The sequence below is a fragment of the Eimeria tenella genome, genomic scaffold (genome assembly GCF_000499545.2).
Source record: "Eimeria tenella Houghton genomic scaffold, Eth_scaff2, whole genome shotgun sequence".
Classification (NCBI taxonomy): domain Eukaryota; phylum Apicomplexa; class Conoidasida; order Eucoccidiorida; family Eimeriidae; genus Eimeria; species Eimeria tenella.
The window spans coordinates 587,215-724,952 of record NW_013541843.1 but is presented as its reverse complement, the minus strand read 5'-3'; the positions used below and the strand labels follow the sequence as shown (position 1 = coordinate 724,952).

General features: G+C 50.3%; 22 protein-coding genes across 22 annotated transcripts in view, besides 2 other annotated features; 7 read left to right on the top strand and 15 right to left on the bottom strand.

The window, feature by feature from the left end:
* Positions 1-4,284, bottom strand: part of ETH_00029430 (endonuclease/exonuclease/phosphatase domain-containing protein, putative) — a gene marked incomplete at both ends in the record, with an annotated part of 6,779 nt that extends 2,495 nt beyond the window's left edge. The window contains 5 exons of the mRNA XM_013374316.1: positions 190-270; positions 735-866; positions 1,186-1,485; positions 2,084-2,151; positions 3,080-4,284. Of these exons, the coding sequence (XP_013229770.1) occupies positions 190-270; positions 735-866; positions 1,186-1,485; positions 2,084-2,151; positions 3,080-4,284 (1,786 nt within the window). The remainder of the gene's footprint in view (positions 1-189; positions 271-734; positions 867-1,185; positions 1,486-2,083; positions 2,152-3,079) is intronic.
* Positions 4,285-5,907: 1,623 nt separating this feature from the next.
* On the bottom strand, positions 5,908-7,141 carry ETH_00029425 (uncharacterized protein; the record flags this gene model as incomplete). Its single annotated transcript, XM_013374315.1, has 2 exons — positions 5,908-6,709; positions 6,966-7,141. The coding sequence occupies 2 exons, from the start codon at positions 7,139-7,141 to the stop codon at positions 5,908-5,910; spliced, it is 978 nt and encodes a 325-aa protein (XP_013229769.1).
* Positions 7,142-10,177: 3,036 nt separating this feature from the next.
* ETH_00029420 (zinc finger (CCCH type) protein, putative) lies at positions 10,178-11,463 on the bottom strand (the record flags this gene model as incomplete). Its single annotated transcript, XM_013374314.1, has 2 exons — positions 10,178-10,761; positions 10,968-11,463. The coding sequence occupies 2 exons, from the start codon at positions 11,461-11,463 to the stop codon at positions 10,178-10,180; spliced, it is 1,080 nt and encodes a 359-aa protein (XP_013229768.1).
* Positions 11,464-24,109: 12,646 nt separating this feature from the next.
* Positions 24,110-29,752: a repeat region.
* Positions 29,753-33,996: 4,244 nt separating this feature from the next.
* Positions 33,997-39,134, top strand: ETH_00029380 (voltage gated chloride channel domain-containing protein, putative; the record flags this gene model as incomplete). The annotated part of the gene is made up of 10 exons (XM_013374313.1): positions 33,997-34,595; positions 34,778-34,968; positions 35,418-35,870; positions 36,009-36,240; positions 36,378-36,601; positions 36,811-37,058; positions 37,428-37,754; positions 37,937-38,043; positions 38,231-38,920; positions 39,035-39,134. The coding sequence occupies 10 exons, from the start codon at positions 33,997-33,999 to the stop codon at positions 39,132-39,134; spliced, it is 3,171 nt and encodes a 1,056-aa protein (XP_013229767.1).
* A 2,292-nt stretch (positions 39,135-41,426) lies between these two features.
* Positions 41,427-42,880, bottom strand: ETH_00029375 (uncharacterized protein; the record flags this gene model as incomplete). Its single annotated transcript, XM_013374312.1, has 2 exons — positions 41,427-42,305; positions 42,458-42,880. 2 exons carry the CDS (start codon positions 42,878-42,880, stop codon positions 41,427-41,429), a joined length of 1,302 nt encoding a protein of 433 aa, XP_013229766.1.
* Positions 42,881-43,011: 131 nt separating this feature from the next.
* ETH_00029370 (uncharacterized protein) lies at positions 43,012-46,318 on the bottom strand (the record flags this gene model as incomplete). Its single annotated transcript, XM_013374311.1, has 2 exons — positions 43,012-45,209; positions 45,307-46,318. 2 exons carry the CDS (start codon positions 46,316-46,318, stop codon positions 43,012-43,014), a joined length of 3,210 nt encoding a protein of 1,069 aa, XP_013229765.1.
* Positions 46,319-52,915: 6,597 nt separating this feature from the next.
* Positions 52,916-58,564: a repeat region.
* A 2,020-nt stretch (positions 58,565-60,584) lies between these two features.
* ETH_00029340 (uncharacterized protein) lies at positions 60,585-60,884 on the bottom strand (the record flags this gene model as incomplete). The annotated part of the gene is made up of 1 exon (XM_013374310.1): positions 60,585-60,884. One exon carries the CDS (start codon positions 60,882-60,884, stop codon positions 60,585-60,587), a length of 300 nt encoding a protein of 99 aa, XP_013229764.1.
* A 1,089-nt stretch (positions 60,885-61,973) lies between these two features.
* ETH_00029335 (uncharacterized protein) lies at positions 61,974-62,440 on the bottom strand (the record flags this gene model as incomplete). The annotated part of the gene is made up of 2 exons (XM_013374309.1): positions 61,974-62,231; positions 62,342-62,440. The coding sequence occupies 2 exons, from the start codon at positions 62,438-62,440 to the stop codon at positions 61,974-61,976; spliced, it is 357 nt and encodes a 118-aa protein (XP_013229763.1).
* A 1,048-nt stretch (positions 62,441-63,488) lies between these two features.
* ETH_00029330 (MRP protein, putative) lies at positions 63,489-67,386 on the top strand (the record flags this gene model as incomplete). The annotated part of the gene is made up of 10 exons (XM_013374308.1): positions 63,489-63,662; positions 63,809-64,000; positions 64,187-64,714; positions 64,899-65,089; positions 65,275-65,554; positions 65,750-65,903; positions 66,284-66,392; positions 66,905-66,973; positions 67,134-67,219; positions 67,349-67,386. The coding sequence occupies 10 exons, from the start codon at positions 63,489-63,491 to the stop codon at positions 67,384-67,386; spliced, it is 1,821 nt and encodes a 606-aa protein (XP_013229762.1).
* Positions 67,387-69,834: 2,448 nt separating this feature from the next.
* On the top strand, positions 69,835-71,055 carry ETH_00029325 (uncharacterized protein; the record flags this gene model as incomplete). The annotated part of the gene is made up of 1 exon (XM_013374307.1): positions 69,835-71,055. The coding sequence occupies one exon, from the start codon at positions 69,835-69,837 to the stop codon at positions 71,053-71,055; it is 1,221 nt and encodes a 406-aa protein (XP_013229761.1).
* A 1,686-nt stretch (positions 71,056-72,741) lies between these two features.
* Positions 72,742-74,195, top strand: ETH_00029320 (vacuolar ATP synthase 22 kDa proteolipid subunit, putative; the record flags this gene model as incomplete). Its single annotated transcript, XM_013374306.1, has 6 exons — positions 72,742-72,869; positions 73,006-73,142; positions 73,283-73,344; positions 73,460-73,542; positions 73,762-73,865; positions 74,125-74,195. The coding sequence occupies 6 exons, from the start codon at positions 72,742-72,744 to the stop codon at positions 74,193-74,195; spliced, it is 585 nt and encodes a 194-aa protein (XP_013229760.1).
* A 2,486-nt stretch (positions 74,196-76,681) lies between these two features.
* On the top strand, positions 76,682-77,788 carry ETH_00029315 (OTU-like cysteine protease domain-containing protein, putative; the record flags this gene model as incomplete). The annotated part of the gene is made up of 1 exon (XM_013374305.1): positions 76,682-77,788. One exon carries the CDS (start codon positions 76,682-76,684, stop codon positions 77,786-77,788), a length of 1,107 nt encoding a protein of 368 aa, XP_013229759.1.
* A 714-nt stretch (positions 77,789-78,502) lies between these two features.
* ETH_00029310 (zinc finger (C3HC4 type RING finger) protein, putative) lies at positions 78,503-80,692 on the bottom strand (the record flags this gene model as incomplete). The annotated part of the gene is made up of 5 exons (XM_013374304.1): positions 78,503-78,623; positions 78,881-79,339; positions 79,549-79,670; positions 79,876-80,034; positions 80,261-80,692. 5 exons carry the CDS (start codon positions 80,690-80,692, stop codon positions 78,503-78,505), a joined length of 1,293 nt encoding a protein of 430 aa, XP_013229758.1.
* A 10,411-nt stretch (positions 80,693-91,103) lies between these two features.
* Positions 91,104-94,066, bottom strand: ETH_00029305 (ww domain U1 zinc finger domain-containing protein, putative; the record flags this gene model as incomplete). The annotated part of the gene is made up of 5 exons (XM_013374303.1): positions 91,104-91,169; positions 91,633-91,763; positions 91,887-93,311; positions 93,455-93,773; positions 93,992-94,066. The coding sequence occupies 5 exons, from the start codon at positions 94,064-94,066 to the stop codon at positions 91,104-91,106; spliced, it is 2,016 nt and encodes a 671-aa protein (XP_013229757.1).
* Positions 94,067-95,240: 1,174 nt separating this feature from the next.
* ETH_00029300 (X-prolyl aminopeptidase, putative) lies at positions 95,241-100,874 on the top strand (the record flags this gene model as incomplete). Its single annotated transcript, XM_013374302.1, has 15 exons — positions 95,241-95,467; positions 96,035-96,144; positions 96,382-96,482; positions 96,565-96,691; positions 96,854-96,930; positions 97,127-97,278; positions 97,430-97,826; positions 98,058-98,273; positions 98,521-98,594; positions 98,693-98,924; positions 99,200-99,308; positions 99,628-99,698; positions 99,875-99,987; positions 100,348-100,450; positions 100,680-100,874. The coding sequence occupies 15 exons, from the start codon at positions 95,241-95,243 to the stop codon at positions 100,872-100,874; spliced, it is 2,304 nt and encodes a 767-aa protein (XP_013229756.1).
* A 2,390-nt stretch (positions 100,875-103,264) lies between these two features.
* On the top strand, positions 103,265-106,266 carry ETH_00029295 (Micronemal protein 8, related; the record flags this gene model as incomplete). Its single annotated transcript, XM_013374301.1, has 4 exons — positions 103,265-103,544; positions 103,736-103,882; positions 104,186-105,390; positions 105,604-106,266. The coding sequence occupies 4 exons, from the start codon at positions 103,265-103,267 to the stop codon at positions 106,264-106,266; spliced, it is 2,295 nt and encodes a 764-aa protein (XP_013229755.1).
* Positions 106,267-107,940: 1,674 nt separating this feature from the next.
* ETH_00029290 (uncharacterized protein) lies at positions 107,941-109,686 on the bottom strand (the record flags this gene model as incomplete). The annotated part of the gene is made up of 4 exons (XM_013374300.1): positions 107,941-108,129; positions 108,295-108,417; positions 108,535-109,290; positions 109,513-109,686. The coding sequence occupies 4 exons, from the start codon at positions 109,684-109,686 to the stop codon at positions 107,941-107,943; spliced, it is 1,242 nt and encodes a 413-aa protein (XP_013229754.1).
* Positions 109,687-110,589: 903 nt separating this feature from the next.
* Positions 110,590-111,568, bottom strand: ETH_00029285 (uncharacterized protein; the record flags this gene model as incomplete). The annotated part of the gene is made up of 3 exons (XM_013374299.1): positions 110,590-110,901; positions 111,062-111,281; positions 111,426-111,568. The coding sequence occupies 3 exons, from the start codon at positions 111,566-111,568 to the stop codon at positions 110,590-110,592; spliced, it is 675 nt and encodes a 224-aa protein (XP_013229753.1).
* Positions 111,569-111,754: 186 nt separating this feature from the next.
* On the bottom strand, positions 111,755-116,044 carry ETH_00029280 (uncharacterized protein; the record flags this gene model as incomplete). Its single annotated transcript, XM_013374298.1, has 9 exons — positions 111,755-112,284; positions 112,731-112,916; positions 113,083-113,306; positions 113,542-113,776; positions 114,110-114,284; positions 114,471-114,683; positions 114,885-115,007; positions 115,139-115,828; positions 115,973-116,044. 9 exons carry the CDS (start codon positions 116,042-116,044, stop codon positions 111,755-111,757), a joined length of 2,448 nt encoding a protein of 815 aa, XP_013229752.1.
* Positions 116,045-116,701: 657 nt separating this feature from the next.
* On the bottom strand, positions 116,702-120,313 carry ETH_00029275 (uncharacterized protein; the record flags this gene model as incomplete). Its single annotated transcript, XM_013374297.1, has 7 exons — positions 116,702-116,977; positions 117,230-117,406; positions 117,541-117,847; positions 118,048-118,338; positions 118,617-118,824; positions 119,044-119,253; positions 120,031-120,313. 7 exons carry the CDS (start codon positions 120,311-120,313, stop codon positions 116,702-116,704), a joined length of 1,752 nt encoding a protein of 583 aa, XP_013229751.1.
* A 190-nt stretch (positions 120,314-120,503) lies between these two features.
* ETH_00029270 (uncharacterized protein) lies at positions 120,504-121,910 on the bottom strand (the record flags this gene model as incomplete). The annotated part of the gene is made up of 2 exons (XM_013374296.1): positions 120,504-120,936; positions 121,129-121,910. 2 exons carry the CDS (start codon positions 121,908-121,910, stop codon positions 120,504-120,506), a joined length of 1,215 nt encoding a protein of 404 aa, XP_013229750.1.
* Positions 121,911-127,499: 5,589 nt separating this feature from the next.
* On the bottom strand, positions 127,500-133,169 carry ETH_00029265 (uncharacterized protein; the record flags this gene model as incomplete). Its single annotated transcript, XM_013374295.1, has 12 exons — positions 127,500-127,670; positions 127,774-128,010; positions 128,136-128,387; positions 128,610-128,834; positions 128,863-129,432; positions 129,601-129,813; positions 130,023-130,155; positions 130,395-130,744; positions 131,231-131,452; positions 132,293-132,389; positions 132,526-132,776; positions 132,936-133,169. The coding sequence occupies 12 exons, from the start codon at positions 133,167-133,169 to the stop codon at positions 127,500-127,502; spliced, it is 2,955 nt and encodes a 984-aa protein (XP_013229749.1).
* Positions 133,170-137,738: the final 4,569 nt, after the last annotated feature.

The following is a 137,738-nucleotide window of genomic DNA, read 5'->3' as shown; positions in this document are numbered from 1 at the left end:
GCATGCAGCCCCAACAAAGTGCACACATAAGTGCATGCAGCTGTGCCAGCACAGAGACCTGAATGCTTGCCACAACAGCAACGCGCATGCCCGCAGCAGAAGCAAAACGCACGCAACGCTGCTGCTGCTGCTGCTGCTACTGCTGCTGCTGCTGCCGCTGCTGCTGCTGCTGCTGTTGCTGCTGCTTACTAAAGGAAAAAGCTTTGTAGGCCAAAGGGGTCACCGGCCCAACTGGAGAACGCGCGGACTGTCGGATCCAGCAGGCCATGGCTAAGCAGAAAAAAGAAAAATGTGCGAGATTTCAGATTTTAAAAATGAAGTTATTTCTTTCTAGTTCGTGAAAAAACGTATTCTTTTTATTGAAGAGAACGCGTGGATGCTGGGAGAGATGAAACAAAACAAAAATGTGACAGTGAGAGAAATGCCACCATGTGCAAGGAATCTTGAGAAGCAAGCTGACAGTACTGACAAGTAGAAAAGAAGTTAGCGACACAGGGCAAGAAAAACAAAAGCAAAAGGACAAAAAGAAAGGACAAGAGATGCGCAGCAAAGAGATACATGCATGACTGAGGCAAGCAGCAAAAAAGACAAGACAGAAAAGCAATAAAAGAGCAGACGCGAAAACACTTTTGAAATGCAAAGAGGTAAAATGCAGGAAAAGGCTTTACAGATAAGAATATGAGCAGAGAAAAAGGCAAAAGATAAATGCCCTCTTTGCAATTTCACAGTCGTACAAGTGGCCTTCATCTTTGTCCAGGCCCCTTTGCCTAATCCAGATATTTTGCCGTCTCCCATGCTAACTCGCAAGTAATGTTCCCCATTTGCAACTTCGAGATAAAGTCCAATAGCGCTAAATATGTTATCATCTGCAGCAGCCACTCAAACACTCCCAGCAGTCCGTCCCTGATCCCTCCTCGAATTTGTGTGCTGCTTTACCAGCAGCAGCCAGCAGCGGCCAGCAGCAGCCAGAAGCATCCAGCAGCAGCAAGCAGCACCCAGCAGCAACCAGAAGCAGCCGGCAGCAGCAGCAGCCAGAAGCAGCCAGCAGCAGCTGCTCTTGAACGGCTGGCTGCCAGCTGTCTGGTCAGCGCTGCGCAAGCCGCAACTGAAGCATGCCTCGCGGCACTTGCATGCGTTGCATGCATGCAGCGCATGCAAGCGAGTTCCGTGGAAGTGGCCATTTACTGGTGACTTCTTGAAGCGTAACGACGTAAACGTCGTAGCCCGGAAGCAGCCAGTCCTTCAGCGGCTGCTGGTTGGGGGCCGGCTTGCTGAGGGAAAGAGTGGAGCGGCGCTGGATGAGGGGTGGAGCCTCGCTGAGGGTGGAGTCGTCGCTGTCGGAGTCCATGTGGCTCTCCACCTCCGTGTCCTGACCAATGGTCAGGGTGGAGGTGGAGGACTGCGAGGCCCGCAGCCGGACCGCCTGGCTGCCGGCTTCGCTCCACTCCACCGAAGTGGTGGGGCCTTTGCGCTGCGGGCTTCCGCCTGGTGTTGCGCAGTGCAGCGGGAAAAGGCAGCAAAACATGCAAGTTCAAATCCAGAAGCAGATGCAAAGCCACTGGGGTAAAGGACAGAATGCAAAGCTACTGCGGTAAAGTTGCAGCTGCAGCGAGAGGCGGATGGAGCCAGAGAAACAGGAAGAGAAGGCCAAAGAGGAAAAACAAAAACAGTGGAAACAGGGAGAGATGGGAAGACCGAACGCTATTATACCAGAGCCAATCACAAAAGCCCAAGCACAAGCACAGAGGTTGTAGCAGCATAAATGGCTAGCAAAAGGAATGGACAGCGAAATGAACAAAGATTAACAGCATCACAGACAAACAAATGCAAAAAGGTGAAGAACCACAATAAGACTGAAGTCTGTAGGTCAGAGCGCAGATACAGGAGGAAGACAAGACAGTGTAGACAGCAGGCGAACGCTGTCAAAGGCAAACAGAGAAAAAATCGAACGGAAAAGGACAACGATAACCAAAAAAGCCTTCAAATGCAGAAAAAGGTAACAACAGCCACTTAGAAAGAGAATAGGAAGATAATCATTCAAAGACAGCAGCGAAAAAAAAGGCTGCCTGAGCGATGTACTAACTTCTGCCCTGAAGCTGAGCCTCCAAGGAGCTGATGTACTCTGTTGCAAATTCCTGGTACTCCGTATTCCTTGAGCGCCGCACAAAAAGGACAAAAACGCCAACAAATGAAGCAGCATACGCAGCAGCCAATGAAAAAATATGCAGCAAAGCCTGTGCAAACAAACGACGGAAGAAACGAACGAGAAGGCAAGGAAAAGAGGAATACAAATGCAGAAGAACAAAGCCACAATTACAGGCACGGGCTGCGCACACAGCTTCTCCATATTTATCTCATAAATATCCGCGGCCCCGAAACCCCACTGGATGCAGTGGATTTCAAAAGCCCCCTGAGCCTGTGGCTGGCAAAAGACTCCATGCAGTGGTTTCTATGGGGGTAAAAGAAGCGAAAGTTCACAAAAAGCCTCGACCACCTCGATTTGAACTCTCATAGAAAAGTTCTATTCTTAGAGCCTATTTCAAGTTTCAAAAGTTCCCGCTTTCGCAGATTTGCCGGTGTAGCTGCGTCTGGTTCTACACCTGCAGGGCTCTGTGACTCATTATTCCTCCTGCTGCTTCGGGCTCCGCCTTTGGCCCTGCTTGTCTCGCTGTCTGGCCTTCCTTGCTGCTGTTTTCTGGACTTCTTTTGTCTGTTTTTCTTTTGGACTCCATATCAAATCTCTGTTGTTTCCTCCCCTCAGTGTTCAGCTTTCTGCCTCTCTGTGGCTAATCGAAATACAGCATCTGCTGCTTCTCTAGGTGTATGGGGCTGTGCAAGTTTGTTTCCCACAAAGCCCACGAATAGACACAGCACTTCGCACTTTTGCGGGGATTTGCATGCACAAGAAAATATCAAAAATTGCATATTTTCACTCACAATCAGGCGCCGAGGTACACCTATATGGGCACATTTTGCCATAAACAAATTTGCAATGAACCCACGTTCATGTTCATACCCTTGCTGCAAGAACTGGAAACATGAACCATCACGTGTCAAGGCTTGTTTCCTAGTATCTCACCAGGTGCCCACAAAGACCTTGATGGGTCTAATGTCGAAGTCCTCCACTATTTCCGTTCCTGAGGAATGCGACCACTCCAACGTGTTGTTTTCCACATGTCCCAAATGCGCCAAAGTTTTGCTGCCTCTGCGGGTAGCCGTGCGAGCGGCGCGGGCTCCCGAGATGGGCGGGCTGAGCGGGCAGCGCATGGAGCTGCTGCTGCTGCTGCTGCTGCCGCCGCCTATGTAGTAAGAGCCGGGCAGCTCCACAGTGCAGCAGTTGTCGAAAAGAGAAAATGGAGAGCCACAAACTATTAATCCGCAACCCTCTGCAGATAAACAGTCAACACCCACCCCCACGCACGGGGTCACCACGCGGCATTCCCACCGCAGCGCTCTGTCTTCTTCATCTTCGGTTTCGGACTGCGGCGGCTGCTGCAGCTCGGGCACCCGCCGCTGCTTCCGCAGCCTGCGGGGTTCCTGCTGCTGCTGCTGCTCTGCTGGCTTCTGGCCCGCGCTAGCTGCTTCCTGCTGCTGCCAGTGCGAGTTCGGCGTCGAGAGGCCTCTGGGCGCCAGAATGTCTTCAACAACTTTGAAAAGAGGCAGCACAAGCACCGGCGCTGCGTCATCAACACCGGAAATCCTGCTGTTCTCCTGCTGCCGCTGCCCCTGCTGCTGCTGCGGCTCCTCCTGCAGCTTCGGCTGCGGATCCGGCTGCTGCAGCAGAGGCAGGTCATCAAATGTCAGGCAGGAGCATACATCTAACACACCCTCACTCGGACACCGCTGCGGCTGTTGCTGCTGCTGCTGCTGCTGCTGCTGCAGCGGAAGCTGCGCGGGCAGATGCAGCGGCAGCTGCAAAGGAAGCTCCGGCAGCAGCAAACAGGAGCAGCGATCGTCTTCTTCGCTGCTCTGCAGATGAGGCGTTTCTATTGCTGCTTCAGCTGCCTGCACTGCAGCAACCTGCAGCTTTGGGGGCCCCCTGACCCTCTCTACCTCCTCGCAGGGGAAGTCGCCCCCCGTGCTGCTGGCGCTGCTGCTGGTGCCGGTGCTGCTGCTGCAGCAGCAGCAGCTGCTGCTGCTGCTGTAGGTCAGTGCGGAAACAATCGAAGGCACACGCGAGGCTGGCAGGGCCCCTTCAAGTTGCATGGGGGCCTCCATAAGAGACACTGCGCGGCTGCTGCCTGGCGCTGTCTCCCTTTCTTTTAAAGTGTTTGTGGACGTCATAAGATGAGCAAGGACCGGCCTGTCCTTACCTGCTGCTGCTGCTGCTGCTGCTGCTACTGCTGCTGCTGCCGCAGATGCTGCCGCTGCTACATGCAGTCCGCCTCCCTGGCCCCTCACGGCACTCCTGGAGGCATGAAGTTCGAGTTACTTCTCTAGGCTGGGAAGATAGGGCTATATGGAAAGTGGCAAGCTGGAGCTAATCTGAGTCCAGCGGCTGTTAGCTCGGCTGCTGCTGCTGCTGCTGCTGCTCACTGCGGCTCTGGAGGAGCTCGCCCTCTACATGACCAGAAAGTGACGGGGGTAGAGAAGAAACAAATAGACAACAACATGTTTGGACTACCATGAGAAAACCGCGGGGCCCTCAGGAGACCGCCGACTGCTGCTGCTGCTGCAGGGGGAGAGCTGCTGGTGACACAATGCAGCAAGGCGCAGCAAAAGAGCTGCCTTTCTATTAAGACGCAGCCGAGGCGGCTGCTGCAGGGCGCAGGCGAAGCAGGCAGTGCGGATCGAGCCGCAGCTGGATGAGGAGCCCGGAGTCAAAGAAAGAAGAAGAGAGCGTTTTTACTTCAATACACCTCTCAAATTGTGGTCTTCATTCCTGGGAAAACACTGAAAAGGTGACAAATGCATTATCCGTTAGAGGAAACGCCACCTGCAAGGGCAGCCGGCGCCGTCGGCTGTCTGTGGCAGTTCTTGACCACTGCCGCATCAGCCTCGTCCGCGCCGTTTTCTATTCATGCAACCAATTTCTTTAGAATTAAGTCAATAAAACCTTTTTATTCTCCTCAAGTCCCCCCTTAACCTAAATCCGTGCAGGCTGCAGCGGCTAGCTCCCGCTCTCTGTCGATGCAACCGGACGCCACATGCCTGGCCGCTCCTGCAACGCATTACTCTACTATTTGTTTCCGCCACTTCAGCCCTTCTTTTACGCACAATATTATCGTTACTTATTAGTCGGGGGCTAAACGGTGCAGCCAGAACCCGGGAATTAGCCCCAGCTGTCTGCTCTCTGTACCAACTCGGCCTGCACGTGGGCTCGAAGTGTTGGCCCTACGCCCTAAGCGCTACAATAGATAATGCCAGAGCTGTATACCTTCAGCTGCGGCTGCTACGAAGAGCCATGAGGGCACTGCGGCAGCTGGCAAACAGCGCAGACAAAGAAGCCGCTGCGCAGCGGAGCTGCAGCAAGAGAGCCTCTGCGTAAAGTCTCCAGTTCTTCTTCTGTACACTGCCAACTGCTGCTGCAGGATGAAAATAGGCCGTCTAATATCATGCAGAGCCTCAGCTCTGGAGGGAACCGAAGGGAGTCTAGTGGGACTTAATAGATAGACAGTTGCTCAGCAACAGCAGTGCGAGCTACTTTTGCCTTAAAAACTGGGGAGAGCCTATGCCCCTCCAACAGCTGCTGCTGCGTTTGCTGCTGCATTTGCTGCTGCATTTGCTGCCCTGCTTAGATGGCCATAATTGGCTCCAGCTGCGGCCGCTTGTTCGCTCAGCTGTCCCGTTTCGCGGTGCGCAGCAGCAGCAGCAGCAGCGGCAAAAGCAGCAACAACAGTGGGCAAAAACAACACCAGGAAATTACATGAGGACACAAGAATGTAACGAGGTATACTGCTGCTGCAGCTACCAATCTTCGAGCTTCCTGCGTTTGGGTTTTCGTCTTTTCTCCTGCCTGGCTTCCGACAGAGTGCTCCACTCTTGCTGCTGAGGCGGCAGCATTCCCTGCTGCTGCGGCAGCATTCCCTGCTGCTGCGGGAGCATCCCCTGCTGCTGCGGTTGTTGCTGCACGTACAGTTGCTGCTGATGATGCATGTGCGGCTTCTGCTGCAGCTGTCTCTGCACGTTGCTGCTCACATAACTGTCAGCTCTGCCTCTCCTGCTTGACACGGAAGATGCTGCCCCGATGGCGCTGCTGCTGCTGCTGTGTTGCTGCTGGAGCTGCTGCTGGCGAATGCTTTGCGCTGAGAAAGAGCGCAGCAAGCTGCTGCCTGCTACTGGCTGCTGCTGCTGCTGCTGCTGTATGGGCACCTTTCGGAACGCGTGCTCCCCCAGTGCAGCAGTCCGGGCAGCAGAAAGGAGAAACGCGGCTACGTTGGCTGCTGCAGCCTTCGCACTCTTGTCGGAGCTGCTGCTGCTGCTGCTGTTGCTACCTGAAAGGGAATGGAAGAAAGATAACTCTTCAGTTCCCGCCTCCGCCTTCACCTCCGGCGCGTCGTGTTCAAGAAGGTCCACCAGAGTGAACCGATGGTACCTGTGCGCCTCGGGAATAGGCAGCGGAGGCAGGGGCTGGTGAAGACAGAAGAATTTAGTTTGATGGGGCAAAGTGTTCGACAGCAAGCCGGGGCCGTACACGGCGCGGGGCCGCAGCGTCGCCAGGCGGAGGCGAGAGGTGAAGTGAGCCTCTTGCTGCTTCACGAAGGCAACTCTGAGTCCACACACGCCAAACACGACTGCCGAGGGACATGCTGCGCAGAAACTTCGGAAAAGATGAAATATTCCGCGAGATCCCACAATGCTGTGCAGAAAATGCAGAAAAAGAAGAAATGCTTCACACAGGAGGCGAAAGCACAAAGTTTCTCGGAGAAAACGTGACATTTCACAATATCACACAATTCTGCGCATACGTTTCGAAAAAAGGAGAAATATTTCACACAGGAAGCAAAACCACAAGGTTTCCTTACCGCTCCGGGTGGAGGCCTATCAAGTCATCAGACGCATTAGGCTGGCGCCATGGGTCCGGCATGGGAGGCACAGACTTGCAGTAATAAGTATTCCCAACTTGCGCTGCTTCCCCTGAATCTGAAACCCCCCCTTGTTGCTGACTCTCTGGGGGGCCCCTCTGGGGGCCCCCCATCATTTCCGTCAACGGGCAGGCCACTAACGGCGGGCTGCGAGCCCTCGGGACGCCTCACTATACGGGGCTGCCACCTTAACCGTTCCTCACAGCCGAGCCTTTGGCCGTTAGGACTTATATGTGCACTTTCGTTTGGCTGAAGTGGGAAAGCCACACCGGCTCAGTGAAGCGGCCGTGGCGCCTCCGGTACAACCCAAAATAAACTGCATTTGCAGCTCTCACTATTTAGAATCTAAAGAAAACGTACAACACAAAGGACAAAATGTGTAGGAGGCGTTTGGTAGTTGAGGAGAAATTGCACTGCGGCGGATGCGGGCGGCAGTAGTGTCGAGCACTACGCTGGCCATCAAGCTGGTGCACGCTAGTTTAGTTCAGCACTATAAATATGATGGTTTTAATTTCATTTTGACAGTTTGTCGGGTCCCGCCAGTACCTAAGGTAGTAAAGCCCAGGGTTTGGGGCTGGCTGAGATCATGCTGAGAGCGCGGCGGCCAGCTGGTGGAGGAAATCAACCCCGTTCGCTTCAAATGCTTGTATCTTCATGCCTTCTTTGAGCTCCAAGGCCAAGAGGAGAAGTCTAGTTTACTCCTGAATTTAGCGTGGGGTCCGAAATAAGCTTGCATTGTGGGGCCCTCAAAAAGGCATTCGTTTGGTGAGATGGTGATAACTAGAACAATGCAGCACTTTTCTGCGCTTACCATCCCCGGATAACAATGGTGCGCCATTAACCAAAGAAATTATATTTGGGGCGTTCAGTGAATTGCGTTTTCTTAAGCTATACCACAGTTAGGTACCACATTGAAGAGGAATCCAAAGAGAGTTGGATGGGAATTGCACACTCTGAGAGTGACTGCAGGGGCGTGTTGGTGGAACACTACTGCGCGGCGTTAAGTCCAAATGAGCCGAAGAAGCCTCGCAGCCTTCACCAGTTATTGGTGAAATTGAAGTAACTAGGCTACGGCATAGCCTGCGAGGCGCGACCCCAGCCGTGTCGCTGTGCACGGCTACCCGACTCTGTGAAAGACGCATGGTTAATTGCCATATGAATGATTGGGCGAAGCTAGTGGCACTAGGTCCAGCACGGTGAAACTTGAAGAAGATTGCAGCATCGTGGCAGTGTAGGCATCTAATCTCGCAAAGCTTTTGACTTTCGCCAGCCCGTGGGTGGCTCACGATGGCTGTCACAGCCTGAACGTAGCTACTTGATTATAAGTATCCCATAATCAGCTTGATATTTTGAACTTTTGCTTGAACGCTATTGTTGCTCTGACGCAGCGTCGCCGTCCAGCCAACATGTGGATCTCACGCCGTGTTCTCCCGCCCCCTCGGAAGACAGCTGGGGCTCGGGAAAGAGAAATTTTTTTTACTCTTTTTCACGCAAAATCTGCTCTTTCTAGCAGTTGTCACATTCAACTGGAAGTAGTCCCAGAAGAGCAGCTACGGGCATTGCAATTGAAGTCTAGTCCCGACGGTGGATCGGTGTCAGGAGGCAGTCAAAAAAGTGACCCCGGAAAGTAAAATCTATCTGTGACGACCACGGAAAAGGAGCACGCACGACCATCGCTTTTTGCTGGGTATGCACATAGGTGTGGCTCCCGGAACTGCCGAAATTCGCTCTGAGGACTTCGTATTGCTGGTTCCTTTTGCTAGTTTCTTAAGAACTCTGCCTGGCACAATAAACTTTCGTTTTTGGTCGAAGCCCTGGCTGCGGCGCGATGGGTCTGGTGGATTGTGGCATTCAACATGAACCAACTTTAAGGACACTTCAGTTTATGCTTCCCTTATTTTGCCCTTACACTACCTAAGAAGCTCGGGAAAAGTAAAAAAAACGAATAATAGTAGCCAAAGCCTAGTTATACGGAGGATGATTGAAAGGAGAGGGGATCAAATCATCCGGTTGCGCTGCACTAACGCCTACTTGAAGCATTGCCGTGTTTTGCGCACTCTTGCAGAAGCGCAAAGAGAAAAACGAGCCAGCTGATCCCCTAGCTCAGCAGGTTGTTTGTCTTATTAAAACGGAAGGAGCCATACATGCAAATCGCCCGCGCTTAAGGGCCCAACCTCCAACAATATAGAGATAAAAGAATGCGAACAAAGAGGTACGATTGCGGAGAAAAATAAAAAACTTGATGCCTTTCACACAACAGGTGGCAACACACCAGCGTGTGGTGCTCACGGCGTATTTTGCAGCCGTATACGTGCACCTTTATGTTAAGGAAACTTTTGTGACTTTATAAAATGTACTAACGAGCGCAGCTTCGACTACACGGGGGAGAAAGCACTGCAAACCAAGGATGTGGAAACAAATTCCAAATGCTGAAAGCAGACCGGTCACTGCCTTACTAGCATAGCCACTGGAGACCGAGCCGCAGCGACAATGAAGGAGGCTCTTTAACAGTCTAGACAAACCAAACACCTCCTCATAGCAACTGCTCCCCGTCGTTCATTTCTTCGCCCAACCCCTTGCTCCTGCGTTGCTCTTTCGAACAGAAGCACACTTACTGTGTTTGGAAAGGGCAAGTAAGCAGCTCACCAGTAGTATCATCATTGATTCCGTCACAAAAACAGCAAACAAACAACCAACAAAAAGGCCAAGCGCTTGGAGTTTCAAACAAGCTTAAAACAACGAACACCATGGTAGGCCTTTGCCACTTGCCGCTGGGGCCCTTTACAGAGGGCACGAAGTGGCAAACAGCCAGCGAGAAGACCCACAAAAAGGCGAAGTAGTAATGCAGCGAATAGTGGCTGGAATGGCGTAAGCAGAACAGTGCAGTAGGCTGGCTTCGGGGCTGCCGGAACACCTGGCACCTCACAAATTGACGTCCTTTGGGGGGGCGAAGTGATGGTGAACACGAGCTGCTTCTTATTCCCCACAGTGTGAGACTGGCCAAACCGCCACAAGCAATGCTACCTCTGCATTGGAAGAAGGGCTGGATGGCTCCAGACAAAGAACTACATCAAGATGCAGCTTCAGCTGTTCCTTCTGTTTCCCGCAGACAAGGCGTGAATTACGATGCGTCATCTTGTTCTCCACATGATCTACAGCGCCTGGTTTTCCCTAGATTGAGAAAGTGCTAGAGCCTGGAGTTGAGATGCTAGCTGTAGAAGGGCTGCTGCTTCAGACAGGACATCTGGCGAGGCTGGATACACCGCAGGAAGAGCAATAGCAGGGGGCTGCTGAGTGAGGCTTTTGCGACTGCTGTGCTCAATTTGTTGTATAGCAGGCACACTGCCGGTGTAGCCTTTCCTAGGTGGGCTCCCTGCGAAGCTGCCACTGTTGGGCTGCTGCGCCAGAGGCTTCTTCGGAGGGCTAGGCCCCGCTATGCAATTCCTCGCGGCACTCAGCTGCTTAGGGGAACACTTGCTTGGGGAGCTACTCCTCAAAGTTGGCAGTTTCCCAATCCTTGCCGTCTCTCTCTCGTCGAGGAAGTCTCGACGGCCGGACTGGAGAGCTCGGTGGCGGTAAAACAGAAGTTCTATTTCACCATGGGCGTGAGTGCACTTGTCATCTTTCAAACAATTCCCAGAAAGCCACGACCGACACATGTTCGTCTTGTAGTGATTTGCCGTGCGCCGCAGCTCGTGACGGCTGTGCGCGAACGAGCAGTTTCCCCCCGCCAGAACTGAAGCGCAAGCCCCAGCAGCAGCCACAGCAGAAGCGCATGCACAAACGTGCAATAACGAGTTTTATAACAAGCCTTCCAATCCCCACATCTTAGGGCCAAAGGCACAAGAAGATGGCAGGAGTTGCAAGGCCGCTTAGATATTGCTGCACTTGAAAACTTTGTCAATCGGTCTTCAGCAAAATGCCCCCCGGGATGTGGCTTACCTCTCGGGCAGAGCCCGCCCGCCTTCACAGCCGGGCACATCATGGTCTTTGAAAGGTGAGGAGCTGGCCGGAGTTCTGTCTCTGAGTGGGCGAAAGGGCAGTCAAGTCCGTTGCGGCAGTAGCCCGATGCCAGGTGTCTGCACAGCTGCGTTTTGTGGAAAACGCGGCGTCTGTCGGCCACAATTGTGTGCTCCAGGGGGAGGCAGCTGAGGAGTGGATGGGAAAGGGACAGCAACTGGTTTTTCAGATCAGTTGTAGAGTCAAAAGGCTGGTCAGTGGCCCCACTGGGGGTGCTGCTAGACCGTCGTTCATCTCCAGGAGAAGGCCGGCTGCCCGGGAAAGACGACACTGTTGAGTGAGAAGAGAGGGAGACTGTGTCCTCGCAGCTACGATCCATACCAGCGGTCAACAAGCCGACATTTGTACTGTCGCTGCAGTCAGACACACCTGAGGGAGAAGTAAGACCCCTCTGAGCCGAAGAAGCGCTGTAACTCATTCTTGTCGTGACTTCGGGAGCGCCACCTAAGCTTGTGGGACTAGCAGGTAACTCTCCCCAGAGGAGTGCAGGAGGAGCTTCATGCGCGGCATACACTAAAAAGATACAGAGCAAAGTTGATAAAGCTCGAACTATTTTAAAAAGTTTAAGACGTGCTCTCCGCACGCCACGGCTCGCTGGGACGCCTGCGAGTGCCCCCTTCTGGAGAGCAGGAACAAGCGAGGGCTCGTAACACTTATTTTCGACGTCAATGCGAATATCTTATGACCTGGCAGTCACAAAAAAGAATCAGTACTGTAAAGCGGAGATAAGGATCGCAACAACACAGCAAGACACTGCGCGGGAGTTCACGTTCCACAGGAGCACTGGTGGCCCAAGACTGTGGAAGCCAGCTTCACAGAGTAAGGAACTGTTTGCCGTCGATTAAATGACTCTTTATTATTTTTAATACCGGAAAGAGCCTGGGGCTGTGCTGTGGGGAGCAGTTCCGTCGGCGTAGACAGGGACGGAACAACCAGTAAGCCACGACAGGGCTGTATCTAGACAAGCGCCACGGGCTAGCTAAGGACAATTTATCATTAAAACTGACTATACAGAAATATATGAATAGTTTTTTAAGGGTCGAATGAAGAAGAAGGTCCCTTTCTTGGTGGTTTCCGAACTGTGTGGTCGTCCCAGCAGGCCATCCCCGGTCACAGGGTGGCAAACAATGCAGCATTGAAAAGACAGGATAAATTGGGACCAAACCGCATTTTTCTTGCATCCTATTACAAAAGAGTAGCAACTATTTCTTTTTGCCGCTGCGAACCCGGCAGAGAGGCATTATTGTCCTCGTGGTGGCAAGTGGCGGGTGGCTGAACTGACTATATTGACGGTTAAGGCTTGCTCGGCAAAGTATGTAATCCTCGCTGCTGACACTTCCGGAGCGGCTGTTTAGTAAAAGCTTGCAACGCAGTTACAGTGATGCACTTGTTGAAAATGGCTGGACTGGGAGCCCACCGTTGTGACAACAAGCCGAACTATTCTGGCCCACACTGCCCAAAGTAAATGTTTCCCTGAGATGCTCCAAGCACAGTTCAACGTGAGAAAGTACTGGAACTTAGGTAAAGGAATTCGTGCTTGTTTACTTCTCCTACGTACTTAGGCTATGTGCTTGGTGGTCTGTGTGAGTGGGGATTCACTCTGTTTGTCTTTAAAGATGTCGCGCTTTGAAGGAACTAATACACTGTTTATTCTGCACTTTGGCTTTTCTGCGCATATCACTATAGCAGGAAATCTACATATTAGTATAGCAGAAAACCTACGATGGTCCTTCTGGGTGCCTTAGATGAACGTAAGTACTGCTCCGCCACACAAAGCACCGGAGAGGCAAGATGTAGTTGTTGAGAGGGACTACCGTTTTTAATGATGATTTTGACCATTTGTTCTGTCTCAAATTCCAAGCTAGCATGCATTTTGCAGCGCCATCTTCTTCTACTTCGGCATAGGCACCTTCGTGAACAGATAGACAGGAAAAAGGAATGAGATTTGCTATAAGAGAAGGAGGAAAAACTATAGGAGCAGGAATTATTATTGATTTAATTAATTAATAATAATTCCTGCTTCTATAGTTTTTCCTTTCGAATTTGGGTATTTACATTATATTGTAAACTACCTCTCCAGAATGTGAAGAATAGTAGTATAGCACCTACTAGCACATGTGAGAAGTGTAATCCTGTAATCCATAGTAGATAGGTACCTATTTAGAAAAAAAAAATATTATAAAAACAGTAAATTTATTAAATTTATACAACCTACATCATAAGTTAAGGTTTTAAAAAAGTATTAAAAATAAAAAGAAATTTGTATTACAATTGAATACGAAAACTGTTCAACAAAGAAAATCTCTTTTGACCTTCTAAACAATAGACAAGCACTACTACGTAAACGTGCAAGAGTTCTGAGAGTATCTTGTCTCTCCACGTTCAGCTGCAAGGCCTGGATCTGTGGCTGGAATTGACCGTGTAGCGAGTTGACACTTTGTGCAGGTTGCAAGATCAGCCGCGCCCAGTGGCATCCAGTTTCACTTACTGCTGCCTAGAGCTCCTGATAGTTTCACTTTCAGCAACCTGTTTCCATCTTTCCTTTAAAATGTTCGGGAATCCGCGCCGAGTGCTTCGGCACTACCGTAACCTCTTCCGAGGCTACCATAGGTGGCACCTTGGATTTGTAGAGTGCCGAAGTACAAATCCAACCTGTGCTGGTAAGTGGGCTTCACATGCCGACTGAATTGAACTATATGCACCAAGATTAGAAATCACACGTACTGCGAGTATAATGACGGGGCTCTGAAGCTCGCTGGACCAAGCAAGCTCAGCAACGGAACCCAGAATTTGTGGCTCACAGCAACGCATTCATCTTCAGGGAGTACGTGCTCCTTGTGAATGACAGGGTCGCTGCACGTCGCGGGGTCTATCCAGCTTTGTTTTCGTTCACTTTCGAGCTTTTCGCTGTCTAAATTACGCTTTTTTTGTTCTTTTAGAGCTGTTCCTACCTCTGTGGTGGACAGCTGATACTAGGTGAGGACGTACGCCCATTGCTGAACTTCTTGCTCTACAAGTTATGGTCGAATTCGTCTCTCATGCTAGTCACCCGTAGACGCTACATCACTTTGGGACCCACTGAGTGGGATATCTGCTTCCGGAGTTGTCGACTCACATCACCCAAAGTTTCCCTCACCTGATGTGTCTAGAAAACAACTACCGAATGAAGTATTTCTTTTAATTCTGGCAGAGTGAGCAAAAGCAGAGACTAATGAACTACGCAGGCCACGAAGAGAATGCAGCGATCGTTTTGGCTTCGGTTTTCACCGGCGCAGGTGTTAACCAAGCGAACTTCGCTCAACACTCGGCCACTAAATCAGGAGAAAACACCAACTACGCTCTTATAAGTGAGCTAGAGTCCACGACGAAAACCTTGTACGCTATACTTGCCAAAGTTCACAGCAAGCAAAGAGAAGGTCCTTTCGGATCCTCCGCGATCCTCCGCTACTACTCAGGAGGGAATTCACTTAAGCTTTTCAAGGGCAAAGAGTAGTTCGCCACGATCCAACTGGCTACTACGCGTCTCCCCCATATAGCAAACTACAGCCATGGTTATCTACCACTACTCACCAAAAGCGCCTTAGCTACGATAAAGGCGTCCAAACGATTTCATTCTAAACTCATTTCCTAACGCGACATATCTTTCCTCCCTCAATAATCCACCGTTCTCACATGGCCGCGCTACACACTGGAGCTTCATTAGATCCTGCCAACCGTCAACACTGGGCCTAACTGCAGAACACACAACGCTTTATCTCTCGTTGGCTAAATTTTCTTCCACTTTGTCAGCAACTGCATCTGCCGATATTATCTGGTTCACATGACTCTGAATCCCATTGTTGGCTTACGTTCTAGAGCTGCTCAGCACACAATGGGTGCAGCATCCTCCACATTCACCTTGGAAGTGTATCATTGTGCAGATGCGTAGCACCAAGTGCGCGTTTGAGATTAGCAACAAAAAAGGTGATATACGCGATATAAACCAGCAGTGACAGTAACAGGAGGGGCACCTATTTCCCATGCTACAGCGGATGCTATGCAATACGTAGCAGCTGCTGAAACAAGAACAGCAACAAAACCATTAGCAATCTAGTTCGAGTGTCCTAAAAGGAATCAATGGCGATAGCATCCCCAACAACAGAAATCACAGCGCATCCAGCTGCAACAGCAAAAGAAGATGCGGAAACAGCCGCAGCAGCACTAGGTGCTGCAATACCAGTGGCAAACACAACTGCACACGGGACAGCAAACGCAGACGCAGCATCGACTGCAGCGCCAGAAGCACAAGCGACAGCAGGGAAGGCAACCGGAGCACCCGCTGCTGTCGCTGCTGGAGCGCCAATAAGAGCTGCAGCAGCAGGCCATAGCTAGCTCTCCATCTTGGGCTATCTCCCTATTCCCGTAAGGGGAAACCGGCCGCAAGGCCAAGGATTACAAATGTAGCGAAGTTCTGTAGGGAACAACAGTTAGTTCCCCCACATAAATCATACGAAACAGGAATACTTAAGAAAGAGGAGGGGTCAGAAGTGTGACAAATGCGAGCAGAAGTTCGAGACTAGTCAGCTTGGAAGTGAGGGGAGGGGAGACGTTATAATGCCACGCTCTACAACGAAGCACGAAAATGCTTTGACGTGACTAAATGAAACTGAATAAGGCCGAGTTATGAATCGACAGTAGCATCTGTAAAAGGCAGAGCATCCTGTGCTTGCATGTTTCCCGAGGGCAGGGAAGAAATGCCAGCAATCGCCAAGTGTCATGTGATCGTCGTGATTGAAAGGCACCTAAGTAATAAGTCCAGAGATTTTCAAAGCTCATATTTACCGCATGCCCTGAATACATATTTTTTAAGGAAGGTGATTCAAAGCGAAAGGCACGCTGGCAGTTGTGGAGCTCAACTCTGGTGTCTTCACCACCTTGTTGCACTGCAGTGATGTAGTGCTCGCGGAGAACGGGAGCCCTTCAGAAGCCAACAGACATGCATATAAAAAGGCGCGCCTTCAATTGCTGTAGTAAGTGATGACGTGCGCACAGCATGAGGTTGTAACGTTGATGGCTGTGACGCTGCGCCAGGGAAAGGGGCGTGTGAAGCAACTGTGGAACGAGGTCTTTTGGGATCTACTTCGTAAGAAAAGCAAGGCTTGGTTGTGCGAGGGCAGTGCCGAAAATGCACGCAGCCCGTGCCTGTGGTTGCCCTGTAGCGTGTCTGCGTCATTGAACTGCTGTAAGTGTAGTGCCAGGCACTACAATTGACCTTCGTCGCCACCCCTCGAGGCTTAGTAACGCGAAAGGGCATGAATAATATAGAACATTTTAAGGCATATGGCACCATTGGATATTAGGAAATCATAAAAGGGAATAGAGTGCTCGCTAGCCAGCACCGGGTATGGGGCTGGATGCGAGATTGGTGCCGTGACTCAGGCACTGACCCTCAGCGAGGGTCAACAGTCAGTTCTATTATTTTGGGTTTTTCTCACCTCTCAATAATATAAACTCAGTTGTATATGGCCATTCAGGGTATACAGCAGTAGTTGGCGAGAATCATGGATTTTAGATAGTAGATGCAGAGTGTGCACTTAGTCAGACTAGCCCAGGGACCATACGTAGTAACAGTGTAGGCCAGCTGTTCACTACATTTGGGGGCTGTTCCGGGAAATAAAATTAACATAAATTGGGAAAATTATCGAGCTTGCTTTCAAGGGGAAGATCCTTTCCTTCTTTCTCGCAAAATCCGAAGTGACCTCCGCACCTAAGGAACACAGGATGGACATGCACCTACGCAACGGAAAAGTGGTACAACCTCCACCAGAACCGAACGCAGGAATGCCGAATATAGTTGTATCAAGTAAAGAAACCGCGGGGCACCCTACTGAGTCGAAACGAACAGAACCCGGTCGCGACATCAGCCAGCCCATCGCAGGGGTAGGCCGACCGATACCGAGAAATCGGGACCGCGACGTTGGAGGACGCAAGGAACCCGAAATGAATCAAGCTAGGATGGAACCGGGAATGGCCGAGTTCTTTCGGCAATTCGCCTCTCAGGTGGCACTGGGGTTAGTGCATACGTCCCAGAGGTCCATTGGGTTCGAGGACGGCAAGAACATGGGGAATTTCCTCGACCTTGTGGAGTTAGAATTCATTGAACGAGGGCTTGAAGAGCGGCAGTGGGGACAAGAACTCAAAAGATATCTGACGGGCGACGCCTTGGGTTACTGGTTGTATCTGCGTCGCACGGGAGTACCCCTGACTGATTGGGAGCAACAGAGACAGCGATTCTGTGCGCGATTCTGTAACATAACAAAGGAACGGATGAAACTCATGATAGCGGAGAATGTATGGCGTGGTGATCACCACGCATACTCTGCGCGTTTTGCGACTATCGTGGCCCAAGGGGTATCGATAGCACCAGACCTGTTGGTGGGTTACTATTTGGCCAACCTGCCGGTAGAAATATACCGAGAGATAACTCAAGGGGGAACAAGGAAATTCGCGGACTGGCAGGAAGCAGCCGCAGCACTGGCTACCACGGCGGCACCGTGGAGGGATTCATGCGAAGACCGCCTCCGATTCCAGCGGGACTTAGAGGATGCCAAGCGTAGATGGGCTAACGGGGGGCGATGGCCGGGTCTACAACGCGAACGAGAGAGCAGGGGAAACAGACGGAATGACACTACGGACTCATGCTGTTACGCGTGCAGCGGAAGGGGACATGTGAGCAGGGACTGTCCGCTCCGCAATGGAGCGACGCGACGGATTGGGGAAACGTGCTCCAGGTGTGGGGGCCGGGATCACTACGCTAGAGACTGTCCCACGTCGGCTAGACTTAGAGCAGAGCCCGTCAGGCAGCGCAGAGAGCAGCCAATGCGGCCCAACGTTGACCAATCGGGGCATTTAAACGGACGAGCCTAGCCGTTAAGGGAGACGAGCGTGCTAGGCGGTCTAGGAATGGTAAGGGTGCGATGTGAGCAGTAGCGTCAGGGCGTAACTCCATTCCAGTCTCCCCAGATTGGGGCAAGAAGTTGCTTAGTCGGGAGGAGCAGGAGCGTGCCGAGGGTCCGGACATGGGGGAGATCCAGCAACCCTCGGCAGACCAGTCCCACGCCGGGACTACGTTGCTAATTGAGGAAGGGTCTAGGCGTAAACGGGACCACAGCGGCGAGCTAAACGTCGCCGCAGCTGAAGGGGACCGTACGCAGGACATGAGCACTAAAGAACCACAGTGGTGGCGCGAGCAGAGGACGCAGGAAGACACCACTTCCAAGGGGACTCTGTGTAGTGTGGGTATTACCGCCGTATTAAGAGTCGAAGTGACCGGCAGCCAGTGCGAAGCTCTTCTAGATACCTTCGCCTCAAGGAGCTTCATTAGCCCAGGGGCGGTAGAACGCCTACAGCTGAAAGCGTGGAAGCTGCCTGAGGAACGTGTGTTCACCGTAGCTAACGGTGCGCAGTTGAGGATAGATCGCGTGGTGAAGGGACTCACTATGTGGTGTGGGGCTACCCGTTTAGCCGGCGACTTCTTAGTCGGGCCTGTGCGATATGACCTAGTGGTGGGGCTTGAATGGCTGACTAATCATAGCGTAGCGTGGTATTTCCAGTCTGATAAGCTACGTACGTATGTGAATGGCCAGTGGTGCGATCTACCTGTTGTTCGCGCCAACGATGTCACACAACGGAATGGCAGTACTCAAGGGCCGCGTCAGCGGACCCCCGCGGAGCAGGCATACGATATACTGGCTAAGCAGGTAGCAGACATGACACGGGAGGAGGCTACGGCACTTCTACGCCCGCCCTCCAAGAGGTACAAGACACCCTCAAAGGGCAAACGGAAGGCAGTGGTCGCTGCTCTGATACAGCAGGCTACGGAGAGCACAGCCTGCATACGCCACCCACTTCAAGGGCTCTACGCTATACTAGCTCTTCCCGCGATGGAGTCGAACGTGGCTCTGCGTCTGGTGGAGGAGTGGCAAGGGGCTTTATGTTGTGCCATGGTCGAAACCTCCCCTCCCAACCCTCACCAGCAGTGTCTTAAGGCTCTACCCGTTTCCGCGCTTCCCGACGAAGAGGAGACATCCCCTTGGCCAACGGCCAAACTCGAGTACTCGCAATTCGATACGTGGCTAACTTCCGTGGAGGCGCAGGCAACTCCCCGTGCGATACTGGATGTGTTGTGTGCTCACCGTGCGGTCTTTCCGGATAAACTTCCTACAGGGCTGCCACCGAAGCGCCCCCATGATCACCGTATCCTCCTCGTGCCAGGGAAGCTCCCTACGAAGTCGGCGATCTACCGCATGACCCCCGAACAGCTTCAATTTCACAAGCAGGAGATAGCTAAACTGTTTGCTAATGCGTGGATTGGCCCCACTTACTCTCCTATCTGCCCACCTACGATTATGGTAGATAAGCGTAGCGATGGAACGGGAGAGCGTAAGATGCGTATGGTTGTCAATAAACGGGAGCTGAACGCTCTCACGATTGCGCCTAATTTTCCCCTACCACCTATTCAAACGATTCTTGAGAAGCTAGGGGGTGCCCAATACTTTTCTACCCTTGACCTCGAGTCAGGATTTCACCAGATAAGGATGGCTAAGGAGGACAGGTGGAAGACTGCTTTCCGTTCTGTTATGGGGCTATTCGAGTATAAGGTCATGCCCTTTGGCCTCAAGGGCGCGCCCGCTACCTTTCAGGCCAATATCAATGCCTATCTCCAGCCTTTATTAGGTCAGGGAGTCATCGCGTACCTCGATGATGTTCTCATTTACAGCCCCGACCTTACCAGTCACGTTACCCTCCTCCAACAAGTGCTACGTATTTTCCTCGATCAGCAATTTTACCCAGAGTTCTCTAAGTGCAAGTTTGCGAAGCGGGAGCTTACGTACCTGGGCTATACAGTCAGCGCAGAGGGCATAAAACCCGCAGCAGACAAGATTCAAGTTATCAAGGCGGGGCCCGAGGTGTTGGAGAACGAGACGCAAATCCGTCAGTTCCTAGGCACCGTTAATTATTGTCGCATGTTCATGGGCCCGGATTTTGCTAAAGTCGCCCGCCCGCTCGTCGATCTCACACGCAGAGGTGCCCCTTTCCAGTGGACAAACGCCCATACTCAGGCGGTACGCCACCTCAAGCAGCGTTGATTGATTACACCACCCTACAGATTCCTGACACCACGAAACCCTTTGAGCTGTACACGGATGCTTCTGGCTATGCAATTGGCGCGGTCCTCGAACAGGCCGGTCAGCCAATAGGGTTCCTCAGTCAGGCCATGACCCCCACGCAACAGAAATACTCGATCTATGACCAGGAGCTTTTGCCCTTAGTGTCTGCACTCGACAAGTGGGCACACTTACTGCGACCTACCAAGGTCACGGCACACACCGACCACCAATCCCTTACACACTTACAGCAGCTCAACGCGTCGAAGCCTCTCCGCGGCCGCACTGCCCGGTGGCTAGATTTTTTGGCTGAGTTCCCCGACCTCACTATTACATACTTGCCGGGTGCACGTAATCAAGTAGCGGACGCACTGTCTCGTCTCCCTTGTCACTCTGCCCCCTGCCCTCCACCCTCCCACATCGACCCCCCTGCGACCCCTTCTGGGTCCCTTGCAGTTCTCGGGCCAGCGACTGACCCGCCGCACCATCGCACAAGACCCGGGGAAAACATCCTGACTTCCGGAGACTTCCCGGCCTCCGCCGGCGTTCCTCCCGGAAACGCACTCCGTCACCGCCGGTTCCACCCCCGACCCCTACGCTCAAACCCGCTCCCGAATCTCCCACGCCGGCAGACCCAACACCTACGCCCAGTTCTCCCGTCCTCGACTGGCCGGCAGCGTATTCTAAGTGCCCTGTGTTCAGCGAGCCTTATAACGCTGCCTCTACCAAGCCGGGGGAAGTTGTTCAACTGGAGTTCCAACATCGTCGTCATACCTTCCGTTTTGTTCTGCCCTACTTACATATCTGCGTTAATGGTCTCTGGCTCATTTGCGTGCCTCAATTTCCAGAGTTCCTCACTCACGTCCTGTGCACGCATCATGATCACGTCACCGCCGGGCATCGAGGCCAAAAGAAGACCCACAAGGCCTTCAGCAAGCATTACTATTGGCCTGGCATGCGTACTTACACCAACGCGTACGTGGAGTCCTGCACGCAGTGTCACGCATCCAAATCCCTCAATCAGAAACCCGCCGGCCTCTTACAGCAGCGGCTTGTTCCCTCGCGCCGGTGGAGCCATGTTAGCCTAGATTTCGTCACTGACTTACCCCTCACTACCACTGAACACGACGCCATCCTGGTCGTCGTTGATTCTCTCAGTAAGATGGCTCACTTTATTCCGGCCAAGAAGTCCCACTCAGCCGCTGACACTGTAGAGCTCCTTGCTGACCGTTTCATCCGCTACCACGGCTTCCCCGACGTCCTCGTTTCCGACAGGGATCCTCGTTTCCAATCGGAAGTGTGGTCGCAATTGTGCTCACGTTTCAATATTACCCAGGCGATATCTTCTTCTTACCACCCGCAAACGGATGGCCAGACCGAGCGAGTTAACCGCACCCTTGAACAGATGCTACGCACGTACATCCAGACAGATGAGAGGGAGTGGGAAGGCCTGCTGCCTGCCTTGGAGCTAGCGTATAACACCACCAGTCATTCCTCTACTGAGCTTTCCCCTTTCGAAATCATGATTGGGGAGAATCCCTTAACCGCAGCGGACCTAGACATTGTTGGTGCTTTGGCTCCTACGCTCACTCCCCCTATGACTAAACTCTTCCGGCAGCTCTGCGATCGCGCACGGAGCCACATCCTCCAGGCAAAGTGGCGTCAGAAATACTACGCTGACGCCCGCCGCAGGGCTGTGGAATATAAGGTGGGCGACCAAGTCTGGCTTAGTGGCAAACACTTACCTGCTCTCCTGCTCTTAACCATTGTTCTAAGTTTGAACCTAAATAGCGTGGGCCCTTCACAGTGACCGAACGCATTGGCACGGTCGCTTACCGTCTTGCATTGCCCCCCACATACGAGGGACACAATGTTTTTCATGTTTCACAATTGGTCCCACATCATCCCCGCGATCCCGCTTTAGTTCCACACGAAGCTCCAATGGGCTGGCCACCAACACGCGATGACGCCGGCAACCCTACGGACCAGTATCTTGTCGACTATATCCTGGACCAAAGAGGGACTGGAGAGGAGGCGCACTATCTTGTTAAGTGGCGGGGTGTTCCCGAGGAAGAGGCCACATGGGAACCCGCACATCATTTGGCAGGGTGTCCCGCCTTACTTCGGGCGTGGCGGCGCCGCCAGCGCAAACGCCATCCATCCTGACAACGATCTTCACTCAGGCACTGACCCTCAGCGAGGGTCAACAGTCAGTTCTATTATTTTGGGTTTTCCTCACCTCTCAATAATATTAACTCAGTTGTATATGGCCATTTAGGGTACACAGCAGTAGCTGGCGAGAATCATGGATTTTAGATAGTAGATGCAAAGTGTGCACTTAGTCAGACTAGCCCAGGGACCATACGTAGTAACAGTGTAGGCCAGCTGTTCACTACAGTAAGCCTGTTGCCAGCGACAGATCGCGAGCGCTAGCGAAACTAATGCGCCTTCATGAGCGACTGAAGCCTCAGGACGGACACTGGGAGCAGACAATGTAGGGTTACGAGGGGATGGACACAGTACATCAGCCTCCTGACTGTATGTAGTTTGCAAGTATGTACTGTGTTTCCTTGGAGTTCTGGCGAACGAGCAGGGCGCCCACGTAAAGGCTTCGACGCGGTGAGCTCCTGCAAGTGAGTGAGTGTCAGGTTCGTAAACGCCCTAAGGCTAGCGCTACGTAACAAGTGAAACCACTTCTCCAAGGCTGTTCCTAAGGCGAAGATTTCCTTGTCGTATATTGTAGTTTTATTTGGTTCATGACCTGGCTGAGAAAGCCCATTGATTTTCGTGCTTGTTCGAAATCCGCCCTCTTTTCGTAGCCCAATGCTCTGGTACACCGTCGAAGAACTTCTTTTCGTTGGGAACTAGCAGGGTTGTATGACTCGCTAGAAGCAACCGAAGACATCATAGCAGCGTGTGTAGGATGTTCTGTTCAGCGGAAAAGGGCTGCCTTAGCGTATGAGATCAGCACGTGGGCGGGAAACCCCCTCAGAATCAGGGTCCATAAACATGCCGCAGCAGCTACGAGTACCCAGGAATTGCAGCACACCTGTCTTATTAGTCAGCACCTCTGGCCACACCCGAATGGCGTGTTGCTTTTCAGTTACAGGCTTGGTACCTTCAAAGCTGATGGCGTAAACAAGAAGTGAAATCCTGTTTAGCGGGCTTGCATCTGCGGAGCGTGGGACAGATTGCACGATCGAATGAATTGCTGCACGACTTTAACACGTGTGAGGAGATCAACATGTATCAGTACGTTTTCAAGATATACAGTGACAGCGTGGCCTCGCACAGGTTGGAAGAAAGTGGTGATGTCTGCTTGAAAGGGCGCCGGGACGCCTTTAAAATCAAAGGGCATTACGTTGCACCGGAATGGTGTCAGGACTGAGAAGAGTGCAATCTGCCACTTGTCCTTCTTGCGCCATGAGAATCTGTTAAGATCTAGCACTGAAAGAAATTTTGTCCCCACAAGCATCGCTAGAATATATGGGAAACACGAAAATCAGCAAAAGGAGCGAAGACGTTCACTGCTTGACAGTTGATCAGTATTTGTATTTTCCTCAGAGCCGTCATAGTACTTGTCACACGTAGGGAAATACGTCAGGTTTATACATCCATTAGCTTACAGCTTCGCTGTTTCTTACTTGTCAAGTGGGAGTTGACCTGGTGGTATTTTGTTTATGGCGGCCTCTCTCAGCTCCACAGGTGAACTGTATGGCAGCACTGCTTGATGTATTTTGAGCAACTCCAGTATCTGCAGAATCACCTAATGCTCGTCGCCTGACTGTACCCACTCTTCAAACTGCGAAGTCAGATGTGGGCCGCGTTGACTCATCATTACCAACGTCGCGTTCTCGCCGGGTCACAAGAGGGATGTGGTACTGGCAGTGTTAAGATTCGACTGTAGTGCTCCGCTTACGCTCCCTCCCTTCTCCTCATTGAAGGGTGCTCGTGCTGCAGGCGGTGGAAGGTGACGGATCCATACCTGTATGCCTCGGAAGAACCAGTGTTGTTTCGAGCCTGAAGACGTCTTTGTTGGCGGCGGCGCCAAGCGCGAAGCAAAGCCGGGCAGCCTGTAAGGTGGTGAGCTGGCTCCCATGTGGCTTGATCTTCAGGGGTCCCGCGCCACTTCACGAGGTACTGGCTGCATCTCCCGAGCCGCGTTAGTCCATAATATAGTCGACTTCGTATTCCTATGTGGGATTGCCTGCTGCATCGTGAATAGGAATCCAGGGGGCGTCGGCTTCCGGGGGAACCAAATCGGGAGGTAGGGGGCGATGGGGAACTCGCTGCGAAAAGTGAAAGACGTTGTGGCATTCATAGGTGGGAGGCAGAGCGAGACGGTAAGCAACAGCTCCTAAGCGTTCGATGACTTCGAAGGGTCCACGGTAACGGGGCTCGAACTTAGGGCAGCTGTTGAAAGGCGGTAGGTGCTTGCTGCTGAGCCAGACCTTGTCTCCCACCGCACACTCCACTGCTCGGCGCTTTGTGTCTGCATAGTACTTCTGCTGCCATTTTGCCTTCAGGATGTGATCCTGTGCTCTGTCGCAGAGCTGCCGGAAAAGCTTAGTCATCGGAGGAGTGAGCGTAGGAGCTAACGCGCCTACGATATCAAGGTCCGCAGCAGTCAACGGGTTCTCGCCAATCATGACCTCGAAGGGAGAGAGCTCAGCGGATGAATGAGTTGTTGTGTTGTAGGCAAGTTCCAAGGCCGAAAGCAAACGCTCTCACTCTCGTTCGTCAGATTTGATATAGGTACGAAGCGTCTGCTCCAGTGTGCGGTTAACCCGTTCTGTTTGGCCGTCGCTTTGGGGATGGTAGGGCGAGGACATGCACCGTTTGATGTTAAAGCGGCGACAGAGTTGGTTCCAAAGATCCGACTGGAAACGGGGGTCGCGGTCCGATATGAGCACCTCTGGAAAACCGTGATAGCGGATAAGGCGGTCTGTGAGAAGCTCCACGGTGTCTGCTGCTGTGAATGACTTCTTTGCAGGAACGAAATGAGCCATCTTGCTGAGGGAGTCGACCATGACAAGGATCGAGTCGTGCCCTGTCGTTGTAAGGGGGAGATCTGTGATAAAGTCGAGACTCACGTGCGCCCATCGACGAGAAGGGATGAGCAACTGTTGAAGAAGGCCTGCAGGCTTCTGGTCAAGAGACTTTGACGCTCGACAGTGAGTGCATGACTCAACATATGCAGTAGTGTAGGCGTGCATTCATAGCCAGTAGTAGTGCTTGCTGAGAGCCGCGGTCATTTTCTGGCCTCGATGGCCGGCTGTGACATGGTCGTGATGTGAATGCAGAACCTGAGTAAGGAACTCAGGGAATCGTGGGACGCAGATGCGCCACAGTCCATGAACGCGAATGTGCAGGTAAGGCTCTACGTGGCGAAAGGTGAATTGGCGATTACAAAACTCGATTTGCAGAGCTTCCCCTGGTTGGTTTGCTGCGGCTTTGTAGGGAACGCGAAAAACAGGACACTTCGAGTAAGCTTGCGGCCATTGGCGCACATCAGGAGGGTCAGCTGGTGTCTTCGGTTTGAGCGTAGGATGTTCCGCCTCTGGGTTGGGTTCCGGCGGCGCAGGTGAAGGTGCGGACGGCAGGCTGCGTCGTCTAGGTCGTCGCGACCGAATTCCGGCGAGCTCCCTGTAGTTGGCAGGCGGACCATGAGAGCGGGGAACCGCGCTCGCTTGTCCTATTCCGAGCATCAGTGGTACCGATGGTGTGTCGTGCGAGCAGGTGTTAGGAAGACCGGGACGGCGAGACAAGGCATCAGCAACTTGATTGCACGCTCCTTGAACATAAGTGATGTGCAAATCCGGGAACTCCGCAAGGAATTCTAGCCACCGGGCGGTGCGTCCGCGCAGAGGCTTCGATGCTTGGAGTCGTTGGAGACTGGTTAGAGCTTGATGATCAGTGTAAGCCGTTACTTTGGAGAGACGGAGCAAGTGCGACCACTTGTCCAGTGCCATGACCAACGCCAAGAGTTCCTGATCGTAGATCGAGTATCTCTGTTGCGTGGGGTTCATGACTTAGCTGAGGAAGCCGATGGGTTTGCCGTCTTGTTCGGGAATTGCTCCGATCGCATAACCAGAGGCATCTGTGTATAACTCGAAGGGTTTCGTCGTGTCAGGGACTTGTAATGTAGTGAAGTCGATTAAGCGCTGTTTGAGCTGCCGCACCGCTTGCTTGTGAAGCTCTGTCCATTCGAAACTGACGTCTTTACGCGTTAGATCAACCAGCGGCCGGGCAACGTCTGCATAGTCCGGTCCCATGAACATGCGACAGTAATTTATGGTACCGAGGAACTGGCGCACTTGCGTTTCGTTCTCCAGCACCTCTGGCCAAAGCCGGATGGCTTCGATTTTGTCTTCTGCATGTTTGATCCCCGCAGCAGAAATGGTATAACCCAAATATGTAATTGTTTGCCTTGCAAACTTGCATTTGCGGAATTTCGGGTAGGACTGATGTCTAAGAAAAATGCTTAGGACTTTTCACAGGAGAGGAACGTGCCCAGAGAGATCGGAACTATAGATAAGTACATCATCTAGGCACACAATAACGCTGTGTCCCAATAAAGGTTGTAGATAGGCATTAATATTGGCCTGGAACGTAGCGGGAGCACCCTTAGGGCCGAACGGCATCACGCGGTACTCGAATAGCCCGAGAACGGACCGGAAGGCCGTCTTCCACCGGTCTTCCTTAGCCATACGTATTTGATGGAATCCTGCTTCCAGGTCCAAGGTGGAAAAATACTTGGCGCCTCCGAGCAGCTCCAGAATGGTTTGAATGGGAGGTAGTGGAAAATCAGGGGCTATCGTAAGGGCATTTAGAGTCTGGTAATTGACAACCATACGCATCTTCCGCTCCCCGGAGCCATCATCACGTTTGTCCACCATGATCGTAGGAGAGCAAATAGGCGAATAGGTCGGTCCGATCCAACCACCGTCCGATAATTTAGCTATCTCCTGTTTGTGGAATGTGAGCGGATCTGGGGTCATACGGTATATTGCAGATCTCGCTGGGAGTTTCCCAGGCACAAGGAGAATATGATGATCATGAGGGCGTTTCGGAGGTATGCCTTTAGGTAAGGTATCGCGGAAAACCGCCCGATACTCGTGCAGCACCTGAGCAACCTCACTTGGAATATCCTGCGCCTCAGTTGAATTGATCCATTCGTCGAATAGAGTGTGTTCGAGTTTTGCCATAGGCCAGGGAGACTCCTCGTCACTCTCCGCTGTCACCGAGGCGGTTGAGGCCAAAGGACTACGCCAGCCGGAGGACGTGGGTTGACTCCCTATCAACGCGCAACAAAGCGCGCCTTGCCATTCATCCGAGAGTCTTAAGGGCACTGCCGAACAAGCCTCAGGCAAAGCCAGTATGAGGTGTAAACCGTGCAACGGAGTCTTGAGATCGTTAGTATCGTCCGCCGCCTGACGAGCGGGCGACGTTATCCGCGCCTTGGCCCTAGTCTTCGCGCGGGACTTGTACCTCTTTGGCGGCGGGCGTAGGAATACAGCTGTCTCCTCGGCTGAGATACCCGCCACTTGTTTGGCCAACATCTCATATGCTTGCTCTGCTGGGGTCCTTGGGTGGACTACGGTGGGACTGTTACCTTGCAGCTTTGCTTCACCAGTCCGAACGACCGGTAACTCGCACCACTGGCCATTCACATAGGTTCGGAGTTTGTCAGACTGAAAATACCAGGCCACCTTGTGTTCCGTTAGCCAATCCAAACCCAAGACTAGGTCATAGGGAACGGTTCCCACTGAAAAGTCCCCGGAAAAACGTGCATGTCCGCACCACATCGTTAATCCCGTCAAAACCCGATCAATGCGTAGTTGTTTACCTGTAGCTACGGTGAACCTATGGTCTTTTGGAAGTCTCCGCACTTTCCGCTGCAGTCGTTCGACTGTTTTAGGACTAATGAAACTTTTCGGAGCCCCACTGTCCAAGACGGCCTCACAAGGACTCCCAGCGAGCTCAACGCGAAGTACCGCCGTCGCACCCACATAACACAATGCTCCCCTTGGTCGTAAACTCTTTCGGGCAAGTTTCCCTCCACCAGTGTGGCACAATCTCTGTCGCGTCTAACCTATAGCCGTCTTCTGTTGCCTCTGCAGACTTCCTGCTGCTATCCGTCGTCGCTTCCGGAGTCTCTTCACTCAGGATCGACGCTGACCCAGACTCCGGCCGCGTTTCCGAAAGCGGCTGAGTCCCTTCCGCGTGCCCATCGCTCGTATTAGTTCTTTCCGCAGTGCTGGGGAGTTGGTTTCCCCACTCAAGGGAGACTGGAATGGCATTAGGGCCTGTCGCTGCCGCACACATCATCCCCTTGCCATGGCTACGCGGCCTGGAACGCTCGTCTCCAACCACGCCTAGGCCCGCACGTTTAATCGTTCCGTCTTCTCAGTGCTAGGACGGGTGAGAGCTCTACTGCCCTTGTCCACCTGCTCAGGCCGGCTTCGTTCATACGTAGGACAGTCCTGAGCATAGTGTTCGACACCGCCGCACTTCTTGCAGATTTCCCCCGGACGTCTGGTACGTTCCCCTTTGCTAGGGCAGGCACGTGCCGGATGTCCGCGGTCCTGACACTCAAAGCAGTTCGTGTGGGTTCCCCCAGAACGATTTTCAATTTCCTGGCGCCCACTAAGTCCCTTAGCTTGGGCGGCCTCGCTAATGGCGCGGTTGATCCTTTCTCGGAGTTCCAGCACACTCTGCTTGGGCTCGTGAATCCGCGCTGTGGCGGTTGCCGCTTGCTCCCACGACTTGTATTTCACGTGTCCGTTATTGGTGATTAGGAGATGGAGATCTGTCGGTAGTCCAGCACAATAGTAGTCCGCGATTTCGTCGGGGGCTAGACCCAGACCCCGTTCTGCCACCGCCGCAAACTTATCGGTGTATTCCTTTGGGTCGCCGTTCCACCGTACCTTTGTCAATTCCGTTAACAATTGACTCTGTGACATTGTTCTGTCAAACCGCTCCAAAAGCCTGCGCCGTACTGTTGCCCAGTCACTTAGGTCGATAGTTTCCTGTAGATACATCAAATAAGTTAGAGCCGGGCCCACAAGGTGGTCTATGAGTGCATCTCCCCACTCGCGCGGTTCCAATCCCATTTGGGTGTACCGGCGCTCGATGCGCTTCAGAAAGGCCTTCATAGTGCTGCCGTCTTCAGGTAGTATAAGAGTCGTTGCGCCGGATGCTCCGGCTCCCCCTATTACCGTTCTAATTACACTCATTGCAGACTGGAATTGGTTCCAGGTGACGATGGGACTGTCCCCTGGCGTGACGTTGGGCAAAGTTGTCTCCTGCGGGGGCGCCTCCTTATGCCCAAGCGACCGCTCTGCCACGGTGGGTTTCGGAGTCGCGTGGCGGTGGTGGGCGGGTGTCCCGCTCGGCAACTTGTTGACCGACATTGTTGGAGTCTCCTGTGGTGTGGGACCGATGACGCGTCCGTTGCGGAGGTGCATCCCTTACCGAGCAAAGATTTCTAGGTGCGTGGCATTAAAACAAGATAATTATACTCCCAAGTCCGGAAAGAATAAAGATTTCAATCCCGGAACAGCCCCCAAATGTAGTGCGCGGCGCCTACTGCTCCGACTACGCTGTTTCCTGTCCCTCTACAGGTCTACAATCTACACCTAGGTTAGCCCCATTTCTCGGTCTCTACTGCTTTATTCCGTCGAAATACGACAATTCAAGAAGTGTGTGTGTTCTCTGTCTTCGATTCGGTCCCTTCTCGGAGCTTACCCCCTAGACCCTAGGGGGGGAGATCGCATTGGTGCCGGCGCTATCGCCAGCCCCAGTCTCCACACGATTTCCCCACAATTCACGTTTTTCACTAGAACTCACTAACGGTTTTCTTATTTTTTCGTGTATTGGGGGGGGTCCTGTCCCCCTCCAGTGTCGCGGCTCCTTGCAGGTCACTAGCTAGCTATCATCCCTAGGACACTAGTCAGCCCCATTGTAGTGTCTCAGCACTACACAAACCACGCTCCGCTACAGCCGCAAACCGGTCCGTGTACTCCTTCGGGTTACCATTCCACCATACTTTATCCAACTCCTTTAACAATTGACTCTGCGACATTGTTTTGTCAGACCGCTCCAAAAGCCTGCGCTGTACTGTCGCCCAGTCGCTTAGGTCGATAGTTCTCCGTAGATACATCCAATACGTTAGAGCCGGGCCCACAAGGTGGTCTATAAGTGCGTTTCCTCACTCGCGCGGTTCCAATCCCATCTGGGTGTACCGGCGCTCGATGGGCAGCAGAAAGGCCTGCATAGTGCTGCCGTCTACAGGTAGTATGGGAATCGTTGCGCCGGATCCCACGGTCCCCCCTATAACAGTTCTTATCACACTCATAGCGGACTGGAATCGGTCCCACGTGACGAAGGGACTGTCCCCTGACATAACATTGGTCATACGTATCACGTGCAGGGGCGCCTCCTTATGCCCATGCGGCCGCTCTGCCACGGTGGGCTTCGGAGTCGCATGGAGATGATGGGCTGGCGTCCCGCTGGGCATTTTGTTGACTGACATTGTAGAAGTCTCCTGCGGTATGGGGCCGATAACGCGTCCGTCGCGGAGATGCATCACTTACCGAGCGAAGAATTCTAGGCGTGAGCTATTAAAACATAGTATTTCTACTCCCAAATCCGGAAAGAACAAAGATTTCAATCCCGGAACAGCCCCCAAATGTAGTGCACAGCGCCTACTTCTGCGACTACGCTGCTACCTGCCCCTCGAGAAGGGCCTATGATCGGCACCTAACGTTGACCCATTCCCTTGAAACAGTAGCTTATATATATCGAAATACAGTTATTCTTAAGTTTCTAAAATCTGTTGTCTTTCAGTTCGCCCCACTCGGGGTGCTCGCCTCCTAGGCCCTCTGGGGAGGAGGCCTGCACTGGTGCCGGCGCTATCGCCAGCCCCCGTCTCGACGCATTTTCAGGCACCGCTAGCGTATGCATGTTAATTCTCAGACAAATTGCCTTACTTTGATCCTAGTAAGAGGGTCCTGTCCTCCTCCAGTGTTGCGACCCCTTGTAGGTCGCTAGCTAGCTGTCTTCTATAGGTCACCAGCGAGCCCTATTGTAGTGCCTGTGCACTACACAGTGGCCTTTACCCTCGCTCCTCTTGACCGTTTCGCCCAATCTGCGGACCTTCAGTTCTTGTGAGGGCCAGTCTTTCCCCAAGCGCCATACTTGGGGAAAGGCTGTTCACATCGTTGCACTTGAAGCACACCGTGCTTGCCCTGCTACCAGTTGCAAGGCGACTTCCGTTGTTACCTTCGCTTGTCTAGTGTTGGTTGACGCTTGCGGGTCCATCATGAGGGCAGAGGTCTCAGTTACCCTGCCAGTTCCACCACGATTCTTCTGCTGCTCTCCATGGGCCTTGAACTGCTATAAATTTCACCCGCGATTTCCTTCAGTCCTCTACTTTGACGGTGTCCCCTTTCTTCAGGACCCTGCAAAGGTTGAGCGTTAGATAAGCTACGTAGTTCTCCACGGTCTCCACTGTAGTAATACCTTCCCCTTTCGCAAGTATCTTCGCGAAGCCAGTTGAATCTCTCTGGCGGTTTTTCTGCCACCCGTTGGCTGCAATCTGTCAAATAGGGGCCCCAAAGCCGAGACTACAGAGGCGTAGGAGCGCGTATTGCTTTTTTTTAATATAGTCGCTCAAGTCCACGCCTGTGTCTTGCCAGGCAATTTCTGTGGTAAAGTGCTGCATGTCGCAGTTCACCAGTCGATTGAGCATGAACCTGTCACCTGCCGGGGAGGTTTTTTGTTGAGGGTAGGTTTTGATGGCAGTGGTGGCCCTTGAATTTCGACGAGGGCAGTACTAGCACTGAGCAATTGCATAAAATGCATATGCCGCCCTGCAGAATAGGTGATCAGCTAGGGTTGATGCACAGGATAGTAGTTCAGCCTGCACGCGGAAAAGAGGAGAGGTCGCCCCTAAACACGAGCTTAACAGATGGTGCGATCGCCCTGACTGCAGATCTGGTGAGCCGCGTTGATCATTCTATGTATTGAGAGACCCGGCAGCATTTCAAAGAGATGATGCGCTGGTCGATGTATTGGGGCGTGGCGAAGCTCCTGAATACCCTCAGAGAGCTACTACAATAAGCAACTACAATAAGGGTGGCACGCACCCCGTATTTGTGTCTCTGATGAGCCTGGTTGTGGCCCTAGCGTGCACGCTTTTCCGAATAAGCTGCACTAAATTACTTTGGAGCTCGTCTCATGCCAAGTGTAATTGCTTATAGGAATCCGAAGAGCAGTTGCATAGACGCCAGCACCATACATTTTTGAAAGATTCTAAAAAGCGTTACTCTGAAGAGGCACGGCATAATAGGCGACATCTGTGTGGCGATTTCAAGGCAGGAAGCTGAAATCCGTACGCCTAGTTACCAGAAATTTCCTCTGAAGCTCAACGCTGTACTTCATCTTGCGTAGTTGGTTGGCCGAAACCATTAGCTACATCCCAAAACACAACAGTATTCTCTTCTGATTGTTCTAAAAGTCACCAGTATCCTTCTAACTCGATTAACGCTTGCTCCAGACCTTCGTACAATAAGCTACTGAGCTGGTGGTTGTCCGGTAGCACATGACACGAGCAACAGGCACAAAGTTACAGGTTTAAAAACTGGTAAGGCTAAACCCATAGCGAAATAGAAGTATCGTTACTGAATTTGCAGATATTGTGCTGCATGTAGTAATATTTGCAGGTTTCAGTATGGCAGGATTCCATTCTTCTCCAAGCTTGAGCGGACCGTCCTGCCCAACTGAAATTTAAGCTTTGTAAGCCTACCAAAAAATCATATTTAGATGCACCTTCAAGACAAATTGATTGTGCTCTGGAGGATGCAACCTCCGCATAACTGAGGTCAGGAAGATACCTGTAGGGGAACTGCGAGTCAGGTAGCTTCTTTGTAATTGCCTGCAGAGAAGAGCATTCGACAAATACCAAGAAAAGCTTCTGAATGCTGAGATGAATATGTGGTTAGTCACGGGAAAACAGTCATGCTAGTTTTGCAACTCTGGGGAGACAAGCTGTCCAGAGAACGATGACTGTCGTAGAGTCAAGACCCCGCAAGTCTTCCGGGGAGCAAGCGCTGATATTTCGCCATTAAAATATAGTGTTTGCTGAATAATCAATCAAAGATGAAATGGACGGGGGGTTGCTAGCTGTAAATCATAGTACCGAGCAGCTTAACAACGCAATACCAACAGTTGCTGCTGCCTTGGCAGCTCTTCCTCATGCTCCTGTCGCAGCAGCCGTAACAGTAAACCGAAGGTTTAAGATTTTATCGTGCGTACTAGAAGATATTCCCAAATAAATACAAGGAAATTAAGGCGTAACACTACCTAGGACAGGGACGACACTGGGAACGAGGGCCGACAGTCGCGGTAGCCGCAACATCTACAGCAGTTGGGGACATTTGATAAAGCACTAAGGCAAGATACTGCGAGGACAGGATAGCCACATCAGCAGCGGCAGCTGCTGGCGGTAAATTCAGCATTTACGTCTCCGTGCTCCACCAGTGAACGGCGACAGGAGAAGCAGCAAATACGGCGGCAGGTGTCGTCCACCTGGATGGGTTTGCTCCATTAAAGCACGTAGGGCTCTACCTTTCGCCTTGTGAGTAGCTGCCACCAGCGCTTCCTGCGGCACAAGCCGCGGAAGCAGCAACATCAGCAAGGATAGTATGACCGGCAGCCGAATTAACTTGCTGTAGCAAAGGGACTTTGCGCTCAAGCAAAGAAATGCTGCGTTAGCAAAGCTGCCAACAGCGGAAGCAGAGATGAAGGCATCGTCGCAGTGGACTCTAGATGCGGATTTTCTGCAACAGCCATCATTTGTCACAGAGAGACAGGAGCAGCAACAAGGAGAAAATCAGGAACTAAGTGAAGGGTGCGGGCTGCTTCAGGAGCAGAAGGAAAAGCAGCAGCAAAGCGAGCGATTGCTGCTGCCATTCCATACGGCGCAAACTGACAAGGTGGAAGTGGGGAGCTCAGTAGAGCTACAACAGCAGCGACAGGCCCTTCAAGAGCAAGAACAACGGCAGCAACATGGAGAGGGTCCTCTCTGGGAGTTATTATTTTTCAGGAGAAGCAACTGGCAGCAGCAGCAGAGCGATATTGGGCAGCAGCTGCGGCTGCTACTGAGGTGCCTTGCGGCTGCTCCTGGCTTTCTGCTGCAGCAGCTGCTGCAGCACCTGCTGCTTCTGCTGCAGCTACTACAGCTCGCAGCAGCACAGGCGGCAAAACTAAAAATTTGGATTCTTTCAGCAGCTACGGGCATAGCAACAGCTGCAGCTGCGGTGTACATACAACTGAGCTCGGAGGTTATTGCAGACTTCCGAACTGGCTTCTGCCATGATTCACTTCTGAAGGCTCATGAGTAAGAACGAGGACAGCTCGTAGCCGTGAACCTTACATTGGGAATCCAGGGCCTTGGCAACTTGTGTGTAGCTACAACTCCCTTTTCTGCATTTGGAGGGCTGCAATCAAATGCAGTAACACCTCACGAGCTAGTGATATCACGCTACTGTCGCAGCTTCTGCTGCGACTCCTGTTTTCAAGTGGATGCCTTGCAGGCGTGCCGAAGGGTTTTGCCGGCGTGGGGCCCTGGCGTTCGTGGAATTCACTCATTGGGGCTGAGGGTCTCACAGGAGACTTCGTGGACTTCTTTGGCTTCTTTCTCGTCTCAGTCGGCTCTGCTACTGCTGCTGCTGCTGCGGTAACTGCCTTCGCACCGCAAGCTGCAGGATCGGGTGAGGGGTGGGGTGTGGCGGTAAACGGAAGAGGTTTAGGATGTAGGATATGTGGGAAGCAACGGAAGAGTGCGGTCGATTGACACCTTCCGTGGCTTGCTTGGTACTTCTGTTACCCCTTTTGCTAGCAGAAATCATACCTGTTTGTAATTGTTTTGGGGACGGCCATTTGTCCTTGCTTTGCAAATCGTTAACCTTTTTTCTGTTTTCTTCTGCTTGCTCTTTCTATACATGCACTCGCGGGATTTACACCTTTCGTCGCGGCTACGTCCTCCCACATCTCTACATCTTTTCAATATTATTTTGTGCGGGATATTCACACCTTCCTTCTTCATTTACTTTTCTGCTTTTCCTTGTGTCTTCATGCCTTCGTACTGCTGTATCATTCTCTAGTGTCTTGTCACTCCTGGTTATTCAAGTGCCGTTATTGTGTCATGCTTGCGCTTAAGGCATAGCCGACGCGAAGGTATTTATGAGCGGGTTTAGAGACAGCAGCTTTCTTTCTCCTCGGGTGTTGGCGGTGAAACTTCTTACCCTATCTCTAGCAGTGGGCAGCGGCCTCTCCTTAGGCAAAGAAGGGCCCATGGTTCATATTGCCTGCTGTTTGGGATTCCTGCTCCTCAAGACCTGTCGGCGCGCTACAGTGGCGGTTCCTCGGGTGTACCGGCAGCTTAGATCTCGCGTTGCAGGCATCTGTGGTTCACTATGTTGGCGTGTATCAGCACTCCGGGCTGGCCACGTCGCGGCGTCAAATCCAACCACAGCCGCCGAAGAAGAAAATACAGAAATTATCAAACTGTGTAGTCTGCCTGCGAGTTCTACGACAGCAACAGGTTTCCCCCTTAAAAATCGGGATCCCGACGAGCCCCTCAATGCAATTCTTCTTGCAGCATGTGCAGCGGGTAAGAGCATGAACCTTTCACGGGTTTCACTGCTGTTACATTGAACCGTATTGACGCCTAGCTCCCTCCAGTTACGGTCTGAGAATATTTTCCAGAGGGTTAAATGTCTCGAGTACCAAGTTTGAGGGTTGTTCACAGGAGTTGGTTGCGCATTTTCTGCACCCATTGGGGGACTCTTGTTTGCTTTTGAAGAAATGGGGGGCGGCCTTGGAGCGGTTGGGCTCAGACCAAGTAAAGAATCATCTGGAGCCCAGAGGACGCTTTGGATTTGCTGCTGTTGTTGCGTCGCTGCTGCGATTACAATGCATGCCTTTGGAAGCCTTGATCCTATGGCTGCCACCACACTGTTTCAGTCCACGAGATACACCTTGTAAGCAGTACAACTAGCAGTAGTTTGGTGGTCAGGCTTAGATTAGCGGTATCAACACTAGGCTCTATATATGCACTGATTGAGGCTGTCAATGAAGACTAATCACTTCACTCTGACTATTCTGTGGCCTGCCGCAGCACGTACGGATTTTGGGAGCTGGTTCCCTTCGCCTGTTTGGGGGTTTTGGGGGGATTACTGGGCCCAGTGTTTGTGAGGCTCTGCATGAAATGGTTGCGCATTCACAAGGTGCTGCTGCAAAGTACATGCAGCCCAATCAAAGAGGCTGCGATTGTCGCGGCTATCTCGGCGGTCACCAACTACTCACTCCCAATGATGAAGCACACCTCAGCGGTCCTTTTGGGTAGGCAGCAGCTGAGTACCCCTAGTTCTTGATGGGGGGCATGGGAAAGTGAACTGGCACACACACGCTTCGGAGTAGGGACTCATGGCAAGCCCGCTACTTAAGGTTTGCTTTTCATTGGCTTCATACTGTAGTGCTTTTAGGGTCTGGGGCATTAAGAGGTTGTGATATGTAACTGTTTAAAATTTGGATTTGAACTTGTTTTTCAGAAAATTTATTTTCGCGGTGCAGTGCGGACGCATCTGCCGATCCCTTGGACATGTGTGTCCGAGGCACTGCAAGTAGCAGCAGCAACAGCGATGGCAGTAACGGTCAGGGTCCCGCCCTGTCTGACGCATATCGAGTGGATGGAGCCCTCGCACTAGAGCTCTGCTGCGTCTTGTTTTTCAAAACAGTGTTGACGGTGTTTTCCTTCGGCCTTATGGTGCCAGCCGGCATCTTCGTTCCAGCTCTGACGGTCAGCCGAAATTCACAGGGACTATATGCCATGCGCCTGTGGTTTGCCAGGTGAAGTTGAGGGCTTTGGAAGGCGATTGTAGGTGCAGGCAAACGTTGGGATAGATGCCATGCATTTTGAGCCAACTCCTCTCGTTGCGATTTTGTCATCATTTCGAGTCAACTCCTCTCTTGTTTCGATTTTGTCACCAGGCGTCTCCCTGTGTTTCTGCTTGTTGCGGCGTTGATCCGATTGGTTCTGTCTATTTATCTTTAATCTACCTACCTTTCGCTGCACACATTTTTTGGTCCATTGTGCTGAAATGATGGTGGCGCTTGTGGACCGCCAAAGTAGTTTACTTTCAGTGAAGATGCAATTGTGTGTATCCAGATAGGGGCGTCATACGGTCGGCTGATGGGTTTGCTGATGCTGCGTTTGCGCCCTCTCTTTCGCACGTCATCTCTTTCCGAAACTTTTGCAAGTCCTGGAGCATATGCTTTAGTCGGGGCTGTCTCCTTTTTGGGAGGAGTAACGCAAACCAACATAGCCTTGATTGTAATTCTTATAGAAGTCACCAAGACCTCAGCTGCTCTGGCTCTCCCCTTTCTGCTTTCTCTTGCCATCGCGAAACTCCTCAGTGCCAGGACACAACAAGGGGGATTTTACGCTGCCCTAATTCGATTTAAAAGGCAACCCTACTTCTTCCATGAGACTCAAGTAAGCTACAGGAACAGTGCCATTTGCATTTCTTGGCCGTTGTTCATGTATTCCTGCTACCACCAGGGCGCTCACGTTGTGAATGTTACCTCTTGCAAAAATGATACTAATACTGCTGGTACCGGATGCTAACTATAGAGACGCTTCCCACTTTTTGCGTTTGACGTATGCCTGACATGCAGGTTTGCTTTGACGGCCTGACTGCTGCTGAGGCGATGACAAGGGAACTGCAGATGCTATCAGTGGAAGAAACTCCCACACTAGCAGGGCTCAAAGCTCTGGCCGACAAGTACTGCAAAGCACACGTCTCGAGTCCTACATCGCAAGGTCGTGGGAAGCGTAACAGCCATAAGGTTACGGAATCTGAGTTTCGGTCATACCAGCAGCAACCACGTCCCCGCACTGGCTAGGGATATCATTGTTTGTAGCGGTGACTGCAGTGCCAGGCTTGCATGGTTGTGTCTGATTCACTGCAGCTGCTCCTTCCACGGACTTCCTGTGGTTTTGTCACGAAGCAACAAGCGCCTCTGCGGTTATCTGCACGCGTGGCAGCTGCGTTTGCTGCTGCAGCATCTGTTGCAGCTGAAGCACCCTCTGGTCCACGCGCATACATTGGTTTCTCTTTATGCCTTCCGTTCGATGGCATCAGCCAACGCAGGCAACGTACCCCCACACCAACAACAACGAAAGCAACAACAGGAGCAGCAGGAGAAGGCCTTGAGGTCCTGTGCCTGTCTCCTTTTCCTAAGTGAAGATGGGACTCTTCTTCAGTCCATCCCGCTACTACGTTTAGAAGCAGATGGCCATCTGCGAATTCTCGCAACAGCAGCAGCAGCAACCGCCGAGCAAGCTGCAGATGTACAGGACACGCCAACGTCAGAGGCAGCGGGAGTAGCAGCAGTGGGCAGCAGCAGCAGCAAGTATGCAGGGGTAGAAATGGAAATGCAACAGTTGGCTTGTGTCTCACACCCATCCGAATTGGTAACTACAGCAACGGAAGCAGACAAAACTATAGACTCAGTAGCAATAGCAGCGGGGCAGAGCACCGCTTCTGGTTTTCAGGTGTGCGTTGACATCTCTGTGCTGGTGGATGAGGAAGTGCTTCAGCTTCCTCCTCACACTCCCCTTCTGCAAGTCTATAGATTGTTCGGGTTACTTCATTGCGAGTGAGCCCTAGAAGCTGTTTCTTTTACTGATGATGATTGTTTTCTGCTTTTCCGCTCGTCGGTTTGTGCACAGCTCACGGGTTCTGCTGTGCTGCGCTTTATCGGCTTGTTCAGGGTTTGTTTGCTATCGCGCTGCGGTGTGTTGGAAGGGCTGATCGGCAAGAAGAGCTTTCTCACCGCAATGAGAACCCCGCAACTAGATGATTGCTGTTGACAATTAAGCTTCTACTCATAGTGACGAAATTCTTGCCTATGCGCGTGCTCTCACTTCGGATTGAAGATTTTTAGGCGAGTTAGAAGCTTTCAACGCTAAGCGAAAGGGGGAATTGCCATGAGGGTTTATGAGCGGAAGAGGCATTCGCTGACCTGCCTTTGGATGTATTCTTATTATAGGAAGTCATTTTTCGTGCAGTTCCGTTGCACGCGTAATGAGGTGCACGCTTTTAATTTATGTATGCAGAAACATGAGAAGCAGCATGCGTAAATAGCATTTTGCTGTTTATGTAAATAGTACCGCCGCTCCGTTTTTTTTTCGTGTATTTGGCCTAGCGTGGAGAGGTAGAATTAATGCGTTAACTGTGACTGTGTAGAGGCAAATGCGCTACTTTCTGGTACAGCGCCTACGTAAAGCACTTCTTCACATATTTCTAGCCTTAACTTAGAACTAAACGCAAACTGCAAGTCACAGTCCGTTGCAATAGCCGAGATAAGCGTCTAGCCGAGACAAGTGACTACATGGCCACGCACAGAATTCATAGGGCGTGGGCGTCGTCACACTCTGGACGTGGTGGCGTGAAGTGAATGTCGTTGCACACGTAGCAGAATCCCGAGAATAGACTAGGCTTAAGTTGACGCATAGTGGTCAGAAAAGAAGAAGCAACGGCTTGGACCACGCGCTTCACCGAGACCGGTGCAGGGAAATAGCCCACGCACAAATGCCGGGCATTAGTACCGAATATCCGAAAACTGTCAATTCCCCTGCATCCTGTCATATAAATAGTTCAAGGTTCTGCTTCGCCTATCGAAGCAGTACCTTGAACTATTTATATGACAGGGTGCGCCAACTGTCGAGGTCCACATAGGGAAAATGCCGGCGGAGTCCAATAGAGGTCCATTGTTCCGAGAGTCTTCGAGCAGCCCGCACTGTACGGCTTGCTGGGAGGGGTGATACTTTTTCCGAATATGTGTGCAACGAGTGAGATGCAACAGCTCAGGAAACATTTAATGCATAATCAATGCACGGTCTTCCTGAACCAAGGCAACAATAGGAGGTTTTGTTTCTTTTTCTCTAGCGAAACGTACTGAAACAGGGCCAGTAGCTTGATAGGTAGATGCCCAAGCCGTCTAGACTATCCTTCAACCCAAACTGTGCTGCCCCTTTGCGCCGTGAAGTCAGCACACTACAATAATCTAAATAACGTCAAATGCTTCGGAGGTGTGACGTTGGGCCCCTTACAATTTGGCGCAATGTGGTTTATCTATGCATTTCTCAACATCTTAAGAATACAAGGTATGTTCTGCCCTACACAGGCCATTGATGTAGAAATGACAGTTAACTTTCAATTTCCACCAGAGTACGCAGGAAACGTATATATGTAGGGTCCAAAGGAATGCACTTGCTGGGTCTACAGCGGGACAAATGACAGCGTGCGCACTGTGCGTGACTTCTACCCTCAACCTAAATCCACATCAACCTGTTGGTAACTGAGCATCAACGGGAACAGTGCTCTCCAGGGCTCTCTCGCTAATCCATGACATGCCAGCGGACGCCGGTAGGAGGTTGATCCACGATCTGAGAGCCACGTGCAAGCAGGCGAGACCCCATGCTCCGAAAGATACAGGCATAACTCACGTACACGCCCAACTCAACAGATTCCACAGCGGACGTTCGAGCTTTTTCTGCTGAAGCAAGCCCGAAAGATATGCTACCTATCTGCATTCTCCTGGGTGCACTTCACTCCTCCGAGTCCCAAATTCTAAGCACTCCGCTGAGGTAGCTGAGCAGAAACCGACAAATTTTTTGTGAAACTGATAATTACGATATTTTCCACAGTGTCAGCAGGTCGACAGAACTAGCGGAACCTGCAACCGTTCAGGACTGAACCAACAAGTTGAGCTAAGCGGTCCACTCAAGGAGGCGATGAGCATGCATTGGGTGGGCTTCAACCGCATTCTGTTCGGCATGCGCTCACTTTTTCTACTGGCGTGCAGTCGGAGGGTTCTCCTTGAAACAATTCGCGGCAAGTAACTCCCAATTCTCCCTCGTGTACTCTTGGCCAACATGGCAGGAGCTGCTGGGAATAGGACTGTTAGCTTAACAATAGCACATAGTGAATAACACTATGGATTGCCATATCGTGCTGCTTCTACTGGAGTAAAGATGGAAATGCGCAATTTCATTGTGTCCTGCGCTTTACGCGTCGCCTAAGCAGCTCCTTAAAAATCTGTTGGCCAAGTAACGCACTGCTTTGGTGCATTTTCCAGCTTTCAGTTAAGCAAAGAATCACTACTGAAAGCATCGCTCTTGGGCTACTGCAAAGGCTCTGTCGCCATGCTGCTCCCTACAGTAAAACCGCCATTTCTGCTGCTGCTTCTGCTGCACTCCATCAGATACACATGGCAGCAACAAAAATACGTATTCTTCCGCAAACGGCGGCCATGGGAGAACACAATCCCTAGGAGGAACACCGGATCGTGATGATGCATCTAGAGAAGTCTCCGCAGTGCCACTGGAACGGTGAAGGACTCGCTGCAGTGCACGTTTCTCACTGCAGGACAGTACTGGGACTAGTATGTCGCATTCTGCTTCCAGCACCTTTCCTCCCTTCTGGCTGTCTTCGTCTGCTTCTTTTGTACAGGTGTTCCCCTCTGTTTCTGCAGCGTTTCTCTGTTGCTGCAAACGGTGTAGCAGCAACTGCAATGCCCGATTTACCACTGCTAGAGCGGCAGGATCTGTACCAAGCACTCTGCAAAGCCCCGCGCCAGCAGAAAGCATGCACTCACACCGCATGCAAGCAGCAAGAAGCGCAAGGGGTGGCACCCACGCCACGTCACTGGAACGAGCAGCAGCTGTTGTTACTGCATGCGCAACTGCATGCCGCTGGAGTTCGTCTGCCGCAGCCTGCATAGCAGGAATGTGGCAAGGGAAAAATCGCCCCTTACAGCGGTCATTGCTGTAGGTGCCCGAATGCCCAGAACACGCCGCAACCACCCCTGGAGTGAATCTACAGCGTTTGCTTTCGTGAGATCTGCTGCTGACTAAAACGCACGCGCAAGCAAGTCGGCATCGTTCAGCTAACGAAGCCACAAGTATCCGCAGAATCTGACCCAAAAAATCCGGGGCCGTGAGGGACTCCAGGCCATGCAGTGCCACTTCCCCTTCGACCTGTGGCAAGTACAAAGTCACAGCACGAAATCATCTAGAGAATAGCAGTGATGTTAGGCACTGAGACGGACGGCAAACAGTTGAGTGTTGTCAAAGGGAATTTGAACAGGTTTCTTTGCTTGTAATGCCGACTGTCAGCCACGAACGCCCACCAGGCAATTAAAAAACCGCTGCCGTTTATCCCCATTAGGAAAAGGCTGCTCTTCCTCAGCATGTTCATCTCTTGCGTCTTCTGTAGAACTCGATGTAGCAGTGCCTGCAGCAGTGATTGCAGCGTTAGTAGCAGCCCTAGCTGCCTGATGCACCGCATCCGCCATGTTTGCCACAGAACTTGCTGCTGCTGCGGCAGCCGAACGTGCTGCTTCCCTTTGCAGTAGCAGCTGTTGTCGCTGCTTTAACAACTGCTCAACACTGCATGGGAGACCGGCGAAACAGTGCTGCCACCATATTGTGCCGCACTCAGGTCGGAACGTTTCTTTGTTTGATAACTTCAATAATGACTCGCAGTGCTTCTTAAAAATGTCCCGCACAACTGCAACTGTATTTCTCCGCTCTCTATAAAGAGCTGTATGCATGTCGAGGGTGCTCTGTAGACCAGGAAACATACAAACAAGGCAAGCGTTGTATATTATCTAGATCATTCACTGTATGACCGTGCACCAACTACTCATTGATACACCAGAACTACCCGATGTGCATTTCGTCCTTATGCAGCAAAGCTTGCCTCTGTGATGGGGGGAAGAATTGGAATGATGGGCTCGTGGAGGTCGGCCAGACCTGGAGGTGGAGGCAGCACAAAACGGAGGGATTCAAACGGCTGCTGCTGCTGCTCTTCGGGCTTATCCTGCAACAGCCACTGTAAGCGCTGCTGCTGCACCGCACAATTCAGCTGCTGCGTTAGCTGTTGTAACGAACAGCAGCAGAAGTCCGGTAGTGCTGCTGGGCCGTCAGGGCAGCAAGAAATGCCACCTCCTGCTGCTAAAGCGCTCCTTGGTTGGCTCTCATTTACAATATCTGCTGGAGATGCTGCGCAGGCTGTCGCCACTGCAGCAGTTATGCCGGAAACCACACGTGGCAACAGCAGTCCCCTGTCCCACATCCAGCGAAGTTGCATTACAACTTTCCGCCAGAACTCCTGCAGCAGGTCAAGCCTCTGTTGCTCCCCTGCGCAAAGCGCCAGCTCAGCGAAAAAACTACTGCTGCTGCTACTGCCCCAGAGGAGGCCGAATGCCAAGTCGAGCCCACAGCAACTGCAGGCACTGCTGCAGCAACTGCATTGAAGGCATTTGTTGCTTCCAGTCAAAAGCAGTCGTTTGGCCTGCTGTTCATGTATTAGCAGCTGCTGCTGTCGCGTCATAGGTCTGAACAGCTGTTGCAATTTTGCCTCAATAGCCGCTGCTCTTGTTTCTTCTGTAGTGCTATCATCGCTCGAGTCATTGTTGCCGCTGCATACGCTGCTGTCGTTGGGGCTGGCATTGCTTCTGCTGCGCTTGCTTGCAGCTTTATCCCCAACAGAGCGCATGCTGAAGCGCTGCCTGTGCCGGCTCCTACTGCGCTCAACATCTTGAATGATATCTGGGCCCAGTGATACAAAGGGGTCCTGATTGATAGCCTTGTTATTGCTGCTGTTGTTGCTACAGGCGATTAGCAGAACGCTCAGCTGGTGAATTCGACTCGTGATGCCGCAGCGCTGCCGCCATTCGTCACTTTGCAGGAAGCATAGGGAATACAGCTGCTGCTCCGTCGTTGCTTTTTGGTTGTGACATTCCAGAAAGTTCTCATATGCTCCAAATACTGACTGATGCAGGGTCAGCCTCAACCGGCAGTCAAATGCGGCAGCAAGCGGCCTAGTTCTGCGGCTGCTGCACCAGTCCCGTAGGGGCCGGAATGGAGAACACCAGATTACGTGGAGATCCTGTAGGGGAGACACCTGCAATAGAAGCAGCTGCAGCAGGGTGTCTGCTGAGGACGCAACACTGCTGCCCGAGCCAGCTATCGGAGCTGCAGCGCCTGCAGCGACTTCATGCCATCCGCTTATAATGCTTCTATTGATCCTGGCACAGTCGCTGCTGCCGTCATTGCCTTTACCGCAAGTGCTTTGTGACTGTTCCAACCACCAGTCTTCGGAGCCGAATTCAAGAGCTGCTGTTCTGTGCGTGTCTTCGTGATCGGAAGGCCACCTATGATGCCAAGGGCTAGGGAGAAAGTACGTGTACTGTGTTGCGACCGCCAATCGCTGTAGCAAGGATAATACGTAGTGCTTCTCTTGATTTTGCATATTCGAACTCATATTAGCGCCCAGTAGAGGCAGAAGCAAATGAAGGAATTCTGCAGAAGGCAAATACCGGAAGAAGAAGCTGGAGTTTTGGCTGGGTACGGACAGTCGCAAGATTGCAGTTGCCTCCGAAGTAAGCTTACTTGTCGCGTCGCAAAAGGCAAATGCAGAATTGAGAAGACGAGACTCATACTCCCTGATGAAAAGTGGTCCTGTTTTGGTGGGGTCGCTGGACGCTTCTTCTTCACTCTGTTCTGAATTGCCTGCCGTGGCAACGGGTAACGCTGCTGTTGAAATCACTGCGTGAGTTGGGTTTCTGTTCCTCTGGAACTGCAAAACCTGAGAGCCGATGCAATCCTCGTGTTGCGGTGAGTAAAGGAAGAACATGGGCAGTCGTTTTAGAGTCTGATACAGCTGGATTTGATCCACTTGATCTTCTGTGCAGTCCTGTGGGCAGTACTGCGCTGTGCGTGACGCCAGTCCAAGGGCTGCAAGGGTGGCCTTCGCTGTGTGCTTTGGAACGCGCAGTGAGTCAGTAGAGGCTCCTGTTGCTACTGCTGTACCATGCTTCTCCTCCGTTGCTGTGCTAACAGATTGACGGATAGCTTCGACCAGTAAGAACTCCGAAACTGAAGCAAACAGGCAGTACACACAAAAGAGACAAGGAATCCTGTGCCGTGAATGTGGCATCTGACTAGGCTTCTGATTTGCATGCAAGTCACTCACCACCAAAGTTGCGCTGCACAAATGATGCGCGGCTGGGGAACAGTTGTTCCCATCGAAGAATGCACGCGGCGCAAGTGCCGCAGCGCAGCTCTTCATCGCCGCTGCTGTTGTATAATTTGCTGACTAGTGCGGACCTCGAGATGCCGTGGTCCTCTGCAAACCGCTGTTCCTCTGGAGTTGAGTGTCGAGCAGCATCGCTGCTGTTCTTGTCAATGCAAGTGCAGCAGAGATCCGGCAAAGGCGCAGCGCACGTATATGTGACTCTCAACAATTGTCTCTGTTCTGTTTGGGAGAGATCTAGAGCATGCTTAGGATGCTGTGCAGTGCAAAGGACAGTCTGAAGCACTAGAGGGGCAAACTGCTGCAGAGATATCGCACAGCGTCGCTGTTCTTGCTGTTGTTTCGGTGACAAGCACCGGCAGGAAAACTGCAGAGGCGGTACTGCGCAGGCGTGCCAGCTGCCATGGCTCTCTTCAGATATGTGGGTGCCTGCGCCAGTATGTGAAACACCACATTCTGGCACCGTTTGTCGTGCATTTGCAACTGCGATTTGACGTAGGTAACGTCGGCGAGCAGCAACAACAGGGAAACGACCAATAGTCACGAAGAGCTCGTGCTGCAACATCTCCCATGGAGAGGCGCGGGAGAAGTCCTCGAATACCAATTCGCGAAGCAACGTATCACTCAGAAAGATATCACTGATGCCATTTGTGCTTTTCCTGCTTCGGCTGCTTCTGCGGCTACTGTTGTTGATGTTAATCTCATCGTCTCTGTCTGTGTCACCGCAGGAACCATGTTTCTTGCTGCTCTTGCTGATGGTACGTGGCATTCCCCCAATATTCTCTATCACTCTGGCACTAGCTGTAGTGGCATCCGCAGCCCTGGCATGGTTCTGTGAGCTGGAGTTGCCACTCCGCGTATGGCTACAGGCAGTAGCGCTGACATCGCCGCTGGTGCCTTCCACGCTGCCATTGTGTCCACCCCATGTATTGTGGCGCTTCTTCCTCCCCATCGTCTGCAAGCTCAATGCACATGTCGACGGTACTCGCAGTTTTCCCGCTGGAACTGCAGCCGTTCCTGTTCACTGCTGTGGTGGGACAGCTACAGACGCTGAAAGGGATGCAGCGTCTTCATACGTATTATACGCCCCATGGAAAAGCAATCCTTCAGAACGAGATAGCCGCACAGTCTTGCACGCAGCGTCTAGGAACAGTTCCACAAATGCAAGATGGTGGCCACAAAAGTGAGTGCCCCCCAGTGCTTTGTTTGCGCATCCAAGTCGGTGAGATAGCGTTAAAAGCTCAAACACCGTGCTTCACGGCCCCAGAGTGGACCAGACTTAACCAAAAGTTCATAATCTACACAGTTTCCGTACCTACAGAGTCTTCGTGATCAGGGGCCCTGAGGGGCCGGGCTGCCTATTGCAACAGCAACCTCCATTTCAAGGCGCTCATGCGGCCCAGCCTCATTGCATTTGCTGAGACCTCACCATAGCATATACCAACTCTGTTTCAGAGTGTGTGTATTTGTCCCTTTTTGTCTGCCATGCTCTCTTCTTCACTGGGAGGTGCATGTTCCATTCCACTGCGCATGTGGTCAAGGACAGCTGCGAAGCTGAGACCGGCCACGTTTTACAGATGAGTTTATCCAGAAGATAATTGGCCGCAACGCTGGTATGCTTCTTCCAGCAAAGGCATGTGAAACGTGCATGCCGTCAGAGAAACACCTGAAGCTCCGGAAGACTTCATATCATTTTTTGTATGCTGGAGGGCACACACCTTTGGTGAGCTCGTACCCACAGGCCGCTAAGGTTAGTTCCTCAAGATCCACACACACCGCAAAGTAACAGTCTTGGCAAGGGCCTACGGTGAGCCCTGTGCTAGTTGCGCCAGTCAATGTATGGGCGAAGGGTTGCTGTCGAAAGGCGACTGGAAACCTCTGTTTTATTCTGACAAATATGTGCTCCTCTGTAAGTGCATTCCTTGTGTAAATTTTCGTGCTGTCGCTTGCTTTGTTCGAACCATATGCAAACTATCTAGGGAGGCTCAGCTGGACGTGCGGCGGTCTGTTCATGAAAGTCGTAAGGTCTTATTTTAAGCAGTCTAGTGGCACAACATGGTGAAACGGCAATACCGTAAATAATAACTTCGGTTATTCTGTGTCATCCAACGCAGAAGATTCTTCGTACGAGTAACTAGAGATTCCGAAGTCTGTACTCCGTAGCATCGAAAGGGTGCGGTATGTGGGTGCCAAATAAGATACCTCACTGCATCTAAGAGACAGGCAACTTCCTTGACTCAATTGAGTCCGTAAACAGAGCTAATACTCTACGGGAGTTGGTCACAGCCAGTGCTTCTCTGGGGGGAAGTAAGGTAGCATGCTCCAGCGCAGGCAAGAAAATTGTCCCATCTCTCTGTCACTTAAGAACTAATAGACACATTGGCATTGGCAGATGAACAGCCCTAATAGCAACATGGTGTTGCAGGCGTAAGTGTGCGTGGAACGAGGCTGCTCCAAGCATTACTCCTGCCGCCATGTAGCATTCCCCTAGACGTGAATGGACCAAGTGGCAGTCGCATCTCCACGCATGAGGCATTTCTGACTGAGCAGCGCCGACACCCGGCAAGCAGTCCTACAATCATGACAGCAATTCCAGCTCATACAGTTCACCTTCCCCGTCAGCAACTCTTGTTTCTTCCCAATTTCAATGCTGAGGACTCTCCGGAATCGCTACACTGCTGCAGCTCAACAAGGCGATGCCACCTAGTTCGATTCCCGAAATCTCCAGCATCACTACCTCTTCAAATTCTTATATATGCTTTTCTGTATTCACGTCCTTTGGCGCATTCATGTGCCGTACTGTCCTGAATTCCTTATGCGTGTGCCCTACATCCAGGAGTGCCCCGCAATCTCCAGCAATAGGGAGGCAGCATAATGCCTCTTTTTTCCTGATTTACTATTACTAGTTGCAGGGCACGCGCTCTTATACTCCAGGATGTGCTGGGGATTTTGCACAGTTTTGAGTATTGTAACGGAAGCACAGAGCCAGAAGCTTGCATATCCTTTTATGTCACTCCTTTATACAGGCTCCGTCTTGTAATCTCGTTTAGCGCATCACAATAGACTCCCTTGTCTCCTGTTCTGGGGTGACTCTCTCCTAATTCTCGTCAATATGCTTATTAAGATGGCACGGCTCGCCCACAAAGAAAATCGGGTTAGTGACAGAGACAGGCAAGTTTCTTGGTGCCAGCGTTACACGCAGCCACAGCTCACCCGAAATGCAGCTGTTTCCCAAGAGAAATTCATGAAGTACGTGAGAATACAAGCCGGACCTCTGTATCCATTATCAGATGAACTGCGCTGTATCGTCTGAATATCGGAGCCAAATGCGACACGGTGACAGCTTAAGCCTTGCTCTCGATCAAGTGTTCCAGTTGGACGCGGTGGAGTGGGAGCGTTTATCCCAGCACGCAATAATACGTATGCATCGTGATAAACAGCTTTTCCCACCAAGTTTGCGCTGTCTGAAGTGGTTCTTTATCAGAATCCAGTGACAGCAGCCGATCCTGACATTGCTGGCGGTTTCATCCGCATTCTTTCACCCCTCCACAGCAAATGCTGTTCCAAGAGCTCTGCATTCAACGGCAGAGTTACTTGCAAAGTGGTTGAGAAGGCACATGCTACCTCCAAAATGCGCAATATTGAGTACGTGGTAGGGAGAAAGGCATGTTTCAGTAAAAAATATGTGATAGCACTCACTGGCCGCTCTAGATTTGAAAACCTGGTTACTCTGTTTATTCAAGGTCACGTCTCGCGTCGGCAAGTTGCATACCGACTCGCGCCACCTCCGTTTTGCTCATACCACGATACATTCCAGTTGACTAAGCTATTTTTGCACCGCCAAGACGTCCCGTCATTGGCGTCGAACCGAGCCACTGTTCACTGGCTTCCTGCACTCGATGTGGAAGGCAACTCACTAACCACACCAAGGTCAGCAGCAACATGGGCGTGAGTGTATTCTTGCGACGTAGAGGGCCGCACTTGAACACCAGGCCACGTGGGAATCAGCCCTTCATCACTGTGACTGAATCTGCAGTACGGCTACACAGACGCAAGCAAAGTTCACGCACACCATGCACCTAGTGCGCTCCCATCCCCAGCTTGCACGTTCGTTTACACTACTTGATTTTAAGTTTGCGTGTATCCCTAAACTCCTTGACTTTTCTCCCTCCTCCTTGTATTGTACTCTGAATACAAACGCTAGAAATTCGCTTCCAAATCACAGCTCCAGATTCCGACTACAAAATGTTTGGCTACTTGCCCGAGGATTGCCAAGCGAAGGATAGAGTGTGACTTTGCATCAGCACCCTCACTTGCCTACACATTCAGCGTGTAAGCATCGGTATGACCCAACCGATACGATAAGCAGATTGCCACATGTGCATGCACTCCGGTGTAAGTCACAGACACGGAAGTCATATACAGAAAATAAACCAACAAGAGATAAATCTACACAGGAAAGCGAATTCAGTGCAGTATTATAATGCGCGATAGATGTATTTTAATATTACCGCAGATTATGTAAATACGCGTACATACAAAATGGGAATTAACTCAGTCTAAAATACAACGCAAGAATAGATAAATTAAACGCAAGTGACTAAAGACTAGTCGGCTAGTAGCTCTGTAAAATACGAAATATTGTAGAAAATCGTCCCGTACATGAGAAAGTGTTTTACGTCTAAAGGCAGCTGTTTCAGTGCTTGCGAAGCCGTAGCATGAGCTAGCAGCAGCAAACGTTACAGCAGCAGATACAGCAGCAACAAACAAGGTGAGACACGCGACCTAAACCAGCAGTGACAGTAACAGCAGGGGTACCTATTTCCCATGCTACAGCGGATGCTATGCAATACGTAGCAGCTGCTGAAACAAGAACAGCAACAAAACCATTAGCAATCTAGTTCGAGTGTCCAAAAAGGAATCAACGTCGATAGCATCCCCAACAGCAGAAATCGCAGCGCATCCAGCTGCAACAGCAAAAGAAGATGCGGAAACAGCCGCAGCAGCATTAGGTGCTGCAGCCGCGATACCAGCAAACACAACTGCACACAGAACAGCAAACGCAGACGCAGCATCGACTGCAGCGCTGCAGCGCCAGAAGTACAAGCGGCAGCAGCGACGGCAACCTGCCGCTGCTGGAGCGCCAATAAGAACTGCAGCAGCGGGCCATAGCTAGCTCTCCATCTTGGGCTATCTCCCTATTCCCGTAAGGGGAAACCGGCCGCAAGGCCAAGGATTACAAATGTAGCGAAGTTCTGTAGGGAACAACAGTTAGTTTCCCCACATAAATCATACGAAACAGGAATACTTAAGAAAGAGGAGGGGTCAGAAGTGTGACAAATGCGAGCAGAAGTTCGAGACTAGTCAGCTTGGAAGTGAGGGGAGGGGAGACGTTATAATGCCACGCTCTACAACGAAGCACGAAAATGCTTTGACGTGACTAAATGAAACTGAATAAGGCCGAGTTATGAATCGACAGTAGCATCTGTAAAAGGCAGAGCATCCTGTGCTTGCATGTTTCCCGAGGGCAGGGAAGAAATGCCAGCAATCGCCAAGTGTCATGTGATCGTCGTGATTGAAAGGCACCTAAGTAATAAGTCCAGAGATTTTCAAAGCTCATATTTACCGCATGCCCTGAATACATATTTTTTAAGGAAGGTGATTCAAAGCGAAAGGCACGCTGGCAGTTGTGGAGCTCAACTCTGGTGTCTTCACCACCTTGTTGCACTGCAGTGATGTAGTGCTCGCGGAGAACGGGAGCCCTTCAGAAGCCAACAGACATGCATATAAAAAGGCGCGCCTTCAATTGCTGTAGTAAGTGATGACGTGCGCACAGCATGAGGTTGTAACGTTGATGGCTGTGACGCTGCGCCAGGGAAAGGGGCGTGTGAAGCAACTGTGGAACGAGGTCTTTTGGGATCTACTTCGTAAGAAAAGCAAGGCTTGGTTGTGCGAGGGCAGTGCCGAAAATGCACGCAGCGCGTGCCTGTGGTTGCCCTGTAGCGTGTCTGCGTCATTGGACTGCTGTAAGCCTGTTGCCAGCGACAGATCGCGAGCGCTAGCGAAACTAATGCGCCTTCATGAGCTACTGAAGCTTCAGGACGGACACTGGGAGCAGACAATGTAGGGTTACGAGGGGATGGACACAGTACATCAGCCTCCTGACTGTATGTAGTTTGCAAGTATGTCCTGTGTTTTCTTGGAGTTCTGGCGAACAAGCAGGGCGCCCACGTAAAGGCTTCGACGCGGTGAGCTGCTGCAAGTGAGTGAGTGCCAGGTAATTCGTAAACGGCCTAAGGCTAGCGCTACGTAACAAGTGAAACCACTTCTCCAAGGCTGCTCCTAAGGCGAAGATTTCCTTGTCGTATATCGTAGTTTTATTTGGTTCATGACCTGGCTGAGAAGGCCCATTGATTTTCGTGCTTGTTCGAAATCCGCCCTCTTTTCGTAGCCCAATGCTCTGGTATACCGTCGAAGAACTTCTTTTCGTTGCGAACTAGCAGGGTTGTATGACTCGCTAAACGCAACCGAAGACATCATAGCAGCGTGTGTAGGATGTTCTGTTCAGCGGAAAAGGGCTGCCTTAGCGTATGAGATCAGCACGTGGGCGGGAAACCCCCTCAGAATCAGGGTCCATAAACATGCCGCAGCAGCTACGAGTACCCAGGAATTGCAGCACACCTGTCTTATTAGTCAGCACCTCTGGCCACACCCGAATGGCGTGCTGCTTTTCAGTTACAGGCTTGGTACCTTCAAAGCTGATGGCGTAAACAAGAAGTGAAATCCTGTTTAGCGGGCTTGCATCTGCGGAGCGTGGGACAGATTGCATGATCGAATGAATTGCTGCACGACTTTAACACGTGTGAGGAGATCAACATGTATCAGTACGTTTTCAAGATATACAGTGACAGCGTGGCCTCGCACAGGTTGGAAGAAAGTGGTGATGTCTGCTTGAAAGGGCGCCGGGACGCCTTTAAAATCAAAGGGCATTACGTTGCACCGGAATGGTGTCAGGACTGAGAAGAGTGCAATCTGCCACTTGTCCTTCTTGCGCCATGAGAATCTGTTAAGATCTAGCACTGAAAGAAATTTTGTCCCCACAAGCATCGCTAGAATATATGGGAAACACGAAATCAGCAAAAGGAGCGAAGACGTTCACTGCTTGACAGTTGATCAGTATTTGTATTTTCCTCAGAGCCGTCATAGTACTTGTCACACGTAGGGAAATACGTCAGGTTTATTCATCCATTAGCTTACAGCTTCGCTGTTTCTTACTTGTCAAGTGGGAGTTGACCTGGTGGTATTTTGTTTATGGCGGCCTCTCTCAGCTCCACAGGTGAACTGTATGGCAGCACTGCTTGATGTATTTTGAGCAACTCCAGTATCTGCAGAATCACCTAATGCTCGTCGCCTGACTGTACCCACTCTTCAAACTGCGAAGTCGGATGTGGGCCGCGTTGACTCATCATTACCAACGTCGCGTTCTCGCCGGGTCACAAGAGGGATGTGGTACTGGCAGTGTTGAGATTCGACTGTAGTGCTCCGCTTACGCTCCCTCCCTTCTCCTCATTGAAGGGTGCTCGTGCTGCAGGCGGTGGGAGGTGACGGACCCATACCTGTATGCCTCGGAAGAACCAGTGTTGTTTCGAACCTTAAGACGTCTTAGTTGGCGGCGGCGCCAAGCGCGGAGCAAAGCCGGGCAGCCTGTAAGGTGGTGAGCTGGCTCCCATGTGGCTTGATCATCAGGGGTCACACGCCACTTCACTAGGTACTGGGCTGCATCTCCCGAGCCGCGTTGGTCCATAATATAGTCGACTTCGTATTCCTCTGTGGGATTGCCTGCTGCATCGTGGATAGGAGGCCAGGCGGCGTCGGCTGCCGGGGGAACCAAAGCGGGAGGGTGGGGGCGGTGGGGAACTAGCTGCGAAACGTAGAAAACGTTATGGCATTCATAAGTGGGAGGCAGAGCGAGACGGTAAACGACAGTTCCTATGTGTTCTATGGCTTCAAAGGCTCCGCAGTAACGGGGCTCAAACTTGGGGCAGCTGTTGAAAGGCGGTAGGTGCTTGCTGCTGAGCCAGATCTTGTCTCCCACTGCATACTCCACTGCTCGACGCTTTGTGTCTGCGTAGTACTTCTGCTGCCATTTTGCTTTCAGGATGTGACTCTGTGCTCTGTCGCAGAGCTGCCGGAAAAGCTTAGTCATCGGAGGAGTGAGCGTAGGAGGTAACGCGCCTAGGATATCAAGGTCCGCAGCAGTAAACGGGTTCTCGCCAATGATGACCTCGAAAGGAAAGAGCTCAGTGGATGAATGACTTGTGTTGTAGGCAAGTTCCAAGGCCGGAAGCAAACGCTCTCACTCGCGTTCGTCAGATTTGATATAGGTGCGAAGCATCTGCTCCAGTGTGCGGTAAACCCGTTCAGTTTGGCCGTCGCTTTGGGGATGGTAGGACGAGGACATGCGCCGTTTGATGTTAAAGCGGCGACAGAGTTGGTTCCAGAGATCCGACCGGAAACGGGGGTCGCGGTCCAATGTGAGCACCTCTGGAAAACCGTGATAGCGGATAGGACAGTCTGCGAGAAGCTCCACGGTGTCTGCTGCTGTGAATGACTTTTTTGCAGGAACGAAATGAGCCATCTTGCTGAGGGAGTCGACCATGTCAAGAATCGAGTCGTGCCCTGTCGTTGTAAGGGGAAGATCTGTGATAAAGTCAAGACTCACGTGCGCCCACCGACGAGACGGGATGAGCAACTGTTGAAGAAGGCCTGCAGGCTTCTGGTTAAGGGACTTTGACGATCGACAGTGAGTGCATGACTTAACATAAGCAGTAGTGTAGGCACGCATTCCTGACCAATAGTAGTGCTTGCTGAGAGCCGCAAAGGTCTTCTTCTGGCCTCGATGGCCGGCTGCGACATGGTCGTGATGTGAATGCAGAGTTTGAGTAAGGAACTCAGGGAATTGTGGGACGCAGATGCGCCACTGTCCAAGAACGCGGATGTGCAGGTAAGGCTGCACGTAGCGAAAGGTGCATTGGCGATTACGCAACTCGATTTGCAGGGCTTCTCCTGGTTGGTTTGTTGCGGCTTTGTAGGGAACGCGAAAAACGGGACACTTCGAGTAAGCTTGCGGCCATTGGCGAACATCAGGAGGGTCAGCTGGTGTCTTCGTTGTGAGTGTAGGATGTTCCGCCTCTGGGTTGGGTTCCAGCGGCGCAGTTGAAGGTGCAAACGGCAGACTGCGTCGTCTAGGTCGTCGTGAACGAGTTCTGGCGAGTTCCCTGTAGTTGGCAGGCCGACCACGAGAGCGGGGAGCCGCGCTGGCTTGTCCTATTGCGAGCATCAGTGGTGCCGATGGTGTGTCGTGCGAGCAGGTGTTAGGAAGACCGGGACGGCGAGACAAGGCATCAGCAACTTGATTGCGCGCTCCTTGAACATAAGTGATGTGCAAATCCGGGAACTCCGCAAGAAAGTCTAGCCACCGGGCGGTCCGTCCGCGCAGAGGCTTCAATGCTTGGAGTCACTCGAGATGGGTGAGAGCTTGATGATCAGTGTAAGCAGTTACCTTGGAGACACGGAGCAAGTGCGACCACTTGTCCAGTGCCATGACCAACGCCAAGAGTTCCTGATCGTAGATCGAGTATCACTGTTCCGTAGGGTTCATGACTTGACTGAGGAAGCCGATGGGTTTGCCATCTTGTTCCAGAACTGCTCCGATTGCATAACCAGAGGTATCTGTGTATAAGTCGAAGGGCTTCGTGGTGTCAGGGACTTGTAATGTAGTGAAGTCGATTAAGCGCTGTTTGAGCTGCCGCACCACTTGCGTGTGAAGCTCTGTCCATTCGAAACTGACGTCTTTACGCGTTAGATCAACCAGCGGCCGGGCAACGTCTGCATAGTCCGGTCCCATGAACATGGGACAGTAATTTATGGTACCGAGGAACTAGCGTACTTGCGTTTCGTCCTCCAGCACCTCTGGCCAATGCCGGATGGCTTCGACTTTATCTTCTGCAGGTTTGATCCCCGCAGCAGAAATCGTATAACCCAAATATGTAATTGTTTGCCTTGGAAACCTGCATTTGCGGAATTTTGGGTAGAAGTGATGTCTAAGAAAAATGCTTAGGACTTTTCACAGGAGAGGAACGTGCCCAGAGAGATCGGAACTATAGATAAGTACATCATCTAGGCACACAATAACGCTGTGTCCCAATAAAGGTTGTAGATAGGCATTAATATTGGCCTGGAACGTAGCGGGAGCACCCTTAGGGCCGAACGGCATCACGCGGTACTCGAATAGCCCGAGAACGGACCGGAAGGCCGTCTTCCACCGGTCTTCCTTAGCCATACGTATTTGATGGAATCCTGCTTCCAGGTCCAAGGTGGAAAAATACTTGGCGCCTCCGAGCAGCTCCAGAATGGTTTGAATGGGAGGTAGTGGAAAATCAGGGGCTATCGTAAGGGCATTTAGAGTCTGGTAATTGACAACCATACGCATCTTCCGCTCCCCGGAGCCATCATCACGTTTGTCCACCATGATCGTAGGAGAGCAAATAGGCGAATAGGTCGGTCCGATCCAACCACCGTCCGATAATTTAGCTATCTCCTGTTTGTGGAATGTGAGCGGATCTGGGGTCATACGGTATATTGCAGATCTCGCTGGGAGTTTCCCAGGCACAAGGAGAATATGATGATCATGAGGGCGTTTCGGAGGTATGCCTTTAGGTAAGGTATCGGGGAAAACCGCCCGATACTCGTGCAGCACCTGAGCAACCTCACTTGGAATATCCTGCGCCTCAGTTGAATTGATCCATTCGTCGAATAGAGTGTGTTCGAGTTTTGCCATAGGCCAGGGAGACTCCTCGTCACTCTCCGCTGTCACCGAGGCGGTTGAGGCCAAAGGACTACGCCAGCCGGAGGACGTGGGTTGACTCCCTATCAACGCGCAACAAAGCGCGCCTTGCCATTCATCCGAGAGTCTTAAGGGCACTGCCGAACAAGCCTCAGGCAAAGCCAGTATGAGGTGTAAACCGTGCAACGGAGTCTTGAGATCGTTAGTATCGTCCGCCGCCTGACGAGCGGGCGACGTTATCCGCGCCTTGGCCCTAGTCTTCGCGCGGGACTTGTACCTCTTTGGCGGCGGGCGTAGGAATACAGCTGTCTCCTCGGCTGAGATACCCGCCACTTGTTTGGCCAACATCTCATATGCTTGCTCTGCTGGGGTCCTTGGGTGGACTACGGTGGGACTGTTACCTTGCAGCTTTGCTTCACCAGTCCGAACGACCGGTAACTCGCACCACTGGCCATTCACATAGGTTCGGAGTTTGTCAGACTGAAAATACCAGGCCACCTTGTGTTCCGTTAGCCAATCCAAACCCAAGACTAGGTCATAGGGAACGGGTCCCACTGAGAAGTCCCCGGAAAAACGTGCATGTGCGCACCACATCGTTAATCCCGTCAAAACCCGATCAATGCGTAGTTGTTCACCTGTAGCTACGGTGAACCTATGGTCTTTTGGAAGTCTCCGCACTTTCCGCTGCAGTCGTTCGACTGTTTTAGGACTAATGAAACTTTTCGGAGCCCCACTGTCCAAGACGGCCTCACAAGGACTCCCAGCGAGCTCAACGCGAAGTACCGCCGTCGCACCCACATAACACAATGCTCCCCTTGGTCGTAAACTCTTTCGGGCAAGTTTCCCTCCACCAGTGTTGCACAATCTCTGTCGCGTCTAACCTATAGCCGTCTTCTGTTGCCTCTGCAGACTTCCTGCTGCTATCCGTCGTCGCTTCCGGAGTCTCTTCACTCAGGATCGACGCTGACCCAGACTCCGGCCGCGTTTCCGAAAGCGGCTGAGTCCCTTCCGCGTGCCCATCGCTCGTATTAGTTCTTTCCGCAGTGCTGGGGAGTTGGTTTCCCCACTCAAGGGAGACTGGAATGGCATTAGGGCCTGTCGCTACCGCACATATCATCCCTTTGCCATGGCTACGCGGCCTGGAACGCTCGTCTCCAACCACGCCTAGGCCCGCACGTTTAATCGTTCCGTCTTCTCAGTGCTAGGACGGGTGGGCTCCCTACTGCTCTTGTCCGCCGGCTTGGGCCGCCCTCGTTCATACGTAGGACAGTCCCGAGCATAGTGTCCCACACCGCCACACTTCTTGCATATTTCCCCGGACGTTTGGTACGTTCCCCTTTGCTGGGGCAGATACGTGCCGGATGTCCACGACCCTGACACTCAAAGCAGTTCGTGTGGGTGCCCCCAGGTCGATTTTCAATTTCCTGGCGCCCACGAGTTCCATTAGCTTGGATAGCAGCCCTAATGGCTCGAGCTCGAGTGGTCCTTTCTCGGAGTTCCAGCACACTCTGCTTGGGCTCATAGAGCCGTACTGCGGCTGTTGCCGCTTGTTCCCACGACTGATATTTCTCCTGCCCGTTATTGGCTATTTGAAGATTGAGGTCCGTCGGTAGCCCGGTGCAGTAATAGTCAGAGTGTTCGTCGGGGGCAACACCCAAACCACGCTCCGCTACAGCCGCAAACCGGTCCGCGTATTCCTTCGGGTTACCATTCCACCGTACTTTAGCCAACTCCTTTAGCAATTGACTCTGCGACATTATTTTGTCAAACCGCTCCAAAAGCCTGCGCTGTACTGTCGCCCAGTCGCTTAGGTCGATAGTTCTCCGTAGATACATCCAATACGTTAGAGCCGGGCCCACAAGGTGGTCTATAAGTGCGTTTCCTCACTCGCGCGGTTCCAATCCCATCTGGGTGTACCGGCGCTCGAGGGGCAGCAGAAAGGCCTGCATAGTGCTGCCGTCTTCAGCTAGTATAGGAGTCGTTGCGCCGGATGCTCCGGTTCCCCCTATTACAGTTCTAATCACACTCATTGCAGACTGGAATTGGTCCCAGGTGACGAAGGGAATGTCCCCTGGCATAACATTGGTCATAGGTATCACCTGCGGGGGCGCCTCCTTATGCCCATGCGGCCGCTCTGCCACGGTGGACTTCGGAGTCGCATGGAGATGATGGGCTGGCGTCCCGCTGGGCATTTTGTTGACTGACATTGTAGAAGTCTCCTGCGGTGTGGGGCCGATAACGCGTCCGTCGCGGAGATGCATCACTTACCGAGCGAAGAATTCTAGGCGTGAGCTATTAAAACATAGTATTTCTACTCCCAAGTCCGGAAAGAACAAAGATTTCAATCCCGGAACAGCCCCCAAATGTAGTGCACAGCGCCTACTGCTGCGACTACGCTGCTACCTGCCCCTCGAGAAGGGCCTATGATCGGCACCTAACGTTGGCACATTTCCTTGAAACAGTAGCTTACATATATCGAAATACAGTTATTCTTAAGTTTCCAAAGTCTGTTGTCTTTCAATTCGCGCCACTCGGGGAGCTCGCCTCCTAGGCCCTCTGGGGAGGAGGCCTGCTGTAGTGAACAGCTGGCCTACACTGTTACTACGTATGGTCCCTGGGCTAGTCTGATTAAGTGCACACTCTGCATCTACTATCTAAAACCCATGATTCTCGCCAACTACTGCTGTATACCCTAAATGGCCATATACAGCTGAGTTCATATTATTGAGAGGTAAGAAAAACCCAAAATAATAGAACTGACTGTTGACCCTCGCTGAGGGTCAGTGCCTGAGTCACGGCACCAACCTCGCATCCAGCCCCATACCCGGTGCTGGCTAGCGAGCACACTATTCCCTTTTATGATTTCCTAATATCCAGTGGTGCCTTATGCCTTAAAATATTCTATATTATTCATGCCCGTTCGCGTTACTAAGCCTCGAGGGGTGGCGACGAAGGTCAATTGTAGTGCCTGGCACTACACCTGCACTGGTGCCGGCTCTATCGCCAGCCCCAGTCTCCACGCATTTTCAGGCACCTCTATCGTAAGCACGTTAATTCGCAGACAAATTGCCTTACTTTGATCCTAGTAAGAGGGTCCTGTCCTCCTCCAGTGTTGCGACCCCTTGTAGGTCGCTAGCTAGCTATCTTCTATAGGTCACCGGCAAGCCCTATTGTAGTGCCTATGAACTACACAGTCCCCGTAGCCACGACGAGCCATTCCCCAAAGAACAGAGTGTTACTGACTAGCATATTCAAAAGTGCTGTATTCCAGCCTAGGCTCCAAATTAAATTTTGAAACCGAATAGAGACATGGATGTGCAAAGCCCTGTCTTGAAGAAAACAAGAAAGGTGGCGGCGTTATCAAGGACTCAAGGCAGCTAGCACATCATTTTTCAACCAGCAACACATGCAATCGGCCTTTCCTACATATTGCGCGGCTGTTTGTTCTCCATTTGATGTATGCTATCTGGACGTTTGGCCATCATGTTAAGCTCATGCTTTTCGGCTTGCACTGTTTTCCTTGCAGAGGAGAGGACGGGTGCGTATTCTGGTTTGATTTCGCCGGCTTTACTGTCTAGCCAAGAAAGGTTTATCTTCGTTGCCTCGGTCGAAGCCTTGCCGTTTTGACGCAGCAGCTTGATAAGTCTGATCCAGAAAACTTAACATAGCAGTTCCCGAGTGGATTGTGTGTACGACTTTCCCGTGTATTGTGGCAAATCTATGGATATATTTGTGGCGATTGAACCTCATGTGGTGGAAAGCGTTGAAAAAATATCACATTTGTGCTGTGCATGAAGAACGTTAGCTGTCTCACTGCTCCATTTTCACAATCAGTTTTAAAAATTCGTCCTTGTCACCCATGGAAAGTTTCACTTCGCCTCTTATGCATTCTTCACTGTTTTTTGCATCGTTGCTTCGTATCTGAACGAACATTTACGAGAGGATGCCCGTAGGTACCTGTCAAAAGCCTACAACACCAATGGCATCCAATCGTTTTTGCACTTTAAACTTACCACTAAGCTATTCCTTGCATCAGTAAGCCGACTCTTCATATCCAGTAGACTGTACCAAGAAGCGACAAAATTGATGTACAGACTTTGATAAGCATGCATTACGACATTCTGAAAGTCGTTTTACAAAGCAGAATCAGCTTAGAGACCTCTTTCCTGCACGCGACTCCTTTATTTCTACAGCAAACACTGAACTTATCGAGTAGCGGCAATCAGCCGAGCAGACCACTGCTTCAAAAGTAGCTCCAGCTCCATTCGACGACCTTCGGTGTCCTTCATAAGAGTAAGTTCGCTCTTCTGCTTGTTGCAGAGAGCATGTAGCCGAGATAGCTCCTCGCTCCTCGTAGGTTCTCTTTCTGTGTTCAGCTCAAATAGCACTCATGGGGATATTTCGCTCCTAGCTTTCCACACTGTTCACGTGAACGCTTCAAGGCCCATTTTAAATGTGCCTCACCATAGTTTTCCTTCTTCGTAATCTGGCGCCATTGGGCGTTGGCTTTTGCCAGAGTTCTGGGTGTAACAGTCTGGCGAAGAAGACTAGGGGACACATCTGGGGAAGGCTCCAAGCAGGCTATATGGCCCTTTTCGAGTAGAATAGCAAGCTCGCCCTCCTCTATATCATTGCGCACCAGACGTTCGACAGAGACGTACGATCCTTTCATGCCGTTGTACTAGCATTTCCAATGCTGTGCTTACTATACACAGACACTCAAACTGTAGCTGAAGCAGGGGAAAAGTTTCCCCCGTTTCACTCAACGTCATGACATTGCTCGCGTTTCATATGACGGATAGTGCACTTTTGGCAACGATGTAGCTTGGCCCGCCTCGCTTTTCTTGTTGCCGCCGTTTAATGGCCATTCGTCGAACAAGGATATCGTTTTGTTCCCGTAATATTGCATTTTCTTTAACCAGTTGTGTATTTTTGTCCATCTAAACCATCACAGAACAATTGATTGCTGCGTTTCAGCCTCAGTAAAATCTTCACTCTAGCCATAATTCCTACACCTGCCGTAGAATGAGCAAGTCTCTCCAACAAAGTAGTATCGGGATGTCTCTAGCTTAAAATAAAGGTTTTGGCAGACCAACGACTTATTCAATTCGGCAAAATGGTTTGCTTCTTCTTCTGCAGCCTTCAAGTTGATTGTTAGCATTCGATGCAAGGTCTCTAGTTGCAGCGGGGGCTTCTGCTTCTGCCAGAAAGCAAAAACAGCACTTGTTGCAAGAAAACGGTGGAACGCACGAAAGTGTAGAGCAGCAAGTACCCGTTGGCAAGGCACCCCAAAGATGACCCACTCACTTAAGTGACCTGGTTTAGATTAGCTCTTGGAAATGGCTTTAATAACACTAGCTGCTTTAGATGCTACGGGGACTTGTGCCATCAGAAACAAAATAACTTCCTCCAAGCTGCAGTACTGGGAGCGAAGGCTTGAAGCCGGACCTTCTGGAGCTTTTTCGTTTGCTCCAAGATATCTTCAGTCCTAAATGTTCGCCAGAAAATTCAGAACAGTATCACCCCTCCTTCCCAGCAGTAACGATCAGAGCGTTTGAGCATTTGAAGCAGTTTGCACATTGTTACCTAGGACTTGTGTGCAGCCTCAGTATTTTTCTCGTACTTAAGTTTGAAGGTTCTTAAGTACTGCTTCTCCTGTTCTGCACCCAACGGACACAATTCGACAGCACAACTCTTTCTCTCAAGCCGCCCAAAGAATTTCGGAACCACTTGTTGTGTTTAAGGAGTGGTTTTTGCTCCTCTAGCATCCAACGGGTAGCTTTGTGTCACCTTGCATCATTTTGATCATGTTATCTTGTGCAACCTCAATGCCTTGAAGAACAGCGTTGTGCGTTTGCCTGATAGCCGCCAGACGGCTCTCTAAGCTCTTTGGATCATCGGATGACTGCCAGCTCTTGGTCCTGGCTGAAGTGTCTCCCTGGGTCGAAGTGGAAATCCGTCTCTCTTGCTTAGTGTTGGCACTAATGGACGAGCCGACTACTTTTCGGTACTTTTGAAGCTCACCTTGGGAATCCAGCCTATTGAAAGCCGCTTACTACCACTGAGTAGCAGTGTGTATATAAAGACAGTATTGTTGGCTTTGAAGTTTTTTGGGGTGCGGTGCCTCACTCTTTCCGCTAGAATTTTGGAGCCCTGACGCTTGGAAATTCCGCTTGTGGGCATCATATCCTCACTTTCTGGTTCCCTCGTGGCTCCATCCGCCGCCATCTTTTCGATTCGACTGTCTCCTACCAGACCTCCTTTGTCTCCTTCCGCTGGAAGGAACAAAATGTCACTCCTTCGGCCCCGCTTGTATTTCACACGACTTTCAATAGTCCTCCAAGAGGAGCGCAACTGTGTTTCTAGGAGTTTGGCTTGCGAACTGACGGCACTCCACGTTGTGGAACGGGTGCTGCGTTTGTAATGAACAACCGTGCAATGTGGCCAGCAGCACGCCAGTATTCCAAGAAATGCTAGTACTCACCCTGATATTCAGCGTGCTCAGATTATATATAGATGCATTATTGTGCTTGGAAAAGCTGACGTAGTGCACGCAAACAGCTGCGGGTACTTCAGGATGAACTACGGCGTCTAATCGGGGCCGTCGCTTCTTTGCTCCGCTGCTGGGGAACAAACTCAGCGACGAAACGAGGTAATGCCGTCTTACTAATGTTACTTGATGACGGCTTAAATAAATGCACTGTTAATATTAGCATTATTCTTGTTCGATATATTCCCTTCTGAGATCATATCCAAAATCTGTATCGTGATGCTTGCATGCACGATCACTACAGCTGAGTAGACGTCGTTCCAGAAGGTTTCGCAAATGCGACTAATCTGGCGTATGCAAATAGTAATAGTGAGTCGTTCATTATGCGAAAGGGTTAATGGAGCAGTTATACCTTTCTAGCGTACAGGTTTCCCCCACCAGTTTTCGTGGCCCCGCAGCCCGCCAAACGCGGCAGCCTTCTAACATTTCGTGACAGAATAAACTGGCTCGAAAAAAGATAGGCAGAATTGCTTCAGACCTTTGGAGACCGAGCGGTCGCGACAGCTGCTAGCCTACGTCGCTCAGTCGCGATAAGGTCCTTACTTCGTGGCTCCGACCTGTCTGCCTGCAATGAAAGAACGCATGAGGATCTTTTGCTTACTTCTGCTGTTCTCGTGGTAGTTAACTACCTGCTGTTTTCAAGGTTGCTTGTTGTGTGATTCGCCAACAGTTTCACAATTCCTCTGCGTGAGTTGATGGCATGGCAATTCCTCACATTCCTGGTCGATGGATCCCGACCTTGTGGACGCCGAGCTTTTGTCTTACAGTCAGTCCGAAGTTTCAGCACAAGCTCAGGACGCAGCGAGGGATCTTGCTGTTGAAGCTCATGAATTGTTCGAAGAGTCCCACCAGACGATTCTGCGTGCCTTCCATGGACAAGTCTTGAGCCAGCTACGCCAGGTGCCGCCTTAATCAAAAGGCCGTACATGCACTATGATCTTTGCCCGCTTATGCCTAACTGGTGAAGCGGAAAGTGGCTGCTCAAGATGTTTATGGGGAAGGCAGTGTGACCGTTGTTTGTTTGTGGACACCTCGCTCTGCTGTAGGTGAAAGACCCGGATATAGGCCGTGATATTGTCTCCCTCGGGTTCGTTAAGGACCTTCAGATAGGAAAAGAAGAAGGTGGAGGTAGAAACGTCAAATTTTGCCTTTGCCTCACCACGCCTGCTTGCCCCTTCAAGAGTCGCATACAAGAAGATGCAGAAGCGGTTGTGAAGCAGTTGCCATGGGTCAAAAAGGTATGTGGTAGCCTAATGAGCAATTGGGTGTGAGAGTGTTTGCTTCTAGCGTCACTTGTCTATGGGAGTACCTTTTTTGTATCGATATCTACCCACTGTGCTTGGCTATGAGCCGCTGCACAGCGATTTCTCGTAAGCTGTCATTGAGGGGTAAGTCCATGCGTGTCTTTATGTACGTATTATTAGGTGGACGTGGCCTTGGATTCAATGACCGCGAACCGGGGCGACTCTCCTGGTCGTCCCCCAAACCTACGGCGAGTGGAATATATACTGGGCGTTGCCTCCTGTAAGGGAGGCTCTGGTAAGAGTACTGTAGCCCTATCCCTCGCTTTGATGCTGAGAAGGAGCGGTGCGAAGGTTGGATTACTAGACGCCGATATTTATGGGCCAAGCCTTCCTACCATGCTTAACAAGGAGGAAGCCCGTGTACGATTTGCTGGAAAGGAAGAGTGTGGTTCGAACGAAGAAGATAATATGAAATCACGTGCCACGGTACCACTCCAGGTACAGAATAAGCAGGGAACTTCAGCAGTGCGACGGAGGCGCATTGAATATGAAGATTGGCCCATCAAGAACTCCGAACCGCCTGCAGCAAACATTGGAGAGTCGCAAACAACTGAAGTTGCACGCGAAGAGAACTTGCTCATGGTTCCTCTTGTAGTCTCAGGGATCAAGTGTATGTCGTATGGCTTCATTACGAAAAAGAATTACCAGGCGAGTGTCGGGGGACAGTTATTTACTTGGGATGACGAACTGGCTGTGACCCATTAGATAGTCTGCTAGAATTTTGTTGCACCCGCTTGTTTACTGGGCATTCTGATTGCTTTCAGCATTTCATGAACCAAAAAAATGTATTTCGTTTCATTACGTCACGGCAGCCCTTTGTCTATTATTTCAGGGGCACTCCGCACTGCGCGGTCCATTTGTTAGCTCTGTCGTTCAGCAGATGCTAACGGGCACGCACTGGGGTATCCTAGATTATCTAGTCGTGGATCTTCCTCCTGGAACTGGAGATATTCACATTACTCTCACTCAGCAGCAGGCGCCCTTGGATGGGTGTGTAGTTGTTACTACTCCGCAGGCTCTCAGGTAAGGCGCTGAGAGGATGAAGCTTAAAGTTGAGCTAGAGCCTAAGTTCACGACTTTGTAGCGGGGCACGATTTGTTCCATAACCAGTATATGAAAGCAAGATGGGGACTGGAGATTCAACGCTTTTTTCAGCCTGTGCAACTGCGAATTTCGCGAAGTATCATGATTGGTGCTCTTTGTTGCAGTTTGGTCGACGCAGAAAAAGGCATTCGCATGCTGAAAAGTGTTTGTATCCCAACACTGGCGGTTGTTTGCAACATGGCCTACTTCGTTTGTGACAGCTGTGATAAGCGGCATGAGCTATTCGGCCGACCAGAAGCCACGCAGAGACTGGCGGAGTTGAGCGCGGCTCGTCAGTTAGTATTGCTTCCGCTCGATGCTAGGCTTAACTCTGGGGACTTTGCAGGGTCTCCGCTGCCTGATGCAAGGGACTCATTTGTCGACAGGCTAGGCCCTGAAGATCCAGTGCGTCAACTACGGTGTTCCAGAACTGCAATTCCTTGACACCCGATGGATGGAGTTCTTGTCGCCGCTTTTTCTTTAAGACGTCTTTTTATTTGAAAGATAGCGCGAGGCATCCGCCATCACAAGAGCCCTTTCACACCCCTGCAGGCGGCAATACATTTTCTTGCTGGTTCAGTTTCCCATCGGGTGCTTCAGGTGTGGAACGCTCTTCGCACCCTCGCAGACAGGGTGGCTTGCGAGCTCTCTACTATTCGGTATGGCTCCCTGAAGCCAGAGCCTTCCCTTGCTGAAGATGGGTCTGCTGTCCTGGTCGCTCTCTTACGTCCAGAAGGAGCTCTTTTAGGAGAGGGTGAGGATTGATTTTGGAAAGCACACTGGAAGTGGAGGTGTTCCTGCAGTGTTGCTTGAGTCTTCAGCGCATGTTTTCGTTGATATCAGCTAACGTGTGGGTGTATATGGAAAGCAGGATACACATTTGGGGTCCTCTAGGCAGACCAGCTTAGGGCCCACCACCACAGAGTGCAGTGGAAGACGCAAAAATCGAATTTGCTCTGCCTCAAGTCTTAGGTTACTGCACTTGTTGACCTGTGGCTGTGGGCGCTTTCACTAGCTGAACTCATGCTTGGCATGCATGGGCTGATGGCTGCGTACTGACATATTCGCTAGTCATAATGGCTCCCTGAGGCAATCTTAGCTGTCAAGTGCGTGTTCAGCACCTCTTGAGTGCAGGAGAGCCACTCATGATGAAAGAGGTCTTCGAACTTTCAGGGGAGATTTTGCGGTCGCGCTGCAGTTGCTTAGAATGCAGAAAACGACAGTCGGAGGGCCATTCCCTGAGGTGGGCCGGCACACCGGTTTTCTACGGAAAGCGCTCTCAGTTCCTCTACATCTGTTTCAAGGGATTTTCTGAAAGCTATTGTGACTCCTTCTCGCCGATTTGTTCGTCACTTTTATTAGTGGCTCGAGTTATGTGATGGTCAATGTCGTAGCGTGAGGCCACGAACTGCCGACGATTTAGCTAACCATGTAGAAATGGAAATCAAAAATTCCTCGTGCCATGCAGAGCATGGATTTTGCTCACGCCTGTGCATTAGTTTTCCGGAATTTGATAGTTCTCCTGCGTGGCGCCTCTATGTAAACTCTGTCAATAACGACCATTCACTGAATTCGGAGGGTGGGCCTGTCACTTTTGCCTTGAGCGGCTTGCCACGCTTCGAGAAGTGGACGAAAATTGCGCATACAGACTTGACTGCGTAGTAGCTGAACGTGGGTTGCTTGGCATTTTCCCTGTTAGTCTACTCACTTGAATGGATTTGCTTTTCCTCTCCATTTGCATTGCTGATGTTGCAGTGGTGCCGATGACGAAGTACATGTAGCCAAACTAGTAGAAACGAACAACAGCACACTGTTGATAACCTGGTGAGAACAATGATGCCTCTTCTAGAATTTTCGGTGCAAGCGTATACAGATGAAGTTTACTTCGTATTTTTCGCCTGCACAGCGAATGATACTCGCGTCCTGTACCACACAGTAAGAAACATGGGACTATGTTTATTTGCTTTCCCTTCTGGATCTTCAGGAAAGACGGACACAAGACTGTTTTTGCTCTGAACGATTTGCTGGATCTGCGTAAACAGCTTCGGCTGGCTACTACAGACGAGGAAGGTAGGGACCCTTGTTCTCCTCTTCTTGTAGGGAAAGCTGCTTTGTATCTGCAAAAGTTGCAAAAGCTCACACAAAGAGCTTGGGACGCCGTTGGGTGCTCAGGATTTTCCGTGTGTGTTGTGCACACAGGCTCTAAATGCCATGCTGTTCCCGAACTGGAGTGGTAGTTGCTCACGGAATCGTAGTTGTCGATCGACGTGAATTCGCGCTTGTAGCAGCTTAGACTGGTTGTCTGTATCCTGTCGCCCAAACCTCCCCAAAGTTGCGTGGTGGACAGCTGTGTACAGATGGCAGGATTCTGTGGGCTATGCACCTCCGAATCGCACGGACGTAGTTTTTCAAGACGTTTCTTCCATTACAGCGTGCTGCCCGTGCATTGCCTTGTAGATCTTGGTTAGAATGACTTCAGGAAGGTCAGCTGTAGGCAGGTCAAGACTTCTTTCGCGCGCAAACAGTGGTCTTCAGTTTAAGCAGTGCTGGCCAAGCTGGAAAACCTTGTCATTTGTTACAAATGCACCTGCTTGTTTCCGAGGGAAGGCATAAATACATTGTTTTGCCAAGTATACCCCTTTAGGCAGACGCCGAATTTTCGAGCCAGTTGGTCTAAACCTATAGCAGCGGCAGTTTCAAGCCCAGCAGTGTATGCAAATATTAGGTAGCTCAGGACCTTGTGAAGGACATCTATGATATTTGTCGCCGTTGTTTCCCAGATTGACAATGTGGCATGGCAAGTATCAGTTGCCGCTGGCAGATCTAGCCCAGCGAAGTGTACCTGCCTCATGAGCGGTCCCACCCTGTTGGACCTTCTCAACTTGAGCGCTGCTCAGGTGCTGCGTGTGCTTCGTACAAGCGGCTCCAATGTATAAGGCTTTTCGCACTGCACACTTGCGAAGGTGTTAGAAGTGTCAGGAGTGGACACAGTTACTTAATCGGCCGCCTCTGATTACTTGAGCTTCCTTGATGGCTCTTAAAGTTCTCCTAATAGACAGTGGGGGAAGACGGTCAAAGTATAACTGTGCACAAAAAATGGACGGAGCTGCTTTTCGCTTGCATCCCCTTTCAGCTGCCGTGGGGGGTCATTCAAGAGAAGCGCAGACGGGACATAAAAAAGGCCGACTAGGCGTAGAACGCTGAGTCACAAAATTGTTTTATCCTGGATTCTTCTCGTTTTTTGTTGAAGAAGTGGAGCCTACGCCTCATGATTTTACAGGGAAGACAGTCTACAACACTGCAGTGGCGAAACTGCAGTGACGAATGATTGAATCGAATCCCCCTCTTTTCGGTTACCAGGAGCCCAGTCACTTCCAGGGAACTGATCTCCGTTTTCTCTGTTGTCAGCAAACTTAGCTGAATCAAGATAGGAAGCCTTCTCTGTTCCTTTTCCAGGACCAATGGGATCCATCAATGCAGGAGGGTTGCTCACTAAGGTGCTGCTCCACTGCCTATATTACGGGAGGGTTCATCAGTGCAGGCCAGTAGTGTTCTTAGTTTGGCGCATCGCTGTCGAGATTGTTATTTGATCTTGAGATGTATAAGCAGTCAAAAGGTTCACTGTTCAGGCTAAACGTTGTGCTCACAGCTTCGGAATGGCCCTGCGTCTAATCTCCACAATTAACACTGCCTACTTTTGCATCTCAAGACACTTTCTGAAGGTTGTCTATCCAAGTCCTTCCTAGCAGTGTGCTGTCCTTGGCCGTTCATCTGGTGGTAAGAAAATACAATGCACAACCCGCTGCCTTCTTCACACTGCAGCCCTTTGCCCTTATGTGTAGGTCTACTATCTGTTCATGTGTTCAATTTCATTGTATTTAACATCCTTGCTTCTGTCCAGCACTGCGCATCGCCAATAACACTCAGCAAAAGGTAGGAAGGTTTCACTTTGTTCTAAAAGCAATAATTGAGCCATAAAATGTACACGGAGTGGCGCGCTGCAGTGAATTTAACTAGCTGTGGTGAGGTATCAGCAGCAAGCTCTGTCGAATGCGGGCTCCAAAATGTTTTAAATCTTCTCAGAACAAATAGTTCGTACAACACACTGAGATAGAAGAGCTGAACTTGGGTAACTTCAGCTACTTTTGGAGCAGTATCTCCCGACAAGAGCGAGGCATCCCGTGCCAGATAACACAAATCAACCTCCAAAAGCAACTAGCTTGGAAATTCGATGCATCCCATCCACAGTTCACACTTAGATCCCGTAAATACTTTAAATGCATGTAAATAGTACTGACTGAAGGGTGAAACTTCCAATCTTTCTGCAGTGCAAGTCAGGCTTTCGCTGCTTACCAGGTGCCCTGCGCTCGCAAAGTCGATGCGGTTGCATACCTCCACGGCCGGTCCCAATGGCTCCGCCAAGCTGACACTTTCCATCTCTTTTTACAGGAGTTCAGGAGATTTTCAGCCTGTTGCTTCAACTTTGCCTCAACTTTATCCACTATTGTTTGAGGAATCCTCCAGCTGTGTTCTATTTTTCGCTGCCCAGAACTGGCGGCAGCGGCTCCGGCAGCGAGCCGTCGGCCGTAGCCTCACGCGGGTTACAGAGCCCGCCGATCTATAATCTTGCCATAGTTGTAAGGTTTATTTGATCCTTCAATACTTAAGCACATTTTTCAAAAGCAATGTCTAACATACAAAGTGGCGACGCCACGCCACGAGGCGTCGGCGTCAGCACCGCGAGCCACCAGCCAATCCACTCGCTGCCACAAGTCGGCAGCGGATTTCCCAACTTCATCAGTCAGGGGTCTATGGTTGGAGCCCCTTATGCTTTCGGAAGCGCCCAGGGAAGTGATGGAACGGCAACACCCAATCCAAGCTGCGGGCCATGCTGTTATGCGGAACCCCCGCCGGCCCACCAGGCAAACCATGGTTTATGGACCTGGAGTAGGGACGGCCGCCTTAAATTGACTTGCGAGCAGCCTATTGTGCCTGTTCCAGTCATTCAGGAGATTCACAGGCGCGACAAGATCATTGAAGTGCCTCAAGTAGACGTTGTGGATGCAGTGAAGCCACGGGTGTACAACCAGGGAGTGGAACACGAAGTCCCCAAAATGCGCATCGACGCTCAGCCGGTCAACATTGAAATACCAAAGTACAAGTATGTTGAAAGAGAAGTTCTGGTGCCGATCGTCACTGGGTACACTCATAAGTTTGTGCCCAAATGGGAAATAAGGGAAGTGCCTCGCCCGGTGGTGAAGTATGTGGGGGAACAAGAGATAATCGAAGTTGAAGTCCCCCAGGTGAAGTTTGTTGACAGAATTGTGGAGAAAGAAATAGTGGTAGATACAATCGAAAAGAAGGTACCCAAGATTATCGAAGTCCCGAAGTATGTAGACACAGTAAAGTACGTGTGGAAACCGGTGGAAAAGATCGTTCATGTCGAGCGATTCGTACCAAAGTTCGACGTATCTCTTGAGTGCCCTGCTCCTCTTATTGTTCCATATCCCGTCCAGAAGGTTACGGAAATGCCTGCAGTTATGGTGCGCAAGAACCCAGCAGAGATTCAAGAGACAGAAGTTGAAGTTGTGTCTCCAGATGGAACTGTCCGGGTCCCCGAAGAGTACATTCGCGAGTACAGAAAGACCAAAGGTCAAGATGCTGGTCTTTTGTGCCAAACAATGGAGTGCTGTGGTGCTGATAGAGAAGACGAAGTGGTGTTTTCCCAAGGTGACCTCAGTTGGATGCAAAGGCAGCACGAACATGAGCTCAGCGCAGACCAAGAACCGGAAGTATCACGGGAATCTGCGAGAAGTAGTCAAACGGGGGCAATTTTGACGAGACAGCAGCGTAGCGATATCTCTGAAGGCTGCAGCTGCAGCGGAGAGAGCGAAGAAGCGCAGTGAGAGGAGATAATACCGTTCTCTCAAGACGCCGATGCTACCAGTAAAGCTAAACATCCTGTGAAAGAGACCAGAGTTATCAGAAGATAGAAGGCTGATGATGTAACCATAGGGCACGAAATTGGGGCACTATGCATGAGATGGTGAAGTTGCATTTGCTTTAAGAGTCCTATGTGATTCCTATGCTGAAACGGCACATATATGGACTCAGAGCTGGTAATTCCCGCTGCACAGCACATTTTTTATTTTACAACTAGAACAACCACGCCCACTAAGGGACAAGGATCTCCCTGTCTCAAGGGCTTCATGTTCGTGGTTATCCTTGCAATTCTTATGATTAACTGCACCACATAACTTCGCTTTACTTAGACAGTCGTCGCCTGCGGCACAGTTTGGATAGTCGTGAGTCCTGAGTGCTGGCTGTTTAAGGCCTTTCGAAGACGATCAGTCTTAACCTTTGGACTGAATAGCTCGAGTTTACATATCTTCGTAGTCTTCATAATTAGTTGCACCACCTGAATGCGCTTTATGTAAGCAGTCAGCGCCTACGGTGCTATTCCAGTAACACATAACTGAGTGTGAGCTGTCTGAGGGAAAGTCCTTTCGAAGAGGATTACTCTGAAGCTTCGAAATCTTGTTGCAATACATGTATAAAACTGTAAGAAGAAACCTGGTAACTGCGTGAGCCAACCAAGTAAGATGATAGCGTCCCAAACAGCCACTAGCAAAAAGCGCACGGCGACTGCTTACCTTCTCCAGCGTTTCCCAACTGACGCCACAACCAAGAGCCTGGGTGCTGTGCCCCTTGGCCGAATTTTGCACGGCGTATCCAGAATAGTTCAACTTTATTTACCTCTGAACATTCGAAGGCTCTGTTGTGTGTATTTTCTGCGGCGGTTGGATTCTTGGAGTCGATATAATGCCGCGAAGCTTCCGTAAAATAGATACTAGACTTCTTCGTACCCAAATGGGACAAGAAAACGCTTGCCTGAAACGAGCAAGGCTCCAACTTACAAAGTCAACTGAGCTCAAGACCCCCCAAATATGACGGCTTCACGTTGCAAAAGGCAAGTGAGCCCATCCTCAAACTTCCCACACCGGGACTCGAACCCGGGTCGCTCGGGTGAAAGCCGAGTATCCTAACCACCTAGACTATATGGGACCCGGAGGGTACTCCTGTGGAATTGAAGTCCCTCCTATACCTTAGCGGTAATTATTCAACTCTACGTTCCAAAATATTTTTCAGTTTCAGCTTGGCACTCTTTTTCATTAAGCTCCAACGAGTGAGGCTACAATTTCAGCGTTCGCGGTCTCAGACCCACGAAGCGCGCATGCAAGTTGCGCTGGCTTCTTGGTGGGTTATTACTGCCAGCACGCTTCCAGAACAAAAAAGTACCTGAGTATGTTTTCTTAATGGCTAAAATCAGGTGGATTCAGTTTCTTTTAGCCATCTTGGATACGCTTGCCCCCTGTGTGTCCACAACTTCAGATATTCATAGCAGGGGAATCCTCTATGTCGTCTGGGACAGTAGGAATGCAAAAGGGCGGGCTCAACGCTAACCCAATTCTTACGCAGTTTTCCGTCTAGTGAAGGGCCTTCCTGCCTGACCATAGCTGGTAGCCTCACTGGCCTTTTCGCAGGCTGGTTGCCAGGGAGCTGCTCAGGCATACAGGCGCTTTCGCTTGAGGATGGCACAACAGGGAGTGGCTTTGCCGTACACAGGATGGGGGGATATCATTCGTGACATTCCTCCAGTCGCATGGGGAGCACTTGGTGTTGCCCTGGCGTTGGGACTTTCAGCGATTGGTGCTGCATGGTAAGTCTATGTCCTAAACTTTCGTTAATGAGTTGTCGCTTGAGCTGACATCGAATTAAATGTGGGGCCATGGATGCCGTTCACAGTGCTGTTGCACTAACTGGGGGCTTCTGCGGCATTCCCTTTTTTTTCTCAGGGGAATATTCATAACCGGAAGCAGCCTTCTTGGCGCAGCTGTAAAGTCCCCCAGGATTCGGTCGAAGAATTTGGTGTCTGTAATATTTTGCGAGGCAACTGCAATATATGGTGTTATCATTGCCATCTTGGTTGCCAGTAGGTTCTTTAAGACCGGCGATTCTTGTTGCTTCTTTTACTCGCTCGAAACAGTTTGTTGCTCGTTGTTTTCACGTAGTAGCCTCTTTGTAAATCTAACTGTAAGGTATACGCCTGAATCTGTTTACGTTTTTACTTAGGCAAGCTGGACGGCGTTCCTCCGGATTTCATCCAAAGCATGATGGATGCCAACAAGATTGAAGTAAGGATGATGAATATCGCAACAGGCTGGCTCTTTAATTTGGTCGAGGTTGACCTGTTTCGTGCGGTTGCAGTTTCGTGCGTAGTGTGCTCATTTTCATTGTCTCTGCTGACAGAAGTGGCAAGCAGATGCCATTGCGGCTGGATGGGGACTTTTAGCGACAGGGCTTACCGTGGGCCTCTCTAATGTTTTTTCGGGGTGAGGATAGCGCAGTTTGCTTGAGCAACTTTCGCTTGGCTGTCGGACAGAAATCTCATGCCTTGTGCAATTCATGATTTAGCAGCCCCCTTGAAGCTTGTTTTGCACCAGGGCTCAAAAGTAAACGGTAATTTAACTAGGGAGTCGCCCTTGGAAGCGACGGCTCTTCGTGTCATCGTTCCACGAGAAGCGCTAGTATTTTTGTGCCGATCCTCACAGGATCTCAGTGGGCGTAGCAGGTAGCGGAGCTGCCCTCGGCGACGCGCAGAGGCCAGAAATATTCGTCAAAATGCTTATTGTGGAGATTTTCGCGTCAGCTCTTGGTAAGAAAGGCTGCATGGATACCAGTTCGTCAGTGGAGGTTCCTTACAGTAGCAACTGCGGGTTATCAAAATATACTGTGCATTATTTTCGTGCACTTATTGGCGCCTCTGTGTGATTACGAAATGATTTGGCAGCAGTTGGGCTTTCCTTGTAGTACGCCAAAGAGCACTAAGTCTCGTTTGCTAAAGATCCTGCAGTCGCTTAACGTTCCCAATTTCGAGCGGTCTTTGTGCGATTTGTATATTCACATGTGCTCAGGACTTTTTGGAGTCATTATTGGCTTGCTACAGCTCAACCTCGTTAACTTCACCCGTCCGGCCAGATCTTGACCGCTTTTGTGCTTACTAAATTTGCTCCAAGAGCGCTGTGACAGTACTCCTGCTCGAATAGGGAGACTGAAATCTGAATGCGCCCTCCATCTGGGGCTACATGGGTGAAAGCAAGACTGCTCCATGCGGCGTACTAAAAGAAAGTAAAGGGAGTCATAAGCAAGGTTGTTTAATCGGCATTGCTCACCACCGATCATCCAGCATTCATGAACTCCCTGTGTTGCTTAGCTTTCACGCCATGGTCCTAGAGAACGCTAGTGTACTAGTGTACCTTTGTGCGTGACTGCACGATCAAAGTGGTCGTAGCCTGGAACATCCATTTACAGTCTTCTGGGCAAACCATCACTGTGGACGAGTCTACATTTAACGGACTTTGCACTTGTTAACGTCGGCGCGACAAGGGAATATTTCGTTATATTGCAGACAATTTTGAAGCCTGCGTTCAAGGTGCCCTTACGAAGTGTTGCATACCGGCGGGAGTTCTCAGGATAAATGAACGAGTGAGTGCACGAATGTCTGCCGTTGTGGTTGCCTGTGCAACAAAGCATTGAAAGTTCTCTTCGTAGGTTCATGAAGATGTTGAGCTACGGAGGCTACACATTTTACTTATACAACTTCGTGTCTTCAAGAGATGCGCTGCAGTATGCGCAGCCTTGAGCAACAATACAAAAATTTTTAGGACAAAGTCCAGATACATCAGGGTCTGACCATCACAGTGCAACGAGAATGGTCTGTAGGACACAAAGCTTCCAATGTATCTAAATGCTAGCTGATGCTACGTGACTCGAGAGCGTCTAAGGTGGACTCTACAAGGAGAACCTTGAATGGGTTTAGAAGTTCATGTGGAGCTAAGGCCTAGTCGAGACAGCGCGAAAAGAGCGGAAAAAGCTCAGAGGAGACGACTATGCACCAACGAAAATTTTTGCTCGAGATTTTGAAGGGGATTCGTTTCATGGAGCAGCGCTGGCCAGGCGGTTATTTAGGGAGATCAACACACGAAGTACTCCCCACGCGCAACACGCACCTGCTGTGGAACCCTGACGCCGTATTCAAGGGTAGGGGCTGCCGCTGCGGAGAACTTCCCTGTCGACGTGACTGCGGGCACCTAGCAATATTTGAAGTGAAGTTGTCCGCCGTGTTATCGCTATGAGCGCGTGGCACAGTGCCTGAACCCCTTTCTGGCACTACGACACCATGGCGGGCTCCCATGCCACTGCTGTTGTTGCTTTGAAGCCTTCGACGCTACCCTGGCCAGCGCCGCATACCCGACAAACTCGCCTTAATTCTTTCCCCCGTGGGCCTGTGCTGTATCTGGCGATGTCTGAAGCACTCTACAGCGTTTAATTTGGAAGAAGTCGCAATAAACAGCACCGGAAGGCAGTGCCGGGACAGGTTAGCACTTCAAGGTGGTGAAGCACTACCAAACAGCCATCTAACTGTACCAAACTAGTGGAAACACCGATCTCGGTTGAATATGAGATGTTTTACCTCGTTGTAAACGCAAATACAGAGAAGAAATGCACTAGTTAGGGAGTCAATAGCAGAGGAAGAAGGGAAAACTGGTCCGCTTTGGTCAAATGCGCTGCATTGCTTCCACTAAGTCTCAACCAGCCCCAACCTGGCGCTTATGATTTTTAGCATTAGGCTTCATCAATACTGGAGGTAGGCCGACGTTTCAATTAAAAAATGGTTGAACTAGTCATATATTATTCCGCAGTCTGGCATTTTGTGCGCAAATCCTGTGGACTGAGTAGAGCGCAGCACTCCTACGCTCTTCCGCTTTGTTCGGCTGCAGTTGCAGCGATTCCTCAATCTACAGTTGCTGTAGTAGTGTTTTTTTCAAGGACGTATCAGCATATTTGGCAGTATTAGCAATAGCTGAACCAGGAACAACAAGAGCTACGGCTGTTGTCTCATTGCGTCGATCCATCTACGAGGCGGACCTGCTTGAGTCGCTGAACACGTCGACAGTTTTTCAGTCTTCCTGGATTCTTTTTTTATTTGTGCTTCAAAGGTTAAACTGACACGAAAACTCGTGTGTAGACAACTCTCAGCTCGACGGGCGCTTCCGCAACGGCTCATCATCCTGGGTTCTTTTACCGACCAGTACGGCTCATAGGCCCTTTACTTCCCCCTGGCATCAGCAGTAACGACGGCAGCAGAATAGTTATTACCAATAGCGACTGTTCTGATGACAGTGCAGACACTATATGTTGCGACTGGGGCGGCCCCAAGAAGGCTAGCGAAACTTTGCAATATCCATCAACAGGAGTCTCCCTAGATACTGTAGACCTGCTGACCCAGAAATCGGGCCAGTAGAATCATATTCATCTGCAACGCGCGGAGCGACGGTCAAGGGCGTTGTTTCCAAGACCAGCAGGAAAGGGTGCAGCAAGTAGTAGGAGCGGTAACAGCAGCAGCATTAGCAGCAGCAGTGTTATCGGTATCTCCACCGCCCCAACCATCACTGCCAGACCTTCTGAATTATGGTGCGCACATGTTTTGACTCGAAAGTGCTGAGCTCCTCTCCTTCCTCCTCCGCATCCAGCTCAGACGAATCGGCTTCTCCCTCTAAAAAGGGATATTCCATAGTCGGGGGCCCCTCTCTTGACGGCCACCAGGAGCAACGTGATGCCCCGAAGATTCGGCCAATGACTACAGATGATTTCGTCTTATTGGATCGTTTGGAAAGGCGAGTTGACGTACAAAGCTTCGCGACTGTCTTGAAGGCGTATTTGATTGTGCGGACTCGCTTGGCTGCGAAGAGGGCGGACAGGGAGTTTAAGAGACGCAGGACGAAGGGTAGGAATGCGTCCGCAGGGGCCGAAGGGTCCACCATGAAGGGCCCTTTGATGTCTCCAAAGAAGGTGAGCAGCAGAGTGGCTCTTCTTAGCAGTTATAAGCCAGATGCCTATGACGCAGAAGAGCAGAGGCAAGGAGATGAAAAGCAACTCGCGAGAGGTGCCAGTTTCTTTCGTCGCCTGTGGTCTTTCAAGAAGAGCGACAGAGAAGAAGAGGCGAGGCCAACCACTGTCCTGACGACCACGTCAAACAGCAGCAGCACATCACCCAGAGCGGCTGCGCGAGCCCACGTTAGCTATCCAAAGAACATAACGGCGTGGGAGACGGAGTCGAGTCTGCTTGAGCAGCGTTTGTCGTTTTTAGGATGCCGCACAGTAACATCCGTAGGGGACGGCAACTGCCAGTTCCGTTCGTGTTCATTCTCTCTATTTGGGAAGGAGGACGAACATCGGCATGTGAGGCGTATGGCTGTCGCACAAATGCGAAAATGCCGCAAAGATTATGAAGTCTTTTTTGATGGCGCCCCATTGTTTGATAGGTATTTGAGAGATATGGAGCGAAGCGGCACATGGGGAGACGAACTGTCTCTCCGTGCAGTGGCCGATGCGTTTTGCTGCACCATACACCTGATAACATCAACCCCAACGAGCTGGTACCTCCGCTACGACCCTGAGCGAGACGGAGCAAAGGTCAGCCCACAAAGACACATTTTCCTCACATATATTTCGCCCATACACTACAATGCCTTCTACCTAAAGGAAAGCGTAGGCACGCCAAGTAAGCCGGGATAGAACAAGCATGCGCTTGAAGGTGCTAGCACATACATATTGCTTCATGTTTCTGCTGACACGCGGAGCTCAACCGCATCTGGGACAGCAAATAGCAGTCGCAGCGCGGTTGTGGGATGATCATGACTTGTGTTTTTTTCTGAGCTCTTGAATGCCTATTGGTCTGTAACCGCTCCGTGCCAAAGAACGACCCTTTACAGGCATTAGCGAGGACACCCGAGAGGTGTCACTAGTGCTGCCGTAGTTGCTGCTGTACCTGTTGCTGCTTATTACAGCTGAGCGCTATCAAACAGCCGGACGACAGCACGGCAGTTATACAGAACCCTAAAGGGAAACACAGCGAAACTCCCAGGCGCCGAGGAAGGCTGGTACTGCTGCTACAAAAGGTGTATGAATTCACCTGAAAAAATTCACTACGGTGGCAAAACTTTACAAAGCAGCGGTGACGGCATGCCGCTGCCTCTAGAGAAGTGCAAGGCAGCACTAAACCAAGTACACGGAAACGCCGCCGGTGCCCTCGGAGCAAAATTTCTTCGCGCCTGTACCAGCTGTTGCAACGCTTGCAACTGTTGCAGCTGGTGCCATGGTGCTCTCTCATTAGTATTCACGTGCTAGAGGGTTGGAATATGTGTGGGAACACTGCCTGTAGTTTGTGTCCTCGGCAAACGGACGACCGTTGCCTTGATCTTACGGAGAGCTTGCAGTGTAGCTGGCTGGCTACAACTGCACAGACTGGACAGTGGTAAGCCCCTTGAAAAGAAGACCTAGTGTTGATAGATTAGAACTCATGTTGGGGTCACCCACCATCCCTATGGAGCGAACAGCAAGCAGCGGCACCCTGAAGAGCAAAACAAGCATGCAGTCGTACGCACTCAGATGTCAATGCTGCAGTGCTGCGCCTCAAGTGGGCAGGAATTGGAAAATGGAGGGTCCATTTAGGGGGGAACGCCACGTCAGCGAAAACGACATCACGGGTAATGGTCTGAACGACAGTAGACGTTTTTTTGGAGAGACTGCGGAAGTACCAGCAGCGCAACAGCGCGGCATCCAGAGTAGCTCCAAAATGGCAGAACAGTATGATTGGTGTTGACCTACTCTTTAAGTACGACGTGGAACTCCCCTGGAAAGCGTCCCTCGCTAATACTCGAAACATTGGGCAGAAAGTTGCTTAAACATCCCAGCAGAATATCTTCCGATAGGGCTCGCGGGGAGGCCCACTGGAGTGCAAGGCACAGGTCGGCACACTCGCTAACTGCTGGTGCTGCCCTGGATGCCGTTGTATCATCTGCACGTTCCACAGTTGTTGCTGTTGTCTGAATGACATTCCTATCACTTGCAAAATTGCCACTGTACTCAGCTGTTTCGCTCTGTTGGTCGCCGTCGCCCTCTTGCTGCTGCCGCTGCTGTTGCTGCTGGTTCCTTCTGAGCTTGAATTCGTGTAGTATTTTAAAAGCGCAGCAATCGGAATGCCTCTCTCTGTACTGCTTTCGAATGCGGAGGCCGCATCCAAGGGCTATATGGCGGCAATTGACGAACTTCTGCATGTTGCGGTACCTGACAGCAAGTCACAGGCAACTCAGCTCTCGGTAATTACTCGAACCCGATCAGCAACCCAAAAGCAGGTCACGTTAGCTTCCATCCCTCAACAAATGAGAGCAAGTGCTGAAAAGAAGACGAAATGGGATGGGGGAGCAGCGAGCAAGTTTACTTATGTATCACTTCAGTCTGCGGACTTGCAATGAGGGATGAATGACTAAAAATACCTGCAGCGGGGCTCATGCGTCTGCAGCAACTCCTCTATACCGCGGACTTTGCAGCCAGAGAGATAGTGCCGGCAGCAACGCACGGCCGGGTTGAACCGGCAACGGTTTTCATGAAGAGACGCCTGCAGCGAAAGCACCAGCCCACAGCAGGGCACCTATCTTGGGTAACTGCACCCGGCAGCTGATGTGACGAAGAATCAGCACCATGCGTGACTTCTGCAACACTGGTAGCAGTAACAGCAACGCCTCCACCGCAGCTGTGGCAACAGCACCGCCATAAGCAGCAGGATCGAATATGGCAACGGCAGCAGCAGAAACAAAGCATACTTCCTTTCGGAGCACAGGAGTGCTGCAGCCTGCGTCTCTGAATCTGCAGAAAATTAGCACAGTCGGGCAGATGGTCTCGTGCTTCTCTACCTCTGAGAGAGGCCCCTCTACTTGGCAACCTCCTTCATAGCCCAAACAACGAACGCGCAAGGCACGCGTCTGCACACAGCAACGAAAATACATGCAAATTTCATGAGAAAGTGGCGCAACTGAAGCCAGAGACGGGCGGAAGGAAACTGTGACTATGGACGACGGTTGAGGAGCAAGAAAATGGAATGTGCGCAGAAACACAGATTGAGCAGGGCACGACAATGAAGCTCAGCAAGCGATTAAGTCACGGGACACTGAACAAAGTCTTGGGCCTTCTTGTGACCGTCTGCCTTACTCTGGCTGACTTCTCCCCGGATATGGTGCTGACTCCTAGGCCTGCATTTGCCGACCGGCACAGCGGACAGGCGGTAGACTGCTGGTGAATGATGCGTGTAGTTATGTGGCTGTAAAGACAGTGTAGACAAAAGGAATGGCCGCAACGAGTGCTGCAGTTGGCGGCGCCATCGTAGCATATGGGGCATCGCAGATCTTCGGGAACTTCTTCTATGAATGTGCGACGAACCGGCACCAAAGTGCCGAGGAAACTTGATGGGATTGCAGTCTCTCCTACTTCCCCTGCAGCTCCCGCTCCAGAAAATGATGAAGCTGATGAAGAGGCTGCTGACGTGTGTGGGGCCGCTGAAGCAGAAGAGGTTACATTAGGATTCGAAGAAGAGGATAAATTCCAAAGGGAATCGGCCGCTACGGCGACATCCGGGTCGGCCATTTTCCAAGTTTCTGCTGGTTCTGCCGCTGTTTCCGTCCGTGCTACCGGTGATCCCGCGGCTCCCAAAGTCTCCGCGGCTGCATCTGGTTGGACAGGTGCTATTAACTCGGAATCTGCTGCTGTTATTGCCCTCGTTGCTGCAGTTGCTAGGGTCAGTGAAGTCCGGGTGTACGTTGAGCGGTAATGGCGTGTGTCTGCTAATACTGTAGAATACCACTGTGTCTATGGGACAAAGCGGAAGCCAGTTTTATATAAATGGAACGGAACAGGGTCCGTGGAACTGAAACTGAGGGGGCCAGTCTTGCGCTGGTGGGCGGTTGCAACGCGCTGCTCGTACTGTCTGTAAAGCCGTTTCTCCAGTTACGTGCGAGCAAAAGCGGCATATTTATCGGACCATTTAATTTAAAAGCTTTTTGCGCAGCTTCAACTTTGTCCACTAACGGACGGGTCGGGGAACCGTTGCATTTTGCATCTCCCCATAAGTTTTTCACAACCACCACCACTGTGGTCTGCTGCCACTGTTGTTGCTGCTGCATGTCTCGTTGTTCGCTTTGCCGGCGTAGACTCAATTAAAAACATAAATGCCAGTTGACGCAATCATATTCAGGACTTCCCCTGCGAGCAGCAAGAAATCAGCAACACCGTAAAAAGGTAGTCACAGAAACTACCTGGTACCCCCACATTACCCCTTTACGACCGTAACCACAGTATGTTGTTGAACTTCTACGCGCGTATGCCCAGTGCAAATTTGTGTACATTGCACTTGTAGACATAGTTCGTGCTATGTCCTGACTACTGGTTCGGGACATCTACGTGTTTTCCCCGATATTAACCACCAGATAGTAGCGGTTGGACTCGAAACTATCGAGTCGTAGGTATCTGAATAAGCAGAACGAAATGACGCCTCTGTAGTGCTGCGACTTTGGTAAGTGGCCTGTGGAGGCCCTAGGCACCACGATATTCAACACGGGTGGTGCTTAAGAAACGGCAGAAGCACTAGACCGCTACGAAAAAAATTGGTGTAGGGAAGGGTCATGGCTTCAGTGAGGCGGTGCCAGAAGCGGACTCGAGAGCTCGGCTGTGCCTTTGAGCACTGGTAACGAGTTTTGGCTACCGAACTTAGCAAACGCTTGAGTCACCTTTTTGCGCAGGTACTGAGTGCACACCATCCTAATGTCGAAGTGCAAATTGGCCACAGCTTCAGTGACCATCCCTGTCAACAGTGAAAGACTCCATATATCCTGGCCTACTGCTAATTTGGGCGATTCGTGCAGTAGGTCTCCAAAGGTCACTGTTAGGCGCTGCTTGGCATTACCCTGCTAAACCAACCTGCTTCGGGTTCCTCTCGCATCTACTCATTAAGGCGGTATCGGTTTCCCTTGTCAGTGCACTGGACTCAAGACAAGAAAGCCAGAAATTATGAGAAATGGCAGGGTAAAGCAGCACTGATGACGGAAACCCGCTGTCCGCCGTAGTGCCTGGAATGCTGCATGGCGGTTTAACCTGCCGGATAAAGCATCTAAAATGGCCCTCTCCGGAACTCCGGAGTTGAGACTGTCCCATACAATCCGTAGCAGCCGGTCCGCAAGTTACGCTGCAAGTACGTTTGGGCCGCTTAATTTCCCCTAATTCGCTCCTAAAGCTGATGCCTAGTGGCGACACTGCGTCAAAGCATTTGACTCCGAGCATCTTTTGGTGTTCAAGTTTTGTTGCCGTCTAACAGCAAGAGCGCTAAACTCAAGCGAGCATTTCACGTATCACAGAGCGCCCAATTCATAAAAATAACTTCCTCGAAAAGTCATAGAATAAAAGTAGCTTGCTAGAACTGAAAGATGATTGGAGCGTTAAGTAAATCTTTTCCACAGACTCAACCGCGACGCTGGGGCTAGGGACTGCTTCGGAGGAATATCGTACTACACTATCTAACCGCACAACAAGAAGCCTCTAAAAAGTTTCGTCTCCAACGTCCTTAATAGCCAGCAGCAAATAAACTTCCACAATGACGATTCCCAATGCCAGAATACCCCAAAGCGAGCCGCAGAGTCGGCTACTGCAGTGTGTCAACGATGCGCATTTGTATGCGTCACTATCAGGCTCTTTTCTGCGCACTGTATCATCCAGAATGTCAAGAAGACTGTACACATTATTCATAGCTCCAATCGCCAGCATGGCAACCCGTAAAGGCCAAACATTGTGGTAAATTTCGGTGAACACCCACACAATGACTATTTCAATAAGGAAAACAACGCACACTATAGCTATTGTCCAGTTTCTCGCAAAAAACAATAGGACGAGGAGCAGCATAAAGCACAGCAGACCAGCGCTTACTCGGAGAGTCCAAATGCTAATACTTGCGAGAAGCGTAAATACAAAACCCCAGAAGCAGCTCCCGATGTATCCAGCAGGCAAAATTATCCACCGAATTCCTCCGACTGTGCGCGTAACACCTCCCTCATTTGTGTAAACCTCTGCACGCAAGCAAAAGCAAAGTTACACGGCTGCTTCACCTCCACCAGAAACAGCGAAGCTTGCTGTGATAGCTGTCTCCCCACCGAGTCACAGCTATCATAACAGCGGCATGGATGGCGTTGTATTATCTACGTATAAAGCTGGTCCCAAAGTCTGTGGAACGCGGTTCCAGCTGCAGAAACAACTGTTTCACTCGAGATAATTGTTTCACTCAGGTCCCCAAGGTGGTAATTGCTCTGTTAACCCCCCTCGCTTTGAGCTTCTCAGCAGCTGCCCTCACTCACCGATTCCTCTAACCTTTCCCCCAGTAATCCACGTGGCAGATGCATGGGAGAACTCGTGAAGAAATGTTGTGAGCAGTTTAAACTGAAGCAAAATGTGTTTGCCGCAGACCTTGCAGTGCCACAGCACTACAGCAACAAGCGTCCAGCTTGCTATCACGGACAAAGTTATCCACTGGCCACGTGAGCAGCACGATTCGAGCGTCCAATCAACGGCCAACATTTTCCGATTTGCTCTCAAGGAGGAATTACGAGCAAAAGTTTGGTCCCAGGCCTAAGAGTCCCCAGCCGCGGAGCGAGAATTCCTAGCTAGTCACTTTCCCTTCGTCAGTTAATATTACTAGGGAAACCGATACGGACGTTTGCTTCAGAGTTCAGGTGGGTATTCGTCCTCTGCAAGGGAAATAATATGTTGTTGGTATCGCAGGCGTCTGGATAGCGCTGAAGCAAGTATTGAATTTTAGGGCGGCAGAGACCCTCGACAAGCCCACGCCCCGGAAACATCAAATATATCTTATATAACAGGACCAGTATATTATTATCCGCTCCGCCTAGGCGTAAACAGTTGATTTTCCTCTCAGTGAAACGGCGCAGAAGGGATTATGCCAGCTGGTGATGCCTTCGTCGGGTCTTGGAAATTGTTTACTAGCTATTCTTGCGGTCTTCTGGCGATGTGGACCCGGTGTGCTGCCCAAAAAAGAGTACTTGCTACAGCTTTTCCTACCAGACCTCAAGAAATTAACAGCCACATAGTCTTTAGTGCTACACTTTAAACAGTCATCCCTTGCCCCTGCTGCGTCAGCTTTCTTCTTGGTGGAGTCCATAACGTCCCCAGTGGCTAGCGTCCCGTTTTCCACTCCCCCAGCAATATGTAACACTACAGTATACGTCAATAATTCAGGAAATCAAAACATACTTGGGAGTCATCGATCTGGATTGTAAGAAATTGTCCGTGCTGATTGCTGACAAGACACAGGTACCCTGGCGTGGGGCTGGATGAGGCTGTCTAGATGGTGAGGCGTGACGCTTGATATTAAGGAGCAGCTCCACTCATGCTGGACAATTCCCCTTCCTTATTCCGTAATTTGTTTCGGATCCACACAGTTGTTTGCAGTGGGATATATATCTTGAGTTTCAGGTGGAGTTGTCACTGGTCTCACTCCGCACCCGGATCGCTGTCCCAGCCCCGATGTAAACATGAAAGGATGCCGTTGATGAGGTGGTCAGAGGGTTGGCCAGCTCTCTGCTTGTTAATTGTTATAGCCGCATTGGCGCCTATTGCTGGCTTGCCATTCCAGGTCACTAACTGGCACCTCGCAAAGGGGCCGTTCTGTATTGCTGCATCTTTCCGAACTTCTGGAAGGTGTCTGAGTGGACATCCAAATCGAGGGGAAAATTCTAATTGTTCTTGCAACTCTTGTCCCTCCGTAGGCTTAGCGTTGGAGCTGGCAGCACCACAGTCTGCAATAAGTCTGAACACAAAATTACTTGCCAACAGTTCGCGTGGCAGCAATGGCACCCTGAGCGAAAATCTCCCACTATGGGATAGGATTTTCTCGCAGAAGTTTCTTTTTAGCGAAGCTTTTCCTGCGGTGGTCCCTCCCGTTGAGGCTTCATTCTTTGCGAGGGCAAGTCTGCGTGATCGTATGGCCAGCAGGTGCCTTCGGGACCTTGGCCTCTTGGCTGATGGAGGGATTACAAACATGGTCACAGCAGCTGCAGCAGCGTGTATTGCAGCATTGGGTTCTTGGCGGCTGCTCAACTTGGCTTCGAGATTCCTGCGCAACTCGGCTACGCAGGTAAGGCTTGGAGCATTTCAGCAGCGCTATTGGGACATTCGTCGGATAGTGTCCTGACTTTTAACTCATTAAAGCGGAAGAAGGTGCCTTGTAGAACAACTAATTGTCCCCTAGTTATGCGACATGTATAGCTGCACTCAGTCCTACACTTACCACAAAGGGGGTAAGGCAGCAACAGCCTGGAGAAGTTGTGAAGGGTGTGAAGCCGTTGTGCCACTTTGGCTGTCCCTCTTCGTACGCAGCACCGCATCGCAGAGGCAAAAGTTTACGGGCCTTTCCATTCCCTAGATGCAACGATGAAGCCGCCAGTAGACGAAGGAAAGGACAGCGACACGGATACCCGTGGCCCCAGCAAAAGAAATAAGAACAAAAAGGGCACCCTCAGCTCGCGTAGCAACAGTGGGTCTCTGAATTCAACGAAAACATCCGCCGATGGGCTGTCAAATGGAAGGGGACAGCAGAACAGATCCGGGCCGCGTGTGCCGGAGATTGAGCTGAATGGCTCCAAGGAGTCTGGATTAACTAGTGGCAAATTCACCCCTGCTGAGAAGAGTAGAGGTGGAGGTCTTCGTGGCAGAAATTCCAGTAAAGGAGCGAATCGACATCCAGGGGCCCCGAATAATGGTGCACCTGGTGACTTTGAAGAACCATTCAGTGCAAGGACCAGAATATGACACATGCACATTGCATGGGTTCATGACTGGAGTACAAAACTGCTGCTGGTGGACTATCACTTTCAAGAGTTACAGATCTGTGTCTGCCGCTCTGATGTTTTTTTTTTCTGGCATTGCCAGCTTTCGCTTGTTTGTCCAAAAGACTAACGAGGGTCGCAATGGCAGCAGACCTTGCATCTCCTTCAAGCTGTCTTATGGCCGTAGCTTTGTGCTGCCATTCATGGAGCAACGCCGCACTGACTAGAGACTCGCTGGATAAGCGTTAGTTTGGGGGTGGTCTCAAGTATTTGCTTGCAAGGTGCGGGATTTCGTCATAGGAGACCAGCGGTCTGGTCCCTATTCACATGCATTCGCTGAGTTGCTCTAAAACGTGACGCTATCGAAGTTTTCATACTTCCCCTCATCTATGGGCAGCAGCATCCAGTCGTTGTCCTAAGCGTGACAGAGTGGTTCGCCTCCCCCATAGTGCTGTTCGGCTGAAGCGGAATAGCTGACTTTTACTGGTGCGGCCAGAGAAGCCAGACACCCTCCAGCAGCCTGCAGTGCAGAGCCCCACCACCAGCTTTTCAGCCAACCTTATAGACTTCTTGCTCAGAAAAATGGCAGGAGATGGAACAGCAGCACACACATGAAGCAACTGCCCAACAGCTGCCTCAGCAGCAGGCCGGGAGATCTCTGGCGATAGGCGAGTGTTCGCGCTTAGATGGAAGCCATAGGGTAGCTTAGAGCAATATTCAGAGGCGGCAATGACAACGGCAAGAGACGTGACCCGCAGGCTGCTCCTGCAGCCTGCGGAGATGCCATTGGCCACATAAAACTCCGGTAGAGGAGTCTGGAGGCACTTACCCTCAGGCCCTCTCCAGGAGGTACGGGCAACAGTGCGCCTCTTTGAAAGGAGAAAAAGCGTGGCCGCAGGTAATGTGATATCGAAGTTGCCCTTAAGTCTGCATTGCGACGAAGGCATAGCCCTAGAAGCAGCACCTTCGAGCTCAGTTTGCTGCTGTCCAATGAGTTGCAGACTAGCTCGTCCATTACGGCTACCAAAGCGCCTGCTAGCTACCCACGACCATGGGAATGGCACCCTTGTGATGGAGGGGCAGCAGGTGCAGCAGGCCTCGTAAAATAGCTTCGGGACGCTTATCTGCGACGGATGCGGCTGCGTTTCTCCTACTGCTTGCTGCACCAACGGCAAATAAAGGCAATCGAAGGGCTAGATGCTGTTGAAGAGCCTAGGCTCTCCAGAGTCTACATGAGCTAACGAATTTCGCTTCAATAAGGTTTCTCACTACGGTACTTGGGTTCCATTTCGCGCCTAGTTGGTATTTCTACGATGCGGAAATACCCATGACACAGCAAAATTCTCATGTTGTACACTGGCGCAAGCCAATAGAGTTTGTTTCGACTCCAATCGTCAAGCCTTAATTCCTGCGTAACTTCACCGTTCAAGGAATACCGAATCACTGCAAATGCATTACATGAGAAAGCTGTAACGCGGAAATTGCATCTTGAAGACGCGATTCACAGTGAGGATCCCAGAAAGATTGATGGTGCGTAGCCCATAACCAAAGGAGAACATGAACCGATGGTCCAAGGACTCTCAATAGGCTTCACGAATGCATGCAGCGGAAAGTGTGTTCGCCTCTGAGCGTCTCTTATACGCGTAGTCAAGACCCTCTCTCTTTTCGCTTCCTCGTCCCCATGCTCGTCAGCATGCCTGCCAGTGAATGCTCAGCCGACAAGAACCGATGCCCATTGACCCGGACCGCTGCTAGCCGATCTCTACAACAATCCTAGTATCCATACTAAGCGCTGCAGTAAAACCAATATATTTCTCCTGCACGGAAACGCCGTCCTCCCGTCGTAAACGTGGCAGCAACCCACTTATGGAGCAATTTCGTCATTATGGCGCATATGCACCCAAGCTAATTCTTGAAACAAGCAAAAGGAACCGTGTCCCAAAAGTACATTATGTCGCAGCTTATGCGTCTCTCGACGCTGTCAGCTGCAGCTCCAACAGCATGAGGTGTAGCTTCTACTACATATGCTGCTTTTATGTGCAGCTTGCTGCTCCTGCAGTTGCTGCAAAAACCAACGGGGAATGTACAGCGTAAGAGGCTGCTATTGCAGCACGGTCTTCCCTCGCAAAGGATTACCTGCTAGTGATGGAGCACGGAGCAGTGCTGCTGCGCCAACGAAGGTAGTGTCTGCGTGCACCGCAAGACGAACTGTGATGGTAGTCGGAGCAACAGTTATTTGACGACCCTTTCGGCCGGAGCAGGAGCGCCTGACAACCCGAAATGCGGCCGCAAGAATCACGTGGGCTACAGTAGCAGCTGAATTAAAACTTCACTGTGGCTCTAAGCAAGCCATAATGCACCTTGCCGATGCGCCTGCAACATGCCAGGCGGTATGTGACCAGACATATTCCGCATAAGAAGTGGCTAAAGTGCTGCGAGATTTGAGAGCACAGCAGCAAACCACCAGGAGCAATCCCAAGCTCCCCGTGGACGGAGAAACAGAAAACCAGAATGGGACATTGTAAAAACATTGCATCATAAGAGCAACTGAGGCGACCCACCGGTCCGTCATATGCACTGCACGCACAGACCAGTGATGCCGCTGACCTGAAAATACGTAGTCCGACAAGAAGGAAGCCACCGCCACCAAACCCCAAAGATATGACTCCGCCTCTCTCCTAGCGCTGATACTGCTGCTGCTTCTGGTGCTGTCTCTGAAGCTACTGCCGCCGTAGCCGCCAGTGTATGGCAATATAACACACGGAAGTAGGTAGAAGAGGCAGGAGACGCCTATAGTCAAAGACCGACGGCAGCCCCAACGGAAGGAAGTTCCCACTTCCCAGTAGTGACGCAGAGCATTGAACAAAATACTTTTGCCGCTGCTGCTGCCGCCACTTTTGCTGCTGTCAATAGTGCAACAGCAACCGCTACTGTGCGTACGCTTGGCGTAGCGTCGCGCGCTTATCAATTCTTCACACTGTACGTCACTCGTGTTGTTGGACTTACTCCAGTATGGGCTGGTACCTCTGCCGGAAGTTGTGGAGCCGGTGGTCGTGCTGGCGGTGCTGCTCCTACTCAGATCAGCAGACCTCGCACACTTGTCCGCACCGCTGCTGCGGCTACTGCTGCGGCTCCAGCATCCACTGCTGTGGACGCTGCGACCATGCTGCTTCATATTGCGATGTTTCTCTTGATGCGGCAAAAAGGTGCCGCTGGTATTGCGTGGAAGAAAGACAAAATAGAATCACACCCAAACCATTGACTTATCTGGCTCGACAGCGCTCACCGGGTCATCGTTAGCGGCATGATGAGTTCAACGCGTGTGGTATGATGCATCGTATGTTAGTGATAGTTCTGGCTTAAAACTGGTAAATAAAACAAGCCGGGAAGGTGAAGAAGAAAAGGAGGCAATAGGCCGATTGCCCTTCAGCTCGTAAAACGGCTGGGGGCAGTGTGTGCATGCGCAGCGAACCACACACACATACCACTGAACTTAAAGCCCAGAAACAGATTATGAAGCAAGTACTTCTACCAATGTACCGCACATTCCTTGATATCCACTGAACCAGAGCGAGGCAGGTGGCCGAATCGACTCGTTGTCGATTATCGAAGAGCCCAGGCAGGACTCACCAAAGCCCCCAGCTGAGACAACCGTTAACAGCTAAGTACTCATCCTGAAATAACACCTTTGTTGCTCGTGGTCCTTAACGGCCCAAATTGGGACTCCTGAGATGGGGGTGATACATTCTAGGCTTCACCGCGCCCACCAACCAGGCTGGACCTATGCACGGTGCAGCATCACGGATAGCGGTCAATTTTACTTACTGCATCCAACGTGTAGTGAGGCCATGGTGGGGAAAGGGTGACGAGAGGGAGGCACTCCAGCGGTTTGGTCGTGCGGGGACGCCGTTGCCGTCTTACCCCCGAATCATGTAGCCTACCCGTTCCTGGGCATATGCGTGAGGAGTCGCACAAATCCTTCTTCCCCTCGTAGTGAGCTACTTTCTGCGGAGTAGCACTGAACCTCATGAGAGATGTCCCCATTTCCACTAACAACACTGAAGTGGTGCTGTGGTCGCGCAGCCGAACGACTCGCCCAACTTCTGGGTCTCTCGGCTGCAAGGTAGCAAGTTCGGGGAGGAAGGTACGCACACTGGCCCAACTACTGAATCTATGTACACCTTAACAAACTAAGGAACAATTCGGCCTCGCGGCCTTGCTTCTTCTCATCTACAAGCCATCTGCATTCCCACCTTTGGTAGGCACTTTGCGTCGAAGCATTTACCTCAACACCAGGTAGCTCCTAGACACCGAGCCGCCTAAAGGCGTGAAGAGTTGCACAGACGGCTTACACTCCGTATAGTGAGTTGCCTTATTGTTGCTGTCTTCGCGGCGGGTCTCAGGCGCGTCTTCAGTACCCACAGGGGTACTCGTGTCAGCCTTGTGCTGTACTAAAGTATGTGATGCATTTCACGTGTAGAGGCATCTCTGCCACAAACAAAATACTGCAAAATGCACACTGGACGTACTTTTCTTAGAAACTACAGACTCGGTGAACCGGCACATAAGGAAGTACACAAGACATACCAAAAAACGGGATCATCCTATTGCGAGACTGAAGCAGATGTACGGAGGCAACTAGTTTTCTGACTGACGCGACACGTGAGCTAGGTTCCGAATGCCGTGCTACGTCGTGGGGAGTTGCGCGTTGCCACAGGATGTACTGTATGCTGACCTTTGTGCCTATTGTCTACTGGCTTCCCCTTCTCCAGCTTCGCTCACTTCTCTGCCTCAAAGCCCTTATGACGCGCTCATGCATTGGCAACCCATGTGCCCATGGGTGGCTTACCTACCCAAGCCTATGACGTGAAACATAAACTCCAAACGCTGTGAACAGACGGTTACTTTGACAAATACCAACGCGCACTTTACGTACACCTGGCTGGACCCCCCATGCTGGCCTGCCAGCAGCCACTGCTGCAAGTGTCCCTGCTGCAATCGCAACCACTGCTGCTGGTGCTGCTACTCGTCCTGCTGCTATTTTTGCTTTTACCGATAATGTTCTCAATGACAGAAGCTGAATCCTCAGTGGTAGGAGAAGGTAACACTGGCTATCTTCCTTAAGTCTGGAGCATCCTTCAAGCAAACTGGACAGAACCGAGGGCTGACGGTCACTCAGCTTCTTCTGTTTGTTCTATTTGTTGACGAGACGCCGCCGGGCGTTGTCGGCTGCGGATCTGAAAACAAAGTAATAATGTAGGTGTTCCCCCATTAAAGCATGCAGCTATGCTGTACTGGTGACAGAGAGCTCGAGGAAACAAAAGACACGCATTGCAAGAAAGTGAATAAATGCGGGGAGTAAAAAGCAACTGAGTGGAGCCATGCAGGCTCATAAGTTTGTGAAAATGAGAACGAACGACCAAACGGGGACAAACTGGCGGAGATGGTGAAATCAAAACACACGAGGGAGCAAAAAAGCGAGAGCAAGTCAAGAATTCAGTGTAAACTTCACGTACGAATAGGGGGAAATATCAACATGGGCAGGAATGGCTTCGCCATGCCCAGGTAGGAAAATAAACATGGTAATCCGACCGAAAATGAAAGAGCGATTAGGCGAAAGCAAGACACGTAAACAACAAAGTATTGGTAAAAGCTTCACGAAAAAGCGGGTTGCCCCAGAGGAACACGTCGGTCCCTCACTTCAATGCCCTGCCCGCCGGTGCTGCTGTTGGTGTTGTATACGTAAGCCGCTTCTCCTTCCTTTCTCCATGAAAAGTCATGGTGGATACCGTGCCGCTTCACTTGAGCCCGTAGTCGCCGTAATCGTGCCACTGCACATGAAATGAAACCATGAAAAAACTAATCTAAACCTTCTGCTCCCAAAAGTGCCCTAGACTCTACACAGGAGATGGAGGACTGACAAAGAAGCTAACAGCACAACAAGCAACGCTCACCGTCATCATCTGCCTGCTGTCCTTCCTGTTGCTCCTGAGCTTGCTGCTGATGCAGCATTAGCAGTTGCTGCTCCCGCTGTTGCCTGCTAGCGATCGCATTCCATCCGTCCTCCTTGGCTTCTACCCAAGGGCCAATCGTGGGGCCCTCTGCAGCAGGAATTGTTTGTTTACCTGCTTCTGTATTCTCTTCTGTTGGGGCATTTGCTGCTTCTTTTGTTTTTTCTTTTTCCTGTAGTAAGCTGTGGCTCTCGTCCTCTTCAATCGCTCCATTGAGGCTCTCTCTGACGCCCTGAGGATGAGGCACTTCGTGAACCACAGATTCTGTTGCTGCTGTTGGCTCGGCTCTGATGCTGTTTTCGTTGCTGCGTTCCTCCTCCGAAATCGCTGTTGCTGGTACTTCGTCGTTTCCCCACAGACTTGCTGCAGCTGCCGCAGCTTCTGCTGCCGCAGCAGCTATAGCAGCAGCGGCACCGGTTGACGGGCCACGCGGCGCTGTCTCCTCTTCCTCTCTAGTGCGCTTAAGACGAACTGTTGTCTTGTGCTGTTGTTGACCGTGGTGCTCTTGTGCGTCCTGCTGCTGTCGCAAGTGCTCGCGATGAAGCAGCCTTGAACCACTTGAGAAGTGTCGCTCCTTGCAACGATTATGTTCGCGCTGCACGGGCCGGTCTCTATACAAGCCTACACCCTTATGGCCACTCTTCAACACATAGTCGGGAGGAATGCTTTCGTTCTTGTCGCCGCATCCCGACGGAATGAAGTCAGGCACCAAACCGACAGAAGATACAGCAGGGACATCGGCGAAGTCAATAGCTGAAGCAGCACCATAAGCTGCGCCGTCAGCGCTTGATGAATCACGGGTTTCTGCTTTGATACTTGCCTGTGCTGCTGCAGAATGAGCGAGTGAACCTGCAGGTGCAGCTGGCAGCGTTGTAGCAACAAGTGGTGAATCGGCAGCAGTCGTCGAAGTGGTAGAGCCAGGCGGAGCTCCCGCTACGGATGAGGGCACGGCATCAACAGACGGTGCTACCTCAGCATTAGAAACCCGTGGTGCTTCAACAGAACTGCGCGCTGCAGAATCATCCGCGGCTGCAGCAGAAGATGACGAGACAATACCCGACCTGTCTGGCTGCTCCTTATTTGCTGGCTTTTTGACGGAAATTATCCGAAGGGCTGGGCGTGCTGGAACAGCACTTGTAGCAGCTGCTGCCACAGCGGCGGGCACAGCTGCGGCAGCAGCAGTTGCTGCAGCAGCTGCTGCAACATAGCTGGCGCCAGGTGGTGGTGTCCATGAAACCTCTCCAGAAAGTTTATTTCGGAAAAAAGGAAGTCCCTGGTCTGTCACAAATTCCCAAGAGTCGCTCCTGTATGCGATATTGCTGGTGCTATCGCTGTTATTGCCGTCAACGTTGGCACCTGTTGCAGTTGCTGTAAAGCGTCCACGCCACATACACCAAAACTCAGAGTTGTACGACAAAAGGAAAGAATTTCATATGCTAGAAACCCTTGCTGCTGCAAGATCCCCACCATCCCCAGTCTGCAGGCAGTAACTAGTCGAGCTAGTGACTTACGCCTTTTAGGGTTCCTCTCGTTGTGAAAGTTCTGGATCCTATTTTTTTCCTCCCGCTGAGCCTGTAGCTGATCGTAGGGTGAAGGGCCGCACGCCCAGCTAGTTGTCTCTCTCAGGTTCTCTCTGTGCCTGCCACTCCGAGATGCAACAAGAGCTTCATCGTTACGCATGGCAGCAGCAGCAGCAGCTTCCATTCGCTGCAGCTCCCGCTGAAGCAAACTTTCCTGCTTCTGCTTGTCCTGATGCCGCTGGTACGCATCTTTCAATTGCTGCCGTGCATTTTCTAAATGCCGAGTGGACTGCTCATGCTTTTTGACGTTCTGAGAACAAGTCGCAAGCCGTCAGCCACAGAAAACTGACAGCTTTTTTTCTGATAGGTTGCAGAAAATAAAAAGCTACGCCGCATGAGACGCCGTACAGAAGCTGAGACGGGACTGCAGCAGCCGAAACAGCACTTTAATCGGCAGGATGCAATGGCAGGAAGTTAAACCAGGGAACGCAGAAGCAAATGTGCAGACGCAGCAGACGATACACTCACCACGATGTGCCCACTGAGCCAGGTATTGCATATCTGGCAGTAATGCTTCTTCTGCGAGATCCATCGCTCAGTCATTTCCTAAACCGACGTAGTCGCTTGTTTCCCTGCCTCCGTTGTTGTTCTTAAACCCGTGTAGCTGTAGCTGCGCCTATTCGCGCAAGAAGCTTTGCAGTTCAAGTTTACTTTTCTTCTGCTGTTCAACTTGTTCGTCTTACACTCGCTGCAATACTTCGCCGCTGCAAAATGCAGCGCATGAGCCTGAGCCGCAGTATTGCTCTCTTTGCTACTGCTTCTGGGAATCTTGCGGAGTGGCTGACAAATGTACTGGTCATTCTGCAGCTGCAGGCATTTGCGATAAGGCGAATGCGACCCTTTCTTTGGTCCCGGTTATGCAGTTGGTCTGTAGTGCGGACATCACTTCATGGCGTGGAAGTGGAGAGCCGGAGAGGGAACGTAAACGCATAAAGCCATTCAGACAAAGAGCTGTATACTTTTCTCAGATAAACAACCAAATGAGAGGAGGGACCACTTCTGAGCTGTCCCTCACAGGCTCTTGGGGCCCGCCTTCCTGCAGTGACTTGCTGCCGGCTTCCCAAATGCATGCACTGGGGTGTAGCAACGGGGTGGCCTAAAGAAATAGACTGAGATTTGGTCTTCTGTAATTAAGGAACTCCGTCGCCGTTATGTACGAAGATTGGGCCGGCAGGAAGGTTGACTCTAAATAACGGTGCTGAGGTAATGCGCATTCACATCCACACCTGTTCAATCTGCATGATCCACAAAGGTTGAGCCAGCCATGCACACAGACGAATTGAGGGTTTACGCAACGCCAAACAAGAGTCTTCCTCGTTTCCTTGCCTATCTGATTATATTGTCTCCAGCATTGTCAGGAATATACCCGCAGACACTCCGATCAGCATCGCCCACCCTCAGCTGTCAGGTGACGGGTAGAGGTGTATCTTTGTGATTTCACGAAATCTATCAACTCAACCGCTAGAATTATCAAGAAGAGCGTCAGGAACACCAGGTGCAGCACTGGTAGTACGTAGAAGACGTGCTGCCAATGCGGCACGCGTGGGGCCGAGTCTTTTTATGTGTGTCTGTAGTTCGTTGCTGCTTTTTTCCCAGTAGTTCCGTTGCCTTCCCTCTCACTGGAGGTTTCCCTGTTCCCTTTAATCCTTTTCTTGCTGCCTACCTCTCTTCCAAGTCCCTGCACTACGCCGTGACAAGCAGCAGCGACAGCAGCAGGATGGTGTCTAGGGGGGTCGACGCTGCCGCAGCCGAGCGGCTGGGAGCTCTACGCTTGCTTCTTCAGGCTCATCAGCTGGATGGCTTGATAGTTGATGATGCGGATGCTCATGGTAGCGAAATTCCAGCTAGAGCTTTTGCCCGTAGGACATTTTTGTCTAATTTTAGTGGCTCAAATGGATTGGCCCTTGTAACGAGAGACAGTGCATTCCTCTGGACAGACGGAAGGTAAGGATGCTTGTCTCACCCCTTACTCTAACCGCTGCCGCCTCTTGTAAAGCCTGCTGTGCCTTGACGGCTGGACGAGTTTCGTGTATTTTTTTGTCCCAGCTGCGGTGCATCGTCTAGCTTGTTTCTGTTTTGTAGCGCCGTTTACTCTTTGCCTCCTTGGGTATTCTCTTTATCGTCTACCACTTGCTGAGTCTTGCTGGCATTTGTTCTGTCCGCGCATCTGTGTCTTGTTCTAGTTCCATCATCGTTTTTCAGTGTACCGTTTGACAATGCATGTAGCTGTGCACACCTTTTCATGTGAGCAATCGACTCTCTGCCGACACCAGCCTCGGCATAGAACACAACAAGAAGAGCGAGGATTTACGAACGCGAGAGAGTAACGGCAGAATATCGAGAAAGGCGGAAATATGTATAGAGACAGGCAGAGATGCGCAATTATACGAATGATCGAGGCACAGCACAATTTGGCTGCTTTCGTGCTCTGTCCCACCTGAATTTGTATCTGTGGAGTCCCTCCATCGCTATGTCTTTGGTATTATATACAGTTTGCTGTGCTTGGGTCAGGTACTTCTCCCAAGCAGAGCAGCAGCTGCCCGTGGGATTATGGCAGCTCATGAAATCGGATTTCGGAAACACGCCAACGCTAACTCAGTTCCTAAAACAAGAAACGAAAAGTCAGCTCAAAACCCTGGGGACCCTAGAAATGCCTCGTCTGTCCGTTGAAGCTGGGATTGCCATTACAATTGATTAATAAAAAGGCAAATGGAGCATTAACGCTATAGCCTTGTGCCGAATGAAGACACCATACGCATTTAGTTTGTGCCTTGTTAGGAACGTGGAAGCCTAGCGGGTAACCAAGTTGGTGCACTGGTTGATGGTGCTTCAGCTTTGAGTGTTGTTTTGATGTGCAGTTCGACGTCTTGGTGTCGATGCTTTTACGACTTCACTGGGACTCCTTAGCCAGATAAAGGAGGCCGGTTTCAACGTCCAGCGAGAGGCTCAAACCCATCAGGTAGCTAGAGTTTACACCGCCATTCTTTTTTCCGCTAAACCGATGCTGGGAACCCGGAATTGGTGTCCTTGTGCTGGCTCAGGGGAGCCAGGACGCGTCGGTTAGGCACATCATTCCTCTGGATCAAAACCTTGTGGATGAGATATGGGGTGTCCAGAGGCCAGTCCTCCCCTCAAGCTCCGTGTACGCGCATCCGAAGGAATTTAGGGGTGAGAGAGGATTTAGCCAAAGAGTCGCATGCATGTATGCATTAGATCCCAGCTTGAATTTGCAGTCATGGAAACCGGACGATCGGAAGAAATTGTTAGTCTTTCGTCCTTATACTGTTAGGGCTGAAAGCTTTGGGATAAGCGTTGGAAGCGTGTCCGCAGGACTGTCTACGCGGGAAAAGGTGGCCAGGACGGTCCAGACGATGGCAAAGGAAGGCGCAGATCTTCTGCTGCTCTCGGTGAGTCTTCATGGACTGTTATGGAGAGGGGTTCCGGCTGTTTGCTGAGGGTTCCAGGGCTCGTGAAGCCAAGGTGCACACTGTGTAGGATGGGGCTGTGTCAAATTCTGTAGATCTGGGCCGCCAACATTTGAGAACACAAGTGAGGGGACGAGGCGCTGGACCCTAGGCATTGTGATGCGTTCATGTACGCCAGAGTCTTGACGAAGTGGCGTGGCTTACGAACCTGCGAGGATCAGATTCACCAAACAGCACTGTCTTTTATTCCTACGCCTTATTGGCTAAAGGCCCCAATGTAGCTTCTACTGAAGATCCCCACTGTGCGAAGCCGTGCCCCTGGCGCCTACTGTGAGCGGCTTCCTTCCTCTTCTGTGTCCATTCTCTCTGCGTAGTGTATCTGTCTAGTTCTGTGCAGAATAGACTTCCGTATAGACTCCGTTGTGCCGGCAATGTTCCATTCTTCAGTGTACCAAACGACTTGCTTGGTTTTCGGATTCAGGGTGTACACGGACCCTACCAGGGTATCCTCTTCGGCCAAGGCGGAACTGGAGACCGAAGGTGCTGTGTTAAGGCCTTATGAAAGCCTCGCCAGTGACCTACAGCTCCTCCTTACCTGGAATCTTAGGCAGCAGCAGCAGCTGCTGCAGCGAGAGCACCAACAGTTGCCGGAGGATCTGCAGCAGCAGACGCATGGGGGCCTGCTCGGTGCTGTTGATTGGCTTCTCGCTGGCGGCGACGAAACACGTCATGAGCCTAGATCGAAGCTGCAGATAACAGGGGCCCTTGATGAGCGGCGAGCGGCTTGGCTGGATCCCAAAATAAACTTGGCAATACACCGCATTCTGGCTGACTCGAAACGCCTTATCGTTAAGGACACACCTGTCTCTGTTGCTAAGGTTTGCAAAGCGGACACAAACTAACACACGCGCAGCCTGCACCATAGTGGTATATTCAACGGCCTGTGCACATGAAAAAGGGTTAAATCAATGGGGAAAACAAATGCTGGGTTGGCCCTGCATTGTGTATAGTATACATATCCAACTTCGTAGTGCTACCAGAAGCTCCGCTGCACTTCTGAGCTAGAACTTCGTGTGGACTCCTGTCGTGCCTTTTTTTTGCATTTTTAGGCTGCTAAGGATGAGAAGGAACTCAAAGGAATGGCCGAAGCTCACGAGGATGACGGGGTGGCCCTGGCCACTTTCTTCTGCTGGTTTGAGAAACAGCTGCTAGCCAATGCCAGAGCGACAATGACGCCGCCGCAGCAGCAGGAGCATGGTGGACAAGAATGCAGCCTGACGGAATGGACGCTGAAGGAAGCCGTAGATGCATCCAGAGAAGCCATGGTAAACACTTGACACACCTGCATCAAAACCAAGTCCCAATAGTGCTTCAGTCAAGTGCAGAGACGGCTGCTTCTGGACCGCTGTTTCCCAACATGGGAGAAGCTATCGACGAGCATGCCTACCGCTTAGATACGTACTTGAAATTGCCTGTGAGGCTGTGTACCTGCGCATGTCGTTAATTTTCGCTCGTAGTTCCATTCATTGCATTCATTTGCTCTTTTGTGTCGCCTTTTGTTCCCCCTGAAAGTCTGATCTGTTCAGGGGTACTTCCTTTGCATCGATATCTTGCTTCGGCTCCAATTGTGCGTTAGCCCACTACAGGTGAGAATGCGTCATTCACAGGTGCCTGCGGGTTCCCCTTTTACTGGAGCAGGAACAGTAAGGAGCACTGTTACCAATTACGTCTTCGGCGTTTTCAGGCCAGACCCGGAGACAAGTCTGCAGCTTAAGGCCCGCATGTCCGAGCCTCAAGGCTTACTATGCGTTACAGTAAGAGGCCCTGGTGGGGACCCTCCCGCTCAAAATGAATCCCCGGTGTTCTTGCTGGACTCGGGAGGACAGTACCTCACAGGAACTACAGACGTTACCCGCACGCTTCACCTTGGCGAGCCCACAGATGAGCAAAAGGAGGCCTACACACTCGTTTTGAAGGTGAGGCATCAAAACAGTGGATGAAACGCTTCTAAGGAGCCTAGATACACAAAAAGCAGCCCGTTGTCTGTGTCCCCATGCCTGATCGTCTGCGAGCGATTGCCGTTATCTCCATGGCGTCTTTCTCTTCGTGCTGTCATGCCTCCGAATATAACCTGTATTGTTTCTGTATGTTCGTTTGCCTGTGCCGCCATCGAACTTTTGCGGTCCTGCGGAGCTGTGTCTCCCAAGCTAGCGGGGGCTGGTTTTATACATTGTTTTTGTTTGTTCTACAGGGGATGATAGGACTGAGCGCTCAAAAGTTTCCTGAGGGCTCAAAAGGACCGCAAATCGATGCACTAGCGAGACAACACCTTTGGAACAGGGGCCTCGATTATATGCACGGTAAATTCCGCCTTAAGTCGCGTTCACTCTGGCAGGCACGGGCAGACGCACGGACACACAGCAGTGTAGACTGATTGTAAGCTAGGGTGCCATTGGTAGGGCAGAACATGGTAGCAATACATTTCAGCACATGTTAACAAAGAGATGTTAACAGCCACGCGAAGCGCATGACTGCTGAATGCACAGCGACTCACACACAACTGGACGCAGCAGGACACGAACCCAAGCAACGCAGAAGCCCATAAACACAAAAAGCAAGGAAAATCACAGGAGCGCATATGTTCCCCCGAAGCTTTTGAATGCACCTGTTGCACTTTAGGGACGGGACACGGAGTTGGGCACTTTCTCAACGTGCATGAAGGCCCCATAGGCATTTCTCCCCGTCTGACGGTAGGGGCCAAGTTCAGCTACTGCTGCAGTAGCAGAAAAAGTTGCTGCTACATATAAGTCTGTTGACCTCTCCCGGCTAATGCAGGTGATACCGTTAATAGGTCCCAAAGCAAAACAGGTTTGATTTTGTCTGTGCCTATCCGATTAGCCTGCTTTTGTGTGTGACTTGCTGACAGGGAGCGGCATCGCTTCATGAAATGCAGCCTGGCGCTGTACTCTCTATAGAGCCTGGCTTTTACAAGGATAAAGCCTTCGGTATTCGCATAGAGAACCTTGCGGCGGTGAAACCGTGAGCCTTAGAAGGAAGCCACCCCTACTACAGGGGACAGGACACGCAAAAAAAATATTCCTGTGAATATTTTGGCTGTTCATATATTTTGTGCCGCTACCAGTGTTAGTTTTCAGGTGCCACTGGTAGTAAATATACCACGTGCGGCGTGATGGGGCACGGCTGTCTGCTGAGGCTTTGCACACTGGAAAGCAAAATCTGCAGGAGTGTGCATGATCCCTCCAACTTCTAGAGAACTTGGGTGTGCACTTTGTGTGTTGGGTGTGCACTTTGTGTGTTGGCTCACTATCTAGACTGGCGTGAAGCCATGCAGCTGCTTTATTTTTCGCCTCTGCACGCTGTTGCTGCTGTTGTGCGCAGGAGTGGACTCAGCCACCGCGGCAGGCGATTTTTGGAATTCGATTCTCTCACCCTTGTGCCCATTCAAGCCAGACTCATCGATGCCTCTCTCCTTACGCGCCAGGTTAGCCTACGAAAGGTTGGAAGCGCTTGCCGGGGCTTTCGTTCTCACGTGGAAACGCCTGTCAGCGAACTAGCTTGCTGGCTCCGCAACACGCTTTCCAGCTAGGTTCAGTTCTACACGTGAACTAAGTGTCTTGCAGCTTTAATTCTCCTTTTGGCGGTGTAAGTCGCAGAATTTGTACAGCTAAAGCCGTGGGGCTTTTGCGCTCCCTCTATTTCTGCTTGTGTAGGAGATAGCGTGGCTTGACGCCTACCACCAGCGTGTTTTTACGCGCATATCTTCTCGCCTTACAACGAAGGGGAAGGATTTTCCCTTTCGCCCGCCTCTTCCGCAGGCAGTGTCCGTCACCAGCGAGGAGGTGCGCTTGTGGCTGAAGAAGAACACCCAGCCTTTGCACGAACTGCTGCAGACTGAGTGGCCCTGATGTTTCTGCCGATAGGGTGGACCGCCTTGCTTCTGAAGACGACATCTGCCATGCAAGTGCCCGTGCTGCTCTTGATAGCTGGACACCTCAGTGCGACCACTCGAAGGGTACGCCATGGCACATTATAGTGGGCTGCCGGTGCAGTGCATAATGCTCAGTGTCATCGTGGAGAAAATATTACACTAATGAATGCTCTCGTTGAAGATGATAACGATAAGTGGTGCCTTCAATTGATCATAAAATTGTGGGTCATCACGTTAAACTGCTCCAGAGACGCTGCTCCAAGGGGACTGACTAGAGCTGCTTGCCAGCAGGGGAATCACCGCATGGCTTATCCCCAACGGCGCACTTCACCCCACCAGTCCAATATGCCAGCGGTTCTCCGTTGGCCACTGGGGCGCTGCTGCACACTGCTGACGCGATACTCAGGCTGGGTCCAGCACATATCGCTGCAGCCGCAAGTTTTGGAGCTTGTTCCTTTGGGCTTCGCCCTTTCACTTGTGTACCGGAGAATTGTCTCCAAGTCACTTCTGAGTGCGCAAAGTGATACAGCAAAAAGCCACAATTATTTGGCACCTGTCGTGCATACAGCGACAACACGATCGAGTGCAACTAGACCCCCTGTGTGGGGATTGTCAAATTGTTTCACGTGTCGGCGTAGTTCACAGGTGGATTTATTTTTGCGACATCCACTTGGCACGGTTTTCTTAGAGGCATTGGGCGGAACCTGTGGCGAAGGCAGGCTGCAACGGGAAGACCCAGCAGCCAAGCAGCTAGGGAAGTTCCTGGTTCTTCGTTATATAGTTTCAAGAGCGCGGTAGTCCTGTCGGCCGTTTAGCCCTCACAGGCTCTTGACTTTCCCAGCATCCTTGCTTTCGTACTAAGTCGATAGGGACAAAAAATGTGCTTCTTCGTTGTTTGTATCGGAAAGTGGAGGACGGAGCAACCTCATTCTGAGTACTCGCGTCGGCATCACAAATCCCACGCAGGCAGCTCCGAACACTGCTCAGAAGCAGCTCTAGAAGATCTTGCCCACCCAAGGATGGGCCTTCTTGTTCCGTTAATAGGGGAACGGCTCGAAACCGCCTCTTGGCGAGATTAGGCCAAAGTCTATGCAACCCGCACGTTCTCTGACAGATCGATGCGACCAATGTAGGGACAACGGGAACCCATATTGTGTACGTTTGCCCATTTATTCCAGACAAGTGGAACCCGTCTACACTGCTTCAAGCATGCACACGGCTCATTTCGCCGTCTGCTCCTTCGCTGCCTCGAAGGCTGCCTGCCAGTGAGCTCGTGCATTCCCCTGCAGTGTACTTCCCTTTACCTTGTGAGGTTAACGATAGTATTTAGCCGCTCCGGCCCTGCGGCCGCCTGGTAACTCCAGTGTGTCCGTTTCTCACAGGGCATGTTGTCTGGTCCAGTCCATCTTCCTGCGTGAAGCGACTGCAGCACTATGTGACTTTTGCTCCTATCATCTGACTGCTTTCTTAACCCCCTAGTATGAAGTAATTATTTTAATATGCAACAGGAAATATCTTATAAGTCTAACCTTCTCCACAGCCATCTCTCCTCATCCTGCCGTTCCGCATCTCCCTCTCGAGTGGTCGCCGGCGTTCTCAGAGTCTAGCTAATGCAGCGAACGCAGCATATTGTTCAAGTTAATTGTCAAACACGGTGAGCCATGGGCATATAACAGCTCATCTTTGATTCATCACTGCTCATTCTCGTACTTTCGTCTGCAGGACCAAACAGCAGTCTGCTGGCTGGCACCGTCCAGCACTGCTCACAGTCCCACTGGTACGTGCAGCAGCTTAAAACTTCCAGAGTCTCCTCATAAAATTTAACAGAGCTTTAGAGTTATTCGCGTTTTTTGTCTCATGCATTCCGTTGGGCAGTTCGTTCTGCCCCGCGTCTTTTCGCGTTGTCATGCGGAGGCCTCACATCAACGACATTGACAGGTGAAGAAAGCATTTCTTTGAAGTATCTTCTCCTCCGAACTTCAATTTTTATTCCCAGGTGAAATTTTCGAAGTAAGGGCAGCTGAAGTCTCAACTGCTGTATCTACAGCGATCGGATGTCGGCGCACGTGCTTCTCATGGTGGAAGCTGCGCTCTGGTGCTGCTGCAGTTTCTGTTGCTAGTGTTGGCTCAGCCTTTGGAAAAGAAGCCAGAGTTTCTGCCGCAGTGAGGGTGTCTGAGTTCATAGTATTACGTCACGAAGCGCCCCGGCAGTCCAGCTCTTTTTGGCGCTTCCTCACACAGATCACCACCACAGGCTCTAGGCTGCGATGCAGCGGACATGCACGTCAAAGAAAGTCATCTCTAGTTTGTGCTGCATCATCGGCTCGTTGCGCCGAGGGGATGGGGTCCCCTCTGCTGTCCCTGCTGATGCAGTTGGCTCTTTTTGTCCTATTGGGGCTGATCGCGCATGCAGAAGCAGCGAGTAACGACTCCGACATTTCTCTTGTGCATCGAGGCGAAGCTTTCTGGCTGTGCCACACGGGGACAAAGGGTGTATCCTGTGGCAGCCGCAGGGAACCGGCGCTTAATGACTCAAAAGTATATTGCGGCAGCGGCTTTTGCTGTCCAGACACGGAAGATGTTGTTCCCCTAACTTGCAAGGAGGAGCCCTGCGAAAACCAACTTGCCCGGACTCCGGGAGCTTGCAGTGAGTATATAGCATCCTGATGCCTGTCTCGGAAGGGCGGAGATTGGCCCATGGACTTGTTGATATTGGAAGCAATGCTTACGTATGATACATTTCACGCTACTATACCTCTGTCTCGTGTTCTTTAGTATTAGATGCTGGCGGGGATGCTGCCTGTTTTCGACTGCTTGTGCGTCTGTGTTTCGCTGCAGACTGTGAACAGTTTGCACATAGCTGCACCTCCTCTGATGGGGCTTCACATTGCGTAGATATCCCTCTCAGCGGTCGCCTGTCAGGGGCTGCTTGCGTCTGCAAATCCCCCTACACTGCGGACCAACGCCGTCAGAAATGTGTGCTGAGTGCGTCCTTCAGATAAGAGGTCCTGCATCAGTAGAGCACTTCAAAGCGAAGAGGTCAGAGGTTGCTGTGGCCGTGCTGCGTTTAAATGAATTCGTTTAATATTGCCTTGGCTGTTCTGTCTCGAGCTGGAAGGGTGCTCCTCATCGCGCCGCCATTTGAGGTGTCCTTGTAGCTGCGTGCAGATTTTTGCTATGCCTGCTGCTAACCGCAACGGCTATGAATGAACTCTATATCCTTTTATATTTGGTATGCATGACAAAAGCTGTATGGTTTTCTGTTGGTCGTTTATGGCTGTTTCTCAGACGTTTGCGATGACAATGCTTGTGGCCCGCCAGAAGCTGTCAAGTTTTGCTACCCGTCAAGGGTAGTGACAAGTCCTCCAGGGCAGACCAAGTCCGAAGCGACATGCGTCTGTGCGCCGAATTTCGTGCTGAATTCTGCGTTACAGAAATGCGTGCCTGCTCCTTATGACAGGTGTGATAAGGAGGCCCCATGCGGCCCTGTGGAGGGGGTCAACACATGCAGTGAGCATCCAATGACTGGCAAGTTCATATGCACGTGTCGGTCGGGATACGTGCTCAACACAAGGGAGAACCAGTGCCAGAAAAGGTGCTCAGAGGAGGAGGCAGCTCTTTGTGGCTCGACAGAGGCACACGACGCTGAGTCTTGTTCCATGGGCATCGGTGGGAGGGTGTGCGCTTGCAAAGACGGTTATACGTGGGATGCGGCACTCCGTCAGTGCGTGACGTCTGATTGTTACTTGCCTTCATGTGGTTGGCCAGAAGGCGTGGCGACCTGTGAAAAAAAGCAAGGGAAGTCGGTTTGTACGTGTGCCGATGGATTTCAAATGAATGCATCGGGAGAATGCTTACCGAAATGTCCTGCAGGTTGGTGGTACAACAGAAACCGCGAGCTGTGCGAACTTCCCCCCTCTGCATGCCCACTGACGGATTGCGGAAGCGATGAGTCGGTTGAGGCTTGCCTGGTGGACAAAGATTCCGGTACACAGATATGCAAGTGTAAGGCAGGCTACGGACTTGACACTCGAACGGGAAAGTGTGCTTTACTGACTGCATGCGATGCGGACAAGTGCCACCCGTTTGGACCAGATGCAGTATGTGTCTCGGACGGCTCCGTGGAACACTCATGTCAATGCATTACTATGATGAAGACGGTGGGAAACGAAACGACGCCAGTAGTCAAGGCGTGCGATCCAGTAGAATGCCCTGACCCGTCCATTTGTGGGTACCCGGAGGCGGTTATGGAGTGTTTATGGGGTGCTTCAACCCACCAGTGTCTCTGCAATGGCATGTACATGCTGAACGTACATACAGGCAAGTGCGTTCCTAGGGATATGCTGATGATGTCGACAACTAAAGTGCCTGAAGGGGCTCTCCGAGTTTCTGCATCCCGCGCCCCTTTGCATTTTAGAATCAGTGCTGCCCCATGCGTTAGGGCAGAGTTCAACACGGCCAGTAGAACTTTCGACGTACAGGCGTATCATACAGTAAGCCATTTCAGACGAGGTGAACTGCCTGAGCTGTACATAGCTTACAGACGGTTTTGCAAGCGGAGCCGCGTCCCCATATTTAAGCGAGCTTGAGTACAAGTGCAGACGAATATGACGCAATTGCCATGTTGATTTTCCCAGACACGGAATCGAAAATTTCGTACTTCGTGTTTGTGTGTGTGCATTGTCTTGCGTTTCGCGGCATGACAGAGTGGAGAATATCACACGACTAGACTTACGCTGCCGTATCACTCAGGGCATCACACAGGAGTGGCTTTTACATGTAGGATATCTCCGGCCCCCGGGGGGTTCGATGTTTCTCTGGTTTATGAATTACGCCCGAGCAAGCTTAGACAAACCGTGGAGCAGACATCATTTCGGGTGTACACTGACCCAGTCACGCGGCAAGCAGTCCGTGATGCTGGGGGCAGCCTCGAAGGTGCCGTCGCTGCTGTGAAGGTGTCTGCGAAGCAAACCCCTTGCGAGATCTCAAACGTAGCTGTTGTGGCAATGTCTCCCGAGGATGAGGACCAGGAGCGCTTTGAGAATCTTAAGATTTTGCTTAAGAAGTTGCCTACAGCTGACGCAAACGCTCCATCAACGCCTACTGGATTTCCAGAGCTTAACGGTGGCGAGCAGCAGCCAGGTGAAACGGAGGTGGATACTATAGCGTTCCCTTCACCATCAGAAGACACAGAAGAGCCGCCAGAACCCGAAAAGGACACGCCTCTGCAGTTCCCTCCACCTACCGATCCAGTTGTCGCTACTGACAGTGGCGCTGGAGCCAGTGCACCATCGACAGGCGAGCAAGACACAGAGCCAGGCAACTCCAGTGGTCCAGGGACATCGAATCCCTTAACGGGTGATTTATAGAGTTGTTGGCCTGCTAGTAAGGATAAACCGACAGCTCCTTCGGGTGTGGGGACATTATACAGCTGTAAGTACTGAGGGTTGTATGAGGCAAGTATAGCGAGGATGTCGCTGCCAAATAAGACTGCTTGCAGCTTCGTATGGGGGAAGAGTTTTTTACATCGTAGGGGTTGGCCACACTGAAGGAAATTCCTTTTCCCCAGTTGAGATGTGGAGGTAGAGTTGCCGTGCTGGCGCTGTCCGGAAAAACATTCATTTTGGAGCTGTTGTACCCCGCACATGTAGCAGAGTGCTCCTTGCTTCGTTCACTTGCTTGCGTAATATGGTACTGTTCACGTGGTCGCTATTGATCCACCCGCAGGCACTGGAACCACGATGGTGAGGAGGCGTTTGCAGGAGTTATGCATTTTAAGTCAATTGTGCATTTCGCAGACTAGAGGTGGGAATGGCGTTAGGTGATTACGCTAGGGAACTGAGGCCATGTGCTACCCTCGTAGGAAGCTGATGACCAGTTACTTTGGGCTCTGATGAGATAGCCACGCAATTATTCTGCAGGCTAGTAGCACCACATTACGAGCGAACTTTGGTAACTTACTGCGTTGTTTACACGGAGGTCAGCGTATTTACACGGAGGTTAACATACGCATAGGGAGGGTTAGTAGCATATGGTCGTGTAACGGCAGGATGCGGCCGTCAAAGTTGTGTATACTGAAATGTGTTTGTAGGTGCTTAGGTCGTTATCTGCACTGAGTCAGAGAATGCTTTGAAGGTAGCGTCACATCTCCATGGAACTAGCTTTTCGACCAGCTTTGAGGCCCTTGGAATGCCTGTCTGACCTTCTAACTACCTGCACGTGTGGTACAGACTCATTTGAGTAGTTCTTGCGTGCGCTCCTCTTCCAGGAAACAAACGCTTTGAAATAGCTCCAATATATGTTGGAACTGCGCACTAGTTGCCGCTTCCATTCCAGGCTCAGGCTTTTCGCAACTACTTATAGCACTGACGAATAGTCTGATGTAGATGGCGCTCTTCGCACACTTGCTTTTTTGATTTGGTTGATATTCCAAAGCTCACATGTTCGGGCTTTTGGCAGTGGAAGTTAGGGAGCTCCAGCACCCAGAGGCGCTGCATGGTGAGCAGCATGCAGAGGAGAATGGCTGCGCCTGTCATGCGAATCAGTTAATTAAAAATTACGATCGTCCAACTGAAGCGATCGTTCTACTTCCATGCAACCTTATGGATGGCAAGCTGGACCTTAGGTCTGCTGGGTTGGGCGCACGAACTGGCGAACTTCAGTACTGGCAGCGTTACTCCAGGTTCCTTCAGTTTTGCAGTTTTGCGAAATGATCTCTGTACTTTCTAAGAGCTTGAATCGCTTAAGAATGGTCCCACACATATCTATCTGAACGTCTCTCCTACACAGCGCTTCTCGGAAACACAAGCAGCTGGGTATGGTCGGCAGCAACAGGGATGAGGATGTAGTTGATCAATCAGTTTTGAGGTAGATAACCCATGCGGGAAGAGCATCGGCGCTTATTATCAACCGGCCTGAACAGCTCAGCGTAGCGAAAGGTTCAAGCGGGTGAGCTGTGATTGGGCGTGGTGCTATCGTCAAACAAGAAAACCCGAAGCAAGTAGCTACCAACATTGCCTCAAACGCCTGCAGTAGGATTTGCATTACGAGCGGGCGTCTGTCAGAAGGTAAGCTAAGACCTTAAGGGGTTCATGACGGTCCATAATCCCAAGTGTATTCGCAACGTTACCAGTGGCTTTTGCCTCAGTTTTCGTCGCAACGGTGAGAGTCGTGGATCTTCGCGGTTCCAGGCGGAAGGACTTCTTATCTAGCGAAAAAGCTGGCTGGTCTACCTAAAACGTGGGATGCAAGATGAAGCACAGGAAGCTGTGAGTTTTAAATGAGATGCGGAGGACTATGTGACGTTCTGCCTACCCTGTTGTTCGTGTAGGACACGCAGAATTTGTAGACGAACAATGGGAGCTGATATCGGCGTACGCCGCCCCTCATAACCACACCTGAGCTGCGAATTCCGTTGCTGTGTCCAAGGGGTTCTTAAATTCAATTAAAAGGCCTTTTCCCTTAGGCACTTTTATTGGCCCCTGAGCTTCTGGCGCCGTGGCACGTCCAACCAAAAGGGCCTGTGCAGAACTTACACGAAGGCAACAGCCACGCTGTTGGAAATGTCGAAGGGCCACACATGATCCAGCGCATTAACAGATGCAGCTCTTCCCTGTGTTGGATCTCGAAGGCTTTACCTTGTATTCTTGGCCTTCTGCGCCACGAACGCACAAGATGGCCTTGGTGTCTTGCAGTCTAGAAGGAACAAACTTGACGGGGACGCAGATTTCAATCCCCTGTCCGTCAATATCTGCTGGGAGTTGCATCACCTTGCTTTCAAGAATAAACATGTCCGGTGCATTTGCTGGCCTTTGAGGAAGTGAGTACTCTGCTGGAAATTCCAAACTAATTTGGTACAAAGTTGCCTTTTTCCCAAAATGCATGAAACGAACATATTGCTGCGAGTCCCTCCCCAGAGGTGCCGAAAATGTGATACGCTTTTCCACACCAGGGTTCTTCATCTCGTACTTTACAAGGTACTTGAATAACCCCAACTCCTCACTAGTTAACAAAACGCTTGCCTCTCCACTCCCTGGGACCGTCGGCCTCATCAGTATGTCCACTGTCGATGTTGTTTGAGGAGCAACGGCAAACGACTGTGGTAGGAAGCTAATTTCTTGGTGAGTCGATGTGCACTGAATGCTTGCGCGTTTACTCGACGGATTTTCAATATCAAGTCTGTGACGGTAAAGCTGACGAGTATTCCCGTTGAAATTGATTGTTCCCATGGAGCCTCCTTCATTAAATTGAATTCTGGCATCCGCAAGTGTAAAATCCCCTGTTGATGGGTTTGTGAATTGAAAGCGGACCACTGAGTTACAGGGCTTCAAAGCAGAGACGGAGAACCTGTATTCCCTAATCTGACCTCCTGGTACATCTAAGAAGGTGGGAGCCTGAACGCGTTCGCAAAGAAATTACTTGCACGCTACACAGGAAAAGAGGGCTTCGTAATTCGAGAGAGCGCTCTAATCATCAGGCGCGCAAGCGAGGTGAGCTAAGGAGCCAAGAGTGATAAACATTGTGATGTTTGTTCTTCCCCCCATAGCATTCCAAAATAGCTCCAAAGAAATATGAATTGGGTTGTTGTTAGATATAACTTCACTCAGCTTGCTTACCTGAACTTGCAATCCATGCCCTCCAGTCGGTTGCAAGATTGTGTAAGTTGCATTAAAAGTTTGTCTTGAACCCAGCCAGTTTCTTATCTTGATGTTCACAATGGTCTGCTGTTTGCAGGCGGCGACTATCTCGACTGTCTGCTCAACAGTCGGCTCTGTTGCGGTTCCAATCATTCTGAGGAAAGAGAAATGTCATGTAAAAGGACCTTAAAGTAGACGGCATTCACATATCGCTGGAATAAATAGGTTTATTCGGCCTCTACAAAAGTATTCAGAGTCAAAGGCACGTCTTGAAGAGAGAAGATGAGCCTTAAGTTGCAGACGGCTGTAGTTTGGCTACAGCCAAACCACCGAGCGAAGGAGTGGGTGAATTCGGAATCACTAGCGAAGCTCTTGCAGTCATGGTACTTGCCCTCAAATCTACTTGATGCGGGTCTTTCAAGGAATACGGGACATGTGGATACTCAAATATGTGCATACTTAAAGTACCTAATGCAACAAGCTTCCCCAGCTGGAAGGGCGCAAAAGATGCTGGCTGAGTGCAGGGCGGGAAGTGAGTGGGAAGTTGGTTTTGTAAGAAGCTGGTCAGGACTGGAGCTTGAGTCAGCAGTCATCGTCAAGGGATGATACGTAAGCTGAAGTGCTACCCTTTGCTGAGGAGGTATTGTGACCGTCCCACAAGGCTGGAAAGAGAAATAGTTGATATCGCGTGGGGATTCTACCGAAATGGTTGGCGTCGCCGTCCATTCCACTTTTTTTGTGTTTTTTAAATAGAAAGTTTTTGTAACTGGGGACCGAACACTTGTAGCAAACTTCACCACGTGAATGGCATCGGGCGGCAAGCAAATGCCCTGGCCTGTCACTGGAAACTGCATGCGCGCCACTTCTGTAGCTGGCTCTTTTAGATTGGATATAGCATTGCCAAAGCACAGAATATCTTTGATCTCCAGCTCTTCCGTGGCCTGAAGGAGCACTCCAGACAGTGGTAACGCAGTAAGCCATGTCATATTTATTGCCATCACTCCACATGAAGCGCGAACATTCAGACAACTTTGGCAAATTCGGAGCAGGGTTCCTTCATCTAGTTACGGCCTGAGCAAATGGGTCAGGCAATTGGCCAATGCTGTTTTTCCTGTCTACCGCTCTCGCTTTGTGTAGTGCTTGGCTGATTACCTTCGTAGGACGGAACGTGACTGTCACGGGAAGGTCGGCCTGCGGCTGTAACGTCCCTTGGGATGGGCTAATAGTTATCAATCCTAGATATGCATCCAAGTTTGAGAAACGGAATGTCATTGGCAACTCCCCAATGTTGGATAGGAGCACATCTCGAGATACCCAAGAGCCAACAACAACTTGTCCAAAAGCGACAGAAGGGGGTCGAAGTCGAAGCTGAAGTAACGGCACACACAGAATGCAATAGAGGAAATATATCACCCGCACCCTTTTCTGCTGACAGTTCCTCTGATGTAGGAAGATTTGTGTGAGCACTGCAAATGCACATCGGTCATGCACTCGACTATCTCCATTTCACTAGATCATCAATTTTCACCTCTGCTTCGAAACACTTTCCAGATATCTTGCACAGGAAAACCGGGACTGTCTGGGGACCATGAACGCTTTCAATTTGGCAATCTGCGACCAAAGGTAACTGGAACTCTTTGCATGCTGCAGTGGGTCGAAACAGAATTTCAGCCGAAATGCTTTGCTTTGGGAGCAATTTAATCATCGATGAAGGTGAAGAGTGAGGTCTCCAGCTGACACCATTTGCACTGAGAATGCACACAAAGGGAATGACACAAGGAATCAAAGGAAGCTTTTAATGAACCGAAAGTCACAGAGGAACCCTTGCAGAGCTACATTATGCCGCAATGCGACAACTTAGACTTTGTGTCAGCCGTAATTAGCTCAAAGACCTGAGCTGTCCATCTGGGCTCTTTAAATAGAAAGATAGTGGCTTCTTAGAATGGTTGATGATGCGGATGACTTGGCGTGAGCCTTTTCCGCGCAGCACTGGTTGAAGCTTAACGACGCCGTTGTCCGTGCCTTGTGCTTCCATCCTGCCAGAAGATGAGCATATTGGTCTTGGACTAAGCAGATGAGTACTCCGTGACTATGGGTGGCAGGAAGATAACGCACGAATTTCCTTTTGAATAGAGGGTCCGCACCTCCTGTTCAGGATGGTGCAGTTTCATGGCAGAATCGGATATGTCAGGATCTTTAGGATCTTTTGTCAGGGTTAATTTTACAGTAGCACAATCGTAAATGGAGATTCACACCTGATGGAAGTACCCCTTCCGAAGACTTGTATCATGGCAGCGGGCTGGTCGTTGACGAAGAATGGGATTTTAGCCTGGTACAACTTCGCTTCTCGAGGGCTGAAAGTAATTGGGACTTCTATAACCTCTTCAGGGGACAAACGAAATTGTACTGGTTTAAAGTCAAAGATTGGCGTCGGCGAGAACGAGGATGAGATGGAGCATTCGTGATGGGCATCTGTGTTCGTTATCTTCAGAACAGCTCTAGACGATATCCGCGGTGCAAGGGGCATGGCGTCAAAATGCGCATCCATTGTATCCGGTGTGAACAGTATTCCAAAATCGTGTGTTGTGAATGAAAAGGAAACCTTGGGGACTGTACTAGAGCCAACTAGCAGTAGGCTACAGATTGTTTTCCCCTGGACATCGCATATTGCTTGCAAAGACTGCAGTGTAGTTGATGCGTCCGGGATGAAGGTAGCTGTGCAATCAAACACTTGTCCCTTCTGGACAAACCCTGACATAAAGGCACGGCAATACAGCTTGAACACACAACGGGATGCAGTGGTTCTGGCAAGTAGACTGCAACAAAAACATTTTAGGCTGGCGTGCAAAATCTCGCTTCCAAACGGAGTGCAAGCACACATTTGAATGGGCACTAGTTGAAAGGATTGTAAATGCACCATTTTATAGCTTTGTGAAGGCATGTGAACGCTTAGAGCAGTGCTGGGGTGGCATGTTGTGAGCTGAACCTTTCTATTTTGTCATACCATGAACGGAAAATGTTGCATCTGATGTGAGAAAGGTACAAAAGGCTATCTGAAGGTGTCTTTATGAGGCTTGGTGAGAGGTCGCGACGCTGACTAAATTTGTTAATGAGCATTGTTACTTACTTTGCTAGAGTCGCACATCTGGGAATGAGTCAAGCAAGCACTTTGTGATGAAGCCCGTCTGGCTGCTTACCTGCAGCTGGCTGGATCGTAATACGCCTGGGACTGTCGCCTTTTTTCTGGTCTTTTGTTATCCACTTGAAGCTAAAGTCATACTTTCCGTTGTTGCCTATCCGCAAGATGACCTGTTTAGTTTGCCCCGCTAGTACACACCCGAAGTCGAAACGCTCTGAAGTCCCCTGCAGGGGTCGTTCGGCCTCTGAGTACACAGACAAGAGCACAGGTTTTCTTCGTGCCTGATTTTCATGCTTTGCTGGGAGCAGTACAAAGACAGGAGACCAAACAACTTTGGGGCGTGAAGAACGACTGATATTGCAAAGAAAAGAACGTCTGCGACCGTTGTTAGTGACGTGCCCGGAGCTCACCCTTATCGACGAGCTTCACGAAGGGGACGAGGCAGTATCCTTCCCCCTTAATATCTAGCCTAAGTGTTCTAAACTTTTGTGCGATCCTGCAAGGAATGCTGACGCTTATGTTCTTTTGCTCCGTGAAGCACAGCTGCACCTTAATCACGGTGGAACTTTCCGGACCCACACTACCACTAAGTGGCATTATTTTCAGCTCCGATCCAGTGTCCTTTAGGTGAGCGCTAAAACGGGATACAGCAAAGGCCGAACGAATCAACGCCGTTGTCTCTCAGGTGGGGCGAAGGAAGCTTGTAAACTAGGCTAAGCAAGTGGTGGAGAAAAATGTAGTTAAATAAAGGCGAGTTCCCCGAAAAGCACGTCTGTCCAGGCAGCAATAATTAAATTTAGTGGTTTTCTCAAACCAAATTTTTTATTTTATTGGACCTATTACGTGCTCAGACAAACTGTTTGCCGAACCCCTCAGATGTCATGGAAAGCCCTGTAGTGTAGTGAAAGCTTCCTTTACAAGGATGTGCCGCCCACCGATCAAATTGGAAAGTTATCGGAATGGATTCTTGGTTGCGCAGAATGATTGTTTCTTGAACAAGCCTCCCAGTCATCGTAGGCGGAAAGATTATTCGAGATACTTCGAATGCAACGCGTGGCTCTGTAGTCCTCCCAACCAGTAGCAGCATCTGTACCAGTTGCCTTGCTGAGCGCCCGCAGCACAATCCATCCAAGAAACCACTGAAAAGCTACCACTCAGGCTGTTTCGATTTCCATGCCCCGTTTGGTCCACTAATTCATCACGATGTGCTCCGCTTAACAGAAGCGCCTTTTACGTTCTTACAGAGCTCGTAATTGGATTCTTGTTAGTATAAAGCGGGAAGCTAGTAGGTTTATATCGCTTTTTAGACCCTTACTGTTTACATACAAGGTATTGAGAATGCCCAGAGTCTTTCGCTCACACCAGGTTGTGTGGCGCTGTATTCAAAGATGAGTTCGGTCTTTCGACCAGCGAGAATACGGCCGCGGCGCGTCATACATTTGAAAGGCTGCATTGGCTGCATTGGCGAATCCTCGGCCCTAGGAGTTGCTGCGATTTGATCAGGGCTATGTGCTGGTTCGCACTCAAAGTCAACATCGTTGGCCGTTGGGTTGTGCACGTATATGCGGCGTATATGTCGTACACCAACTCCGATGCCCTCAATCTCAACAACCTGTAACCGCCCAGACGTGCATTTGCGTAATCAGAGAGACGCATTACTCAGTTCACGCATTGTGTGTAAAGCGATATTATGCTACATTTCCACTTTTCCCCTTCAATGACCAAAAGCCTTTACACCAGTACTCGTTGAAGCAAAACATTGCTGCGAACTCTGTAGGATTCCTGATGAGGCACTCACCGCTACATTATCGTCGAGTGCAAGAGTAGCGTTCTGTGGGCGGCGTTCAAAGTAGTCCGTTGGCGGTATTTCTATATGACAAATCGGTCGAATAGCAGTGGCGTAAACTGGCACCGAAACACGAGATGATCCGTGGAGAAAGTTCGGGAATTCGCAGACGAGGTTCCTGCTGAAATCCGTTATATCTTTGGGAGAGAATGTTATTTGCACTTGCTGCGAAGAGAGAAGGAAATTCTCTTGTAGTTTCCTGGCTTGCCTTCCAGCATCATACAGCCTACTCTTGGTAGCTCTAGTACTAAAGTGCCATCAGGCAAAAGTGTGCATTGCCACAAAAGTGATCTCCATGATCGTTCACTAGCACTTGCAATTGTGCCCCACATTCTTCACTTGCCGGTACACCGACAAAGATCTCACCTGCTGACCCCCACCAGGAATACAGCCGCGAGAAGGTGCTAATTTATAAAAGCAAGGATCATCACGTTGACTGTCCCGCTCGAAAAAAAGTTCATATGGTAAAGACACCGCAGAGGTATTGTTCTGCGCCCAAAATGCACCACAAGTTTTTACATTATGTGTTTTACACAGACGTACAGTATTTACAAAACGCTGGTATTCAGCGCAAAAATGAGCTTTACGGTTTGGAGAGCATTCAAGTCAATTCCACGCACCACCATAAAAAAGAATACGCGCGATTTTAACAGGCTTGTATCTTCGAAGTCAATCCGTGAGACGCTCAGTTCGCATTGTCGAAAATCGCTTGCGGCTGATATGTAAAGTAGTAGTTCCTCCGGGTGCGCTGGGTCTTCTTTCCCTACAGTTGCCCCGTCTATTCTAGCTTCGCTTTGCTTGCTCTTGCCCTTCCCCTTAGCTTTTGGAGCAGGCTTTGGTGCGGTCATACTACTTTGGAGACACTGCGCATATGAAGTTGAAAAGGTGATCGCGTGGCGAGAAACACTGAGAGCCTCTTCAGTTCTGAATGCAATAGAGACGTCGCATGCTTCGTTTGGAGCGAGCGTCCCTATTGCTGGTGCCAGGACTAATACGTCTTTTAGTTGACCCAAAGACTCAGCGTTTAGCTCGAATGAGATGGCCTGTGTTGACAAGTTTCGAAGCGAAAGAATTTGTGCAGCTGTCTCTCCGAGTGGGACTTCCTTGAGCATGAGATGATTTCCATCAAGGAGTTCACCATCATTAGTATTCGGGTCACCTTGGTTGGGCGGAGGTACTGCAGACCAAATAAGCTCTTCTGTAAAAGCTGCACCTTTGAGGTGAATGTCCACATTTTCAAAAGGGTTGGCATAAGTCGAGATGCGAAATTTGTATTCCCAGTCTCCTGGCGTTTGCGGCCGGTAAGCTAGCTGAGACAGTAAAGGAGCTCAAAATCTTGGCAATAACGGGAACAAAAGCTTTACAAGCGAGCGTAGGCAGTGCACTGTCCTTGATACATTACTCTGTGCTGGAGAAGTGAAGAAGTGTAATATAAAGCGCGGCTATCAGTTCACACGGCTGGGGTGCGCTGGACCCACAGAAAAGGTACGCTCTTCTTTTGGCATCAGAGTGAGTGAGTGGGGCATGGTGAAATCGACGAAGTCACATTTTGGAAGCAGCAGCCGGGCTGTTGCGGGAACTACTCCTTCATTCTTGAATAGAACAGGAATTGCCACGGTCCGGTGAACAGCGACCCGCCCGAAATCAAAGTGTGGCAGGTGGCTCTTTGGCTCTGAATTGACACAACACACCCTCTGGTTCTGGTGAACTGACAGCGAATAGCTTGGTTCACATGTCTGTACTCTGAAGACAACTGCCACGTCCTTGCACTTGCTGCTGTCAAGAACACGTCGTGATGTGTCAACGGCGAATTAACGTACTCGCGTCCCTTTGAGCAACAGAAGCTGGAAAGGAGAATGTTATACTTGGGAGAGTTCCTTCGCCACGTAGATCGAACTGGGCCTGCCCAGAGAGCGAGTTCGCAGACTTTTCGACCGCGATTCGCAAGCAGCAGCTGTACTGCTGCAAGGCTGTTGGCTTGAAAGATAGCATCACATATGCATAATCATGAGGAGCAACAATTATACGCTTTGGTTCCACGTCAAATGGGCAGTCGTCCAACGTCACTTGCTGCACAAAGAGCAAGCAAAATCACTAGAAAAATGTTTTGGGGGGTGCCGAATATCTACGCCCCTGGAGAAGGAAAGGATCTGCGGACTCCTCAGCAGCAACTTGAACCCTTGTCAGCTTCTGGAGAACGTTCTACTTGCATTTTTCTCATGAAGCCCTTTAGCGGCCTGTTTAATTTCAAATACTATTTCTGCAGGAATAAGTTGTGGATTGTCTATCCGTATCGCTTCAACAACGCCTGAAGTTGATCCTGGCAGGCCGCAAATGACCGGTCCAAAACACAGACTGTTCTCTTCTTCCACGAAAATTGTTCCGCTGCGTTTCTTCCAGATTGCATATGCCTCATCCATCGTAGATACTACTTCCTGTTCGTGGAAGAGCTGCTCTGGCTGCACACAACAGTTACAGCAAAATCTATGTGGTGGTAAAAATCTGCACTTGATAGGCTTCTTTTTTGTCAGTAACTACTCTTGCTGGCATACGGATTCTTTGCTTGAAAGCATCACAAACCTTTAAAAACGGTTTGGAACCGCTCAAGATTGATCATTTCGGCACTTTTCTAGCAATATAGGCTACGATGCGTTAGCTTTACAGATCATCTGCGCAGTCATGAGTTCTGTCTTCGTTTGGCTCTAACTCACTTCGAGACTTATGCTTGGAATGCTGCTTTGGCCTTGAATGAAGTAAGTTGCGGCTGGCTTGATGGGACCGTAGGCGTCAAAATCTATTGGTGAAAACGGATCAGCAAAAAATGCAGCGATAGGTCCAATAGAGCTAACAGAGACATTGCCACCTTGATCGACCTTCACACCATTGACCTGAGCAGGTGCACACCATATCGAATTTTTGAGACTATCATGGACTTAAAGAATAAGATGAGAGGCATACTAAGCTGCGCCTTGAAGCAAAAACACTACACACGCACTATTTGTATGATGCCTGTAAGTCTTACTAACAATGCCAGATTGAGCAAGTGTGATTCATCTCCTTGTGCATTGTATTCGACTTGGATAAGCGCCTTTGTCCCAGGTTCCAGTTGGCCGCGAACGGGGACTACCCTAAATGGCCCAAATGTTGCCCCAGGAAACTTTTCTGGAGTCTTTCCTTGAGACTTTTGCGGCTTCCCCTGTTTTGGTTTCTCTCCCTTTTGAACGGCTTCAGCTCCACGTGTTGGTTCTTCGGGAGCAGTGAAAATGCAGTCCTGGTTAGCCAGGAACCACTCGAATGTAAAACGACCCTTGTTCTCCAGCACGACAGGCCTGGAAACACAGTGAGCGAAATAGCTTGTCTCTGGCTATCTCAAACACTAAAAGAGCGTTGTCCTCAAGTTAGGTTCTTCTTCTGTGACAAAACGCTCCCCGCATGTACTGCCAGATACCGCCAGACCAGAAAAAGTCTTTTTCTACAGCTTCTATCCAATCTTAAATTTAAGAATTTCAGGTTTAAATATACGGCTTACAATGCGCTTGTTTTTCCGCTTTCCACTGGGCCAAAATTGAGGCCCCGAGGGGGAGATAATGATATTTCGTTGAACGCTACTAGCGCCATGACTTGAAGTGGCTGGATTGGCGGCTCTAGCTGCCAGCCAGAGTCACTATCTTGGATACTGACTGCAAGTTCTTCTGTGCCTGTGAGCTCAACTTCGTGAGGGCAGCTAAGGCGTGCAACACACGTTCGTTGTTCCCCTGGCCTGATGTCCCCTCGCTGGGGACTTAACGTCAGCAAGCTTCGAAGCGTTGGGCTGCTCACGCTGAGATCACACAAAAAGGTTGAGAATAGATTGAGCGACTCTCTATATTTGAGCGAGCAGCAAGCTATAAGGAACGTGTTGAAATCCAAGTATGTCCAGTCATAGTTTCTTGTGGTGCACAGGCAGAACACAAGGAAGCAACTCTCTTAGCAGGAACGTCTCGAAATCGCCGAATACTGACTGAAGTGTATAGTGGCCGGTGTTTCTGTTGGGAGTTCATGTGGGGAAAAGGGATGGTGAGTGAAAGTTTTTCGCCACATTCATGTAAGCAGTCTTACCTGACATCAAAGCGGATGCTGTATTTCCCCCTGTTGAAGATAGTGTAGGGTATCTCAGCTTCTTGGTACGCTTGCACCTTACCGAAATCGAGAATACGCGTTTTTGATGGCAGCTCGATTCCCGCATCGATGCAAAATGGTTCTGCCGAAACTATTCGAGGAAACACAAAGATTATCACAGTGTCATGAGTTTTAAAAGCTTGCAGTGCTGTAGCATTAGAAGCAACGTGGTTCCCGTTTGAAAACTGCCGGTATATTCCCTTGCGCAACTTCCTAGTTTCAAACGGTAGTGCAATGAGGTCAACTTGACTTGTTGCTGATCACTAAGTAATGAGTATTGACACAATGGAAAGAACAGCCCAGAGCAATGCCATGAGACCGGTTAAGCTGAAAAAAGGCTTTGCTGTCTGATGTAGTTGCTGCTCACTTGCCAAGAACTTCACTTCAGAGCTGTTGGCTATTCCTTCAGCATCACTACACTTAAAAGTGAGACGGCACTGCGCAGTAGAAGCCTTCAGAGAGGCTTCGTAGGAAATATCAAGCGGCTGGCTGGAATATGGTTCCAATGTACCCCCTTGCTCCGGGTCAAACGAAAAGCACTTTATTGGTATTTCTTGAATAGAAAAGCTCCATCGCACTGCAAAACCAGTCGGGTTCTCAATTAAGATCCTCCTGAGCGTATTAAAATTCAAAAAGACAGCCAATCTTTCTCATGACGAGAAGCCTGCTTTCAAGTACGTCGCCGCAAATCTTGGATAGGCTTCAAGGATTCATGAATTTTGTAGTCTGGATAATATTTATAAGCCCTCACAAATGAACTGTTAGTGGCTTGTTCATAAGTCACGGGAAACAAGAAGAGGGCGTTCGGGCTAGTAGCATTTTGCCAAAGAATGCTAATGTGCTGTTGTTTTCGCCAAACGACTAACCGCTTTGCAGTGTGGCCCGCGAGTATTCTTCCGAACGCGACGCTGTCTGTTTGCAAGCATATTTTAGGGGCTATGCAGCGAGACAAAAGCTTTACCTCAAGCGGCTGGTGATTGTCTGATACGCTCAAGATTAGCTTGTCTGCAACCTCGCCTTCGTACTTGGGTAGACACCACAGGTGCATGCATGCTGTTCCATTAGGTGGGAGCGTTACTTCAGAAGGAAATAATGAAAAAGCAAGATCGCCTGCTTGACCTTTGGGAGGCCTACGACTCCTCATCGCCTCAACTGAATAACAGCACCCTTGTTACTTATTAAAACTCTTATATATTGGTAGGTATTTTGCGGGAGCTTACAGGAACGTTCAATCTTTCTGACGAGGCACGCACACATTGCGATCACCTATTCAAGCAGCGTATTTTGACATCTATTTAGAGCTCGCACGAATGAAATTGAAATAATTTATGTGAAAGTTTTCTAATCACCTCACCTCCATCTGTGTTAGTTCCTCCAGCAAAGCTCCCCTTCACGGTAGTTGTGAACGGCGACCCGTTCTTCAATGTAAGTGAGGTCATGAAGTCCAAAAGCTCTGGGGGTATTTGCATAATGTTTATTTCTTCAGCCGGAATCACCTTGGAGTACAGAGACTTGACATTTGCTGTCGAACGCCCAGAGAGAAGCTCCCCCCAATCAAAGACGCCCTGTGTCGTAAATCGAGTTCTCATACAAGGTGATGCCAAGCACTTTTTAGAGTCTGCTATTGCCTGCCCCATCTATTCTTCTTGCAAGCCTTATGGAGGTGCAACGGTTCATTTTTTAAGAACTCGCGAAGGGTGGTGTAAGGTACTACAAGCACGTTTCGTAAGTTAAGCTACGGGACAGAGCCTCAAAACTATTCGTAACACTCTACAGGCTCCCCAAAAGGTTTGTAAAAACCTTGTCACGGTTCCTAGCGTATATTTATCATTCAGCACCATGGTGCAAGAAATTCGGTCTTGCCACAAACACTTGCAGCAGTGACTGGGCTGGCTGAAATTTAGGTGGAGGCGTGATTCTCAAAATCTCTTTGAGCAGGCCGAAGTGCATATTCACCTCGTCGCTTATGTATGTCTTCTTCAAACCACAATCAGCTGGCCTCTCTTGCACACTACGCTCAAATAATCCTTCGGGAAAATTCAGAAGCCTCGGTACAGAACAGGTGGCCTTTGTTTCAAGCCGAAATATTTCGGGGTCGCCAACTACAGAAAAGTGAAGAGTGCACGCAAACTCTCCCTCTTCATCAACAAAGCACTTAAGGAGAAACCTCTGTTCGCTTTGAGGCTGCAAAATCCACCTTGCTACCTTCATGAACCCTGGCTCCACTGCCAATCGTGCAAGTAATCCATCTTCTTCTCCGCTGCACAGTTCATTCACTCAATGTTAAGGACTCTTCCAAGGACATTTGACAGTGAGTATTTTGCGACAGGAAAGCACCAATATTTTGAATGCCTGCGGCATGATAGTTGTAATACTGTACTACAGAGACATTATCGGTGTTTTACGGCATTATCTTGTAACTGCGCAGAAGCTTACTAGCTGCTGCTCTTACCCTCTGTCTTGCTTGGATTTTGACCGAGCATTGGTTGATTGTCCTGAATCTCTTGCTCTCCTCGACTTGTTTCTCACTTCATCTTCTTCAGACTTTTCTTGCGCGGAAGAAGGGAGAGGTGTTAATAACAGAAGCTTCGATGGGGGTTCCACTTCAAGTGAGCGAGGAGGGTAATGAACGACTTCCTGGATGTCTGGAACCGGTATCGGCGGCTCATTTGGGATAATTGGCTCTCTGAGAAGCTGCAGTTGTCCAAGGAGCGACTCAATGGGTAGCGCTGAGCTCACATACCCCGAAGAGAATGTGATAACGCGAGATGGTGCTCCTAAAGACGACTTGCGACTGCCCCTTCTTGAATTACTACAAGAAGAGGCAGGAGCTGAGGACTCTTCCACTTCATTCTTGGCTTCTTTCAACATTTCGTTCTCTGCAGATGAGTAAGCCGAGATCTGATCCTGTACAAATGATTGTGCCGCTCTGGTCGAGCTTAGGTATGCTTCAATTCTCTGGCGCGACTGTTGAAGAACGTGGTACTCTTGCTTCAATGACTCCGTAAGTTCGTCCGTAACATGTAAGGGCAACTGAGAATTTTCCCCCTCTGAGGCACTTGGCGGTCGTTTGCGTCTGGAATCCGACGTTGACGCAGACGCTGAACCTTGGCCACAGTCTAGTTGCTCCATTATTTCACGTTCTCGCTGAAGCTGTTTCATTAAAAGTCCCCGGTAAAACGCCACGCCATCTGCAACTAAATTGTGCGCTGACTCGCCTTCGCGGTGAGACATTGCTGGCTGTCCGAACTGTGACATTCAAAGCAAGAAAACAGTGGTCGGTTAGAAGGCGCAGTTCTGTCAATAGCTGGAGTACTACTCTTTCAGGTATGAAATTCCCGTATCAGTAATTTATATCCACACCTTGCATGCTTTTGACAAGCCTTATAGCTGTAGCCTCACCTTCACAATAACAACCATAATGTCTTCATTAGAAAGACCTCTGGCAATGGAAACTGCTCCATCTGCAATCGACGGACAATACGAGCTTGGCTCAACGCGAAAAACTGTCCCAGCAAAGCAGTCAGGCTGTGCTACGCGAAGCTTTACTGCTGCCGTGAGACAGTGGAGTGGAAGCCCTGGGTTGGTGCCTTCTGCGCGGCGGTCGGCTTTTCCGGGCCTTGCCTTGTTGTCTGGATAACACAGTAGATTTTTTTTTGCATTCAGGGCCTTTCTACTTGCGCGTAAGATGCTGGAAAACTTTAAATTAGTAGGTGTTCCTTGTGGAATGTTGCTAGTAGTATTTTGCCGCAGTTTGTCTGTGGCAAACATTGTAAACAGTTGGAACGCAGCAAGCAACTGCCACCCTACTTCTTCTGCCGCCCGTTGCTTCTCCATCGCCTTCCTGAACTTCAAGAAGCTTAATCATCTCTTCAATAACGCTCGCGTTCTCTGCACCAGCCCCTCGAAGCTTATTTTTCTTTCCGGCAGCAGATAAGGCCCAATCTACGCATTCATCAAGGGTTAACTGTTTCCTCATCTCACCACCAATGTACGCTGCAACATGGCGCTTCCCACTGCTGATTGGGCCCAAGATTATCGCACTTTGCCTGAGCATGCACTCACATCCGCCTAGTTATCTTTCGAACCTTTTTTCTCCAATCCCAATTCCATTTTGATCCCTAAAGCCATGAAGAAGCAACTAGTGGCCTGCCCGTTGATGGTCTGTCCACTTATCTCTAGAGCAGGCCCAATCATTAGATTTGCTAGGCAGGCAAAATTTTGATACAAGACTGTGAATCTCACCTGCATGGCGGCAAAACTCTATAAGGAAACCCTTGAGGAGCTTCGTAATCAGATTCGTCGCTGCTTATTTCCAGCTGTTGACTTTGTTCGGTTTCAGGTTCCCTTGTGATACCTTGGAGCCCACCTCGTGCGCTATTAGGGGTTTCAATTTTTGTCAGAGTCCCATCTGATTCCCTTCTATTAGTAGCGGCATTTAGAGCCTTTCTCATTGCAGCTCTGCGCACTCTAGACCAACAGGGCTTTCCCGGAGGCCTGAACGCAAGCAGACAAGAGCTCATACGGAAAAGCCTGCAGAGCATTGGAGAGTCCTATGCTATTGTGCAAAGCCCAGGATTAGCCCGCTTGGACTGAACGATGAAAGAGGCCATAACATTGCTACACAGCAAGTGAAATCAAGAAAAGCAGGGAAAGAACGTCCCGTCGACGTTTCGAGCCGAACAGCTGTATTTTGTCTGGAGACTACAGTTATAAGTCCGCCACACTCAAAAGATTGATAGTATGCCAAATATCCTTGTGTGGGTAATACTTAATTAAGCATGCATTGCTTGTCGTGAATAGCACCTGACAGGCAACAAGGTGATCCCCGACTCATCGAAACCATCGAATTCGCGAAGCAAGGCATTTGTTTGCCTGTACAAATCGTCGAATTCCAGAGAAAATATCTCGTAGGGCTCGTCGGAGTTATTTCGGAGTATTACTTCTTGCCGCAGTGTGTGCATAGGGAGGCTGTATCCAAAATCCACAAGGGAAGGAACGAATTCCAGGCAAGGAAGCGCCGGAGCCCCTCTTGCTACTACACATTTCCATTTAGGGTTGTCCTCAATGCAGAAAATCAGTCGAGCACAGACTTCGTCGCCAGCTTTCTCTGGGGAAAAGTGGACCTTCAAGTCAATCCACTGACCTGAAGGCAACTGCTGCTATGGAATCTTTTGAATTGAGGAAATAAAAGGGTGTTGCTCAAGCTTTCTCCAGATACTCACGCAGCATGAGCCATGCATCGGAAAATATTTTGCCGCATACTTATGACATCAAAGTTCTCAAGGCGTGCTCAGATGCAGGCACACCTGGTTCAACAACCGACTGTTTCGGTTCAACTCTGAAGCACCTAAGAGCTTCACGTTGGGCCTTATCACCCTTGTCAACCGTGTCCCGATACCGCCACTGAGCAGGCACGCTTTTTTCATTGCGGAGTCTCAACGTCACTGTTTTGCGGAATCCTGAGTCACCGCGATAGCAGAATACACCGCTGTCACTGCCTAAAGCAGTCTTCCCCAGATTATATCTTGTCCCAAGAGTTAGCATGTAGGCATATGCGCATGACGCAAATTATGGCGGAAACTGTGACAAACTATGGCCTGGCGAGTAACCTTCCTTACTCTACTGCAATCTACTCAAGCTTTCTGTTTTTCGAAACATGAAACTTGATTGGGTGGCCAGCAGGATAATAAAGTTGTTGCAAATTCTTTTCTCAGGACCAGAGAAGTTATTTTGTGCCTTGTGCGCCTCACCCCTTTTGATGCTTTGAAAGTCAAGTGTGTCTGCCGACAAGGAAAGGTCGGGCACAACGAATTTGGCTTTAAGAATTATTTGGTAGCTAAGGTTTCCTGAAACAAAGGCCGTGAGTGGGACATTAGCATCTTCTTCTTTATCCCGCTTGGCTGTGACAGTAATTGTCGTCTTCTCCTTGGGTTGCAGACGGTTTATCACTTCTGGCTCCACACAAAACCCAGTTCCAGACAAATCCTGAAGAGAAAGAGGGAAGTTACGAAGTCAAATATACAATAAATATAAGATATAAAAGCACAGGGCGCATATTGCAGAGAAGATAAGCGTCTTATTGTTGAAAAGCAATTATGTTTGCTGTTGTGACAGGCTGCCAGATTTCGTGTTTGCTGCCAGAACAAGTGCATCTACCAAGCCTAAGCATCTTTTCCAACCTTTTTATTAATCTTGACTCCATACGCCTGGGAAGAAGCATTGCGCAGCTGCACTACTCTTGTTTTCGATTGGCCGACGACAACGCTTCCAAAGTCAAGCACATATTTCCCAGGAGTTGCAGCGAAAGCTCGTTCCTCCCCCGTAAGCCGAAAATTCGAAATCGTTGCTGACTGAGAGTGGAATCACAATAAATGTTCCTTAAGAAGGTTCCTTCACCTGGCTTGCAGCTATGTTATCCATTTGAAGGCGGGCTAACGAACGCGCATTAGGCTTGCACGTTGTAATTCAACCCAGTCAGCACTGATTATTATAATTTGGCGTATCAAGCTAATTACCAGCCTCACACATAAAGATGAGCTGGAAGTCTGCTTAACGGTCCTCTTGTCATTTTCCCCAGTACTGGGAATGTCCAGCAAATCCACAGTACACTGCCCTGAGTTACACCTGGACGTCGACATCGTAGCCTTGCACCACAGCACAATCAATGCCTTCAGAACTTTTTCAAAAGCAGCTAAAATTTCCGCCGTTCCCCAGAGAAGTATCAGTAGTCTGTGAAAACTAACCAGCAAGTGACGTTCGGCAGCGTACTCTGTTGTAATACTCGAGCATTATTTTGCAGAGGCTCTGCCGATCAATCTCTGCCGCTTGTTGCCAAGTAGGCAAGGCCGTCGCTATTTCGACGGAAGTACAGGCATCTGCTTCAAATGCATACATCGCGAGAGAGCAGATAAACGGAGCGATGGTAATTTTAGGACGGAGGAATGCTACGAACCGCTGTATTTCGATATAGCAACTCAGCGCCCAGACTGCACTTTTTGAAAGGGATCAACACCTACTCTGGTCTAATTTGTCGGAATCACTATCATCAGGTGCTCGAGGGAGTCCCATTAAAAGGCATCGATACGTTCCTCTGGCGCGAAGCGTGACAGCAATAGGGTCACAGTGATCGACTTCCACGAAGACTTGTTCGATAACTTCATCTGGTATTCCTGCAATGGGAAACGCATAAGCAAAAAGTTTCACACATATACTGGTCTGGTCAGTTATTCGATCGATTTCTGAGTCATTCGAAAGCACAGTGACAGGTTTTATGGATAGGAAGGGAAAAAGTCTTTTAATGGGATTCCCTCGAGCAGTACTACTTGCCCGCAATAAATTTTACTTCGAGCTTCATCTTTTCATTTGCCCTAATAAGCCCCTCTCTTTTCGGTACCTCAATGCTCCATGGTCTGGTAACGCGTCCCATGTCAACGGCAAAGCTAAGATCAACGTATCCGCCGTTCATCAAATTTACCTCTGCAGTGACCGGTTTGAGGTATGGCACCTCGCCGAAATCGAATTCAGTCTGGCTGACCCTCAAGCGCGGAAACGAGGCACGGCCTACCACTCAAGGCACGTAAATAATGGCAAAGCCCTAATTTATCAAATATTCTGACACTACACTTTAAACAGGTGCATCCACTATGTCCTTCATTACAAAATTAGTCTGGTTCAATTGAATGCCTGCCCTGAAGTTGCGTACCTATGAGGCGCACAGGGTATTCAGGTCCATGACTCACGCTGCACAAGGCAACAGCGGAGACCTCGTGATTAGGTAGCCCCCAATATCGGACATTAACTGTTTCAGAAGCACCTGGCTCAATACTTCCTGTAAAAGGTGCAAAATCGAAGACTTTATGGATGGAGATAGAGGAGCCTTCTGATTCCACGGGTTCATTATTCTCAGCGCCTGCAGGAATGACACAGTTTTCCTCCAACTGCTTTCTTTTTCTACTGCTGAATTTTCAAAAGGGAAGTGCACGGCCCGAAGCCCACGGCGCACCGTGCTGAACTACGTGTTGCTGTACATTTGAGGTCATCGATTGAGTAAGCGTCTGTCAAGAACCAGCTGTACGTCACCGGTACTCCACTGGTGTTTCTCATGCGTAGGGGAATTCTCTTTGTTGTCTCATTCACAATAAACCCGAAATCAAGCACGTTTTCCTCCAGCTCAATGTTTGGAAACTCTGTCTCTGCCTCCAGTGACACCACGTCTATTCGTGGATGTTCTTTGGAGCTAATTTCTAGTGATCCCCTGTGCTCACAGCCACCGCACGCCCCAATGCGTGCACTGAAAATTTTTTTTCAAGGTCGGCTCGATGTTTTGTAGGCCCTGATCCTTCTTATCACTACTTTCAAGGCAGAACAATGGCTTCTGGGGAAAGTGCTGCTCAGAAACTACGGTGCCAAAGGCTTGGTTAGGTGCTTAAGCGATGCGACTGCTGTGTTATGTCAAAGCTCACTTTGTTCGGGATGAATGCCGGCCATTGTGGTAGGTGTCAAAGGAGACAGTCACTTGCGATGATTCTTGCGGGCCTAATGAGAACATTTTAGGTTCTACATCAAACGGATGTGTTGCCTTCCCCTTGCATCGAAGAAGGATGGGAGAGTTATTGCTTATGGTGATCGACTGTCGAAGAATATCCGTTTCATTTTCCAGTCGCCAAACGTGCCTTGTAGACAACACAAAAAGCGTCAGCGGCATAGTCTGGGGAACTTCAGGACTCGGAGTAAGCCACTAGCACAATACAAAATACATGGCATTTAGACTACTTTCGAGGCTCCTTCATTTTATCACAGCAAGCTTCATCTTGCAGTGTCTCACTTAAACGATAAAGAAGAAGGCGTCGCAACAAGATTGGGCGTGAAAAAGTCTGCTGTTGCGAGGGTTCGGGCTACGCGCACAGGTGTGGTCCCAGCACCCAGTGACTCCTGGCAAATAATGACTTGCGAAGCTCTACCTGGAAATGTGCTGAGGGCTTCAATTACAACCTGCAGCAAGACTTGAACATTGCAGCTCCTGAAATGAAGGGCAAATACAGTGAGGATGACGCCTAATACGCAATTTTAATTTCGCCGGGAGGAAATGCCTCACCTCCATCGAGCTGTCTGGGCCAAGGGGGAACTCGTTCGGCTCTACCGTGAATTTCCGCTGTGATTCAGGGGTCTGCCGAGAGTAAGCGCTTCTTGATCCATCTAGAAAGTGAATATGACGCATGCGGCTGCCCCTATTAAAGACTTTGAATGTTTTGCGCTTGGCGTTGCTAGTGCACACCTGTTGGAAATCAGTGCAGGGCCCAAAGTCCTCCAGTACGACGGGCGAACCGACAGCCTGAATACACCAAATTATGCATATACAACATGCTTGGAACGCTATAATTTCTTTAAAGTGACGCTGTGTAAAACCTCTGAGTACTCGGGGAATGAATACGGAGTTGAAACATAACTATTTTATACCTGTCCTTTCAGGTACACAATAAAGCTCTGTCCATCAACTGCAGACACCGTCAATTGCCCGGTGGTAACAACTGCTTCACGGAACATTGCCCCAATGAGGATAGCCGCTGACGTCCCTCCATTCAAAGTCATTTCGGGGTTTTTTGCCGTAAAGTAGCCGTGCTTGCTCCGAATGCAGCAACGAATCGATGCTGGAATAGGTGAGGTATTAGTCACATCAACTTGCTGTATCACTTCTTCAAGGCATTTAATCTGCCAGCAATATGTCGCAGAAAAGCTTTAAATATAAATGTAGCCGACGCTATGTACAAGGTCTTTTGACCTGCCGTCCAAAGCATTGTTTATTTGATCCTTCTGGATGGTGGGATGCTAGGATCTCGACATTGTAGACCAAAGAACGTTGTGGGCGGTACAAGAAAGCATACGGATTGCGTGTGAAGCTGAAGTGGTCACGTTCAACTTGCAATGCCTCACCTTTCCCCATTGAAGCTCTTTGGGCTCAATTTTAAGCTTAGGTCCAGAAGCGCAAGCGTTCACTCCCAACTGGAATGGAGTGTCTAGCCCTGCTATGTGTACCAAGCAGTTGAAATTTACGTCACCAGGCGCTGTAGGGTAGAAAATTATTAAAACGGAGACTTCCGAAAGGGGAGGAACCAATCCCTTTGATGGCGACGCCCTTGCGCTGACGTGTTCTCCACCCTGTTGCAAAGACCAAAAATATACCTACGAATTCACTGCGCGAGTGGCGTCCTGTCTTTGTATCGCCTGAACTGGTACTGGAATTCAGACCAGATAGATTTGTAACACCTTTTTCGACGTTGTAAAGCCTAACCTCCAAGGTGACAGTAAACTGGGCAGAAAGACGTGAAGTATTTCTTATAGTGAACGACTTCGTCGCTGCTGTGTGTATAAAAACGTCTTCTAGTACAAGGGAGCTTTCCGGTTCCAGAGCAACGTGTGGAGTCTTGCTTGAGCCCCGAAGAGGCAGTGTGAAGTAGTCTTCAATTAAGCCAGGCAGACCAAAGGCAACCTCTTCTAAGTACGTTTGGGCCTTGGAGGGACAAAGGATGACGTTGAAACTGCCAAGAGCCCCAGCTGGGATTGCCAGAACCTCGGGGCTAATCTTGATATCACAGTATGTATCATCGGTTCTCTTGATCACTTTTGCATTGACCGTTTGAGTCGCACCGCTGGTGTTTTCTAAGGCGACAGAGCGCACTTCTTCAAACCCAAAGGGGATGATTCCAAAATCAACACACGGAACGTCACAGTTAATCTGAGGAGGGATAGCTCTGCCCTGAAACCAGATAGACCGAGCTGAAATAGTACACGCGCGCACTTCAGATAGTGACAGCCATCGCATTCTCATGCAATAGAAGTGCAGTGATGGGAGCTCTGCAGCTTAGTTATATGCGTCAGCAGTATGGTTAATCCAAATCGGGCCTGCTTATCGACCAACGTTTACCTTCAGCTTTAGCAGGATGTCTTCAGGAGAGGACTCAATCGCCCATGGCACAACAACTTCGAATTCACCCACAAAAGCTGGCTTGAGAGATATCTGTACTCTTTCAGCCTTGTTGATGGAAATGCATCCGCCGCTAGGAATAAAATTAATTTCTGTGCCCGCGGGGAACAAGCCTACGAGCGGCTTTACCAAATATGTTGCTGCAATGTCTCCCTGCCAGACGCAAAATTAGACATTGAAACGTGCATTGTTATAGTTGTAGCCAGACAAAAATGCTTCAGACGAAGTGGTTGTCTCAAAGGCATGTTACGCTGATGCAGGGTCCGTGGCCTATGCATCTCAGAGCATTTTAGCACTTGTCGCCACGCCACGCTGGTAGTTTTTGGACCGCAGCAAGAAATTCCTCAAAGTAGCAGGCCTACTGTGTTCACGATCTCGACGTCAAGCGTCTTGTTTGTATACACAACAACGTCCCCAAAATCTAGTTCCGCTTTCGTGAACTTGGCTTGAGGGCCTGTGCCCGTTCCACAAAGCTGTAGTTTGAGACTCTTTTCTCTGCGTTCCACCACGAGGACACGTTGTAATCAGTAAGTAATCACAATGAAATAACCATTGCTTGAGGTAACCCTGTTGCTCATTCGTTATACCTCGTGTTCATTCGTTATACCTGGAAACGTTGGTTCTCAAGCACATTTGCCCAAGCTACTACAAGTGCACCTGCCCTAATACTACGTAATATCACTTAATTTTCTCGAAACGATACGGAGTGCAAAAAGAACAATCCAAGAAGTCACCTCCCAATAATATTTAAGGTAGCCGTGGAGTTGTAAGTTGTCGCCTGGATTGGCGTGAATTGAACGCGAATGTGCTGCGTGGAGTTAGCCCAAACTCTCCCAGATGCCGGCTTTATTGCGAACGAACCGGAAGACACCGTTTCAAAAATTTCGTCAGATTCCTCCAGGCGTTCTTCAGAAGTCCCAAACGACCACCGAAAAGGCAGGTGCTCGTTGGAATTGTTTTCTATGCATAGAGACCTTTCACTGGTCAGGTTAACAAAGGTTGTGCCAAACTTAAGAAGGAACATTGAAAGGGTAACAGCACCCTCAACCACCTTGCATTCCAGCTGCTTCATTTCCTCGCGACCCTAAGGGACAGTACAGCTCGTAGAGCACACCATTCGTACGACAGTGGTAGCGACTCAAGGGGTTGCACGTCTGCTAAGATACCACAAGGCTTGTCGTCATAGCACGGTGTGGCAAAAGCCGTGTATTGGCTCTCCGTTTGCACTCAGAAACACACAAACAGCATCAAGAGTGTGCAAAACACCTCAGCTTACATCATCGTATTTTATCTTCAACGGCGTGTCAAACGTACCGCACCGACATGATTTCACTGAGAAAACTACCTGCTCAAACCAATTGTCGCATCACATTGATGGTTAAAGACAGTGCTCCATGAAGTTGCTTGGCTCGCATATGCCAAGAATAGCTCCGACCAGCTTTAGCGTTGAGCATTTCCTCCAAGTGCCCACCACGACTGGCGCCCAAGTGGTGTGGCTCTAATGTAACACATCTAGGTAGCCTACTGGGCTGCTCTAGGTTAGCATTACACTCTGGGAAAAGGTGCTTACCTGTTGTGAGCCGCCTATGGGGATTGGAAAGCAACCGGGCTGAACTTCGAATGGAGGTGATACTAGTAGTGTTACGTTGGAGTCTGCATTGCCATTGTTGGTCAGAAACATCGTTTTCTCCTTTCGTTTCCCCACAATTGCGGTTTCCAAAGAAACCACGGGTGGAATATTCAAGGAGCACAAGCCTTGGAAGGCCCGCAGTGGGACTAGAAATGTTTCCCGCTGTGTCACAATGCACACGATTATGGGAGCATCTAGTGACACTGAATGTGAAGCGCCAGGTAAATTGCTTGTTTGTATCTCTCCAAAGCTCTGTCTCTTGAAGTTTCGGCGTGACTTCCGAAACCTGGCAGTGCATAGCCGAACTGACATGCAGCAGCCGGTAAGTTTATCGGGATGCAGCCGTTTACGCTGAATGTAGGAAGATGACTTTATATACCTCTGTTTCGAGATGTAAGTCGCATGCATACGTTTTCTTATCACCAGCGCGGAATGTTACCTGCACGGCCTTCACATGCTGTGCATACCTGTTAGCAAATAGAGTCTTTCCAGGCTTTTCTAGCAATTCTGAAAATTCCTTAGTTCACTTCTACTATCTGTGCTCACCAGAAAGTAAGTACTCATTCCTGGGGCTACCTGAACTCCAATTCAACAGCCACAGCGGTTGACAAGACAATGAAGTGCTTTGACTGCTGTTTTCACGTGTATATAGCTACGGATGAGGGATGAATGCTGATCTGAACATGGACGGAATCAAGAGCTGAAGTCTTCTCAATGCATGGCATCTTTTCGTTATGATTGCCAGTGCGATTGTTGTTCCATGTGTTTATCAGCTTTCGTGACGTTTAACATCACAATCTCTTTCATTTCAGAACGGGAACTGCGCGTTCCAAAACGTAAGATGTTTGTCTTTTTGGCGCGAAAAATAGCCCACGAATTCAGCGAAGCCACTTTGAGCAAGATTTGTGTTCCCAAGTGGGAACACAAATTTTGCTTGAAAGTGGCTACGCTGAATTCGTGCGCTATGGAAGGATTAAACGCAGTCCTTTAGAAATTTCTTACTGCTGTAGAAGCCTTTTCTTCCTTCATTGCCGTCACTGAAAAGTGTAGTGAGTCTGGAGTGACTGCCAGCACTCGACGGGAAATGCGATCCTTGTTCCTATGAGCAACAACTCAGTAGAGCCCTCGTGAGCCGCTAAATGTTCATAGAGTCTTCTCTTTGTTGTTTAACTTTGCATCAAGCGCTAGGCTGATTTTCGCGCATTTCATTTTTGCTGAAGTTTTACGGAGCCAACCTGAGTTTGAAAGCAGCATGGTAGACTTTGGCAGCTTCGAAACCGACAAAAAATACGGCTGGAGGAAGAGCCTCAAATAATGGCGACCCGATTGGAATGGCTGAATCTCCGAACAGCTCGTCTCTCTCCGCCACAGCTACAACCTTGTGGAAAAGGGGTTGCAGGGAAGGCACCGAAGGCAGCAAGAGGCGGAATATTTTGGCTGATGTAAGTGCATCAAGCATGTCAGCTCCCGCATGAGAAAGAAGCTGCTGAAGCAAAAAGCGCCGAAGAGGAAAACAAACGAACCCTCCACAGCAGTAATGGAGAGCCAGCTTTTGCGCTTTGCATCATTATTTTGTGTGCAGTTTCAGTCATTGTATGGGCTGGTAGTGTGGGGTTCACTTTGCGCCTTTTTGAAATCGGCTTACTGTGAGCTTCTGAGGAGACATCGCCTGCGGTGCAGCACAATTTCCACAGTCTGCATTGCCCTTGCCTCGAGAAGCTGTGCACGTATTTACGCCGGTTTTGCTCAGACGTTGGGTTTTGTTCTTGAATGATAGTATTTTCGTTGGCCCACATGAACGTTGAGGTTCTTCATTTTCCACAGCATTTTCCCTGACGCTTGAGAAGTCAAAAGAACCTTCGCCTCCTAAAGTCTTCATGCTGAAGGCCTTCGAGTACTATTTTGATCGTTTGTAGGATAAATCACACGTGCATGAGCAGTAAATAGCCTGTGCTTGGATTTTGGCCAAAGAACCCCAAAACAATTGCCTGGTATGCACGTTTTCCAGCATTAAACCAAGATTAAGAGGAGACTGGCGTTTCTTAGTACTTCTCCTCGAACCAATTTAAGACTGACCGCTTCTAGAATGGTTTTTGCTCTATTTGCGATGGCCCCTCAGGCATTTCTTCGATCAAATTTTCTTTTCCAGGCAGCTATAATGAAAGTACGTTAGTGAGAAGTGAGTGCTATATTTAATCTGCTGGAGAAAGGACCGCGTTCACCGTTAGGGTTCCTCGATTCAGCTGAGCTAGGCGCTTTGTTCCTTCGAGGCCACCCCTAATTCTAGAACGATAACTCCCTCAATTGACGAAAAAGCAAGGTTTGAAAATCTCTTTTGCGGCTAGGAAGCAAGAAAGCTTTGCGTAAGACCTCACAAACTAGGATGCCAAACCAAGGAAGCAGACTTTCCAGAAGCAGAAACCAGTTCCTGCTGCCGCCTGCAGGCAGCCATAGTTTCTGAGTCACACCTATGATTAAGCGTCCGTTACTTCTGCTCATTTGTTACAGAGTTATGAGCTGAATAGCGGTTCAGCACCACTTCCGCGTTGGTGCGCAGATCTGTGCAGCGCGTTATTCCCCACAACCAGCAATGTCAGGGGTCTTTCGAAGCACGAAATGATGTTTTATGTGAAGTGACGAGAAATGCACTGGAGTGCTATTTAAAGCCAGCAGTCGGCGTGCCCCTTGACTCTATCTGCTCTGTGGTAAAGTTAGCGCCGCTTTACTGGTGACCGGTGAGCTAGTTCGCTGGTCAGATGGTTGTCGAACTCTAATGCAACATAGTATCCAACACTAGATATTCAGAATTAGCAGAAATTACTATGTAAGTATTATGCATGCAGAAAAAGTTTCAGTCCTTGATTGGCGGCCATAACCCATAAGGAAGTAATGGGGCATATGTGCAAGAGCAGGTCACCTCCTTGCATGTGTATCCTGTTAAAGGAAGCACCTCTTGCCGTCCCAATTTCTTTAAAACTTCCACTTCTTACACCGATTCCCCTTTCCCCGCCATGATACTCTCTTGTTCACGGAGTTAAGTCCACGCCTCGCTACTCAACAGCGCGCCCAAGAACACTAGACCTCCACACTGCTTGCGCTCAGTGAGAGGCTGCAAATAGTATCTTTAGATCTTTGCGCCCGCTAAAAGGTTACAAAAAGAGCTTTAAATATTTTCGAAGAGATGCTACATTATTGCGGTGAAATGTGGGAAGGTATTTAGCACATTGTCTCTTGCCACGAGAGTGGCCTTATACCACGAAGTCGCACTCAGCAGCGTAAATCGTGAAACCCACGAAAATTCTACATCGTGATTTAAAGAAAGTTTCTTTCTGATTCCTATAGTTGATTGTAGAGTGCAATTTCTCGTGGAGTGGGACAATCTATGTATCGCCGTTAACCTCCATGCGTTGAAGGGACTGTTCCCACCATTTCACAACAGTTCTGATGGAAAATCTTACTAGACTACTAGGTTGCAGCTGTCTAATCTCTATACATTCAGCATTTTTTGCAGCTATGAGATCCTCTAGTTGTCGAAAATGAGACTGGGCTCGCCTTTGGAGCAAAGACCATCGTAAACTTCAAATTGGAAGTTTGAAACCTGTTCGTTCTGCTCCTCGGACCCTTTTACACTTCATTTTTGTGTTTCATTTTCTCCAGAAATCGTTTTCACTCTAATATTTTTCCCCTCCTGCGAGGCAACTAAACAGCCTGTGCACGATGCTGTAGATTTCGATCTCTCCCACCCCTCTCTTCGATTACCCTAGGTCTCCGCCTCCCTGAGGGAAACTCCAAACAATCTTTGTGTGTTTGACAGCTCATGTGTGCCTTCGTGTGTTTGACGGCTCCCGTGCGACTTTCTCCCTGTCGCCTGCCTCATGCTTGTAGCCCGAGATATTCTCATCCATTTGATAACCTCGAACAAGCTGGGCCTGGGGCAACTCCAAGAAGATTTCCTTGCTTTCTTTCTTTTGGGGACGTTCAGAGTCCACAGAAAAGTGTGGTTCTCTTTCTTTTTCCAGTAGGTCGTTACCCAGATGTAGGGCACTTAATGGTGCAAAACATGTTGTACTCCAGCCAGCTTGGGAGGGGGCCTTTACTACAGCATAAAAAACGATGGCACGTGAGGAAGAGGGGCTCCAATAGCAGAACTACGCGCAATGTGTACGCCGTGAATGCCGCTCTGCCTGGCTGTAGGACCGTTTAGCCGATAAAAAGTATCTGGGCATAGCAATGCACCACAATCCACCAGGAGCTGCTGCCGGTTAGAACTCAAAGATCTGGACCTCTGGTTGCTCTCTGCGGCGGTTTCACTTCATCACCGATCTCCTAGACAAAATAGTTGCCTTACTTGCACCTGCAATAGAGTACTCGACTGGCTACTCTTATAAGCACAGCAAACAAAATGGCACCAAATGAATAGAACACTTGCCATACTCACAGGCGCCCTTCAATAAAGGTGTCTGGTACAAGCAGCATTAGGAGCCCCCTAGCATCACCACACGCCATGCGAATAGTCCTATAATACTACAACGAAGTGGCCTCCTGTTTCTTCTAGGTAATTGTTCTTGAGTTGATCCAGCTCCTTGTGTCAAGTGCGCGGACACTAGGTTTAACCTTAGTATGCAGCGCGATACTGCCTGGATCTCTGCGGGTGAGCTATAATATTTTCCTGGTCTCTTCGCACCCGTACTCTACTCATAAACGATATGAAAAAGTTCGTTGGACTGCTGTCTCGCGCACAGAATATCCCACTCAAAATTTAGACATGTCGCCACCAGGAACCCAATAAAGTCAGGACGTTTCAGAAGCAGGTCTCCTGGAACATTCTAACAATCCTAAATGATGGGCACAGGATTGTTAAAGCGCAGTGGATGGACAGGCGAAAGACAAGAGGTGCAACGACGAGACCCTCTGGGATAGGCAGAAGACCCCACCACCTGGAAAAGTTTCTGAACATTAAAAAAATCGTAACAATGAAGACTGCTGTGCAGGAAACAGTGCAAAATATTCTGGATAAGGCAAACAGACCCGGTATAGTCGTTATGCTCAATTTACACCTAAGGGCCTAATAAAAAAGTCAAGGTCACACTCCCGCAACTCCTATTGCCTTGCCTCAGTGCCGAAAGACGTAGACGCTCCCTCAGTGAGATGGCTGGTTTCCTTCTCGCAGACATCTGGGCGATTTTGTTTGAGATCCAGGCACGAAGCAAAAGGAGCATCAGGGGTGAACTTCAAACTGGCCTTTGTATTTGAGCTACATGCTTGGGGGGTGTCCCAAAGAAGGCGCACACGCGAGACGAAAGTGCTCCGGCCTCTCAGGCAGAAGGTCGGTGGAAGACTCAATGGCCATGTTTTTTGCCAGTTTACGGGCCATAAAGTGACTCTTCAGTACTTTTTACCTGACTATGTGTTTCTCCAAAGCATCTGCTCCGACTTGCGATTAACAGCACGTTCAGCTTGCCATTTTGTCTAGGGATGGTGTGCTGAAGATACAGAGCCCATTATATTAAATTCGGTGCATAAATGCTATCATTGATGTAGCTGGGATTGGTGGTCTTTGTCAGAATTTAGGGCTTAGGGGAAACCGTGGCAGCGAACAAGACGGTCTGTAAGCAGCTCGACGATGTGTGCTGGCGACAACGCCTTCTTAATTAGGACAAACTGGGCCATCTTGCTGAGGAATAACGGTAACACAAATAGAGCTATCAAGTGAAGCAGTGAAGGGCAGGTCAGTGATGGGGTGCAGATCTAGCTCTTCTCGCTTCTGTGTTTGAAAAGCTTGACAGTAAACACAAGATTCCACATATGACGTTGTACAGGCACGCATGCTTTGCCAATGATAACATTTGCTGAAGGCGGGGAATGCTTTTTCTTGCCCGCGATGCCTGGCACTTAGTTGATCATGATGATTGTAAAGAACGCGGTTGAGGAATTTATGGAACTGCGGCATGCAAGTTCACTATAAATCGTCATTACGAAGGCTCCCATGATGAGCGTTGAAGGAAGAAATCAGTCGGCCGTAGCAGAGCTTGACTGGAGTGATTTCTCCAGCTCGTCGCCTTGCTGCAGGGTACAGGAAGCGGAAGCGGAAGACCGGGCACTTTGTGTAAACGGAAGTCTATGTTCAAGCGGAAAGGTGGCTCTAACTCTTAATCGGTTGTATTGGCTTCGACATTGTAAATGACTACAGTTCCGGTAAAGAGACACGCTTGTTTAGGGAAGTCATGTGCTACGCAGTTGTGAATGAAGTGTAGTAATCTTATTAGGCCGCTTGTGGGAGAACAGTGGGCGGTGGTAGCACGCAGGAGAAGCTCATGCCTTTTCCTCTGCAGGCTTTACACCCTAAGGGGGTGTAGCCGAGGTGTACGCTTTTTTTCTTGCAAATTTGCGCTTGCGGACCTTTTCGCAAAGCTGGCGCTTGAGCAAAGCGCTGAGCATTTGCTGAAGA